Source organism: Mauremys reevesii, linkage group 2, assembly GCF_016161935.1.
Source record: "Mauremys reevesii isolate NIE-2019 linkage group 2, ASM1616193v1, whole genome shotgun sequence".
NCBI classification, from domain to species: Eukaryota; Metazoa; Chordata; order Testudines; family Geoemydidae; genus Mauremys; species Mauremys reevesii.
In genome coordinates, this window is record NC_052624.1 from 218,596,866 (window position 1) to 218,722,469 (window position 125,604).

The window sequence follows — 125,604 nt, forward strand, 5'->3', positions numbered from 1 at the left end:
CTAATCAAATCACCTCTCAGTCTGCTTTTACAGCTCAATCTGTTTAGTTTATTCAAAGTCTTTCACTATAAGACATTTTTCTCTAGCTCTTTTCTGCATCTGCTCCAATTTTATACCAGAATTGTATGCAATATTCCAGTGTCAGTCTCACCAATGCCATATTCTGAAGTCAAAATCACTTCTCTACTTCTGTTCCTCTGGTTTATAGAGCTATGAATCACATTAGCCCTTTTTTGCCACAGCACTGCACTGTGTAACATATTTGAGTTGCTTTCCAATATGGCCCCTAAATCCTTCTCAGAGTCACTGTTTTCCAGGATATAGTTCCTCATTCTGTGGGTGTGACCTGCATTCCCTGTTCATCGTGTTTTGGGGAATGATTGTTTTAACAGTCAATCTCAGAGAGGCTAAATTAAAAAAAGAAGGATGTATACTACATCTTTTTCCAGCCAGAGCTGGCTGAATTCACTCAACTCACCATCATAGATCCTAGTGGGCCAAAGCAGAAGGCAGCTGAATCCTTCACTCTGCCAGCTTCAGGGGATCAGTGATGTCTAAAAATGGAAGTGTTATAGCACCGAATATGCTGACTCGGTGCATCGCCACTGCAGGTGGGGATTCTATAGAAGCCTCACTGGAACTTGTGACAGAATGCATCTTTAAGCAGATTCTCTGAGGGAGGGTTGTCCTGGAGGCACCACTTGCCTTCCCTCCTCTGGGTGCATTTCTTAAAAAGTCAGCTAGCACGAGGACCGGCTCCAGGCACCAGCGCAGGAAGCTGGTGCTTGGGGCGGCCAATTGAAAGGGGCGGCATGTCCGGGTCTTTGGCAGGAATTCGGCGGTGGGTCCCTCATTCCCTCTCTTCCTCTTTGAGCTGCCGCTGAATTGCTGCCGAAGACGAAGAGAGGGAGGACCCACTGCCAAAGTGCTACTGCTCGTCCTTTTTTTTTTTTTTTTTTTTTTTTTTTTTGACACTTGAGGCGGCAGAAAAGCTGGAACTGGCCCTGGCTAGCACCAGTGGTGTGAATTTGGCCCAGTTGCTTTAAATGATCAGGTAATAGGTCTTATGCCACAGTGTCTTATATAGAAGCACAATTCATTTCTGCACTGTTATCTGTGCTGCTCTGCGACTTTATCTCATCATCCAGTTTGCTTGTGTGTGTGAGAGAAAGAACTGTTTTGTCTGGACAATTTAAAATTTAAGCTTCTTGAAACCAAGATTGTGTCTTTCTATGTTTTGTACGTCAGTGGTGCTCAATTAAAAATAGTGGTAACCATTTTTTTTCAGATGGATTCGTCCTGAATTCCTGCTTGTGACACCTAATTTCAGAAAGATATAATCTGAGCATAAACAGGATTAAACCGTAGAGATGAAGAAACTTCAAATTGAAGATTATTCTAGCTTTCCTAAAACAAAGAAAGCAGTTACTTTAATAAACTCGTGTAAGATATCATGTTTCTAGGGGGTTAGAAATCTTTTAAAGTGTAGATAATTCTTGATGTATTGCAAATATCTATCTTTTAAATTATCTGTAAAAAGGATGTCCATGGATCAGTGAAAATATACCAGTTTAATAAGTTGCATCTCTGTCTCTTACACACATGAAGTATTGCCCTTTGTGACTTAGTTTCATTGCATGTTTAATGCAATAGTATTCTTGAGATGCTGAAATGTATTCATTAGTACAGTATGTAAAAAGACTTAGATAACATGAATATGCCATCAATTGTCTTAAGTATTTGCAGTTTATGGAACTATAGTGTAAAGTAATTTAAGAAGTATGACCAGCCTATTTTCTTGTAAGGAGCAACGTAGTTTTGACTATGTACATCATTGTAAAGTTCATAGGAGAATATTCTGATCTTAATTCATGAACAAGCTCCCGAGGGGCAGTGGGGTCATGGTCCATGATTAGGGCTCCTAGGCACTACAGTAACACAAATTTGTAATTATAATGTAATTATTAAGTCACCCTAACGTATATTGTAGACTTTGTCAAAAGCATCACGTAAACTATTACGGCATTCTGACCAGAGGAAAAAAGGCTTCTACATCCTTAAAGCGGCAAGAATACTAATACATTTGCATGTACAATGCCTCTGGGAAGCTAGAGATCACCCTGTGGAAGCGGGAATCAACAACAGGATTCCAGGTGTACATGGAGGGACAATGAGAGGATGTTGCACCCAGCTATAGTAAAACTTCCCAGTAAACTTTAGAGCCTACAGCTTCAATAAACTTAAACATTTGTGTACGCCAGAGAGATTTTTTGAGGCTGGAGCACTTGTTGTGGTAAAGTATTGTAGTGTTTCCCAGCCTGGGCAGAGCACCAGCTGGACTGATGCTTTGCTGTATGCACCCACTAATCCACAAAGGAATAAAGGGCCTACTGAAAAGCATGTTATTCTTCTCTTCCCCCTGAAGAAGTGAAGTGTTTTTTGTAATTATTTTTTCTTGTTGTTCCCTGTCACTGTGGGCCAGAAGCACATTTTTGGCGCTAAACAAATAAAAGATGATACTAATGCTTTTTTGTTTCCTGCTGGGCAACATTAAGTTCAAAGGTGAAAAAAGAAGAAAACAGTCCTGAATTACAAAGAAAAAGCATTTTTTCTATTTTTTCTTGGCCAAAATAGAATTGTCAAAAAGATACAGCATTCAATTGCTGGGCCAAGAGGGTTTCTCACAGTTCATGTGTTGACTAACCTTCATTTTCTGGGGAAAAAAAATTACGTTCTACATATTTGATCCCTTTAATAGATCTTATAGAGCTGCAGTTTTCTTGGGCCCTTTCCTGGATCTATTAACCATGACATCAGGTTCCATCTGGGCCATTGGCCCCTACCTTTAATTTAAAATAGTTTTGTTGGTGTTTTCCAGTCTTTGCTGGCACTCCCGGCAGAGTTCTAGGATGGATTCCATCTGAACCTGATGTCTGGCTAGTCTTCAGATGTTCCGTTTCCTTGTTCCCCTCTTCTGGTAAGAATGTGATTGTCTTCAGGTTTTCCCCATCCCTCCCCTTTTGAAATACTTCCCCCCCACTCTGGAATCTGCATTTCATCTTCCTTTATTAATCTAAAAGTAAATAATTACATTTTAAAGAATTCTAGGAATAGTCAGTGCTCTGCTTAAAAACCAGAACCAGCCTGGACTTCATTTTTTTTCTCTAAATATATATTTTTTACAATACTAAAAGATATCTTTAACTTCAGTTTTCCCTTCCTGCAAAACACATCTTATTTTATTCCACTCCACGCTCTGCAGTCTCTCTTGGCCAGAACCAGTTCAGTACTAGTTCAGACAGCCTAGCAGTCCTGCATAAGCTACTGTTATGTCTCTTGCAAACAAGATAGTAAACTCATTGTATGTTTGTACTGTGATTAACGTAATGTCCCAGCCTTTACGCTCTACTTAATTCAAATAAGGAGTTCTAATAAAAAAGAGCAGTATGTCAGAACCCTCAAAACTTAACTGTCAAGGTAACTACAGATTCCAGGCACCCATCCAGCCAATTCACTACTGCATTTTAAAAATGTATAGATCGGAACCAATGTCAAAGAGGTGCACATCACTGAGATGAAAAAGACTGGGAATAGCATGTGATGTTTTACTGCTAAGTGACCACATGAAACTCTTCAATGCACAGCCTGCCTGACCCTCTCCATCACTGCAGATTTGTTTCTCTCCCGCAACATCAGTGTAACAAGAGTGTAGACCAGGGTGACCAGATAGCAAGTTTGAAAAATCAGGCCAGAGAGTGGGGGCAGGGGGTAAGAGGCATCTATATAATACAAACCCTGGAATATCAGGTCTGACCCTATAAAATTGAGACATTTAGTCACCCTAGTGCAGAGTAACCTGACCTGGTGGCTAGGCAAACTGTGTCACCTGGATAATCAGTCAGAATCATAAGCTTTAAGGCCAGAAGGGACCACTGTGTTACCTAAACAGATCTCCTGTGTAACAGAGGGCATAGGATTTCATCCAGTACTCCTGTATTGAGCCCATGAGAGTGTGTTTAGCTAAACACAATCAGTGACAGAAATGGCAGTTTCTTGAAATATCTTTTGGAGATTTTACTCTATTAAGTTTATATATCATTGTGGGCCAGGGATTGCATGTAATTCCATGGATCAGGGTGACCACAGTTCTTCAGAAACTAAGAAGTGAGAGAGAGAGAGAAAGAGAGAGAGAGAGAGTGAGTGTGTGTGCGTGTGTGTGTGCGCGCGCATGGTGGGGAGGGAGATTGGGCAAATTATCTCAGGTTGTAACCCCTTCAGAGAAGTATCACCACTTGGAGAGACTTGCATATACTAGTTCAACAGACAAGGAATGGACTTTTGGATAAATAGCCCGAGTTTAGACTGACTCAGGACCTTATATCCAAGGGGGGTGGGCGCCAACCTTTCTTGGGAAAGGTAGGAAAGACTTTGGCCTACTTAAGCCCCATAAGGCTGATGGGTGACCTCTGGTAAGCTTTTGGCATACATATATGAACTTTTATTTTCTCTGTAATGCTTTCACCTTAAGAATAAATGTGCTTGCTTAGAAAGAGCTGTGTACTGACTTGTGACTGCTGGCAATTACAGGTGTTCATAGCCTTCAAAGAGAAACCAAAGTGCAGATGCTGGCCCATTTAGGCAGTCTGGCTTGCTGGGGGTATCACAGTATAGGCAGGGAACTGTGTAGCCTAGAAAAAAACCCTTTCAGCAATCAGAGAGACATAGATCTCTGCCCAAGAGAGGTATTGATAAAGGAGCCAGGAACAGCAAGTGGATGTCCTTGAGGGTCCACAGATGGGGAATACAGGTGCAGTTGTCCTGAACTGTGAAAGACATCCAGTCTGGTTTGAAGACATGAAAAGATGGAGGATCCACCACTTCTCTTGGTAGTTTCCTCCAATGATTAATCATCCTTCCTGTTAAAAAATTGTGCCTTTAAAGCCCACCCTAAATCTTTGCCACCTAGAAGAGAGAGTGTATTTGGTGTGCAAAAACAGCTGCAAAATTCATGAGCAAGTGGCAAAAATTTATCTCACTCATGGCATGAATCTGGCAGAGACACTAGTAATGAGCAACTCCATCAAGTTTAAGACCCCCCGTGTGGCCAGCCTCATCCTAGATTGCCAGTACTTCCATTCATTACCTCTATCCAGACTCCACAGACTTGTTTAGATGGTGCCTTTATCTATGCCCCAATCTCATGTAGACATTGAATTATTTATGCTAATGCTGCAGCTGGGGCATATGCAATGGAAATGTGGAGCAGGGTGTTTCCAGCATGATGAATACACGGCAGCTTTTATCACCTGGCTAACTCAGTCAATGGCCTCATATACTGTTGCATCGCAGGCGTATATGAACAAAGCTCTTCAGTCAGTTTGATTGGCAGCAAAGTCATTTATTTCTCTCCAGCATACATCTTTATACTCTTGAAGCCGGCAAGCAAGCAGTTGCTAATTGGTTAACAAAATTAACACAGCCGCAGCTGTAACCCCATAGGGTAATTATCATCCTAACACCTGTTTGACTTATCATCCTATTTACAATTAGCTGGCCGCTCAAGGCCAGCCCTTTACACACAATTCCCAGCGTAATCGGCTCGTCCCAGAAGCCTAAACAATCTCAGCATTTCACATTCCATTCCCAACACCTCCCCCCTCTACCCAAAATCAAAAAGGAGGGAAAGAAAAAAGGAATAAAAACATAAGCAAAACATTTCCAACTTATAACAGCATAACACCACAATCTATCACAAGCCAAAATTAAAACTTTATAAAGCCAACCTATATAACCATGCAATTCTTAACATAACCCCAACAACACCAAACAAAAACAAAGCACAACAAATAAATGGTGTAAATTCTACAGGATTCCCCCCTTCTCTATAGCACACCAACTTGTGGCAAACTTCTATTACCAAATCATCCCTCAGATGTCAGGCGATCAAACTGACACTGAGGGAGGGGGGGTCCTAGAAAAAACACAACATAAACCACATAAAACGCAAAAGACAATTCTGGCCAGAAAAACAAACAAACATACACCACAAAACAAAACATAAGACACATAACATAAATTTAACTCCATAAATAAATGCATGGTACATAAAATGCTATACAGCTAACACCAATTTTCTTAATATCTAAAAAACAAAACAAAACTACCCCTACTGGGCAAGCAATCATTACATACAATATACAAATACCCTTAGTACCATCAGGCAAAAAAAAGAAAAATTACATCATCAATTAAATCATTTACAGTAATACAATTGCATCCTGACTTACTTCTGAATTCAAAGCTATTCACAGCTTAAGGGTTCTTACTATTAACTTATACTTTTAAACCCCCCCCCCAAAAAAATCACCACTTATATACCCTTAGCCTAATACAATTACAATAACATAACACAATATACAATCTTCAACTAATGCAACAAAATTATTTATGACCAAACAATTGCAAACTAATTTCTTTGCCTAAATTTATTTACAAACATTTCAAAAACACCAAAAACTTTTCTCTTTAGCATCTTTACAAAATTCAACTGCTATTCCCTCCAGCAACCACAAAGTTAACTTTGTACTCTGCCTAACATTACTCGCTAGTAGTTAATTACCTTTTCTATCAACTACACCCTCAAGGTTATCAACCAGTATTCCAAGCTTGTTGTCTGTTGCCCGCCGCCTGGGCCCGATCCTTTTTTCCTCTTCAAGTTCTCTATCTATTGCGTGCCTGCCTGGGCCCGATCCATGTTTCCTCTTGCTAAACCGTTCCTTTTATGGACACCAACTTATCCCACTATCAATTTAGCTAGGAGGGTATACTTCTTAACTAGCCCCTACCCTTCTGGTATCTTCTGTGAACAACTAAAGGCTAACAAAAGCACTTTACATAAAGGTATTTTGGGTCACATAAATTCAAAGCCATTCTCCCAAATTACCTAGATTTATGCCTAAATAACACCATAAACTCCCCCCCCCCTTTGAGAATACTCAACAAACCTTTTGGCTGAGTTTTCTCAAACTTTAAAAACAAAAAACAATTAGGCTCTAAAAAACAGGGGTTAGTAATGGGGGGGTAATATCATTTACAATCCAATTAGGGAGGGCAATACATGCTAAAAAAAATTCCACAACACAGGGTGCAGCCTGTAAAATAAACCCCAAAATCCAATCAATACCACAGTTTTTAGCAGGAGTCCAAATTTTTTTCCTGCCAGTGTGCAATTCTTTGCTTCTTTACCAGGGTCAGTTCTCAATGCCCTTTTAGTCAGGAATTTCTAGACATTGGCAATATCAATGATGTGAGTGTTTTTTCTTCTGTTCCACCACCATCGTGGTTCAAGTTCTACGGGGGAAATTATCAGGACATCATCCTATACATTCAGGCAAAGCAAAAATTATCTCAATCAACTAAATCATTCAGGGAGGATCAAACAAACGGGATCCTGGCACAGCTAACAAGCAGTTGTCCTCCAGGGGCTCAGGGTGTGTACATCTTGTTGCTTTCTCAGTCATTCCATCCACCATTGCAGCAGTCATCTCTAATACTGACACTGTTGCAGTTTCTTCAGTCCTACTGTTTGCAGCCTCAAATCCCGAATGAGCAGTGGTAATATCTTGGACTAGTTCAGGAAATAGTTTTCCAGGCACTGCTTCTAAAGGCTTTAAAGTTTCAGCTGAGGTTTCCATAGATGTTACAGTTTCTGCAATGATTTGTTCTTCAATTGCTGCAGCTGTAACAGGCACAAATGTTTTTTGAGCCCCAGAGCTTTCAGTACTAAAAATGGGTGAGCCAGTATCTGCCAGCTGCACAGCTAAATTCTCTTGCTCCTCTTCGTCTCCCTTTCTACACACAGGCAGTTCTTGAGGACACATGTCGCTCTGTAGAGGGGCCCCATTTACAACTGCCCCTGGGCATTCTGATACTAGGTTAGATGGCGCATCTCCTACATCATTCTGCATGGGGGCCTCAGCTGCAACCGCTTCAGTGGGCTCTGATTCCAAGGTAAACACAGGATCTTCTACCTCTGTCATCACAGGTGCCTCAGTTACCCCACTCTGCATTGCATCTCCAATAAAAGCTCCCTGAGTGATCTGCCGCCCGTCGGATCCCTGAAGCCGAGCAGTTCGGATGGGCTTGCGCAAAGTGATGTCCATAGCAAAGGCAGTTTGGGGAGGGCCAGTGGATCCAAACCCTCGAGACCCGCGGTCAATCGGGGTCGATCGGGGCACACATCCCTTGAAAGGTATTAATTGAGCAAGACGTGTACCAGCAGTTATAGTCACAGGGGGACAGAGGGCACGTACCATTATCCCAATATTCCCCGTATAGTCGGCATCAATAAGGCCAGGCAAAACAAAAATACCTTGTTTCGATGTTGACGAACGGCCAATCAAAAGGGCACTCAATCCAAATCCTAATGGGCCATCGGTGTTGGAAGGAAGAACTTGAACCTCGTCAGTCTGTAAAACTACATCTGTCGCTGTGGCCAAATCCACTCCGGCACTGCCACGGGTTGCTCCGGTGAGGTGTTCCAGGCAGCCGGGTTGGCGGGTGGAGGCACTTGTGTCGTCGCGCTCCTCCGAGGGGCGCTCCGTGATCCGTTTCCCGGCAGCGGTGTTCCATCCTTCTTGTAACGCTCCCAACAGTCGGCGGCGCGATGTCCAAACTTATCACATCGTGTGCAAGCGCCAGTTGCAGCTTCAGGTAACACATCAGAGGCCTGCTGCTCATTTTGCATAGGGCAGTCCCGCCGGAAATGCCCGGGTTTTCCGCAACCAAAACAGGGGCCGGCTGGCCGGGTCGGTCTTCTAGCCCCCCGCTGTCGCCCGAGCAGGGGTTGTAATGCCACGGCCAGTGCAGAGGCCTGTGCCTTAGCATGAATTGCTGCCTTATCTGTCTCCTCAAGCATAGCAGCCCTACCACATGCCTCAATCATTTCCATCAGGGTCGCAGTCTTGGGCAAGGTGGCTAATATACGGCGGCAAGTGGGATTTGCATTCTGGGTTGCAAGATCAAGTCCAACTGCAGTTCTGGCCTCTGGCGTCAGATTAGGAGATCTATCAATAGCCTCTCGAAGGCGATCCAAAAAGGTGGAATACGGTTCCGATGGGCCTTGTGTAATTTTAGCATAGGGAGGGGTCGGCTTCCCCATCTGGGGCACCGCTTTAAAGGCAGCCAAGGCTAGTTCCTGTGATTGCTGCAGGATCCGGGGTTCAAGGCGAGCTTGCAAATGTGGGTCAACAAAGCGACCGGCTCCCAAAAACATATCAGCAGTGGCCACGCGCCGAGGATCATCATCCGGTAAATCCAAATTGCGGACAAGAGCCAAGTCAACTCTCTTAGCCCAATCATCTTTCCACAACAGTTTCTGTGTAGGTGTAAGAAGCATGTCAGCTAGCTTAATCGCATCGTACGGACACATTGCTTGGCCAGCAAATACCTGTTCAATGATAGACTGTACATACGGATTATCTAGTCCATAAGCCATGATCAATTTCTGTGCCTCACGGATCAACTTCCAGTCCAAAGGGGCCCACCGTCTATGATTAGGGTGTTGAGGGTCTGGCGTAATCACCGGAAAGGCCTCAGGTGTTAGACCTTCAAGGATGGCTTCTCTTAAAACCCCATGCCAGCGCTGTACCGGATCCGGAGGGTCCCCAGTTGGAGGATCCCCGGGGCCAGGCGGGGCGGGGGGGCGAGTCGAATGAAAGCACTTGTGAAGATGCGATCGCGATGATCCAGGTGGAAAACCTTCCAATTGGTCCAACTTGTCACATATATGCTGCAGCTGTCGACCCTGGCACTTCATCTCCTTATAGAAGTCATCAGACTGAGTAAACTGAGTAAACGTAGTCAAATCGGGATATGGGTTCGATGGCACATGTTCCACCCGAGCCTCCTCTGTCCCCCCGCAATCGTGGCACCCCCAGGCCCCGTGGACACGGCATGGCTTTGGAGGGGGTGCATACGGCAAGGCTGTCTCCATAGGCTCGGGCGTATCGGGGGGTAACGGGACCGTAGCAGGATCAATCATGTCGGGGCCGATAGCCACATTGGAAGGTAGTGGGGCCATAGCAGGGGCAACATCATCCATGGGGAAGGGGTCGGAAGCCAAAGGTATCACCGTGTCCTCACCACCGAAAAACTCTCTGGCTCCAACCGGCAACACAGAAGGCATTCCGGGCGTTGGGCGGCAAAGCTCAGAAAGGGCCGCCTGCACTCCTGCCTCGGCCGCGAGAGTTTCTACTATCTCCTTCGCCTTATTCCATACTGGACTCAGGGAGAAGGCCTCCTTATCACCCTGAGCCACCGACTTCCAAAGCTCGGAGCCTAGCCGCTCCCAAACAGTTTTATCAAAAATTGTACTTGATTGAACAGAAAGTCCCCTTCTCCGTCCCCACCGCAGCAGACGGGATAACGTATCAGAGGGGAGCTTCTCTCCCTGCCGCTCCGCGATGCGCATCAAATATTCATGCACCGTCCTTTCTTCCGCTGATGCAGCGGTTCCCATGTTAGCTGCTCACCTCTGGGCTGGGGTGTGCCTCCCTTTTCAGACGCCCTGCGGCTTGCCACTCGACACTGAGCTCAGGTGCGCCCCTCTTTTCGGACGCCCTGCGGCTCCTAGCCGCTCGACACTGAACTCAGGTGCGCCCTTCTCTTCGGACGCCCTGCGGCCGCCGCTCGACACTGAGCTCAGGTGCGCCCCTCTTTTCGGACGCCCTGCGGCTCCTAGCCGCTCGACACTGAGCTCAGGTGCGCCTCCTTTTCTTCTTTTCAGTTCAGGCCACCAACACTATCCTCATTCGATACGAATCACGTCGGGGTCACCATTTGTTGCATCGCAGGCGTATATGAACAAAGCTCTTCAGTCAGTTTGATTGGCAGCAAAGTCATTTATTTCTCTCCAGCATACATCTTTATACTCTTGAAGCAGGCAAGCAAGCAGTTGCTAATTGGTTAACAAAATTAACACAGCCGCAGCTGTAACCCCATAGGGTAATTATCATCCTAACACCTGTTTGACTTATCATCCTATTTACAATTAGCTGGCCACTCAAGGCCAGCCCTTTACACACAATTCCCAGCGTAATTGGCTCGTCCCAGAAGCCTAAACAATCTCAGCATTTCACATTCCATTCCCAACAATATACATGTGCAATAGAAGAGTTAACAGAACAGATACCGCCATAGTGTCTGACAATGCACTTGGGGCAGGAAAACAATTGCCCAACACTACGCTCCAGACCCTTTCACAAAGATAGCATTTGAGCCACGCAAGAACAACGTTTGCCAGGGGTCTGAAGTTGCTGTTGCTCCCATTGCTTTTACCCACTGCAAGGAAACGAAGGAACTTTGACACTGTCTGTGCCTCATGCTCGGGAATGACAACAAATCCTCTACTTCTGCTCCAGCCACCTGGCCCCACTGACCTGCTCCTTGTAGGGTGCTAAGGACCTACAGCCACTCTCCCCCTTTCCTGGTTCTGTCCCTTTAACTTTTTGTGCATCAGATTTTGATTTGGGGGCGGGGGGGGGCGAGGGGGAAACATATACACTTAACTGTAATTCACAACTCATGTATACAACAGAAACTCTGGCCATGTGTGACTTTCTATGAAGATTTTATTTCTTTAAGTTCATGATGACTGTTGTACTTGCAAGAGGCAGAACCACAAATTCCAGTCTTTCTCAACATATGGCAATAAACATGTTATTGAATGCTACATTATATATTTCTTTTATGCTTCATATTTTTTCTTTCTGTGTGAGTTTTTACTGCTTTACTTCTTGAATTCCTTTTGGATCCTTAAATGAAAGGATCTAAGCAAGTGCAACCAATTATTTGTCATTAGAATTAGCAGTGGCAATCATGCATTAGAAAGTTTGTCAATTTTATTGTATTTTCCTGGCATATTAAGGAGTTTCCAACTTTAAACTTTTAGAACTTTTAAATACCAATGCATGTTGAAGTTATAGCAATGATCTAAACTATAGCTTTTGCTAATCTGCTGTAGGAGTGGCTTAGCAGTTTAAGCTGTTTGTAGAGTTAAAGTGTTTAAGCTGCTCTGGGAGTGAGATTCACCCAATCTAGAGCACCCTCTGAGAGGCCCTATTCACCTATTAAGATCTGCTTCAAAGTTGTGAGTAGCTATTAAATAGGTTTTACATGGGGCTTAGTCTTTGTGTGGCATATTGGAGTGAATATAAAAAAACCCCAAAGCTATTTCTGTTGTAAGATGGACTTCATGTAATTGGAAAGAAGAAACATTTCCCTAGACTCCCAGATTTACAGCACCATTAATTTTTGTTTTGCCTGTATTCTGTACGTTTGTTCAGGAGTCAGGATGAGTCGTGGCAACACTTACTTATGCAAAAAGGTTAATTGATCACTTATGTGAAGTGGGTCTTATGTGAATAATGGATCATAAAATGAGATCCATAGAGTGGAATAAGGTACAAAAATACAGTAGCTATATACTTACCATACATGCATTTCAACCATGTTATCTACCTTGTTGTTTTCCCACCATAGGATGTAATGATTAAACACAAGGGGTTGTCATGAGAGCATTGTGGCAAGATTTTTTTCAGAATTCCCTTGCCTTTCTAGACTGTTATAGCCTCACCATCACTTTGCCATATTATTTGATATCTTTGTAATTCATATACCACAGGCATTCATTAAGGTCAAGGTGGCCCCTGCTGTGAAGTGAATATATATGTTATTAAGCAGCCAACACACATTACTGTAATCTTTGGGTTATATTTCCATCCATACTTGAACTGCAGGCTTTTCTTTCTGCATTCTAAAGGAACAAGGAAGTTAAAATGACAAAAAAAATCTCTATTGGTACAATCTGCTCTTATAGACTGTTGACCTCTGGGGCTGCAGTAGTGGAGAAAGAGCATTAGCCATGCCCACTAATGGATATTGATACTATCCCCTGCAGGGTACAAATGCTGTCCTCTGAATGTTCCAGTGCTTTGTTTCAGCAGTTCTCCTGGCAAATAAATGCCTGATCTCCATTTCAGCCCCTGGTAATTTTTGCTTGCTCGCTCTGCCTCATAACAGTTATGTGTGTCATCACCATGAAAGCTGACTGCTCCACCAAATGTTGGCTCCTCGATACACTCAAGGCAGGGATTAAAAGTGGGTGGTATCGAGCTCCAGGCCATAGAGGGAGCCTCCACACAAGAGACTGGAGCAAAAAGGAGGGCTAATGCCTGGATGCCCCACTGTTAGGGTGACCAGATCACCCAGGTCAAATATCGGGACGCGGGGGGGGAAGGGCGGGGGCAGAGGGGGAAAAAATGGCGGCAGAGAAAAAAAAATCCCCCACCCCGATTCCTCCTCCCTCCGCAAGCGCTGGAGGGAGGCCCGGGAGACTCAGGGGAGCACGGGGCCGGGGTGAGTGTGAGTCCAGCCTGGCCCCGAGCAGGCAGGACTCAGGCGCGGTATCTGGAGGGAGAGTACGGGGTGGCCTGCGGGGCCAGGCAGCGGCTGTTCTCCCCACCTGGGCAGCAGGACTCGGGAGCAGCCGCTGCTGCAGCTCCCACTGCCGCGGGGGGAGGAAGCGGCCACTGGCCAAGCTCGGCAGCTGCGGCTCTGGCGCCCACGAACCCCCCGAGCCCGGGCCTACTGCGGGGACCCAGCACGCACGCTGCGCATACCCAGCCCCTGGCCACTCGCGTCTGGGCTGGCTGCCCAGCTGGTGCAATCCTGCGGGTGGCCTCGGAGTGGGGGCAGCAGGCCCCAGCCCCCCGCATCCTGCTCGGGTCCTGCAGGGGAACGAACGGGACTGGGCTGCCGATGCCTCCGCTGCGGGATTGCACCAGCTGGGCAGCCAGCCCAGACACGACTGGCCAGGGGCTGGGCGCAGCGTGCGCGCTGCTGGGTCCCTGCAGCAGGCCCGAGCTCGGGGGGTTCGGGCCCGGGCACCAAAGCTGCAGCCGCTGAGCGCCACGTGCTTGGCCGCTTCCTCCCCCCGCGGCAGTGGGAGCTGCAGCAGCGGCTGCTCCCGAGTCCTGCTGCCCAGGTGGGGAGAACAGCCACTGCCTGGCCCCGCGGGCCGCCCCCCTACTCTCCCTTCAGGTACCGAGTCGTGCCTGCTCGGGGCCAGGCCAGACTCACACTCACCTTGGCCCCGCACTCCCCTGAGTCTCCTGGGCATGGCATGCTTGGAAAGAGGCGGGGATTTGGGGAGGGAGACAATGGGGCAGTGAGGGGGCGGGGATGGGGGCGAGGATTTGGCGAAGGATCCAATGGGGGAAGGAGGGGGCGGAGTTGGGGCAGGGGAGGGCGCGAGCCCTTCGGGCTCCGGAGCCTTTGCTTGTTTGTCCAGTGTCCCAACCTAACATTGGTCGGGACGCGGGACAAACAAGCAAATATCGGGACAGTCCCGATAAAATCGGGACGTCTGGTCACCCTACCCATTGTTGAAAGTCCCAACTCCAGGTAGTTGATGGAAACATGTGAATCCCAGAAAGACTGTAGCAATTAAGGGCCAAACTTAAAAAGGAATGGTGTATATGCAGGCACAACCGAGACTCCTGTGGTCTTGAAAGTGTGGCCCAGGAACAAATTTTACCATTATCAAGATTGAAAAATGCTGCATATAAATAATTCTGGGGTGCCCTTCATGTAGTAGAATATGAGTTCAGATTTCTACTCTGATCTGTTTAGGTTTGTATCTGACAATTGGGTTGAAGGAATGTGGTAAGAAGGTGGTCACATGGGAAAGTCAAACAGTAGGTGTATGATTCACAGCCTGGGAAAGGCTGGTTTTAACTCCAGCTCATCACAATATAGTAGCATCTAAGAGTCCTGGTCCTTCAAAGGCTAACCAGAAAAAGTAAACCTCTCCCCACCCAAGGTTCCCAGCAAAACATGACTTACCTCAGCCAAGGCACCAGAAGAAAGCTGAAAGGCTGATTCTTAGGTTTAGTTTCTTCCTAATCTCAGTCATGAGGGCTCACAAACTTATGTTTCTTCCCTCATTCAGTTCACTCACATCCTTTTTCTCTCAGCCCCAGCATTTGAGGGTGAGAAGGAGGGACTTCCCTTCTCCACATATGTTTCCATCCTCTCTTGACTATCCCTGCACTAAGAAAAGATAGCTGTGCCCTTTCCTACGGAAAGGCAATTAAACATTTCCCTGACAGTCAAGGACCAAGGTCTTTACCTCCTATCATGGGGAGACAAAGCTTATGATTTACTTACAGACCTTCAAATTACTATATTATTATAGGTTAGCCAAGAATGACATTAAATAGCCCAGATCAGGCTTCTTCAGCCTGAAAGTAAGAAACTGCATGGGATTTTCTTTTAAATTGTGTGTGTGTCTACATGTTTGAAATGACCTTGGATATTATGCATCCAGCAGGGCTTCAGCAAGGTTTTCCTGCAGTGACTCTTCCTACCCATGGCTATGATGCAGAAACTCATGTCTTTTCTCTTTTGCTCTCATGGCTTTCAGCCATATGGAGCCACTGAAAAGGAGAAAGAGGCAACCTATGGGCCTTGCTGGTAGGCAGATAAACAGAACAGTATGGATGCATGGAAGCTCTCCGAGAACTGACTGGAGTGGGGAAAGGTATCCCCCATGAGCCTCTGATACTCCCCTATTCTTTGACCCCAGAACTCCTGGGATCACCCAGTTTCCCTCCCATCCTGCCTCGTTGCTCCTTGGAAAACTAGGAGACCACAGTCCAATTTCAGTAGTAGTTTTTCTACTACTAGAGAAGCACAGAAGCAAGCCCATCTGTCTCACTGAAATGTCTCAGGGAAAAGCTCCCAGAATTTCATAGTTCAGTACTTCATTAATAAGAATATTGTCTCCATTATACAACAGGTCAGGGCCTGAGCTCTTCTTCACTGTGAGAAAAGTGGGATGTGATGGTAAAAAGTTTGAGAAACAACAAAAACATGAATTTATAAAGGAAGAGCAAATGTTACTTAATTGCTGGAGCTGCTCAATCATCAAAGAAAGATGTAGTAGTTCAAATATTTTAGAAAAAATCTCTGAACTTGTCATATTATTGTCCAAGTTCTTACACTATGTACAAGAGGCTTCAGAGCAGCAGAGAAACATATATATGCAGTGTGGTATACCCTGTGTAATACATGGCATATTGAACTGGCCTAGTGCACTGTCCTTACTGCAGCTTCCTGTGGTGCATTGCACTTGTTTTGGGTGGCTGCCAGCTGGGTTTGTACCTCCTAAGCATGCCCCTGGTAGCACATGCATATTGATCTCTGACACTACTTTTGTGAAAATGTTTCTACTGTTGTGGGCCGTATCTTTAGCCCTCTACTAGATGCCGTGTTCACTGTGCACTACAGGTGCATTCTGTACTCACATTCACATATTTAATCAGCTGCAGACTGAATGTGTGGGCAAAATTTAGCTCTTAGGAAGCAAACTTTGTGAAAGTCCTATGCTATGTAAAATCAAGGGTTAGATCTCTTAACAGAATGTTATTTCAAGTTCTCCAGCATTACGTTAGTGTTCTGTTACTATAGAGATACATCTAAAGTATTATGTTAAGTTCCAACTCCATCCAAGGTGTCAATAAAAACAACTTAGAAACAGGTTATTTTTATATTCTTTATTCCACCAAAACTGCATTGCAGTCTTCCAGTCTTTTATAGTATTTACATTATTTGCAACTCTTTCCATAAGTGCCAGTACAAATGTAACTGATGATCATCCAGAATAGCTATACAAATGTTCCTGAAAGCAAGGTGCATTTCTGGGAATTATTTTCTTATGCGCAATAATATATAATGTATATATATTAACAAAGCTTCAGAATATACAATATCTTCCATGGAAAGTAGAACATCCCACTTACAGCTTATTCAGATTTCAGTTACATAGACTTTTGCATTTCAAGTTAGTGCAAATAATGAAAGTAAGAGCCTGAGCAAAATGGTGTAAATACAATGAAACAAGATAATCAACGGCAAAAACTAGCCAACTCTCTGCATATGATAACATTTAATTAGTATATTATTATTCTTTATATACAATATATTTAAATAATTGGCTTATTTGAGCTATAGGCAACAAATTTACAAATTAAAATAAAATAATGTTTCCTTCACACAAATATGGAATGTCCAACATATGAAAATAAAATGCATCTAGTAACAAAACAATGCTTGTTAAATCAAAAAGATACAAGATGTCTTTTCTATTATCTTGAGGAAGATTTCAAGGCACTTTCTCGGCAAATCAGAGTTCTCTTGTAGTAGAAAGGACTGCAAGAAGAAGAAGCATACCTAGTTTTAGAGCTGTGCAACACTGATGCAGTCCGCTTAATCCAAATCTGTTTACAAATTATAATTTTGTGTGAACTAAAGAAACTTCTAGATTTGAAGAAACCTTTAGATTAACTCTGTGGTGCCGGTGGGTCTTGCCCCCCTGCTGTGCGCACTAATGAGTTTTGCATCTGCAAATCCTGACTAATGGTGTGAGGAGGTTTAAAAGTTAGTGGCGCATGCTGGACCTTTCAAGAAAGTTTCCCATGCATATAGTACAAATGCATTTCTATACATTGGCTTCCATTAAAATCTTTATTAATGCCACTCCCAAGTACCATTGTGTATTACCCATTCTGCAACAAACCACAGTAACTTTAATTAGACAAAACTATAAAGATTGTAATTGCAACCATGTGAGCATCCTTCATATAAACTATGTTTCTAAATGCCTTACAGTGTTGTTATTTTTCTAACCAAGCTAGCAGGTCACCTAGCAGGCAATCTACACATATTGTATCACATCAGTAGACTTCTCCATGGTCCTGAAATGGAAGCAGAGGAAACCTTTGTACATCCCTTCCTGGAACAGTTGGTGTAGTACACCTTTGGAAAAAAAGCTTTGGATTTCCAAAGGAAAACTTGAACCATAATGTACAAATACCATTCCACCCTCTTCTCCCAGGGCACGTAAAGGAGAGGGAAGAACAAGCTTGTGCTCCCCTGTATCACAGTTGCTGTTTTTGGTTAAACAAAATTATCAAGGTCACTTACATCCTAAAATGGGCCTATTTTTATATTAGGAGGTGGAAAGGTACTTAAATATCTAGGTGAGGTTTGGACCCGCTGGGTCCTGCTGTTGGTGCCATGAAGGAACCCAAAAGGGTTCTCTCGGATGTAACACAAGGAGCAGGTCCTACAAGGGAGACAGGAACAATAATAATTTTGGTTCTCTGTCAGCTGCTGCAGGGAGCACTACCTCTGACCTTATTGAGCCAGCAGGAGGGGAAGAATCAATCATGCCAATTAAATCCTCAACTAATGGGGTAAGGAGAAGCACCAGTCCTGCCCACTGCTGCCAAGACAGATGGCGAGGGAGCAAACAAAGACTCTGCCCATTACATGATGGGTAGCAAGTAGGGTAGAGGAAGGTGGGTCTCTTGCCCCCTCCAAGAGAAAAGCCTCAGCTGCTGTAAGATACTAGGGTTGAAAAAGTGGGGGGCACAGAGCAGGCACTCAGGCTCTTATCTCCTCTGCAGGAGGATAGAACATGGGAGAGGAGAGGGAGGCAAGGAAGACTCAGACCATGTTTCTATTGCCTTCCTGTATTACTTTTTTCCTCTAACCTTTACTTTGTTTTTTTAAAAGAAAGCCCAAATGCATGTTAAAGAGAATATGGTGAGTGGGAAGCTGCTCACATTGCCTGCCCTTCCAACCTCCAAATCAGCTCTTCATTTTCTATCCATTTGGCAAGTGAATTAGAACAGCTGGGTCCATAAATCAGGAGCCACTTCTGATCTCCTTACCCTGATTTTAAGGATAAAGCAGAAGGCAGTAAACTTTCTGGGGAATAGGACTTCACTGAGGCTACAGCAAACGTCTTCAGCTCTTCCAGTTGGAAGAACATGTGAAGAGAAAAATGGGAACATAGAACTGTCTGTGGGAATCCTACAGAGTGAGCTGGAGGGGTAAAAAAAAGATGCGGAGGAGGGAAGATGAGGCAGATAAGAGGAAGAAGAGAGAGGGAGAAAAATAAACCAGTGAGACATGGTGTAAGAGTGAGACAAGGAGCAGGAAACAAAAGAAAAATAGAATTGCGTAGAGGGGAAGATAAATATTGTAGAAACACACAGGAAGAAAATAAAAAATAGAGATACACAGAAGAGAGATGTTAAGAAAGACACCTGCTTCGAGTCACAGTGAGGAGACAATGGGCTAGAATCAGTGGTGTGCTGTGGCAGTGGTGCAAAGCATCTCGAGACAGTGATGACTCTGGTTTAAATGAAGAAAATAAAAAATACAGGGATAAAAGAAAGAGCTGTCTCATTTCTTCACTAGAATATTGCTATATTTTTCTAAGCTTCCCCCCCCCCTATTGCTGGGCACCTTGGATCTTCCCATCTTCACTTGGGAATCAAATCAGCAAATCAGCTGCTTTTTATCCTGCTCTTCTTTCCTTGTTCCCTTTCCATTTGAACTGAGGTCTTGATACCAAAAAAAGACACAGTTTCTTAACTCTTAAGGCTATCACTACAGTTTTAAGGGAAAATGTTTTCGGAAATCATACTACCCTGTGTTAACTTCTTTGCAAGCATTATTTGGGTGTAGTAAGAAGGTATTTAAATAAACAAATATCCCAGCTTTTGATATTTATTAGCTATGATAACTCTAGAGTGTTTTTAACAATCAGCATGAAAAGTCTGAACATTCTAAACATCCTTCTGAGAGTCTTTAGGCCTGGTACACTGGGGGACGGGGATCGATCTAAGATACTTAACTTCAGCTCCAAGAATAGTGTATTATGTTTTCTATGCTCCCCTAACACCTCCACTTCCACAAATTCTACCTCCTTCATGTCTGTTCCCAGGGGCAGATTTTGGAGTTATAGATGGCCCTGGATCTGGTGCTAAGGCATAGGACATTTTGCACTGTATCTTTAAGGGATTCTATCCCACTTGAGATCCTCACAGACATCAGGGCAATTGTGAGTTGGAAACCAGACTTTCTGTTTGTTTTTTTCCATGGAGGAGCAAACTCTGCCACATCGAAGGAAGAATCTAGAGGAAATACTATAACGGAACTTCACAGATTCCCTGCCCTCTCCCACCTTTCCAGATTCCTTCTCAGATATTTTTATGGAAGTGGGTCATCTCAGCCATAATTATTTAGTTCCAGAAACATCATATGGAGCCACGAGCTAACGTAAGAATACTACATCAGAGCATGCATAACAGATGCAGGACAAGTCTGTACATTAATGTGCTACCTCCAGTAGGTGAAAAATTCAAAGTGTGGCACAAAAATAGAGCACATTAATAACAAAGCAGCAGGTTATAAACACTACCACATTTCTGTTTGTTTTCTAGATAACAGGTGAAAGGTATCAAGCAAATTACTAGGTCATAAAGTAAGCAAGGATTAGATGAAGAAAAAGGATACTTACACAGCAAATTTTCTAGGGTTGTGTACACAAAGGGCTCATTGCCAACCTTGTTAGTAATCTTGCACACCTTTTGTAATCTATAAAATAAAATCATTCAGAATAACAATAAATAATTGGAATTGCCATGTATTCTGAGTGAACAACATTAATATTCAGAGTGGGAACCAGGTTTATGCGAACTACACAATGAAAAATTTTCTGTTAGAAATACTTGTGCTGGTTGCAAAATTATACCAGTAGCTTATTACAATTTTGCTTTTCATTACACACCTATGATACACGATTGTATTAAAGAAGAGGAAAGATTTTGTCTTTTGCTCCTTACAAAATCTATGTAATATGAAGGATCACATGGCTCTGTGAATTCAAATACTTGTATATAATAAATATACATAACATGCAAGGCCATATATAAACTCCTGTTTTGGCAGGGTTTTGGTGTCTTATGAGTCAGAAGATAGTGAGGTCACATACCAATTAAAGGGATATTATTCAATTCCTATACACTACAGGAAAGAGGAAGTAATTCTATTACAACGAACAAACTTATTATTTATTCTTTACAGGATCAGGCCTGGATTTCTATGTTCCCACTTCTACTCAGCATAAGGATTGGAGAACTAGGGCCTAGTATTACTCAATCAAGTTGGGACTTGGCTGCTCTGTCCTGTTTGAAGGCCAGATTCTGTGAGGTGCTAATGTTCGATGGGACTTGAGCTGTCAACACCTCACAAGAAGTGTTCTCTACTTTGCAGAATGATGTCATATGTCTGGAAGTGTGAGGTTTTGCATGACTAATAGATTTAAATGTTGTAGACAAACAGTGCTATTGATTGCCAGTCAGCTTCCATTTTTCCCCCTTTTAGTACATTATTTATATAAAAAACATTCTTAAACAAAGCTTTCGGACAAGTTTAGCAGCTGGCCTTGAAGTCCTTATTCAGGTAAAAGACCCATTGACTTGAAATGGGAATTTTAGCTCTGTAAGGACTGTAGGACTGGACCTGTAATCTGTCAATAGTAAAAGCAATGGTTCTCTTCTTGCTGAAATTATTTTTATTTGCAAAAACCAATTGAAAATTGGCAGTTGATTGGCTTTCATTCTTTAAGGTGTGTATGTAATTACAGAAAATTATTCTAAAAAATTGGCATTTTATTGCTACAATGTATCCATTCTCCAGAGGCCTGGTTCTCTTCTCACTTACATTAGTCTTATTTAGGAGCATCTCCACAGAAGTTAATGTAATTACACTAGTGTAAAACCAATGAAAGAGAGAGACAAATCAGACCCAGTGTATTTTCCATGGAGTGAGGACTGAGTATAAGGAAAGGTCACGATCAGGCCTAGAATGGCACACATTTAGGCCTGGTTATGTCAGTTATATCAGCATAGCTACACTGGTCAGGGAGTTGAAAATAAAACCATCCCAATTAATGTAGCTATGCCGACATAACCCCCAGTGTAGACACAACTATGTTAACAGAAGAGGCCATCCATCAATACAGCTAACTTCATTTGGGGAGGTGGTGTTCCTGCACCAACAGAACACATGTTTCCGTTGGTGTCAGCTGCATCTACACTACAGAGACATGCTGGCATAGTCTACATAGTGAAGACATGCCCTTAGAAGGCAAAACAAGCATGTTTATAAATGGAAAAAAAACTGCTGTTAGAGCTAAAAATCATTTCATCCGTTACTTACATGCTGGTGTCGAACAGTCCCTTGTGTTGTGATAGAGTCGATGGAAATGCTTGCTACACTCAGCTGAGAATGAGACTGGCCCTGTTTGATAACAAACAGGAGTTAGCGACAAAAGAAAATGTTTGAGTATTTCAATATTTGAGTATTGAGTATAGCCTGTTTGATAGCTGGCTCACGTGTATATAAATCCCCCTGCTCCAACATTCTTCTGGATGAAACACAATCTTCAGAAACAGATCTGTGTATGCCTGAGACATTACAAGTAGAAAAAAGCAAGTCTGTGCCATCCCACAACTGCTAATGTTTTACAGCCTTAATATAATTATGCTTAATCTGTTAATACAATTTAAACAATTACATTGTAATCTGATTATGATGCCACAAGATAACAGAAAGGGAGCTACCTATAAATTGGTGTGGAGGTGGTAGGAAATTTTAATTTCCAAAGTCAATATATTTTTATCATTACATTTTCCCTTATTTCCTTTTTTTTTTCTATTTAACACACTATCTCTTTAGTCACTGTAATGAAGTGCTATCATATGTTCTTTCACTGATATGATCATGGTCTATGTGTCTGGAATGCAGTTCTTTGAAAGTGAAACAGCTCTTTGTGTTGAAGTCCCAGAAATAAGTCCAAAGCCAGGAGTAAAATTTCCAATGAAGTAAAAAATCAAATTGTGTAGCTACCACAGTGCCCACTTAGCTCAATATACAGTAGTCTAATGCAAAAGGAATAAATATTATGTAGTTTATTGTTTGGCTGCTATAATTTTTATCTCTAAAGAAGCAGCATTTTAAACAATAAAGTTCCCAAGTCCAGCAAAGCTAAAGTAATTAGTCTACAACTTCAATTTGCTCTAGATGCTGCATGGAGACTTTTTAATTTTATTTAAGGATTTGTTTTATTAAACTGTTTTAATAAGATAGCAACTTGCAGGACTGGCCACTAAGTGCCTCTTGCAAAGTATTATGCATCCTCAACCGCTCACTATGTTTCAGAGTTAGTCCCAAAGGAAAGTAACTGGTTTGCCTCTGCTATTTTGGATCCATGACATCTTCCTAGCTGTGCTTCCTAGTCTGGGCATACGTTCAGTGTCTTCTGTTTGCATGGCACAAATATGCTGAAACTGAGGAGGACTTCAGCACTTGGCTCAAGAGTTAGAGAAAATGAATCAAAATAGCCCCAAAGTAACTAATAGGCAAGGAAGTCAGATGAGGGTGGTAGGAATACCTGGAAAAATGGTTATCCCCCCCCCCCCACATCCCGCCACACACATGTGAGATGAAACAAAAGTAAAGTCTTTAAAATTGATTGTTATATTAGGGAACATCTGGAGTTTTAAATTAAACCCTTATTTTGTTTAATGTGATTATTGGCCAAGAATCTTACTTACAGTATTTATTCAGCATTTAAACTGAGCATAATCTCCTGGCATATTTGATGTGTAGAATATTTTTCTTAATTTGGAAGCATATGGACTATGAAAAAAATGTTGATTATTTTTCCGCATGCCCTAAAACTAACAATGAATATGTCTGTACAATGGCTCATGTTATTTACGGTGATGCAAACAGGATTATAATTTGGAATAATAGGATGAAATTAAGATATTGAAAATTTAGACTTAAATTCAAGACAAATTTACTGATGGTGAGATCTACTAAAGTTGTGGAATGGTCTTTCAAGGGAAGTGGCCTCATTACTTGAGACCTTTAAAATGTAAATTGGGAACATTACAAAATATACCATAGAGAATAATCCTGGACTATGTGGATAGACTAAGTGTTCTATGGGCTAATCCATCTTTCCCTGTTCATGCAAGGAATTCTTACTGAGGTAAGTAGTCTCACTAATTTCAATGGGACTACTCATATAGAAATGGACTCAAATGATTAAGGGCTTCGGGATCAGGCCTTATTTAGGTCTTTATCCATCGCTAACTTCTGTATTCTGGTCATATGTTCTGTAGTATTCATGGATATTTTTCACTACCATTTTTGACCAATGTACTCTGTTTTAGGTATGATTTCTATTTCATCTAAGTTCTTATACTGTACCCACTTCAGTATTTGAGCAGTTAATGTTAAACAATATGACTAACATCAGTCAAGTAACATTTTCCTTTTTCACCTCCCCAAAAAAGAACTCTTATGAGTATTTTTAGTTCTTATTGTTTTAAAATAAATAAAACGGGTGTGTTAGGCACTGCTACACAGGAAAGCAAAGTCGAAGACTTTTGCTGGTGGTGATTTTATGTGTGTTTGTTTTTGTTTTTTTAATGTGTACTGGACAACGGTAAGGTTTGCAGTCACTCTTAGTTCCTTCAACAGTGAATTCCAAAACTGGGTACTAGAAAATCCTTCTCTCCTCTCACACATGCTTCACTCAAAGTAGACAATTCTACCATTCCTAAGAAGAGTGAAAAGTGAAGGAGATTCCACAGGGTGAGACAATACTTTATGTAACCTGAGCCCCATCATTTAGAGCCTTAAAAATATGGACCAAGACCTTCGATTGGACCCATTGTTCTATGGGAAACTAGTGTCGTACAGGATGATGTGCTGGTTCCAATCTGTATTTCTGAGATGTGCTACTACATTCCACACCATTTGTAATTTTATCAGGGCTCATGTTTTCAAGCCTAGGTACACAGTCTTGCAATAAACCAGTTAGGAAGTAATAATGGTGTGTATGATCAAAGCCATGTCTTTATTGGTTTCTAAGGCCTCAGGTGATAGAGCACATTCTGTGCAGATGCAATTTTGCAAAAATCCACAATCATCAAGAACTCTAGAATTACCCCTAAACTGTGCTTAGCTTGAAGATTTGTGAACATTTGTCCCTGAGTGAAGGAGACAGCACTGAGGTAGCAAGCTCTGTGAAGCATTGCCTTTTGCCTCTAAATATCGGTATGAAATATCCAGTAAAAATATGTTCAAAACCAATTTTTATTTTTAAAGAAATCTCGCAATGATGTAGAAAAAAGTCAGAGGTGAATTTACAGAGGCATACGAAAGAGTTAGAAGGAAAGGCTGAATGGTTAGGGAAGATTGTGCTGAATTTTGCTGTTAATCCATTGGTAGAAGAACTTCAGAATCTGAAGACATTTTAACAGATGGAAATGGATTTCCAGTGAAAAAGGGTGGACTTTGGCATAGAGGAACAGAATAAGATAAAACAAAGTCATTTTATTAAACTAACTCTGAAGGTGATTAAGGAGGCTTGAAATGACTGAAAGCTTAGAGGGTTAAAGAGAAGAGGAAGAGGGGGAGAGAAAGAAAGAGCTTTCTGCTTCTCAGAGTTATTGTTTTATTTACAAATAAAAAATAACTTGATTTGTATGTAACTGTGTTTTGAGTATATGCATTTTAAGTCATTCAGGCCACCCTTCCTTTTTTTTATTTGCTCCTATCTTTGCAAACACTACCCATGATACACCAAGGCAACTCACTTATCATAGAATCATAGAATCATAGAATATCAGGGTTGGAAGGGACCTCAGGAGGTCATCTAGTTTAACCACCTGCTCAAAGTAGGACCAGTTCCCAACTAAACCATCCCAGCCAGGGTTTTGTCAAGCCTGACCTTAAAAACCTCTAAGGAAGGAGATTCCACCACCTCCCTAGGTAACCCGTTCCAGTGCTTCACCACTCTCCTAGTGAAAAGGTTTTTCCTAATATCCAACCTAAACCTCCCCCACTGCAACTTGAGACCATTACTCCTTGTTCTGTCATCTAGTACCACTGAGAACAGTCGAGATCCATCCTCTTTGGAACCCCCTTTCAGGTAGTTGAAAGCAGCTATCAAATCCCCCCTCATTCTTCTCTTCTGCAGACTAAACAATCCCACTTCCCTCAGCCTCTCCTCATAAGTCATGTGCTCCAACTCCCTAATCATTTTTGTTGCCCTCCGCTGGACTCTTTCCAATTTTTCCACACCCTTCTTGTAGTGTGGGGCCCAAAACTGGACACAGTACTCCAGATGAGGCCTCACCAATGTCGAATAGAAGGGAGTGATCACATCCCTCGATCTGCTGGCAATGCCCCTACTTATACAGCCCAAAATGCCATTAGCCTTCTTGGCAACAAGGGCACACTGTTGAATATCCAGCTTCTCATGCACTGTATCCCCTAGGTCCTTTTCTGCAGAAATGCTGCCTAGCCATTCGGTCCCTGGTCTGTAACAGTGAATGGGATTCTTCAGTCCTAAGTGCAGGACTCTGCACTTATCCTTGTTGAACCTCATCAGGTTTCTTTTGGCCCAATACTCTAATTTGTCTAGGTCCCTCTGTATCCTATCCCTACCCTCCAGTGTATCTAACACTCCTCCCAGTTTAGTGTCATCTGCAAACTTGCTGAGAGTGCAGTCCACACCATCCTCCAGATCATTAATGAAGATATTGAACAAAACCAGCCCCAGGACCGACCCTTGGGGCACTCCGCTTGAAACCAGCTGCCAACCAAACATGCAGCCATTGATCACTACCCATTGAGCCCGATGATCTAGCCAGCTTTCTATCCACCTTATAGTCCATTCATCCAGCCCATACTTCTTTAACTTGCTGGCAAGAATACTGTGGGAGACCGTATCAAAAGCTTTGCTAAAGTCAAAGAATAACACATCCACTGTTTTCCCTTCATCCCAGTTATCTCCTCATAGAAGGCAATTAGGTTAGTCAGGCATGACTTGCCCTTGGTGAATCCATGCTGACTGTTCCTGATCACTTTCCTCTCCTCTAAGTGCTTCAGAATTGATTCCTTGAGGACCTGCTCCATGATTTTTCCAAGGACTAAGGTGAGGCTGACTGGCCTGTAGTTCCCTGGATCCTCCTTCTTCCCTTTTTTAAGGATGGACACTACATACGCTTTTTTCCAGTCATCTGGAACCTCCCCCGATCACCATGAATTTTCAAAGATAATGGCCAATGGCTCTGCAATCACATCCACCAACTCTATTAGCACCTTTGGATGCAGCGCATCCGGCCACATGGATTTGTGCTCATCCAGTTTTTCTAAATAGTCCCAAACCACTTCTTTCTCCACACAGGGCTGGTCACCTCCTCCCCATACTGTGCTGCCCAGTGCAGCAGTCTGGGAGATGACCTTGTTCGTGAAGACAGAAAAAGCATTGAGTACATTAGCTTTTTCCACATCCTCTATCAGTAGGTTGCCTCCCTCATTCAGTAAGGGGCCCACACTTTCCTTGACTTTCTTCTTGTTGCTAACATACCTGAAGAAACTCTTCTTCTTACTCTTAACATCTCTTGCTAGCTGCAATTCCAAGTGTGATTTGGCCTTCCTGACTTCACTCCTGCATGCCTGAGCAATATTTTTATACTCCTCCCTGGTCATTTGTCCATTCTTCCACTTCTTGTAAGCTTCTTTTTTGCATTTAAGATCAGCAAGGATTTCACTGTTAAGCCAAGCTGGTCACCTGCCATATTTACTATGCTTTATATACTATCAGGATGGTTTGTTCCTGCAACCTCAATAAGGATTCTTTAAAATACAGCCAGCTTCTCAACATCAGTAGTATCCAGAACAATGCAAGAGACATTGAAAATTAAAGCTGCTGGTAGCAGGCCCTGTCCAGCAGGGGTAAAATTGTAATCTGACTCAACTAAATCTTTCAACAAAGAGGTAGATAGGGGTTTTTAGTTTAAGACTAAGGAAGAATTAGTCTAAGAAGAGTTGGTTATCAGTTGAATGTACATTTTTCTATTCAGCCAAATAAAGCGTAGAACAGCTGGATTCCTTTACACCATGATAGTGGTACTTGGGAACTACAGGACTTTGAATCTCATTGTGTTTCTCTTTGTCTCTTCTCCTACTCTTCCCCCTCCTTTCTCCCATATTCTCAGTCCATCCTGCTGCCCCTCTACCTCCTTCTACCCTTGCAAAGAATCCTCTATATCACCTAGTTGAGTCACCTTCCACTTTGGCTGGAGCTACATCTCATCCCTCTGCTACCTGGGGTCATATCTCCTGCTCCTCCTTACCCTCCAGGAATTCCTCATCTTCTGGTATCCTCTCCAGCCGCCTCTTTGCAGCTCATTCCTGCCCTAAGCTGCATCTTGTTCTCCTCCCCACAGGCCTGGGGCTTCTCTCCAAATTCATTTGGTTGCTGCTATTTCCCATCCAACCTCCTGTTCCTCTCTTTTGTTCCATTTCTCTTGTTCTGAAGTCCACTATGCCCCATAATGTTCACGAGCACTCCTCTACAGGTCTCTCACCATCACCACTCATCTGATATTCTCCTACCCCGTAATTCCTTAATTTGTGGGGGTGGGAGGGAGAGGGAGAGGGAAATGGGAAACAAGAATGAAGGGGACAGAAACATGTTGTTATCAGGCAGTTCTTATTGTTTATATTCAAAGGGTACAGTATCTTCCACTGAGGTTACAGTCTCAAAAGAAATTGCATTCTATAGTACTTATTTTTGCTCTTCGAAATAAACTTTGATATTTACACATCAATCATGGTCATGTGTGTGATTGAACATAAGAAGAACAGAGATTAGAGGCACTTAACTTTTAGGCTGATACGTGACATAGAATTGCCTATAAATAAACTTGGCAGAATTCAATTTTTTTTTTAATTTTGACAGATAATATTGATATTTATTTTAAGCATTTTTTTTAGATTTGTATTGATTAAATGTTCAGTTACATAAAATTATGGTGTGGTCACAATTATGTAATGACTGAAATTCAAAACATTTAAGCTTTATAATCTGTTAAAACACAAATTGTCAACATCACATGTCAAAATTTACACACTTAAATCTTTAAATCAACAAATCATACTTGTTTTTACTACTCATTTGCTAGTTCTTTTGTAATAAACCTAATTCAAAAGTCTAAATCACTGCATTTTGACTCTAACAAGTTCTCAGGTAGCATTTTCTCTATTTTGCCTATTTGCAATTCAATTATCATTGATGGAAATATTTTTGTCATCAGTTTGTGTGTATAGTGAAATTGATGTTTACTAACATTTAATCAATAAAAAGTAAACCTTTCTGAGCCTACCTATCAATAATAAACATAGCCCAGAAACAGCCATAATACTAATGAAGTTGAAAATAAGAACAGTAAGATAGCTCTGACATAACTGGTCAAAGACAGAATAGGGTAAAATTCTTTTCAAAATATTATCAAGAGAAAGCAGATATGATTTACATTCATGTATACCTCATTTTCCTCATATCAGATTGCAAATATATATATTGAATATATATATTGCAGTATATGGATATACTCAGTTCATCAATAGCACTGGCAAGCTGTTCATTTAAATCCAGTGAAATATGGGGACTGAACTTTCTCTTTTGAAAATTCCAGCCTCAATTTCATTTCACAGGTGTTAAATTCAGAACCAGACATTAAGAATATTAGCTATGTAACTAGTTTTTCATGCCTGTTTAGAATATACTCATGTACACGAATTAAAGCAAAGAGTTGTCCTTACCTGTAAAGTGTTTTATGAACTTGTCTTTTAAATTGGAATCTCTTGGAAATATTTCTGAAGAAAAAAAATTATACACATGATACTTTTATTATAATGAACTGAGAATAATGTGCACACAAATATGCTGTACATGCACACAATAACCTCCCATATTAGTAAGCATTCTCAGTTTCATAGATATCATATAGTTTATTAAATTAACTTCAATATTTTTTCCAAATAATGCCAGAAGAGACCATTACAATCTTCTAGTACGACCTCCTGCATAAAACAGGCCATAGAATTTCACCCAGTATAATAATTGGAGATATACCTATCTCCTAAAACTGGAAGGTCATGGAGTCCAGCCCCCCGCCTTCACTAGCAGGACCAAGTACTGATTTTTGCCCCAGATCCCAAAGTGGCCCCTCTCAAGGATTGAACTCACAACCCTGGGTTTAGCAAGTCAATGCCCAAACCACTGAGCTAATTCCTGTATTAATTAAACCCTTATCTTTTGGTAGAGTTAAACCATACTTTTTTAGAAAGACCACACTCTAAACACAGGAATGCTGTGCTATACCGTAAGTACTCAGGTTCCACAGTGACTGGGGCCATATAAAAAACTAGATAGATACAAGCCAAATACAGTATCTTGTTCTTCAGATACCTAGAACTTACGGCTTTGGAGGAAGGGGAAAACACTCCATAATGCACCTAGAACATGATTAAATTCCCATTAAAGTAAATGGAGCTTTCCCCCTGATGTCAGTAGGGGTTAGATCTTGCCCCTTCTCCATTGTGCGTTCCTTATACCTCTACGTCACTCAATTTACATTTTAAATATCATTGTATCAGATAGTAAATACTTGGATCACAAAATGCATGCTAATAAGTAGACAAATTAGGAGTTAACATTATGGACTTGTCACCAAACATGTCTAGGCACTATAAGCTGTTTCTTTCTTGTTTATATAGTGTTAAAGTCTCTGTATTCTTATGCTACTCTCTACCCAGTTCCCATAGACAAACAACAGGAAATGGCTCTACCTGAGTTTTGTTATATTATCAGCAATGAATCCAGATCTGGTCTGAATTAACTCCCTTTCAACTAATGACAGAAAGCAAGTTCCCTTTCATAGATTGGAAGGTGGCAGCAATCTGCCAAAATAAATTGTTAGTGACTCTGGGCAGGGATTTTGGTTTTGGGGTTTTTTTTGGCTGAAGGGGAGCAGAGGTGAGGAGGGACTCTATTTTTAGGTTGTGATTTTCAAAGGAATTTATGTCCCCTAATCCTACTGAATTTCGATGAGACTTAGGCATCTAACTGCCATAGGTGCCTTGGAAAATCCCAGCCTGATCTGACATGGATTTCATTGGTTGGCCAATTCATTTCTCCCTCAGTGCACTGAGGTTATTTTCATGAAATTTCAGGGGGGTTAAAATTACTCTCAGTGAAATGTGAAAAAGGCCTTTACTTTCATTTCACTAGAACAGGGGTTGGCAACTTTTCAGAAGTGGTGTGCCGAATCTTCATTTATTCACTCTAATTTAAGGTTTTGCGTGCCAGTAATACATTTTAATGTTTTTAGAAGCTCTCTTTCTATGTCTATAATATATAACTAAACAATTGTTGTATGTAAAGTAAATAAGGCTTTTAAAATGTTTAAGAAGCTTCATTTAAAATTAAATTAAAATGCAGAGCCCCCCAGACTGGTGGCCAGGACCTGGGCAGTGTGAGTGCCACTGAAAATCAGCTCGCGTGCCGCCTTCGGCACCCGTGCCATAGGTTGCCTACCCCTGCACTAAAATATTCACAGAAAGTGAACACACACATACACACGCCACAAGCACAGCTGAAATTAATTTGTATTAAAAATGTGAATAGTCTCAGGGTTTTTTGGTAGCATTTTCCCAACTGCACCTGCTAACACCAGCAACTCTACCTGAAACTAACTGGTAGCACTAGAGGAGCAACAGTAACTTTTACACTGCAGCAGTTCTCAATTTTAAGGCAGCATGGCCAGACTATGAGGCTAACAATGAGAGTCAGCATGATGGTACTATTGTTAAGAGAGTTAATTCCCATCTTTTTAGTCAAGTCTTCTCGGTTTTAAAAGCGGGCATGTTTTCAAAATTCCCAACACCAAAGATCAACAAATTCCACCAGGATTTAAAGGACCAAAAACCCCACCATATTCCCAAAGGACTTTAAATTAAATTAAATTAAGCCCTTGCTTAATAGACTGTATACGATGGACCCAACAACAGAAGCCAGAAGCAGAATCTTGACAAGGAGTAAGCTTCCAAAAGTTGGTGTAAAATTCCCAAGACAAGATCTCTGGGCTAGTTTAGCCAGGCTTGCAACCAGCTCTTTTTAACAGTTTTAGTAACATTTCACATGATATGCATCACCTTTTAAAGGATGCTCATGTAGCAAGGTAAATACCTTAGATGCATATTCATTTCATGAAGGGGAAACAGCATTGTGTAGTAGAAATGATCTGTATTTGCAAAGTTTTGCTTAAATTACGCTTACTATGGAGCTGCACTGGGCTCAACTAAAGCAGAATAGTATCCTATGGGTGGAAGATGCAAATGGAAATTGTATATGGGTAAGCAGCATATATATTTTACTTTTTGAACATGAAGAGAATGTGGCATAGGGAGGTCAAATACAATCAAAGTACTATTTAAACATCACAAATATATGGGTATAGGATACTAAGCCATTTATGTTCAGATATAGAACATACATGATGCAACATCTTGTGCATAGATTTATAATCTTGCATTTCTCCTTTATATTGATAGGCAAAGTTACAAGTGAATTATGACATGTACTTGTATTATATAAGCAAGAGTTCCATCCCTAGTATAATCCCAATTAATAATCATAAGAAATCTTCTTTACTTAGGGATTTCTTTCTTGGTTCCAGTGGGATCTCTCATCTTAGATGTCTAGTCCCCTTTAGATAATTAAGCACGACAGGGGCAAATCCTGCCCCTCTTTTCCCCCTCCACAGGTGGCGATGGTCATGAAATTACTAAGGCTAGAGTAGTGGTGCTAAAACTGTTCTACAATTGCTCTGATGCCTGGGGCAGGAATGATGGTTTTGTGGTTAAAGTACCAAAAGGGAATTGAGAGCTAGGCTTTTCCTCGGCTCTTCCCCACAGATTTTGTGCATGACTTCGCCTCTGTCTCTCTTCTCATTTTTTGTCTTGTCTAGATACACTGTGAGCTCAGGAGGGCATGAACTGTTTTCTGCTCCATTTGAACTGTGCTTAGCACTATGGGGCCTTGGGCCTTGGTTGGGCTTCTCCGTGCTACTTTAATATAGATAATAAATAACAGTAATAACCATGGTTAAGGTATTGAACTAAGATTCCAGACATTAAAGTCCAATTCCCAGCTCTACCACAGACTTCCTGTGTGACTTGGATAAGTTATTTAATCTTCCTGTGCCTTAGTTTCCTATCTGTAAAATTAACACAGGTACTTTCCTTTTGTGAGAATAAATTGTTTAATGGTTTTGAGGTACCCAGATACCTACTATAGCAATGAGCCACATTAGTAACTAAATGAAGGGATTTTCCTCAAACTTAAAAAAAAAAAAAGCCAGTGAAAAAAATCCACCGCCTATATGCAAGGAAAATTACTGCACACTGGCTGAATCCCCAAAAATATATAAGCATATTAAACAGGAGGTCAGAATGGAAATGTTTTTGCCATCTTAACTATATTTAGCACTTAGCTGATAATTCTTTAAATTTGGAATTATATCCAAAGTGTAAGAACCTCCAATATTTCAGGTTTCAGAGTAGCAGCCGTGTTAGTCTCTAAGGGCTAGTCTACACTTACCAGCCGGGTCGACGCGGTGAGTTCGACTTCTCGGAGTTCGAATTATCGCGTCTAATCTGGACGCGATAGTTCGAACTCCGGAAGCGCCAAGGTCGACTCCGGTACTCCACCACTGCAAAAGGCGGTGGCGGAGTCGACCTTGGAGCCGCGGACTTCGATTCCGCAGCGTCTGGACGGGTGAGTAGTTCGAACTAGGGTACTTCGAATTCAGCTACGCTATTCACGTAGCTGAATTTGCGTACCCTAGTTCGACCCCGCTTCTTAGTGTGGACCAGCCCTAAGGTGCCACAAGTACTCCTGTTCTTTTTCCAATATTTCAGAATATCTACAGTAGGACACAAGATTCTTTAAGCTTTCCAGCACATATTTTTCCTTTTGTATTATACTGTACTCCATTATTCTCTTCCTACAACCAAACAAGTGACTCCATGTTCACTTTCTGCATTCCAAGGTCTGGGTTATAGAATATTACACTGTGCAAGCCTCTAGTGATCATTACTGTACAGCATTTATTTTTGCAAATATTGTGTAAGTAGTCTTAAATAAATTATTATTCAAACAGAAAGCAAGGGGTATTTCACTCTGGTTATATAACCAAACATTTTCATGTAAATCTGTTTTGTTTCATCCTATTTCTCAGGAGAAATGCCTGAGAAGGTGGTTTTTATTTTGTGGTTCTATTGAAGCCAAATTAATTCTATTACTAAGGAATAGTTTGGAGCAGATCCTGCACTAGTGTTTCAGGAGTATTTTTTCTATTAATCTAGTTTAGAGGCACCTAGACTTCGTGTAACTGACTGAGGCAATGACAACTTGTCATGAGCCCAATGGATACACCTACCTTGCTTATAGGAACATATTTTTTATGGATTTTATACAAATTCCCAGAATCATCACTTCTATCTTTGAATCCCTCCATTAAAATATTTAGCATTGTCTCTGCTTACTCCTCTGTGAATGGTAATCTTACAAAAATATAAATTTAAGAATATCTACCTTAAAAATAACCAAATGTTTACAAGCTCTGGATTTATTTCCACATATTTGGACTTCAAAGTCTTTTACAACTATGGTATTTTAAGCGCTATGTAAGCTCTTTTTTGTGTATTTTCCTGGCACCAGTATTGCAGCTAGAGAATGAGAATCTGTCTCTTCTGCTATAAACCTTGATGCTCAGTCATCTCAAATCACATTTTGGCATGTAGGCCATAAATTCAAGCAACATTTTCTCCAAAAGATTATTTCAATTCATGATACTGTTTATTATGTTGTATTTGTTGTTATTGTTTAACTATAAAGAGGGAGGTGTAAAAAAGATTTTGCAAAGCTCTTATCCTTAATTTGGATTGAGCTTGTTTGTTGGTTTAGGAATAAAACTTTAAAATGGCCAAGAAGATATTCTGATTTGAAATATACTATAACATGCTCAAGATTTAAAGGCCCTGGGGCACCAACTGTGGCTGGGAGACCCAGGGCCTTTAAATCAACCAGGGGCTCCCAGCTGAAGAGGTGACTGGGAGCTCCCCGGGGCTCAGGGGCAAATTAAAGGCCCTGGGGCTTCGGCTACCGGGGGGAACCCCGAGCTTTGTGGGGCTGGGGCAGGTATTTAAAGGGCCTAGATCTACTGTCGCTGAGGGGAGCCCCGAGCCCTTTAAATCCCGGATCCAGCCCGGCCCCCGGAGCCGCAGCCAGGATTTAAACGGCTCCGGGCTGCCCGCAGCCGCGGGGAGCTCTGAGCCCTTTAAATTCCAGCTGCGGCTGGGATTCAAAGGGCTCTGGGCTGCCCACAGTGGCGGGGAGCACTGAACCCTTTAAATCTCAGCTGCGGCCGGGATTCAAAGGGCTCTGGGCTGCCCGCAGCCACGGGGAGCTCTGAGCCCTTTAAATCCCGGCCCCTGCCCGGCCGCGGCCAGGATTCAAAGGGCTTTGGGCTGCCCACAGCGGCGGGGAGCTCTGAGCCCTTTAAATCCCAACCGCAGCGGGGATTCAAAGGGCTCTGGGCTGCCCGCAGCAGCGGGGAGCTCTGAGCCCTTTAAATCTCAGCCGCGGCCGGGATTCAAAGCGCTCTAGGCTGCCCGCAGCCGCGGGGAGCTTTGAGCCCTTGGCCCCTGCCCGGCCGCCGGAGCCGCGGCCGGGATTCAAAGGTCTCTGGGCTGCCCGCAGCCCAGAGTCCTTTCAATCCTTGCCATGGAAGCCCATGCAGTCCAGCACAGCGTACTGGCTCTTGCCGGTAGGCCGGACCGGACCGGACCGGCTTACTTTCACCTCTGACAATATCACAGTGTTCACTTTCCTTAATGACAGTTTCTGGCTCTAGTTCACTCTGGGGAATCATGTTGCCCAGGGTCCCACATTTGTAAGTGGCCTGAAATCCTCTTCATGGAGCAAGTGTACATGAAGGCATAGAACTCCCTGAAATATGATGGCTGCTAAATGAAGAAATATTCATCTCAACTGTCTAGTTCAATACTTGTAAATTAATCCATTCGTGTTGCCTCCCAGATCTATTTCAGTCTTTGTTCTATTTTTGAGCTTCTCTCTTTCTTTCTCCAGATACTCACAATCTAAAACCTTGGTGCAACTAATATATGCATAGTTAACTTAGCAGATTTCCTGCCTCTCACCCCAATGCCCACACCCACACACGCACCCACACAGCTAGTATATACATCATTGTTTCCATCAGCCTAAGTGAAATATCTATTTTTGTTTAAGAGGAGGCACTGTGTATATCTTGTGTTAAGAAACATGCACAACTCTCATTGACTGAAGGGTTATTTTGAAGGTTTGGTGTGTGTATTATGTTTTATGGGGGATAAATGGGAAATGATTCGACACTCAGCAGGGATAATGTTACACCCAGAGAAGATCTCCTTCCCATGAGTAGTACAAATCTGTTTGAAATTCAAAATGACAATGCACTGGATTGTAGTGTAATGAAGATTTAAGGAAGTTAACTAATGTTTTATCATTTTCTAAGGGTGGTCTATTACAGGTGACACCACAAGTGAAAATGGATTGGCTGGTTTCATCTTAGTACATGACTCAGAATAAATCAATAATAAAACAAAACAAAACAAAAAGCACTGTCTGCTCAATAGAATATCATGAACTTATATACCATTGCCCTCTACTGAATGGAATATGCCAGTCATGCTCATGCATATCATTCCTCTCTGCTCTTTGAGCTAACTGAGCTGTTAATTTAATTCACCAAGTAAAGGCCACTCCTATAGCTCTCCAAATAAAAGTGTTTGGGGGGATGAAAGCTGTGAGTCAAGTGTAGTGACTAATTCACAATGAAGCATTTGACTAATTTATTTTCCTCTTCTACTTACGCAATGTCTTTGAACACAGCACCAGCTGTATAACAAATCTGTATTCAGTATATTTACTCCAGGTATAGAGAATACTCAAAATGTAAACTGTGATAGTTGGTTGTGATTTGTCAGCCAAGCCACATGGCATTGTTGTTGTTCCCTTATTAGATGAATGCATTTATGTCCTGCCTATTTGTTTATCCACATTTTGCTTCTGCATATACTCAAGCTAGTGAATTCACTTTTTGTGATTTTTTTTCTGAGTAAAATTTTCTGATGTTCATAGAAAGTGAGCATCAAAGGGCATATGAACATGGCCAAGAAAATTCTAATAATGTTGAAGGAAGGACATTTTATACACTATTCTCCCAGCTCTAGTTAGGAGCACTATTACATGAACACACACATGTGCACACACACATGCACATATATAGTACCAGAATGTCTTTATTCAGTAACGAGTCATTAAAAAGCCAAAGACTAGAAAAGTAGGGGCATGATGTGAGTCAGGATTGTAGTGTAATAGTGTATGCAAAGCCTGACAATGCTTTCCTGCACTATGGCTGATTCATGCTAGTAATATCAATCACTCGCTGACATGAGCACTATATATATACATAGGGCAACCAGACAGCAAATGTGAAAAATCGGGACAGAGGGTGAGGGGTAATAGGAGCCTATATAAAAAAAGACCCAAAAACCAGGACTGTCCCTATAAAATCAGGACATCTGTTCACCCTATTTATATATAAATACCATCCTTGTATATTTTTAGAGGCAGTGCAAGAGGGTGCAGAGGGAGCACCAGTTTCTTCAATCTTCATCCTTAACTTCCATCACCTGAACTTCCAACACATACACCCCTGCAGCACAGGGTTCCAGCCATTTGCACCAACGCTAGGTTCTGCAAAGGCCCCAAAAATGGCGGAGGAAAGAAGTGGAGGTATTGTCACAGTTTTTCTTTTTTTCCCCTTTCCACCTGAATACTAGGTGGTAAAATGAGGGTTCTGCAAGGTTCTGGATATGGAGGGAAGGAGAGGAGGGTTCAGATGAGGCATATCCTGATCTGCTGAGAAATTCACACTACTTCCAGCAAATTTCCCACTGAATGTTATTGCCATTCACAGCAGCATTCACTCTTAATTAGCAGGAGCCCCACAAGGAGCAAAGCCACTTGTGGACAAGTGATGCTGTCTAGAGAGGATTGAGATGGGATAAAGCACAGAGGGCCACTCTCTCTGCAGGGATATCTCCGGTTTCCTCTCAGACATGAGGCCATATCCTGGTTCCTATTGTACAGCCCCAAATTCTTCCCCTACAGGGTTTGATGCCTTAAAATCTTCACACGGGGAACTAGTTCTGAGTTTATGGAATTAATTTCCTCCTCCCACGATCTTTATGCAGAAGGGGACACTATACCCATTGTTCTTAAAAGAGTTACTTATCCTTTTTCAGTTACCTAACTAGGGATAGTTTTTGAATTAATCAGTGTTATTTGTTGCTAATGTGTTAGGATGCAATAAAAAAAATAGTTGACTAGAGCTGCACAATAATCACATGAGATTAAACTTGAAATGCCCCAAATAACACTTCCTCCAAATGTGCCATAGCTCGTGTTTGTTTCATAAGTAGCACCCAGCTCAATCATCTGTCTTTTATGATGTTATTTGTGGATATGTTTTACAACTCCAAATGATCAATAGTTATTAACATAGCAAGCCATTGGCCCCAGGCACATAGAATTCTTCCCTCTCTAAATAAGTTTGTTGAAGACTTTCTTCAGTTTCCTACAGAAGGAGAGGAGCACATGAGTGCTGCTTTTACAGCATGTATATGCAACTATTTGTGTGAGAAATTACACTTAACATGGTGCCCCATATTCTACTATGCCAGTTGTTCCCACATAGTGGAGTTCCAAGTCCTAGAGTTTTGATTTGTGGAGTTTCCTCTTTGTTCTTCTGTTGGAGGGGTGTGTGGGAAAGTTGGATTTCCCCTCCTGTCCAAGAGGCAGGGATTTCAGTCCCTTTAATTTGCTTCCATTAGGAGGCCCCTTACCTCTGCATTGCTATTCTCGAATCAGTTCCCTTTAAGAGCATACTTAAGGTCTGCTGCCTACCAATGCTCTCGCTATTTCTGTGCCTTCCCAAGCCCAGATTTCTGATGTTTGGCTCCCCTCTCTCATGCAAGCAGCAGACACACAAGGTCTGTTGACATTTGTAGAGAAATCAGTCCCTCAACAATGGCTTTCACAGTCAGGAAAACTAGAAGAGAACAGACAAGGAAAATGCAAACTGGCTTTACCTGCATTTCTCTTTTCCATTTTCTATTACTGCTACCTGTGTGGATAATTTATAACCCAGCTTTCTGACTTGGTTTCCATGAAGCAAAGTTGTAATCCTGTCTTTGTGACATGATAACAGCGAGTGCTGTCCAAATTTCAGCATATATAACTTCCCTGAGGAATCAGCCAACAAAAATAACATAGGATGTTTGTATGATAAACTTTTCTTTAAACAAAAATGTTATTGGTTATTAGCAATAGTCATATGCTAAATTTAAAAAAAAAAAGCCAAAACTAAACAAAGGAATGTAATATCAAAATAAATGTGAAAGTATTTTCCCCAGATTAAAGTGCTTTTTAAATAAGCATAATGTACAAATAAGTACACTAGTGTGGCTATCTCATATTGCATTTCACTCACTGTTCGGCTGAAAAAAAATCAGGAATTCTAAAAAGGTTAACATTACAAGTGTAGAGGTTTAATTGTAGGACAACATATTATATTGAGTGGGTACACTTAGTCACAAACTAATACGCCAGATTCATCCCTGAGGTAAATCTGCTGAAATCAACGGAGTTGCACCACAGATGAATTTGACCCATTATGTCACTCTGTGAGACCAACAGATGTACACAGCACTAAAGTGAATCTGATCTGAGAAGTTACTTAAGTATGCCTGTGCGTACTTTTTTGACTGCATTTTATTTTGTGTTTCACAGTTACTCATTTCAAATCAGAATGGTAGAATTCTACACTCACTTTGCACCAGTGCAAATAACTACGTAAGGTGAAAGGCAAAATTGAATAATGTCTAGAGTAGCACTTCAATAATCTCTAGATGAATTCTTCAGAAATGATGAAACAAACAAAATGTCCCTCCCTCCTTCTCAGCAAGAAGAAATTTTGGTTGGACCAGAGGTGGAATGGCCAACTCCTGGGAAGGGGACAGGAGAGAAATTTGTGCCTTAAATTGCACCTGGGGATGTGCCTGGGAGGAGGGGATTCTTTGCCTTTGGTTAGTCAGGGAGTGTTAAGGGAAGCTTATTGGCTCTCATGCACCCCCCTCCCTCCATTTAAACCCCTGCTATGTGTCTGATGGCCATCTTAACACTGTTGCTGGCCTGATCTCCTTCCCTATAGTTGAAGTATCCTGGAGCTGTGCTTCCAGGATGCTGCAGATCTGACCAATCACTTCTTTTTTGGGGATCAGGAAGGAATTTACATTTGTTGGCCCAAAATGGCAAGCATCTGGAGGTCCACTTTAGGTAAAAAGGAATAAGGGTAGGAATTCAAATGTTAGGCGGTAATAAAGCAATGTTTAATTTGTTGCAACTTGTGGCTGGTGTCCAGTGCGCATAAAGACTAAAAGGACCAGCTCTCTGAGGTAAATGGGCACTAGGATATGGCTGGTGGACTTCTTGCCATAAGGAGAAAGGGGAGACCTGAAGTCTTTACAGACCAAGGTCCCCCTTGGTATCCATCAGTCCTCAGCCTTCTCAGGTCATGGCTCTATGGCCTGGAAAAGTTTGTAGGTGAACCTCTGACTGCCTTCCACTTTCACCAGCCTGATCTGGCTCCTCTGCTCAGCCAGAAAATTCTCACTTTTCCTTTCTGCAGGGGCGTCCCCATGCTCAAGCTCTCAGTCCAGCTCTGCTCTGCTCTTCCTTTGAGCTCTCTTTACCCTCAGGACATTGGACTCTCTCCCTTTCTAGCCTCTGGGTTTTAAACTCACCCTCTAAACTTTCTCAGGATTCTAGCCTCCCCTCTCAGCTTTCTGAACTCTCATTTATAATTCCCAGGGGCAACCCCACCCTCCTCATTACACGAAAGTAGGGTGCACCTGGACTAGAACAGGAGCACTGAGCCCAATTTCATTTAAGGGCCAGCTCTCCCATTATACTGATGAACAATACAAAGGAAAATAAAAGCTGTCTGAAGACAGCACCTATGACTTTCTCTAACTATTTTGGATATTTCCCCCCACTGTTTTCCAAACACCTCTAGAAACTTGCCACTGTATTAAGTCAATTCTAGATATTCAGCTCATTTACATTATGAACAATTACATACAATATCTATATACATTTACCTTCCAGTCAGAATTTATATCAATACATGTTAATCTATAAATTGACTATAGATCTTCTCAAATACTTTCCTCCTGTCATCTGTCAGCTTGCATTTCACTCTGAGTCAGTAATGCCTTGTCTAGGCTGTTAGCTATGCAGCAGAAAAATATTTTCAATTACACATGTGAAAGCTTCACCCACTCTCTCTCCCTCCTTAATGCAAGACTATCAAACAAATCTAGAGTAAATGTAATTCTAGTTATGCCTAAATGATCTTTTCAAGTTTCCAGTTACTGCTCTCTTTCTCCTGATTGTTAACTTATTGCAGCAGAAACTCCATGATTAAATGTTTTTATTTAATATAAGATGTTAAAATGCCAAAAGAAACACGTAACATCGGTGGCAAATTTTATAAAAGGAAATTTGCTTTAAATCTTTCGTTTTCAAGAGAAAATAACCATTTCTGATTAATATGTTAAGGGGGCAAAGATCAAACATTTTTACTGAAATGTAATCAAAGAAAAACAGATCAAGAGAATTACTCAAGTTATCCATAAAACACTAAACTCTTTCATTCAGGACACAAGTGTCTTTTTTATTCCATCAGAGTTTTAAGATAAGAATGTATTGAGAAAAGGAAAATGTTGCTAATATCACAATGGATACCTTCTAAATATTATTGATTATCTATGATCATAAAACTGGAAATTGAAATTGAGGTTCATATTATGATACTTAGAATCATTCATGTCATTATTAGAAATCTCATATAATCAAACTATAAAAAGCCTTTGTATAAAATCACAACCAAACAATGACGGACAAAAAAAATACACTGTTTTAGATAATTGCAAAGCATCAGTTGCAGTTGTGTGGGGTGCCCAATAGGTATATTTCCTAAAGATGTAATATTCACATGTGATACAGTTGTGGCTGCTGAAAGACAGTACTGTAGTAGCAGATTTAGGGATTGATCCTGCTCCCTTTGACTTCAGTGGAAACAAGAACAGGTCCCTAATCTGTGTGTAATTCAAATGATCTACTTAGCAGAACAATTAAGTCAGAGCTCTAACAGCTGATATTTATTTTAAGTTCGTTGAGCCAGATTCTCTTCTTCAGTCCAGCCTTTTTTCCCTCTGCTCTGGTGGCACAAAGGACATAATACCAGTAGATTTTCCCAGACGGAGATTCCCCCAGAATGAGTGAGTTTCCAGGTTTGTATAGTCATCTGCTATGTTATATTCCCTCCCTCTGGCCCCTTCAGTCCTTGGCATAGCAAGGGGCATGTCTAGCGCACTACTGTACTCTAGTTATTCTCAGCTTGTGTACCGGTCTCTTGAGACTTTAGAGTAGCCTTGAGACTGTTTTAAACTAAGATAAGGCCAGATATGATCAGGGAACTGCAACTGGCTGTTTTGGTGCAACACCGCAGCTCTGCCCAGCAAGATACGAGGTACAACTGAGAATCTAAAAATTATATCTGCATATCCCCATGCCCAGCAAATAAGAAGGTATCCAATAAGAGTGCAACCAAAGGAATCTACGCTTCTACTTTTTAGCACCCATTCTAAGAAGGAGATGAATTTTTCAGAGGCTGCTCAAGATACCAACCACCATGTTGAAAGACTATGTCATGACACTTGTAACCCCAAATAAACAACCTCCCAAGAGATCACTTATTCAGGTGCATTGAGAGGAGCCTGAAGGTAGATTTTATACTTGCCAATCATGATCCTAATCCCTCACATTTGAAGAAAATCCACAATTCAATAGCACTGGCATATCTCAGAACATTCAAATGGATCCAAATGATTACTCACTGACCATGCCTTGGGGCAGGTCTTGTGGTTAACTGCTCTCCATACATCAGTTTGGGATCCACTCCTAACAGAAAGATCTACAAAGAGAGTGGTTTAAAGGAAACAAAAGGGGCCCATAATCTGCTCCATTGCTGCCTTTTTTTTAATTTTAGCTTTGACAAATGACATGTAGACTTGAGTATCCCTGCTGTGAAATGCTAGTGTAGAGCATGGAATGAAATTTGGAAATTTGCAGAGAAACTCACTTATTATGCTTCTGAAAGCATGTGAACTGTGCTAAGCACTAGTCACTTAAGAAAGATAATCAGTCTTTTTTGTTTTCTTAATAATTCAAGAGCTATTCAGTTCAGACACAACTGAAAGAAACCAGGCCCCAATCAAATATCTGAGGGGGGAATGACACCAAGAACGCTAGTCAGACAAACAGAACGGTGGAGCAAGGAGGGGACAGTGAGTTTCACCTAGCCTTTAATGACCTTCTGAAGGCAGGAGAACCTGATCCTGGGTCCCTTACTTGGCCACCATCTTTACCTAGCCACTTGTGACTGCCTACTTGGCCCCATACTTGGACTCCTATCCTCCTTTGTGATCCCCATGTGCATCATTACAGAGGAGGGATCATTGCCCACCTCAGGCTGATTGAATTTTTATATTTATTTCTATATATACCAACCAATTCTATTCTCTGGGACATGCACTGCTGCTCCATGTAGTGGCCCAGCAAATGAAGCCCATAACTACATGGGCCATGAACCCTCACTTGCCAAGGCATTTTGATTCCTTTGCCAGTGAATGAGTTAACTTAGCAGATAAACAAAAATCATTAAAGAATAATGTTCAAAATACAATGGTCTCTTCTAAGCCAATGCTTTCTAATCAGCTGCTTTCTAATCATTCATTAATACTTGACTTAGAGAGTCTGAAATGTCAGCTTCTTCTTCAGCCTCAACCACAATGAAATTATCAGGATACATTTACAAGGCTAATTGTCTTTGAGCACAAAAAACAGCTATAGCAATGCTTATTAGTGATTCTTCTGTGTTCTCTCTCTCATAAAGCATATTTATGTGAGTTAACCCTAGCCTGTAGCAATTTCAAGGTTTCACTTAACAAAAAACCATTAAGAAACATGACTTCTCTTTCTTTTTCATTATAAGCTTCTGCTTCAATCCATCACTTTTGCAGGAGAGTGAAATAAACCAAACTTATACATATAGATATATATATACATATACTCACACACTTTTCCCCCACTTTATACTAGATTGGCCTTCCCAGCCAGCTGGTAAAAATATTCCAATGGAAGTAAATTTAGATGTATGCCGTTTTGCAGGTTTTATATTAAACAAAATGAAGAAAAAAATATTTTAGTGACCATAGTTTTTATCATGATTGTACTTATATTAAACAATGAATTTGAATTTAAGCATCATTTGGATGCGAGTCTAAAGCTCCCTCGTAAACTATTCCTCTTTCTCCTGTGTCAGAGTTGCAAATGCAGATATGTGCTTAAAAAGCCCTCTTATCAAGTATATGCCTGGTTTTTACATTTAAAAAAGGCATTAAGACAATTATATATACAACACAAATTAAATTGAGTGAAAGAATTATGTTATGTTAATCTATTAGATGCTATATTAATCTGAGCACAATCTGAGAGCATTAGTGAGAGATTTCAGTAAAAAGAAAGGCTAGGATACTACCCTAGCTGTTTATGAGAAAAAGTAGCAGGCACACCTGACTGTGGAACAAAAATTATTTATTACATTTTGAACAAACCCTGATTTACTATAAACATTAACTGCTTATAAAGCTTTAAAAGGACAAGTTATTTAAAGTAATGAGACATATTAGGCTCCAGTTTACTTGCAGTGTAGGTGGTAATGTTTTAGTGTACTTGACATTTCCTATGCTTATTTTAGAAATGTTTCTATTTCTTCTTTGAATTAGAACAGTAATGGTGCAGATAGAGTAATTAGTAATCCAGACTGAATAGCTAAATAAAGGACATACCAGTCTATAAGGAATTCTTACACTTAAAGCTTGGGGCCAGATTCTCATTTACACCTTTAGACTGCTCTGTTAGCCTAAAAGTGCTTCAAAGTGAACACAAATTACATTTGCACCCATATTAAGGACACTTTACACTGCCAGAGTGGTATAAAATAATAATAAGACTCAAAGTATTTGCTTATCCAGTGTGTTAAGTCCAAAAGAATTAGTAACAGCCATGACTATTATCTACTTGATTGTACTTGACCAATAAAAGTGGTCCAGATCCTGCTTCTGGTTCAGTCACTTTTTTTCCCGGATCACTGGGCAACAGCCCTAAAGTCTGCAGGGTCAGCCACAGATGGATCACCCCAGTAGATCAAATGATACCCATAACCTATGCTAGGGCCAGGGATTCCTTAAACTTTTTTGATCCTGGCTGCTCAATCACCCCTTTAGAGCCTTTGGCAGTCAGAGTACACAAGCAACATTCCAGCCGGCAGCTAGCACAGTACCAGCTGCACTATGCAGTTCTTGGCCCGAGTTAAAGATCAGGACCATTAATCTCACCTCAAGGTGCAAGGCTTTAGGCACACACTGTAACTTCCAACATCAGATGCTTTGAATACAATGATTATTATTAAATGATTTTATTTATAGTGTGTTTTAAAGCTTCAGTTTGATATATTCTAAAGGTAAAGAAATAGAGAACTATGGCTTCATGGTATGAGGCATTTGACTAGAAATTCATCCCTCTACCAAACATCACATAGTTGAAGTGCCAAAATTGCATTGTAGGGAGAAAGGTAGCATGCTGGAGTGAGGATTAGGCTTAGGAGCAGCAGCTCTGTATAGCATGTTCTCCTCCAAACATGATAAATAAAAGATTGGATATGCAGACAAATCCATGTGAGAGTTAATGCTACTCCCATCAGCATTAAACTCCTCCTCCAAGCTTTGGGGATCTAGGAAGACAGAACAAATTACTGCATGGCTTCTCAGGGAGTGTTGCTATTAAGGCCAGGTAGGGGAGCAACCCAAAAAGCTGCAAACCTCCATAATCTGCAAGGTTGAAGCCCAGTTTCCCCATGGACTCTGGCATTTGGGAGTTGTACCGTGAGGCTGTAGACCTCTCCCCTGAGAGCAAAATGGTTTTCAAATGCTTTCCCCTGGCCTTGTAGGTTTTCCATTGAAAGATATTACACTTTTTTAAATAGCAATTATTGAAAACATTTGTTTTACAAACAGTGGTGGTCATGATTTTTCAGTGGTTAAGGTCTAGTCTGGGACATAAGAAAACCATAGTTCTATTCCCTACTCTATTCCACACCTTCTCTGTCATCCTGGCAAGTCACTTTTTGTCTTTGTCTTGTATCCCTATGTGCAAAATGGGGATAATCTTCCCTAACTTGTGGGGGTGCTGTGAGGATAAATACATTAAAGATTATGAGGTCTTCATACACTATGGTAATGGGGAAAGATAAACCAAAGGGAAAAATGTGAAAATCTCACATTTAAATGGGCCAAAGTTTGGGAGACAAAGAGTGTTGACCTTAAACAGAGCCCATCTAATCCTCTACAAATAATTTCCATATGCCATGCCCCTGTTTTTTCCATGTTTGGTTTTTTTATGCCATGCCGATCACCACTATAATTCTATAATTTTTTGTGTGTGTGTGTGTGTGTGTGTGTGTGTGTGTGTGTGTGTGTGTGTGTGTGTGTGTGTGTGTGTGTGTGTGTGTGTGTGTGTGTGTGTGTGTGTGTGTGTGTGTGTGTGTGTGTGTGTGTGTGTGTGTGTGTACACAGCTGAGGAGAAAGGGAACTGGGCCAGCAATGATATCATTATCCACAAAACCCAGGAGGATTTTTCTAGGCAAGATAATGCTGACCTTGGTAGTATTATCTTATGCTCAGTACTGTTCGTGACACCACTCTGTCTCTGCCCCTAAAGGAATGAAGAGCTGTTTTAGGCAGAAGTGAGGAGCCAGTGGGAACAAGGTTAGCGTGAAGTTAGTGAGCAGCAGAGTCCCTGGGTCTCAGTGTAGATGTGCCAACCTTCTGCAGAGTCTCCTGTGATCCGTGAGCTTTCCCTGCAGATCTCAGGACATCCTCATGTTAGTACGGCTATCTATAAAGCTCACCTCTCTGTGGCATGATGTGAAAGTAACTGCAAGATTTAATTTGCAGAGTATCCCAATTCTGCTGTGGGTTTTCCAATATTTGGCCCTGAATACCAAGATCTATTGCTTACTATAAAAAGCTTGACAAGGCTAATTATGGTGTTCATTTGGAAATGGTACTTTGAAGCATTACCAAATGAAGGAGTTATGCTTTGCTTCTGAATCCGTAGGAAGAAGTTTTCACAGCAATTTTTTTTCTACCAAACATTGAACTGTGACTTTTTCTGGTGTCCTAAATTACATTATTCAGTGCAGAAATAGCCACAGCTATCTGAAAGCTAAACACCTTAGATCCCATGAGCACAAGGGCATTGAATTTAGTAATAATAGTGAATAGAGTTGTTGCTACAATGAAATCTATTGCAATTTGTCCAGGGAATACTGAGGGGCCACTTAAGATGAGGATAAGATTGTACAATGCCTGATGTAGCTTCTCTGCAATTTACTAGAATGAGTACAGTAAGATATATTGAGTTGTAATGATTTAATTTGCTTGATTGTGGCACAAGCAGCTGGAGGCTCAAATAGATAATTACATTTCTAAGCCACCAAGTAATCCTTCTATGGGGGTTGTGGAAGAGTCACTGATGACAGGAAACCAGTTGGAAACCAACATATGTTCATACCCACATCAGTTTTCCAGTCATACAAAGTTCAGTGAATGATTAGCATTAGGGTGGTCAGGAGTTTCGCTGCATTGAAAAGGTATCATGCTGTTATTGTCACAAAGGGCTTACTAACATCTTGTCAAAGCAGGTAAGGATTATAAATTACATTGGTTATGCTGGAAGGATGTGGTGAAAAAAGGACTGGAGGCCATTTTTCTGAAACCTTTCACTAGCATTATACGCAAGAAAGAATATTCTATGGTTTCATGGTTATTACAATCTGGTGATGTAGTTGAAGCCATATCAAATAATTTTAAGAAGATGTAAATGGATATAAACAAACCATACTATATACAATACAAGACAAAATCCCTAGGAAATTATTAAAACTTGTTTGACAAACTAGATGTCTATTGTTGTAAATAATACTTTTCAGCAGTGGATCTCATAGCACTTTACAAAGGAGATCAATATCATTATCACTATGTTATAGATGGGGAAACTGAGGCACAGAGCAGCAACATTACTTGCCCAAGGTCACCCAGCAGACCAGTGGCAGAGTCACTAATAGAGCTCAGGTCTTCTGAGTAGTGACCCAGTACTCTCTCCACTATGATACACTGCCCATACATTAGTTATGATATGTCATTAACAGACAAAGAAGGAGTAACTGCTTTATCAAAGCTATTCTAACAACATCACAGCTAACTCTTTGGCTATTTTAATCTCACGGGATTTAATAGGTTTGCCAATCTACTGTACTTATCTAGTGCTGCCACATTTATCCATTGCTGCTGCCACATGCACTGTTAAGTATGCACTACTTACTAACACTATTTCTTTAAAGGTATTTTCCACTGAAATACCCAACCCTGGTCCATAAATAGTGAAGGGGTGAGAAAAGGTGTACTTAAGGATTTAATAGGGTTGTGAGCCACATTTCAGGAGCCTTGTATTAGTTATTTTTATTTTGAAGGAGCACTGTGCTTTATAAGGCAAATCTATCATTGTGCTTGTGTCATAGTATCCCTAATCTTGTAGTAAATCTTAAAGCTGACAATAGCTGCAGTAAGTGGTGGTGCAGTTTAACATTTTTTTTTTCAATCACCATCCCCAGACACTTAGGTTTCAAACTGTGTCATAATGGAATATTTGCTAAAATGAAATTTAACTACTATAGCTGAACACACCAAGAAATAATTAAGACTACAATTGTTACAGCCGATTTCAATTTTGGAACAAAAAATGGCTTTTTTCTAAAATGAAATGTTTCACAAACAATTGTCGACATTGTTTAAATGTTTCATTATTTTTAAAAGCGTTGAAAAAATTATTGAACTTAACCATTTTATTAACATTTTCAAAAACAAAAATTTAAGACAAAAAAAATCACATATTTCAAAAATAAAAAGGATTGATTTCTAACACTTCAAAACAAAAAAATTCAGATTTTCATTTTTTTCATAATAGGGTCTCATTTTCAATCAGCTCTAATGTTTGCATTAAACACACTTTTCATCTTTAGATGAGACAATTCACCTTTTGTAAGAGTAAGCACAGGTTTACAGAAATCAGTAGGGTTAAACCCACTTGCACAGCACTGAATTTTACCCATTAGGCATAATAAAATATAGTAGGAATAAAATGATATTAAAAATGTCAGTAGCCTGGCAAATGGTGTATTCTTAATTCTCTGATTCAGTTCTTATCAGTTTTGTGCATACTGTACAAATGAACAATCACACGATAGCAAACCAATATTTTCACTAGAACAACCATGTTTCAACCAACTGATGATATTAAACATGTCCTAAACATGAATAAATAGCCTATAAAAAGGTCATTGAAGCAACAACCAGTAATAACCTTTGTGTCATACACAACCATAATCAAGATCTCCCTGGCATCAGGCTGCAATTCTGAGTCCTAATCCACTGGACCCATGTGCTTCAAGCTTCCCTTTAGCTGAGCAGGCTCCAGACATGTCTGTGGCCGCTCTGTGACATTTTCAAGCAAGTGTTCTCTCTGTTATCCCTTCACAGAAATGAGCCATTCTGCTACCCGTGGCCACCAGGACCAATACTGACCCCTCAGATTTCCCCATACTTAAGCACACCTTTTCCTGGAACTCCAACAATCTGGGCGCTCTGGGTTTACAGTTTAGCTCTTCATTGAACCACAGATAGACACACAGATCGATTTGCATGGGATTCTAAAGGCAAATACTCTTTACTTAGCTAGCACAAGGGAAACACAGATCTAGAAAAATGACAAATACTAATACTCGTTTCCCTGCCTCAGTTTCCTCACCATTCTGGAGCATTTTTGGGAATTAGTACAGAGTCCTCTGGGGTGTCCATGATCCTCTCTCTCTAGGTCAGCTAGCTTCCTTCTTTCTCAGCTGCTCACACAATTAAAAAGGACCCCCTCACCCTCACTACAAAAGCATAGAATAGAAATGTGTGGTTAGAGAAGACCTCAAGAGGTCACCTAGATCGTTCCCCCATGCTGAAGAAGAACCAAGTATAGCATCCCTGACAGCTGTTGCCTCTTCCTAGCTCTTCCTCTTTCCTGCTCAAAGCTCTGTGTTTCTGTGAGTCTCCTCTGACTCACCCAGTCTCTGTGGTTTTTAAAGGCTAGCTAGCATCAACACTTTGATTTCTTTGTTCTGCATCTGGGGATCTTGCACTCTCCAGACCCCTTTCCTGTAGACAGACTGGGTCAAACTGTTTTCCCAAGGCTTCAGCCATCCCACTATCCTAAGCTGATCATTAAGGTATTAGAACTAAACTTTGTACCTTGTCTGACAAACTCCAGTCAATTTATGGCTGACTCACTATGCACTGAGACATTCCATGAGGCATCAATTTCATAACTTCAGCTTGAATTCATAAGTTGTGTGCAGACAAATTTCCAAAATCATCACCAGCCCTAATGTAATAATGATGACTAATAAAAGTATGTATTCTGAAAGAAATCAGACTGTCAACTTATTAGCTATTGTAATGGTCACTTTAGAAAGTAAAACTCACTTCCAGGCAGTTCTGTGTCACGTATCAGACAGATTTTGTAAGTGGGCTAGACACAAAGCCCACTGAAGACAATGGAAGTTCTTCCATTCTCTTCGGTGGGCTCCTCCACAGAGTGTCCAGCTAGGTATTTCTCTCCTAGAATCATAAAATATCAGGGTTAGAAGGGACCTCAGGAGGTCAACTAGTCCAACCCCCTGCTCAAAGCAGGACCAATTCCCAACTAAATCCTAGTACACATTAGTCATTTTTAGAGATTTGGTAAAGTATAGTTAGACATTGCTGATTTTCCTCCAGAGTAACTGGAGGAATTATTTTCATGCATATGGAATTTATACTATTGCTTAAAAACTCATGTTATTATAAAAGCCACAAGTAATCAGCTGAAAAGATGTTTGAATAGAAAATATTATCCCACAGTGTACATGAATGTGTGTATATATGTCCACTAACACCATACCCTTTTCTAACAACCCATGGTCAATTCCTACCTCATAATGAAAAGCAAACCTACTCAAAGCACAAACATCAAAATATTACTCAGGAAATTATAGCTTTCAGTACAATCTCAATCAAGTACTTCTTCTACAGAAGAAAACACTTGTGATATGTTTATATAAGAGTAATTGTTTGAAATAAGGATATATTGAGAAAATATCTTACAACATATTTTAAATGGCACTGTTTAGGAAAAGCACAAAATGTGTTATTATTTTATAAATAAAATTATAAATTTCTTTGTGAAAACTGCTAGATAAGCAATGCTGGAGATTAAATCATCTACAATACAGATGCAGCACAGGCATACTTTTACCCTGGCAAACTCCTTCAACTCTCTCTTGGAAAGAACATCTGTAAAAATAAAAAATCAACCTCTGGCCTCTGCTGAAACTGGCAACAAGGCTTCCAAAAACTGCTAACTGTGATGTGGACACTTTTCTGATAGAAACTGGACTATGGCAAACTGAATCAGTTTCCATCCTACCTCTCCAGTCACTGTATTACTAGGTGGCCCCTCATTTTCATCGTACATACTTCCCACTCTCATCCAGTGTCTCTCAGAGCCCCTTCACTACCTCCCTCCTCTTCTCACTTTTTTGTGGTATACACGGGTGATCCCACCAACTCTCACTGATTCAGTTATCACCCCTAAGATGATGATACCCAAATCCACCTCAGCAATTCTGACTTCTCTCATTCTATCTGGCCCTGCTTCTTTAACTTGGAAATATCTCTCAAATGTCCAGTCATCAATTTAAATTTGAAGTGAAAAGGAACTCAGGAACTCCTTATTTTTCCTCCCTCAAAAAAAAAATCCTCTCTCCTTCTCCGTCACTGTCAACAACTTCACCATCTCTAATGGCACCAAGGTTCACAGCCATAGAGTAATCTAAAGACACCCTTTTTCCTTTCCTCCACCACATATAGGGCTTGTCTACATGAACAATTAGTTTGTGGCAAACTGGAGTGTGAATCTACCCTGGACTAGCACCTCATATTAATTGTTCACATGAACTCTGCTGCATTAACAGTTTGTTAATGCACTTTGACTCGTCCCCTTTCAAAGAGGACTAGGTCAAAGCATATTAATAAACTGTTAATGCACATTAACAGGGTCCACACAGACAGTTAATCTATGGTAGGCTAGTGTGAGGTAGATTCACACCCCAGCCTGCTGGAAACAAATTGTTGGTGTAGACAAGTCCCTAGGCCATTGTTAAATCCTATCTGTTCTCCACTTAGAGTTTCTCTAAAATTCATCCCTTCCTCTACGTTCCTACTACTCTGGTCCAGTTGACTCCTGAAACCTCCTCTCACTGGCCTCCCCAAATTTCACAGCATACCCTTCAAACTTATCTGCATCTTCTTTGTCTGCTGCTTTTGAACATGTCAGTCTTCCTGAATGTTTGCACTGGCTTCCAGTTTACCCCAATATCATATTCAAACTCCTTATCCTCACCTTTTGCACCCTGCCTATATATCATTTCTTTTCTATTCTGCTTCATGTGCCCTATATTCTGCCACTTACACACTTTTGAGAATCCCACACAGTATTTCTAATGCAACTATTACTGTAGTACTCCAAAACCATGATATCACACAACTTCATTCTCTACCTGAAAAACCCTCTAGAAAACCCACTTCTTTCAGAAAGATTTTCCCCATTTTCCTCCACCCTGACTCTCATTCCATTTAAAACGAATTTAAAACTAAATCCAAAGAATAATAAGTTTAGGTCCACAGATATATGTTTAAAAAAATCTATCAAGAATGAAAGGAATCCTAACAATGGCAATGAGTAGAATTCTATATTTGGAGAAAAAAAACTGTATTCATATCATATGATGATGATGTTGATGATGAAATACTTTCCATTCCAACAGAAACTAAGGATGATATTAAACAGCAACTACTAAAGTTAAACATTTTTTAATTAGCAGGTCTAGATAACTTGCATCCAAGAGCTTATAAGATCTGATCAAGGATCTCTCTGGACTGTTAATACTGATTTTCAGTAAGTTTTGTAGTAAAGGGGAAGTTCCAGAGAACAGAAAGAAAGTTAATGATGTTCCAATATTTTAAAAGGTAAATGGGATGACCCAGGTAACTACAAGCCTGGTAGCGTGATATCAATTCCAGGAAAAATCATGTGATGGCTGATAAGGGACCTGATTAATAAAGAATTAAAGGAGAGTAACATAATACTGCCAATCAATATAAGTTTCTGGAAAAGAAATCTTGTCAAACTAATTTCATATCAATTTTTGATGAGATTACAAGTTTGGTTAATAAAGGTTATAGTGCTGATATAATATACTTAGACTTCTGTAAAGGCATTTGATTTAGTACCACCCGACATCTTGATTAATACACTAGAATGATACAAATTTAACATGGCATACATTAAATGAATTAAAAATTAGTGAAATGATAGGTCTCAAAATGTAATTATGAGAGATTCATTGTCAATGGGATGTGTTTTTAGAGGGGTCTCAGGAGAATATGTTCCTGGCATCTTTTGGAGGGAAAAAACCATAAAATAATCAGGGATACAATTTTCAGATAATGCAAAGATTCAGAGGGACCTGGTAAATATTGAAATGGACAGGTCACTGATACATAGCAATCTGGATATCTTGGGTAAACTGACTGCAAGAAAACAGTATGTGTTTCAGTATGGTAAAGTAACTTTTTCATACAAAGAATGCTGGCCATAAATACAGGATGGAGAAGCAGTGGGAAGCAGTGACTCTGAAAAAAAACTTGAAGGTCATGGTGGATAATCAGCTGAAAATGAGCTCCAAGTGTGATTCTGTGGCCAAAAGAGCTGATGTGACCCTTGGACATATAAGCAGGGGAATATCAACTAGAAGTAGAAACAGTATGTTTCCTCTGTATCTGGCACTGGTACAACCACTGCTGGAAATCTGTGTTCATTCTGGTATCCACAATTCAAGAAGTATGTTGATAAATTAGAGAGGGTTCAGAGAAGAGCCACAAGGATGATTAAAAGATTGGAAAACACGCCTTATAGTGAAAGACTCAAAGAGCTCAATCTAGAGGAAGACTTGAGCAGTGGGGAAAGGCTCGGCCTTACCCCCACCAGAGCCTTTTCAGGGAGCTGCTGAAGCCTTTTCCCACTGCCTCGCCTCTGCCAGAGTCTTTCACAGCATCCATACTGCTGTCTGTAGCTACATGTACACTACATGCTGCTGAATAGATGCCTATGTAACAATAAACATATCCCATAGTCTTACCCTATTGTAACTCTTGTTCATCCAGACCATCACCCACCACCTTTGGCTCATTGCTATGCCCCTGCTGGGTTGACAAGTAATTGGATAATAGTACAGAATAAAATAAATAGCTTACTGATTCATGTCATTCAACAGTTTGGTCACAGACTCACTACCAAGCTAAGCTGAGTCACATAGCTGGCATAGAGGTAAAAATTCACATCCCATTATTGATCCTGTGAACCATCCAGTCCTTGCCACAGATTATTTTGAAGCTAATTTATTTTACCTGTTATTTGCTTCCTTCTGTATTGGGTAAAATCTTGGACCTATTAAAGTCCATGGGAATTTTGCCATTGATTTCAATGGAGCCAAAATTTAACTCATTATTTATTGGGGCTCATTTGTCATGCTAAATACAGTTATACAATACAAACAGGATTCCAGAACGCATCAGAAGATTTTCCCTTGTTTAGTAAGGGAGACATCACTGGGTTTTTTTGTTTGTTTGTTTGTGTTTACCTTTCCTAATACCCAGCATCCAAAGAGGTTTCCTGGCTGTAAATCACTACCAGAGGCAGGGACCTCCCTGCAGTCCAGAAGTAAGTGTTTAGCTCTGACAGAGGAGTGGAGCTTAGCATATACCCCTCTGGTTGGCAATCTCATTGGCTAGCTTTAGCAGCTTCCTGACTAGCATGCTGACTTTTGTGAATCACAGTCCAGCATCTCTCTCTTCGCGTTCATTCTACAGGGAGCCTAGGCACCTAATTCGGCTTGGTGAATCGTAATGTGCTCCTGTGATTTTCTAGGCACCTAAAAGTTAGGTGCTGTGACTCTCAGTCACAATGCCTAAGTCCTTTTGTGGATCCAGGCCCGAAGTGCTGAGCAGAGCTTGCACTAGGCATAAGATGACTAAGGAATTGCTTAGAGCCCTGAGCAGCTCAAGGGGGTCCCCAACTAATTATTAGGATGTGTTGTGTGCGAGGGTCTCCAAAAATATTGTGGCTTAGGGCCCTCAATGGGCACTGCTACTGAGCACCTTACTGGGTCAGGGCCCTACTAATATTAATAAGATTTTTTTAAAGTAACTCGCCTCTCAAAACTTGAACATCTAAAGCATTAAGCTGTATACAAATTGCTTTAAACAGCTACATGAATATTATATATTTATGATGCTGATTCTAAATTTGCATAAGGTAAAAATACTGTAATGAGCAATTTTTTTAAATATATTTTTACAAATTTAAAATATAACCTTCTCAGAAGACAACATGGTTGATTAGTGTACAGTTAAAAGTAACATATTTTATGGTGGATCCTTAGAGCATGTGGTGTGAACCCAGGATTCCAGTTCACTGTGAATTGATTACAGATCACATGTTTATGGTTAAACAAATCATGCTGGTAAGGTGTTTTTATTTGTCTTCCTTTACTTAGGTCTTACACTGAATTAAACTGTAGGTTCTTCAGGGCATGGATAGTGAAACAGATTCTGGACTGTATCAAAACTCTGCACAGTGGCAGTGGCAGTGGGGGGGAATTGCTGAGCCTCACCTACACAGACCCAGCTCATGTTTCAGCTGTGGGAAATAGCTCTAACTTATGCCAGAGAGGTATCAGGCTTAGTAAAGTGCGATTCTACCACACTCCCCCTTTACCCAGCCAACCCCTTCATCCTCTTCTACAGTGGGAGTGGGTAGCGCAGCTGTTACAGGAGGTGGCTGATCTGCATCTGCCAGGTTTCCATCCGTGGTGAGTTCCCCTGCACAGTGGAGATTCTCCACTGGCCCTGTTTGGCCATTTTAAGTCAATTTGTGGATTTAGCAAACCAGAGAAACCAGCCCACTGTCAATGTATATGGTTGTACAGTACCTAGCACAGGCCCTTGACCCTGATTGGACCATTTGGATGTTACTGGAATACAGTAAATAACAAGTCCATGAGAAAGAACAGAAAAGAGGGAATCCCGTACTGATAGCTATCACCTTGCAGTGGACCAAATCCCAGTACACAGGGAGCCACAAGAATTTGAAATGTCAGCTGTACTGTACTAAGAGCAAAATAGAATTTCAAGAAAACTGGGCCTGAGCTACAAAACCACTACACCTAGCAGGGAGTAGCTAATGCCCATATGGGTATTCATAACACACTCTATAATCACACCCATAATGCCTTCATAACCATTAAAAGGTGTGAGCCCAATATCTGTCAGCATTTACTTATAGGATGGGACAAACCATCATTAATCAGGGTAACAGAAGAAGAGCTGCTAGAGTGGTATATAAAGCCAGTAACAAAAGGGAGAGAGACATGAACTCAGCAAAAACACCGCCTCATGCAAAATATGTGAGCAGCCATCCAGGTTACAGGTTGGAGAGAAGTTTTCAAAGCCATCTCTGGAGGTCTGGATGCATAATTTTTAATAATTTTAATCTTGTATGCAGCACTGAATATCTCAGCCTAGATGGTAAAAGTTAGGCTTCTAACTTTATCTAGTCTTTATCTAGGTTCCTAAGTAAGTGACCTGACTTTCAAAAGTGTTGAGCACCCAACAGTTTTCATTGAAGTGCTCAAGATATTTGAAAATCACATCACTTAATTAGATCCCGAGGCATGGATTTAGGAACCTAACCTTAGGCCCCTTTTTAAAAAAATCTTGGCCTAAAACAGTGGTCCCCAAACTTTTTAAGTCACACCCCCCTTGCCCCTAATATAATCTGTCTGTGCCCCCCCTCTCCTTCCCTGCCGACAGCTGTGGTTGGGAGCCATGGCCAGGAGCGGGGCGGGGGGCTGAGGCCAGGACATGAGCTGGGGCCAGGACCGAACGGGAGGTGGGGGCAGAGCAGAGCTGGGTGGCACTCCTTTCCTCCCCCCCCCCAGATCCCACCACACACCCCTGAACATTCCTCTGTGCCCCCCTGGGGGGGGAGTGCCCCACAGTTTGGGGACCACTGGTTTCAAAGGACACACAAGTTGGGGGGGGTTGAAAACACCTAAGTGGCTTAGGAACACAATTCTTACTGAATTTCAATGGGAAAATCACTTAGGTGCTTTTCAACATCCTATACAATATGTCCTGTCTGGCTTCCATTTGTAAAAAGATATGTTCGTGTCACTAGAACTTATCTAATAATTTTTATTTGATGGAGTTCATTATATTTTAAAACGCAATATAGTTGTACTTCTAACTGTTCACACAGAAGCTGGGCCAGTGGCCTGTAGGCTTGACCCCATCCAGAATGGGTTTGAGGACTATTGGCACATCATAGGTTGTAATAGCTGTCCATATGTGAGTCCATATCCCTTTACAGCAATGTCAAACCATGTTTGGCAGGCACACACTCAGTGATTTCAAAATGTAAGTGTGATACTTTGCACAATAGTCCTGAGGGCAGAGCCATCAGGCAAGAAACTGTAGCAGCAGGATTCTAATCCACTGAGGCATCAGTAAATTCAATGACAATCCAACCCTTTAACACTTGCCCTGTGCTTGGGGCTCAGGGAACACACATTCCTATTGTGTGTGGGGGGATTATTTAAATTAAGAGCCAAGATAAAGATGACCGATATTGAGAAACACTCATATCAGACAAAGACATAGGGTTTTGACACCAAGGTCAGCTCCAGCTTTTTTGCTGCCCCAAGCGGCGAAGGAAAAAAAAAAAAAAGACAAACCCAATTAAGCTGCCACCGACATGCCACTGAAGAGGAACAGAGGGACTGAAGGACTTGCCGCTGAATTGCCGCCAAAGACCCCGACATGCCGCCCCAGCAATGAACGGACTGCCGCCCCTTTCTATTGGCCACCCCAGGCACCTGCTTCCTTCGCTGGTGCCTGGAGCCGGCACTGTTTGACACAGTTCCACATGTCATTCTTATAAGCAAACTAGGGAAATGTGGTCTAGGCTAAATTACTTTAAGGTGGGTGAACAACTAGTTGAAAGGCCATACTCAAAAAGTAGTTATCAATGGTGTTCTGTCAGACTCGGAGGGTGTATCTAGTGGAGTCCCACCAGGATTAGTCCTGGACCTGGTACTATTCAATATGTTCATTAAGACTTAGATAATGAAGTGTAGAGAATGCTTATAAAATTTGCAGATGATACCAAGTTGGAAGGGGTTGCAGGATTTTTGGAGGACAGGATTAGAAATCAAAAGATCTTGACAAATTTTTGAGAATTAGTCAGAATTCAATGCAGACAAGTGCAAAGTACTTACTTAGTAAGGAAAAATCTGCTGCACTACTACAAAATGGGGAATAACTGGTTGTAGTATCACTGAAAAGGATCAGGGGTTATGGTGGAACACAAATTGAATGTGAGATGATGCAATTGCGAGAAAGGATATCATCATTTTGGGCTGTATTAACAGGAGTGTTGTATGTAACACACACAAGGTAATTGTCCCACTCTACTTGGCACTGGTAAGGCCTAATCTGGAGTACTATGTCCAGTTCTGAGTCCCACACTTTAAGAAAGATGTGGACAAATTGAAAAGAGTCCAGAGGAGAGCAATAAAATTGATAAAAGGCTTAGAAAATCTGAACTATGATGAAAAGTTAAAAAAACTGGGCATGTTTGAGGGGGACCTGATAACAGTCTTCAAATATGTTAGGATTGTTATAAAGAGGACTGTAGGGATAAATTGTTCTCCAAGTCCACTGAAGATAGAACAAGATATAATGGGCTTAATCTGCATCAAGGGAGATTTAGGTTAGATATTAGGAAAAACCTTCTAACTATAAAAGGTAGTTAAACTCTAGAACAGGCTTCCAAGGGAGGTTGTAGAATCTCCATCAGCTGAGGATTTTAAGAATAGATTGGACAAAAACCTATCATGGATGGTCTAGGTTTACTTGATCCTTCCTCAGCACAGCAGGCTGGACTTGATGACTTCTCAAGGTCCCTTCTAGCCCTACATTTCTATGATTCAATGTCAGTAGTAATACAAAAGTAACATTGCATCTGGTAGGAAAGGGTGGGTCTGAAATGGATCCTGAACAGGAGGAGGGAACAGACTGAGATCACAGAGGTGCGTTCCAGGGAGGGAAGTGGGGACAGAGAAACAGGATGTCAGATAAAGGAATAAAATGAAATAAAACAAAAATGCATGTTCAATAGGACAAATGTTAAACACTTGATCAGAAAAAAAAAGATGACTAATAGGATCTTCTCTGTGAGAGCTTATAAGGGAAATACTTTATATATATATCTATATATATCTATATATACATATATTTATTTATTTATTTATTTATTTCTGAGGGCAAAATTAAATAAATTAAATAAAAATGTCATTCTTTCTCTCCACCCAAAATGTACTCCTATAGCATTAACAGAAACCTATTTCACATATCTTATTGTTCATGTAGGGCTCAGTGCTAAACTTAGTACCAGCGTAGATAATGCATATGACTGTTAGCCCCATTGAACTCAATAGGAATACTCAAGGTTGTAAGTGTTACACTTCCTATTATTCATTTGCTGGACTGGACCCTCTGCTACCACCTATAAAGTTTAAAATGGAAATTAGCCTTAAGAATCAATATGTGATGCAGATTGTCATAAAACGGAGAGCAAATTAGGCCTGAATTATAGCACCAAACAAATCAAAACTGTAACTGAAAGGCTCTGTATTAATAACATTGATACTGGTTAGCGTGACCAGATGTCCTGATAAAATTGGGACTGTCCTGATATTTAACCCTTTGTCCTGCATCCCGATCAATGTACGATCGGGACGCCATTTGTCCCGATATTCAGGTAAGGAGGCATGCGGGAGGGAGGTACCGACTCCGTGGGTGCTCCAGGGTTGGAGCACCCATGAGGAAAAATTGCAGCCAAGCTCCCCCCTCCTCGCCTCCTTCTCCCCCTGGCCTCAGTGTGCTGTGTCCCCACTCCTCCCCCCTCCCAGCATTTCCCGCCACCAAACTGCTGTTTGGCGGCACTTAGAGCTTTCCAGAAGGGAGGGTGGAAGAGCGGGGACACCTCGCGCTCAGGGGAGGAGGAGGAGGAGGAGACAGGGCAGGAGCAGGGACTTGAGGGAAGGGGATGGAATGGGGGCAGAGCAAGGGCGGATGGTTGGGCAGGAAGAGGCGGGGGTGGGCAAACGCCCACCTGGCAGACAGAAAGTCATCAGCACAGGGGTGAGTGGCGGGCAGGGGGGATGAAGAGGCAAGTGGCAGGCGGGGAGGGTAAAGAGGCAAGCAAGCGACGGATGGGCGGTGGGGGTGGGAAGGCGAGCAGTGGGTGGGGGACTGAGGAAGGATGCAGCAAGCCAGCAGGAGGTGAGGAAGGGTGGGGGGGTGAGCAGGGAGGGGGCAGGACCTGGGGCAGAGTGGGGGCAGAGCCTGGGAGGAGCAGGGGTGGACAGTGGGCGGGGCTGATGGCACCCCAATGTGTCCCGATATTTTAGTGTTGTGATCTGGTCACCCTAATACTGGTTGAATTTGGTCTGCCATCACATTGTTCATCCAAGCCATCTGCTTGGATTTTCTACCCCTTCTCCTACCCTTTGTCTGTCTTGCCTTTTTCATTTGTAAGCTCTTCGGGGCAAGAACCACCCTCCATCCTGTGTTTGTACAGTGCCTAGCACAACGCGGCTCCGTTCTTGATTGGCTCTTAAGCACTACCATAATAAACACAATATTATTAGATTCCCCTCAAGACAGAAGAAAACACAAAGAGCTAGTTGAGTTATAAAGCACATAGTATAACCCTGTGCTAAATATAATCTTCCTTCCAGAATAACTATACAAAATACACATTAGTCATTACAAAATAATAACAAACTGTAAAATGACTGAAACCTGATGATACAAACACTGTCCAGAAATTCTGCTGAAATATCCCTTGATAATTATTTCAACGAGAAGACAATCAGAAGAACTAAACAAGCTATGGTTTGTTTACTCCATAAAAATTAATTTGCTGTCTATTAGCTGCTAGATTTTGTATACACACGCAATTATAATTTTGCTTACCTATCAATTCATTTCCTTCAAAACAGCAAAACAACTAATCCTTAATCATGGATTAAGTGACTGGAAGAAGCTCACAGAAGGACTTGCTCACCAACCTTCCAATAAAAATGATTGACTTACAAATTGTAGATTTGGAACCACAAGATTAACTAAGGAAGTCAAATAAAAATATTAGACTTCTTGACTTAATAAAATAGAATTACTTATAAAGTGGCTCCATCTGTTACTTTAGCTGATCTTTAGGGGCTTGTCTGTCTGGTGGACATGTTATTCTGGAGAATGGAAAGTTTTGATTACTGTTATTTCTTTTTCTCCCAATATCCAGAAATCTTTACTTTCATAGTAGGAAAAAGTTATCTGAATATTGAAAATAAATAAATAATAATAATTAATTAATTGGAGAAGGCATAGGCACTGCCTGGAATATCCCATGTGCATCATGACAGAACATGCTAATTATTATAAAAATAATAGGAAATTAAAAAGTAAGTTTCTATTCTTCATCAACCTCATTTCCGTTCTCCATTACATCCTTTAAAATCTTGTCTGTTTAATTTAAAAGTTCTTTGTTGAATTTACACTGGTGTAACTGAGAACAGAACCTGGCTTTGTGGCCTAAAATCCTGGAAAAAAAATCAACTGATGTCTTTTAAAATAATATCCTCCCATAACAAAGGCAAAATTTGAGCCACCTACCTGTTGTGAATTTAGATGACTCTTTCCTCTACATAAAGGGAGAATAGTGAATATATATGGTCTTTTAATTTTTAGGACTACTTTAGCATGTAGGGTACACCAAAGCTGTTCCTGTTTTGCAGAAAGTATTTGGATAAAAGGCAGCTAAGAAAATCTCATGAAATTAATGAAATATTCATGTTTACCCAAACATTCAATTAGAAGATAACTTGAGGACCACCGTATCTTTGTGGAAAATACTACTTTAATTTTCAGATGAAAAGACAGAATTGAAAACTCATGTATTCAGAGTAATGATGATTAGGAAGCCACAGTTACATATAGGGAATAGGGAGAAAATGTAAGTCATGGTTCAGAAAGGAGGGACCCATAACTTTCCAAAGCAAAAAATATGCTTCTTAATATGACTAGTTGTCAGGCTTATAGAGGCTCAAAGTATAGATGTTGCAGTAGCAAATTTAACTCCATTAGGGATAACACACTATTCAAAGGAACACTGTGTATTTCTAGTCACATTCTAGAAGACATCCTAGCAGAAGATTGTCTTTTGGTTGCTAGATATTACTTTGTCTGAATACCTCTCTGGGGAATAGATGCTCACTTTTGTTAATCAAAATGACAAGTGTAACTTGGAAGGATCTGGGCGATGGAGGTTCCTGTGACTTGGGTTCTGAGTGGAGAGAGAGAAAGTGATGAAGAAGCTGTCATCTTCACTGGATCTGGAAATAAGGGTCTCCATGCACAATATGAGATGATTAGTATAATCTAAGACCTCTTTCTCCAAATCTATTGAATGGCTCCTAGGAGAAGAGGGAAAGGAAGGACACATAAAATAGGTGTTTCTCCTACTGTACCATAGCTCCATGTACCTTTTGTTTTTGAAAGAAGAAACAGAAAGGGGTACTGAATTGTCATTTGACACAAAATGATCATTTAAAAAAATGAACATAAGTGATGAGCCAAATAAGGAGCTCTATCTGCATCCTGATCTGAGTGAACCAGCCTTATGACTGAGAGATCCCTTTATCAATCCAGTTCAATAGACACTTTGTGACCATCTGAAACAAAAGTTATCACCATGCCACTGACATAAATTAAAAGAGTTGATAACTAAATCCAGTTTCAAGGAGATGGGTGGCCACCTCAAAAACCTCAGCCATGAAAATAGGTGTAATTGGAACCCTCGCTGTCTACTGTGTCAGTAAATCCAGAAGCTGAATAAGCATGAAAATTTCTAAACTCTAGAGAAGATCTCTCTAGGTCAGGGAGGAAGTTTGCTCGGTGCTTAACCATGTTGTACCTGTTCTATGGATAACTGGAGGTCTGCAGTTTCCAAGGTTATCAGTCCTGCATTCTTCACAAGCACTACATTCTCTAAAACTAAGTATTTAAAGAGAAAGAAACCATGCTGTGTGAACTGCACTCAAAAGTATTTCTCTGTCCATCAGAAAAGATTCTAAAAAATAGACATTTGTATGGGTAATAAAGTGTCACTGTTACATTAGATATTATATACATATTTTATATGCCTATAACTTTTATATTTCAGTGCATAAGAAACTTCCTCTATGGTAGGTATTTTATAATTATGCCTTCCTGATATTAGCAACTGTTAGTGACAGGATACAGGATTTGATGCCCCACTAGTCTTTTCTGGTATGTCAATACCTATGTTCCCTGCTATCACCCTTCATGTCAGCACATGAATCTGTGGAGATATTATCTGAATATGTTTTCTAATAGACTTTTTTTTACAACTCCCAGAGTTAGTCTGGCTCCTCTCAACACTAAGAGGTTTATGCTTCTTTTGCATCTACCATGCTTTTTAAAAAAAATAGCACTCCCCAGCCTGAGGATTTATATACATAGACCAGGGAGTGCAATTATTCTGTCCTTCTACCATCCAGTCATGAGAATAAATTACTTATGGTGAAACTTGGTCAAGCATCCTGCATATTGCCTTGAAAGGGGGACCTGTGAAAAATCAGACATATTTGCAGTTGTCTCACATGTAGTCCAAGCCAGGATAGTGATATATCATGCATCATGGGCACCTCTCTTTTCAGTAAACTGGTGGTCTAAACACTGGGGGAAATGTTGGCAGGTTCATTAAAGATACTCTCCTTCCTGGGACTGTATTCGCTAATTGCATCTTCCTGCACCTTTGAAATGTAGAGGTCAAGGAATGTGTATAGAAGAGGTATAATACTGAAGGGCCAAACTTTATTTGTTTTTGCCATGTCAACTTTTCTAATGTGTCTTTTCTCATTGCTCAGCATCATCAGGAGGAAATGGCAGTGAGCCTGATGAAAAACACCAGTGGGCTACAGCCAGGATATATTCACACTTTAATCTCCTTTTTGTAAATCTTATAATGCTACTTTCATGCAAAAATACCAGTTATGTAGAATGTACATAGCCTAACCACATAGACAAAAGACTGTGTGTCTTACCTATACACTTATCTATTAAAGAATTCTGCAAATAACTAACCACTGTAACTCAGTGTATTGACATCATTACTGGATACAAGATGTTATCACAATAAGACCTGATATGTTCTAGGCACAATTATGTTGATCACAATTGACTTTTATGCCCAAACCCACAATTCATTTCCCTCCCATACTTTATTGCTTAACGGGATGAATGTTTCTGACCTACTCTGACCTTCTTCACACAAAAAGAAGAAAAGGTAAACTGCATTTCCCCCAGGGAGACTCATGAAAGTTGCTAGCATTTATTTAATATATGGACCAAATGGTGCTGTCAGTATCAATAAAACAAGACATCTTGAATTAATAAATTCAGAGCTAAATGTTACATCAGTTATTTTCTCTGTGCTTAATTCTAGGAATAACAGAACTGCCAGTGCAGAATGTGGGTAGGAATTCATTTTCATGAGAATTGTTTCTGTGCTGACCCAAGGAGAGAACAAGTCAATGTAAATATGAAAAGGGAGGGGCTTGATTTAAAACCACTCAGTAGTTTTGTTTTTCCAAAAAATATGAAGCTCGACTTTTGCAGCCAAAGTGACAATCACATGACACCAGTAAACTCGATTCCCCCTCTCACACCTCCAGATAAGGACAGCATAATTTGTTAGGTTTGGTGTAACTTTATCCTCCACCCTACACATTCACACACACACACACCGAGGAGCCCAACACAAGATGAACTCTTATTTTGGGGAATGGAGCCAAAGCGGAAGCGGCAGGATAATAAATTGCTTCCTATATTTGCTTGCTAGTTGTTTAAAAATTATGGGTCTGAGAGGAGTCCCCTACAAGGTGCAGCGGGCGGAAGGGGTAGGAGAGTTCAATCCTTGAGGGGGCCATTTAGGGACCTGGGGAAAAAATCTGCCTGGGGATTAGTCCTGCTTTGAGCAGGGGGTTCGACTAGATGGGGTAGGCAACCTATGGCACGTGGGCTGAAGGCAGCACCCAAGCTGATTTTCAGTGGTAATCACACTGCCCAGGTCCTGGTCACTGGTTCAGGGGGGCGCTGCATTTTAATTTAATTGTAAATGAAGCTTCTTAAACATTTAAAAAACCTTATTTACTTTGCATACAGCAATAGTTTAGTTATATATTACAGACTTATAGAAAGAGACCTTCTGAAAACGTTAACATGTATTATTGGCAGGTAAAACCTTAAATTAGAGTGAATAAATGAAGACTTGGCACAGCACTTCTGAAAGGTTGCCGACCCCTGGACTAGATGACCTCCTGAGGTCCCTTCCAAGCCTGATATTCTATTCTGTGATCCACCGGGTGTTGATGCGCTGAGTCTCCCCTCTGCCCGGGGAGGGACGCAAAGGCAGAAACAAATCCAGGGGCTGCCGAGAGCCTGGAAACGACGGGGAAGTGATAAAGAAGAAAAGCTCCCCTGGAGCAGCCCTCGACCCCTGTTCTGTAAGAAGCTCCTGGTGCTGCCGCGGCTCGCCCCCGCCCCCAGCGGCTCTCCCTACGCAGCGCTGTGCTTTCCGCTGCCCCAGCCCATCATCCGACCTGCTGCCCCTGCCTGCGGGTGTGTAAGGGAGAGGGACAGCAGCTCACGGGGTAAACTCAGGCTCTTAGCCTCGGGAGACCTGCAGCACTTAAAGGCTAACAAGGCACCCGAGGACCTGAAAGTGAATGGGAATCGCTTAGGTAGAAACTTTAAGGACAAGGTGGGGAAAGTTCTGCAGCTCACACAGGCAGCAGCATCCAATCCCGGGCATCGGGCCACGCGCTCTGCTCCAGTCAAAACATCCGCACGCTGCCCCCGCTCCTGCCTGCACTGAAAGTTTGCAGCTTTCGCGCTGCGGTGGCTGCCACGGGAGCCGAGCAGCAGCGACAAGGACACCAGGGCAGAGGGGGAAGGAAGCGGAGAAGCAGATTTCTAGAAGCTCGCTCTCTGCTTCTGTGTTTCTACAAGGCTGAAGCCAGCTCCTCTGCGCGGCGGGGATCCACGTGCAGGCAGCAGATCTCAGACGAGCCAGGAGGACTGTCAGCCTGGCTCCTGCTGGCTCTAAAGCCATCAACACATCCCGCTCCCGCAGATAGGGGGGCAGGGTAGAAACACAGATCCCCACGGAGCACGATAAAACACGCGTGCTTGCCCTCGCGGGAGCTGGGGAGACGCGCCCTTCCTCCCGGCCTAGGTGTGACAAGTACCGCAGCTGCTGAGGACAAGTTTCCTCTGCCAGGCCCGGGATGGAGAGAGAGGCTGAGCTGTCCCCCGCCTGCTGAGATCGGGGGCGCGGAGGGGAAAACGAGAGGGGAAGGGACGCTGCTCTTACCTACGTGCCTGGAGCTGGTGAAGATCCGGGGCACCTGCCCCGCTGCTCGCTCCCTGGAGGCGGAGGCAGAGGAAGTCACCCGGGGCTCTTGGTCCACAGCTGCAGAGTAAAGGGCACTGCCGCTGTAGCGCCTGGCGATCACCCTGTCCCCCCTCGGGGGGTGGTGGGGCTGGTGGCTCTGGCTGTCCCCCATAGCTTGCAAGAGGAGATCGAGCAGAGTCCTCCTGTCCCCTCCTGGCGCCTCCAGGTCCCTGCTGCTGCCCTCGACCCCTGGCGGCGCAGGGGCTGAAGTGAGCAGCAGGAAGAAGATGGCAGGCAGAGCGTGACATCTCTTTGCCCCTCGCATCTCTCTGGCTCCTGGGAGAAGAGAGAGCAGAGCACGGTTAGCTCCTGGCCATGCCCGCACCCAGCCCTCTCCTCATGCTGGGGCCGGCTCCTGTCCCACTGGGTGGGGAAAGCGAGCGAAGCCAATGGGGGCTGACTGGGGCCGGCTGCAGGGCGCTGGGTAGACTGGCTGGAGCGCAGCGGAGGCGCGTGTTGCTGGACGCGCAGGGAGCCGGGTGGGCGCAAGGGCGCTGGGCTCAGCACACCCGTCTCCTCTCCCGCGCCTACACTGCGCGCTGCCGGGCTGGGGACCTTGCTAGTGCCAGCCCCGCTGCGCTGGGGTGGGAGGCGGCGGGGGAGAAGGAGGGCTCTCCGGATGGCCTGGCCCCGCCACACTTCTCCGCCCACCGCGGCAAGAGCTGCAGTTTCATCTCAGATCCCTTTAGGACACATTTATAGACACGGATTAGGACAAGGGTATTAACCGAGCAGCACATATTACAATCCAGGGCTTTATTGGGGGATTTGCCTGGCTTTCTTCTCCCAACGTGATCATTCCTGAAGCTTTAGTCATTCAGCGGAATCACAACCAGTTTTAACTTTCACAGATAACCAAGGCAGAGACTTTTTTCTTAATGGGGAAGGAAGGAGAAATCGTCCCAGGACTTTTAAGCCATAGAACTAGAAATCCCCACACTACTCTGGCATTGCCCTAGATTCTCATACTGATATACATTATATAAAATACACTCTCGCTGTCTTTCCACTTAGAATGACAATTTCCCCCAGTTCTTGTTATGGGCTTGACTCATCTCTGTGAATCTACTGGGCACATTCATTGATCGAACTCCTGGCTTTCGGGGGCGGGGGGGTAATGATTTTGCCAGGTGACTGGTAAGAGAATTTAGGCGCTTTGTTTTTCAATGCAGCCCGTATTCTGACAAGAATACATTTTAAAAGTCCAAACCTTTAGTATGTTTTACTATATCAGTGCGAGAGTTCAAAGCCCTCCTACATCCACACGAGCACATTACACACGTGGAGATACTACAGCCAAGATACTTCCATAAGTATCTTAGGAAAACAGAGGCTGGGGTGTTTCATTATTTTGGAGCGGAGACAAATATGAAAGGCGGTTTAAAAGGCAAACACAAAAATGACGGGCTGAGACTCCTAGCAGAGAACTTAATACCTGTAAGTAAGCTATTCTAAATATAGCAAACAATTAGGATTACGAAAGGGAAGAATAATTCAGTTATTTACAAACCGATTTATGTTTGCATCGCTTGCAACTCCCTTTTGTCAAAAGAGCTAAAAAGATCTCGCAGCAAGCGACCTGCCCCAAAAATATTTCTAGGTGTCCAACCCTTCGCCGGCAGCTATTGCCTATGACTAGCTCTAGGAATGAATTGGGAACGGATTTAGCCTTTCATTCATTGATGCGGCGAGCGGATCCTGATTATTCTAAGTGGTGACACAACCCCTGGAATAATTAAAGAAATCGCTAAACCCCAGCCACCATATCTTGACTACAAAGAGAATTGCAGCAGCCTGGCAAAATGTCTCTCTAAACAGAGGACAAGAGGGAGCGCTTACCTTGAAGTAGAGTCAAATTTTGCTCAACTCCGGTATTTCTAAGTTGCTAAGAGACTTTCCTTCCTCTTCCTCCCAGTGAAGACTTACTTCTTTGGTTAGAGAGTGAATGGGGAACGATCGGTTCTAAACCCAGAACGGTAGGATGCGCCTTTAGCAGCCATTCGCCTGTCTTATATAGTTCACTATCGGCGTATTCATTTGAGTACTATCGACTGTAGGTGGGTGGCAGTCAATGAAGACATCTTTGGTAATCATTCTTCGCCTCAGCGAAAGTGTTTCTGACAAACTTCCTCCTCCCTTTTCGTCCCCCCGGTGGATAGCAATTGAAAGCCATCAATTGAAGTGGCTCGGATCTATTTGTGAAATTAGATTTCTCTGTAGATTAGGAAATGCTTGCTAATAAACCTACACGTACGAGAGAGGAGAATACTTTTGAACGCAGTGGAATTCCCTTGTACAGCTATTAATACATTGGGAGAAAGTAAAATTAATTTCTTTCATATTGGAAAAAAGAAGCCACCAGAAAGGAACAGTGTGTATAAATTGCACACACCCAGGTTTGTCATGGTTTGAGGGCAGGTAGGGAGAGAAAGTTTTTAATGAACCAATGAAGTAAAGCACATTACAAGTTAATACTTTTCTTTAAAAAATAATTTCAGAACATGGGAGACAAAAAAATAAAATGGCAAAATAGTTACCACTGCCTTAGCAAAATCATTAATTCCAAAATGTTTGTAAATTTGCCTTAAAGATTCATAAAGATGGAAAGGAAGCTTTGAAATCATCGGAAATTGGACCTCTGCACTGGAAGAACAGTCAGGCACAGATGGTACTGTAGTAAATTGAAAAGCAGCACATTTAAAAATGATATGAGGAAATACTTCTTTACAACAGCACAGAATTAGCCCATGAAGCCCTTTGTCACAAGTCACCTGAGGCCAAAGTTTAACATGATTAAAAAAAGAATTGGACATTTATATGGAGTAACCAAAGTTGTAAGAGTAAGGGGTTTTTTTAAGCAAGAGTTTTGTAGGAGATATAAATCTTCATGCTTAGACAACATATAAGCCAAACTTTAACTAATATGGGAGCTAGGAAGAAACTTTCCCTTGGTCAGATTATCCCATAATTGGCTATCTCGGGGTTGTTTGAATCATCCTTAGAAGTATTGGGGACTGGTCCTTGTCAGACAGCATGCTGTGCTACATGGAGTGACCTGGTCTGGCAATCACTGTGATCCTAAAGTAATCTTCCCAATCTCAGGTCTCAAAACCATAGTAACGAGCAGTATTTTGCAAGCTTCCCTAGTCAGCTCTGCAAATGCAGCTGAATCTTGATCAGTAACATCTTGGGGATCCTGATCTGGACACCTGAGCATCCCTTGAGCAAAACCTACTATTCATGCCATCCAAATTCTGTGGTGGTTCTGGGAAGCGGATGTTGGCTAGGAATTAGTATAAAACCAGCAAATTTGGTTGTACGTAGCCATAACTTATTCCTTGACACGTATGGTCAATAATCTATAGTTATATACTGCAAAGCTCTGTATCACACTTTCATTTTATTTGCTTGTCATTCATTGAATACCTTGTAGAACACCCAACTTCTTCCTTTCTCTTTTATTCCTGCTACCAGTTCTTTCTTTCTTTCCAGTGACCTGCACCCTAACATTTTTGGATCAACAATACACTGGTATTCCCACCTAAAAAAACAATAAAGACTTTCAATTAAATAAATAAATATAAAAACAACAACCCAGGTTGCCAAAGGTGAAAGTCCAATGCACTATCCCATCTTTTACATTTTTTTAAATGTATTCCTCCTCTGTTTTCAAGAGAGTAAACAAGAAACCAAGGGAGTAAGAGAGTAAGCATAACAGATAGTAGGGCTGATCTAGCTTCCATTAAAGTCACTGCAAAGATTCTCATTGACTGCAATGTGAGTTGGATCAACCTCTAAAATAATGACAAGAACTAATTAGGGCAACATGATTCCTGAATCTCTACTTTTAAGTAGCTTTTCCTATTTTGTTAAAAAAAAGTAACCAAGAATCTCAGAGACTATGGTTTTTTTTTAGAGATTTATTTTCTATTATTGCGCAAAGCCTTACTTCTGCTTATATTGTTTGGGAATGTGCATTCTTCAGAAAGTATTTCAAAGAAGGAGACATGGGAAGCAACTAGGGGGAGAAGACTGCTTTACTAATCCCAGGCAATTTTAATAGGTTGAAAACCTATTCTCAGGCCAAGACTGCAGCAGGGCTATCTAGCAGTGGCCATGAAGAGCCCCTACATCAGTATTCTTGGAAAGAATCCCAGTGTGATTTTTATAGCAAAAGTACTTGGAAAACAGCAAAGAGAGTAATTCTTAATTCTAAAGGATTTAGAGTTGACATGGCCCCTTATTTAGGACATATGTAAAGAACATGACCACAATAGCCATAAATTGTTTGAGATATTTACTTGCTATCTGAACTATAAACCACTGGTTAGTTACTGCATTGATTAGTGGTACTTTCTTTTTCTTCTCTGACATCCCTCAGTGACAAGTGTGTGTTTAGCTGGGCTGAAATTAAAGTCATACCGACAAAATCATTTGAGCTCAGTGAGACACTCTTTTGAATTTTCACTTTATCCTCAGCTCAATTGCAAGTGGGTGACCTGCTTGCCAGTGTTGCTTTAGTGATGAGGTTTCTAGGTACTAAAATACACAAACTACCCAAGTTTACCCTCAAATTATCCATATAACTGAAAGCAGATAAAGTGAAGATTCAAAGGATAGGTGCCTGACTGAGTCAAAGTGAATCTGTTAGCATGTCTTTCATGTCAACCCGGCTACACAAGAAAACCCAGAAGGTGAAATCCTACTCCTTTTGAAGTCAATGGGAATTTTAACTTATAATCATCAGTTTTATGTTACTCAGTACATTTGCAGGTGGTTGAGGTGGGTGCCCCAGCCTGTTCCAGAAGCATCCATAATAAAAGCCATCATCAGGGAAGTGACTGAGAATGTTTCCCCCTTTCCACACATTCAAGGGGTCTAGCCACCAAATGACCACTCACCGGACTTCAGGCAGGACCGTGTTCATGAGCCATCTGGATGTGGAGGCCAAAGTTGTAAGGACCAAAGGTGAAGTTTGACAAGGTGCACATCGACATGTAGCCTAAGAGCTCCAGACACATAGGGACTGTCATAGTCTATTTAATCTGTGAATTGTTTATGACAGACTGAAGAGATCATAATCTTTCTGTTGGCAGGTAACCACTTGCTTCTCTGGAGCTGACTAAAGCTCCTATTAACTCTACTGTGTGTGATGGTATGAGAGACAATTTACTGTAGTTCACAAGGAATCCTAGTTGAGAGAACAGAGAAAGGACACAATTTAAGGTTGTCTCAAGCTTCTGAAGGGATCTGCTGCTGATCAGCCAGTATGGGTAAATGTGGATTTCCTGTTTTCATAAATGTGTTGCCACTACTTCCAGGCACTCGGTGAACACTCTTGGTGCCATGGAGAATCAGAAGGGCAGAACTCTGTATTAATAAGAAGCCCCGCTGTGAATCTTAGATACTTCTTGTGGCCCAGGTGGATGGTGATATGGAAGTAAACATCCTGCGAATGAAGAGCTACACACCAGTCTTGAGCTTGGAGAGACCCTCAGTAGGGCCCCGGTAGCATACCTTGTGCATATAGAAGGTTTGCTGGTTGTTGGCTAGACAAATGCGAGTCTTGACTACCCAGTGGCAGCTGGGTCCTATAGGAGAAGTCTGTATGTCTCTTTGTGTCGCTGATTGCAGACCTCAGAGGAGAACGTTCTTTGTTCTATGATGGGGAGAACGTATTTCTAAACAGATAGAACTTGTGTTTAAAGTGCTCCCAGTAACAGAGTCAGTACTGAGGTTGGTAGATTTTTTCAGCACCAATAAAGGACCTTGTTCAGTCTGAGTCTCATGCCCCAATGGGATCGACGCAGAGAGGAACATTGTCAGAGTCTGTTGCATTAATGTCATGCAAAGTTTGTAGGATTTCTCTCCAGAGGCTTTGCTGTGACTCTCCTCATGGGAGGACACTGAGCGCTTTCTTGAACTTCTGCCTTGGTGCGTGGAGCAACTCCTTTTGGTGCTCTATTTGACGCTGGAGGTGTCGCTGTAGGCTTCAACATTTAAGCTGACTTTAGTGCCAGTGCCAATATCTATACCAGATCTTTCCTCAGTGCTGTCTTCTCCATGGTGGTCTTATATGTCACCCCCCTGCTTGATAGTATGCTTGAAGATGCTGGCTTGTCCACCAGTAGGATTCTGGAGCTTGTTTCCACAGGGTCCGATGAGATCTGCCTGGACTGTTCCAGAGGGTGGAGTCTCTGCCTCTCATATCAAGACTGGATAAGAATACCAAGCATCAGCTCAGAAGGTGATTGCCCCAGGCAAAAGAGAAATCTACTCTGCCTGCCCTTTAGTAGAATTAGACTATCACAGGATGGACAGAATTGGAAGCCTGCAGATTTGAGTCTGCCATTCTGAAGAGCCCTGTGTGGGTTGGGAGGTGGGGGGAATGGTCTAACTAGAAAAGTTTGTTCCAGATGGTTGGAATCAGATCATGGTGAGGGAAACAGGAGACCAGAAGTGGTTCTGAAGATTCTGAAGATTAGCCTGAGCTAAGAACTAGTGGATCAGACAGTCTCCAGATTCTGTCTCATGGCCATGGGCAATAAGAGGGAACTAAGAGAAGATTGTGGCCACCCCACCCTTTGTCCTTTATACAGGAGCATGAGGAGTCACAGGGCCTATGAATAGTCATGACAGACACTGCTATTAACAACCCTCCAGAAAAACTATAGTCTCACACACAAGGCACATGCTCATCTGCAGTGGGCTACACACTGACACATACTTGAAGAATAACATAACTGGGTGTGGCCAAAAGAGCTGAAGTTATCTTTGGAAGTATAAACAATACAAGTCGGAGTACAAAGGTACTAGTACCACTTAATTTGGCACTGGTTTGACCACTACTGGAATACTGTATCAAGTTCTGATGTCCACAATTCAAGAAGGATTTTAATAAATTGAAGAGGTGTTAGAGAAGACACACAAGAATGTTTAAAGGATTAGAAAACATGCCTTACAGTGAAAAAGTCAAGGAGCTCAATCTATTTAGTTTATCAAAGAGAAGGTTATGAGATGAGCTGATCACAATCTATAAGTATCTACAAAGGAACAGAAATGTGATAATAAAGTGCTCTTCAGTCTAGCAGACAAAGTATAACAAGACCCAATCATTGAAGATGAAGCTAGAAAAATATAGACTAGAAATACAATGCAATTTTTTAACAGGGAGGATAATTAACCATTAAATTTTCATATCCTATTTGGAATCACATAATCTCTTGGCCCCAAGTGTATTTTATTGTGAAGAGTTTCAGAGGCAAATTATGGATTATTTAGTGGTGTGGGTTTTTCTTATCAATTAAAAAAAATTGTATTTCACTTTCAGTTAATTTCCCCTTTTCATGTATTATGATATTGAATGCATCGACACACCTATCTTCAAAAACTTAAATATAATGAAATCACTAATTCTTTATAGTTTTGTTACCTTTCTGGCCCTTTTCCCTCTTTTCCCACCCTCTGCTTCCTGCCTTCTGTCATGGTATCCTCTGCAATGGTCTCTCTGCCTCTACTCCAGGTGCCCCTATTTCCTCCTTTAAGTCCTTCCTGCCATTGCTCAGTCCTTCCTTACCCATCCCTTCCATCTATCCATGTATCCACCCCCACACAGAAAAATCTCTCATCCCTTATATTTCCTTTTAATTTAGAAACACACACACACACTACAGTTGCAAGATCAAACACTGGGAAATTCCAAGAGTTAAGGCTTCAATGTTGTACATCCCATATATTTTAATAACAGAGAGCAATATTTTAAGATGTACATTTAACATGAGAAAATGCTGAATATGTGCAATCTATCAGTCATATCATGCTCTTCACTGTGACATCTGAGTTGTGCCCAAGTTATTGTTGAGGCAACCTTAACATTTTTAATTCCCTAACTTTTAATGGTCCTGCAACCGTAATGTCACACTATCATTTTTGTTAGTTCCATAGGTATTTTTAAGGGAAGAAAAGAAGAAAAATTGTAAGAGAAAATCAGGAAGTGATCACTGTGAATGAGTTATAAGCTCTTCTGTTGTAGGCTTTTTCTCGGTTTAACTGAAATGGAGGTTAATTTATGCTGAGTTGTACATTTCTCAGTCCACACCTGTTCATCTCCTTTCACTACAGATATTTGCCATGTACAAGAATTAACAAGTGCATATCTAATTGGGGCCCAATAAAACCCTTGGGACCCACACTTGAAGAGTACCATCCACATGGAATAATGGGTCGTGCAACTATCTCTACATCAATGTCCTCCTTTTTCTGGTACCTCATGGAGAGCCCTGCACTGAAAACATAGACCTGCACATAGGGAGAAAGGCTGGCCAGGTGCATAAAGGGCAAAGTGGAACTGAAAAGAATGTATGTTATCCCCCCTCAAGCCTGAGGGAATCAATACAAAATATAACATGAAGCCAGACTGTACTGCATTTGGGTGGAGTCTGGTTGGGAATTCCTTTTTAAGAGGGTTCTGTGGGCAGCTAAGGTCTACAAAGGAGCTACCCGGCCCAGAGTGAAAGAGACCCCAAACCCAGCATAGACACACCGGGCCTTCCCTATGAATAGTCCCAGCCTTCTCTTGGTTCCCCAAGATCAAATCAGTATCTTAGATGTCTGTATAGTATTACGAGAAGTATGGGGAATAAGCAGAAAGAACGTGAAATGCTAGTAAATAAACACAACTATGACAGTTGGCATTACAGAGACCTGGTGGGATAATATGCATAACTGGAATATTGATATAGAAGGGTACAGCTTGCTCAGGCAGGGGAAAAAGGAAGGAGGTTATGCCTTATATATTAAAAATGTATACACTTGGACTGAGGTTAAGATGGAAATAGGAGACAGACTTGTTGAAAGTCTCTGGGTAAGGATAAAAGGGTAAAAAACAAGGGTGATGTCATGGTTGGGTCTACTACAGACTACCTAGCCAGGAAGAAGAAGTGGATGAGGCTTTTTTTAAACTAATAAAATCATCCAAAGCACAGGACTTGGTGGTGATGGGGGACTTCAACTACTCAGACATCTGTTGGGAAAATAACACAGCAAGGCACAGATTATCAACAAGTTCTTGGAATATATTGGAGACAATTTTTTATTTCAGAAGGTGAAGAAAGCTACTAAGAGGGAGGCTGTTCTAGATTTGATTTTGCGAATAGGGAGGAACTGTTTGAGAATTTGAAAGTGGAAGGCATCTTGGGTGAAAGTGATCATGAAATGATAGAGTTCATGATTCTAAGGAATGGTAGGAGGGAGAACAGCAAAATAAAGACAATGGATTTCAAGAAGGCAGACTTTAGCAAACTCACGGAGTTGGTAGGTAAGATCCCATGGGAAGCAAGTCTAAGAGGAAAAACAACTGAAGAAAGTTGGCACTTCTTCAAAGAGACATTATTAAGGGCACAAGAGCAAACTATCCCACTGCGTAGGAAAGATAGGAAGTATGGGAAGAGACCACCTTGGCTAAACCAGGAGATCTTCAATGATCTAAAAATCAAAAAAGAATCCTACAAAAAGTAGAAAATAGGTCAAATTACAAAGGATGAATACTGTATAAACTAACACAATTATGTAGGGACAAAATTAGAAAGGCCGAGTTGCAAAATGAGATGAAACTAGCTAGACACATAAAGGGTAACAAGAAAACATTCTACAAATACATGAGAAGCAAGAGGAAGACCAAGGACAGGGTAGGCTTATTACTCAATGGGGGTGGGGGAACGAGGGGAAGGGAGAATAATAACAGAAAATGTGGAAATGGCAGAAGTGCTTAAGGAAAAAACAAGTTTAAAATGATGTAGACAAATTAGATGTCTTCAAGTCACCAGGGCCTGATGAAATGCATCCTAGAATATTCAAGGAACTTACTGAGGAGATATCATTAGCGATTATCTTTGAAAAATCATGGAAGACTGGAGAGATCCCAGAAGACTGGAAAAGGGCAAATATAGTGCCAATTTATATAAAGAGAAATAAGGACAACCCAGGGAATTACAGACCAGGCAGCTTAACTTCTGTACCCAGAAAAATAATGGAGCAAATAATTAAACAATCAATTTGAAAACATCTAGATCAGTGGTTCTCAAAGTGGTTGTCACTTATCACCTTATTATCTTCTAGATCAGTGGTTCTCAAAGCTGGTCCACCGCTTGTTCAGGGAAAGCCCCCGGCGGGTCAGGCCTGTTTGTTTACCTGCTGCATCCGCAGGTTCAGCTGATCGCAGCTCCCATTGGCTGCAATTTGCCACTCCAGGCCAATGGGGGCTGCGGGAAGCGGTGCAGGCTGAGGGATGTGCTGGCCGCCCTTCCCGCAGACCTGGAGCGGCAAACTGTGGCCAGTGGAAGCCACGATCAGCCGAACCTGTGGACGTGGCAGGTAAACAAGACGGCCTGGCTCGCCAGGAACTTTCCCTGAACAAACAGCGGACCAGCTTTGAGAACCACTGATCTAGAAGATAATAAGGTGATAAGTGACAACATGAATTTGTCAAAAACAAATCATATCAAACCAACCTGATAGGTTTCTTTGACAGGGTAACAAGCCTTGTGGATGGAGGGAAGCGGTAGATGCGGTAGATCCTAACTTTAGTAAAGCTTTTGATACTGTCTCGCATGACCTTCTGATAAACAAACTGGGGAAATGCAACCTATATGGAGCTACTGTAAGGTGGGTGCAAAACTGGTTGGAAAACCATTCCCAGAGAGTAGTTGTCAGTAATTCACAGTCATGCTGGAAGGACATAATGAGGACATAATGAGTGGGGTCCCACAGGGATCAGTTCTGGATCCAGTTCTGTTCAATATCTTCATCAATGATTTAGATAATGGCATAGAGAGTACACTTATAAAGTTTGAGGATGATACCAAGTTGGGAGGGTTGCAAGTGCTTTGGAGGATAGGATTAAAATGCAAAATGATCTGGACAAAGTGGAGAAATGATCTGAAGTAAATAGAATGAAATTCAATAAGGACAAATGCAAAGTATTGCACTTAGGAAGGAACAATCATTTGCATACATACAAAATGGGAAATGACTGCCTAGGAAGGAGTACTGGGGAAAGGGATATGGGAGTGGACCACAAGCTAAATATGAGTCAACAATGTAACGTTGTTGCAAGAAAAGCAAACATCATTCTGGGATGTATTAGCAGGAGCGTTGTAAGCAAGACACGAGAAGTAATTCTTCTGATCTACTCTGTGCTGATTAGGCCTTAACTGGGGTATTGTGTCCAGTTCTGGGCACCACATTTCAGGAAGTATGTGGACAATTTAAAGAGAATCCAGAGAAGAGCGACAAAAATGATTAAAGATATAGAAAACATGACCTATGAGGGAAGATTGAAAAAATTCGGTTTGTTTAGTCTGGAAAAGAGAAGACTGAACATGACAACAGTTTTCAAGTACATAAAAGGCTGTTATAAGGAGGAGGGAGGAAAAATGTTTGTCTTAGCCTCTGAGGATAGGACAAGAAGCAATGGGCTTAAATTGCAGCAAGGGAGGTTAAGGTTGGACATTAGGAAAAACTTGCTAACTGTCAGGGTGGTTAAACACTGGAATAAATTGCCTAGGGAGGTTGTGGAATCTCCATCCTTGGAGATTTTTAAGAGCAGGTTAGACAAACACCTGTGAGGGATGGTCTAGATAATACTTAGTCCTGCCTTGAGTGCAGGGGACTGGACTAAATGACCTCTCAAGGTCCCTTCCAGTCCTATGATTATACGGTCCACAGGGTCAATAACTGCTGCTCAAGGGCATCTTTGCAGAATTTTCCTCCCTACAGATTACTTCCCAGGGATATTTCCATTGGAGGGAGTGTTTCAGGCTTAGCTGTGTACTTTTATGCTATGGGTTGTGGATGAAGGTTTCAGAGAGCAGCAATAAGCATGGTGATTTGTTACCTGCAATTTAATACAGTGAAGTAATTTGAGGGGAGAGCCATGCTGATAAGATCACTGTGCTGAATATGTGTTTGAAGTGCTGGGCTGTGAGACAATGTTTCAAGTGAACCTTCAGAAGCATTTCTAATCACAACTGGGACTCATGACCACAGGCACTGACTTTCAGTTTTTCCTAGGGGTCCTCCATCCCTCCTCTGCCCTAAGGCCCCGCCCTGCTGAGCATCCACTATTTTTTTCCATGGGTGCTTCAGCCCTGGAGCACCCACAGAGGCAGTGCCTATGCTCATGCCTGCCCTTGCTTTTCCTCTCTTCCTTAAAATGCAGTTCCTAAGCACAGCTGAGTAAGCCTGGCTGGCAAGAGGAGTTACCGGAAATCTCTAAAAATGGCTGCTTTGCATGTCAGGCTCCATCCTCCTCTCACTGAAGTCAATGGGAAAATTCCTACTGATTGGCTGGAAGGAGGACTGGTCCCATTATTGCACTCACAGGCTGTATTTAAAACACCAATGCCTTTTCTATGCCTCTCCTGTATCATGACCAGGTATCCTCCTCAACAATGCTCTTTTCATCATGGACCGGGACATTTCTGCGCACTATTTGGAAGCCACTCTGCACCCATTCTAATGCCAAGCACACAGCAATGTCATGTCAACCTTAAACCCACTTCGGAGCCACGGCATTCTAGGAGAGCTCTGAAAGATAGAAGGGTTGGTCATAGATCAGAAAGTAATGTGCACATACATTGTGACCCTGTTATTTTTTACTCTCATAGTTTGACTAACATACATTCTTTATTATCAACACTGACTAATTGTACAGACCAACAGCTTTACTCACAGCTTTAAGAAACAGGGGACAAAACTGTAACAGGGCCCCCCACCCCAGCTAAAAGGAGGGAGATTCCATGAGCCACTAAGGCTGCTTTAGAAGTGCTATAAGAATCAGTGAAAAATCCATTACCAAAGCTCATGGGTCTGGGATAACTAGATGTTCACATCCCAGACAAAGGAATTTATCTATTTCAAGAGAAAAAAATAAGAGTAGGGCTAGCCTTTGACAGGGTCAAGCAAAGAACATTAATTAAGAGCCTCAGATTGGCTGCACCATATGGCCTTTTATTAAATCTAACTTGATTAGGTTTAACTAATATGAGCCTAAGCCTTTCTAGACAGTTGCAGAGTAATTTAACTTAAACAAATCAACCGAGTGAGATAAGATTATCATAGTGTCGTCTTCAGTCTTTCTGTAAAGCACAAAAGTAATAATTGCATCATATGGATATGTCTACACTTCAAGCTGGGCATGTCATTCCCAGTTTGAGGAGACATACCTGTGCTAGCTCTGAGGGAACTAGCATGATCAAAATAGATTGTAGCTACAGCAGCATGAAAAACAGGAAGGGTTAGCTGCCCACAATACAGCCCTGACTGGAACCCTATGTATAGGCTAGGGGAAGTTAGCTCCTCCCACCACTGTGGCTACATTCTAATTGTAGTGTGCTGTCTCAATCAGTGGCTTGAAGTGTAGGCATTCCCTAAGTGACAGATGGCCAACCTCAAGGATTCCATCAAAACCTTCATAAGGATTTTATTTTAAACATAAAATAAAATTTTGATTATTCAATGTGTTAGAGTTTTGAGGGTTGATAATCAATTAATGGAACACAAACTTTGAATTATTTCTGTAAAAGAGGGAGAGGGAGAGTACAGAAGTCACTGGTACTACCAACACAATACCTCCACCACTCATTTTTAAATTGTCTATTCAAAATGTACTTCAAGAGACCTTTAAACCCTGTGTCCTTGGTTGCCTGCTGTCTGGCTTATTAACTGGCCTTTTAGCCAGCTGAGCAGCTGGGGAACTGTGGAGCTGACTGGGAAACCAGGCAGTGCAGGAAACTGAAAAGTTCCATCTAAATTCTGCCAAAACAGATTTTTTTTTTTTTGGATTTTCATTCCCACAAAAAATGACAAGTTTTTGACTTCCTGATTCGGGGCAAAACATTTCTCAAAAACAAAAAAAATTCACAGGAAGGAAAATTCTTTTTCCAGCCAGCTCTAACAAACACACATCATTTCCTGCTTTGAAGAGCTTTCAGTATAAGTGGAAATACAGCCAACAAGTGGGAAGGTAAACAGAGGCACAGAGAGATTTTATGATTTACCCAAGGCTACACAGAAAAGTAAGGTCTCTTGATCCCTACTCCAGTGTCCTAGCCACTTGGCCATGCCACCTCCCTTATCTTAAACAAACAAGCAAACTAAAAATCTCTGAAGCCGGTTGTCTCTCTAATTACTGTTCCATTACCTCAGTTATCCAGACTCCTTATTTTGATAGATTCTGTTTTCACCCTTAGATTTCCTTTCTTCAGTAGAGTTGCTTTGGAATTTGTTAATATTTGGGGGGGGGGTGTCAGGAAATGCCAATTTGTCAAACCCAGAACTTTTTGCAGAAATGTATAATTTTTAACCCAACATTCACTGGGAAGGCTTTTCAGGTCCAGGACTGAATCTCTGGTCAAAATGGAGAGAGAACGTTTAACTCCTCCCCACCAACAAAGGACATTAGTTAGGACATTCATCTGGGATGTGAGCAATCTAGGTTCAGGTCCCTGCTCTGAACCAGGCAGAGCAGGGAGATAAACCTCAGTCTCCGACAGCTCAGGTGAGCACCCTAACACTGGCCTATTGGCTATTCTGGGGGAGTGGTGTCTTTCTCTTGTGTGATTTTTACACACACACACACAAATTCAAAAGGTCTCAGTTTTATTCTGAAGTGGAATAAAAACAAATTTTGAAACCTCAAAATTTTTCTTCTTTTCTGGCCAGCCCTACTCTTCAGTTCTGAAACATGATAGAGTGACTCATGAGAAAACTCCCCTACTGCAGTCAGCCAAGTTTTTTCCTATTCATGACAAGAAAGCAAAATAATGAACATACTCAGAAAGCAGAAAATCTCCTCAGTTTAAGGTTCAGTTCTGGTCTATGACTCCTGGCTGTGGAACCTGAAAACACTCTTTCCACTTTGTTTCCCAAGCACCCTTACCTGACACCTGTGCAAGGGAAGGGAGGAGCTGAGCTCAAGTTACCCACCTGTCACAGGGACAAGATAGCATCCTGAGTCCTGTCATAGCCTCCAATCTGATGTTTGCTCGCCTTCATCACATAAAAACCACTTACTAATTAACATCACCAATGCCCACCTCCTAACTAATTTCAACTTCTTCACTGTTCTAACTCTTCTTCCCTTTCTGTGACCTTTGAGAAGTTAGTTAGTCCTTTCTCCTTCACTGCCTCCTTGCCTTGGGCTTTCAAAATTTACTACTCTCCTGGTTATCTTCTTACCTTTCTGACTGCACCTTCATTGTCTCTTTCAGAGACTTCACAGCCTCTTCCATCTGCCTTTCTGTGCTAGTCCCTAAGAACTCTCTCCTAGGTCCTCTTCTGATCTCACTAAAACAAGTATTTGTGTCTCACTGGAATGCTTAAAGATAAGCATGAACTTAAGTAATTTTTCTGAATCAGGACCCGTAAGAGGGCAGGCTTTCCAGCAATGTGATGGGCAATGAACTTATGCCTTATGATTTCCTATGAAAACATATTTCATGCTGACATTAGCAACATTTCAGCTGATTGTTTCATGTATTAGGTTACTAAAGAACTTGTAAACTGCATTATTAAATATTTTTCAAGTAAACAGAAAGGCAACAATGAGAAAATATGACAGTTTGTTGACTTTTTGGAATAATTTCTAAAACATTATTTATTATATCTCACTGGATTAAAGAACATTTTCTGAAACAAGGAATGAGCCCAAACTAAACTAAGCAATATCACATTTCTTCTTATAGTGTTAGTGAAATGCTGCTTCTCTTTTTTTTTAAAAAAACAATACCAAATCTAATGTTTCAAGTATAGAGATAATATAATAGGTGTCGCAACCCTATACATAGTTATGGCTCTGTATGGCCAATTGTCGGTCCACGGCCATCTTGTTCTGCTAAAAGGACAAGGCAGCCTCCATCTTGGACCAAGTTCTTGTTCCACAGGAGAGGGCAGAGACCTAATACTGCCCAGCAACACCGTGGTGTTGTGTGCAACCCTGAGGTGCAGTGGTCAACATTATAGTGCTGTGTGCATTTTCCTGCTCTTTTCTGCCTGGTCATCTAGGGGTCAGGCTAGTGCCTTGTGCAAAGATGCCAGTGTGTCATGTGCAGATCCTGTTGGCGTGGGGGGCAACAGTTCAGAGCCTGAAGGGTGTAGGAGCCAGGGACCAGTCAGATGCTGACACGAGTGAGTGAGACCCTTCGAATAAAACTAGGTTTCCCCCCAAAATCTTTGTGGAGTGTCCACGTGTCAGCTGAAGGGCCTGATCAACCTTTTGGCCAGGGTCTCCTCCCGGTATAGCTAGCTCGTGTCGTGTTGTTTTGGATTCGTTATCGCTTTGGATTTATCGTTTTGGATCTATTTCTATCAGCTCGTCATGCTTCTGGTGTCTGCTCTGCTGGTCAGCTGCGCCTGGAGTGTGGTATTTGCTTTCTAATTTCTGACAGCTTGCTTACCTAGCTTCCCCTTTCCCCGCCCCCAACTCGGTACCAAGTGTGTATACAGTATATGAGAATTGAATTATTGAGCTCATAATTGCACAGTTGTTTAGTTTGTATAGTTGTTCTGGGTTTTAGTAGATAGTTAATTGTAGACTGTTTTAAGTTGTGTGAGTTACTGCTCTGTCTTTGTCTGGAGTGTTTGGTGCTAGATGCTGAGGATTAGCTGACCAAGGGGTTTCTGTCCCCGCGGTCTGTGTGAGTGGAACCTGCACAATCGCAGCCGCACCACACTCTGGGTAAATCCCTTAGTGTGAAAGCAAGGGCGGTTGAGGCAGTGGCCTGTGGGTCTCTTTTTCTGTGTTGCACCGGGCACCGCTGTGACGAAACCGATTTCCTTCTAGTGTAACTGGTGTGTCTGCCTACTCAGTGTGAAGCAGTGAGCAGTATAGATTTGTATTGTTAATGATTTTTGGGTGTGTTTGTATTGTTTAATAACATCCCAGCTAAGAATCGCCCCCTCCTCGGCCAACGTTGTAACTATCCCCCCATTAAACGCAGCCACTTGGCTTTAAACTTTATTCTGGTCCAGCCTGGTTTTTCCTCTCCCAATACCAAAGCTGATCGAACCGCAATCGGTTTCGGACAATAGGGACTGAGACCTTCAAAATAAATACAGGTTTCAGAGTGGTAGCCATGTTAGTCTGTATCAGCAAAAAGAATGAGGAGTACTTGTGGCACCTTGTTAGTCTCTAAGGTGCCACAAGTACTCCTAGAAAAAATACAATTATTAATGCCAAAATTATCTACTTATCATTAGCAGGACACAAAACCTACCATTCTAGAGGTTTTTCTAATAATAAATAAAACAATAATCCTTTTGGATAAAAAGGCTACAATTTCATTAAAATATTCTTTTACAACAATAGAAACAGTTTTAACCTTGACAGACATTACGCAAATAATTACTCACCAATGGGAGTAAGGAGTTCACTATCTAGCCCATAATAAGAGTACACCAAACCAGGTGCTGTACAAAACCAAATGATTCTACACCACTCTCAGCTTCCTACATGCTCATATACACACAATGATCCATTCATTTTCCTAGGGTGACATCTCAGTGGACATGGTATGGATCCCATTCGGCAAACCTTATTTAAGCAAGTAACCCTTAACAACACAAATATTCCCTTTGATTTCAGTGGATCTGTTCTTCCAGAATTCTTATTTAACCACTGCATCAGCATGCTCCAGTGCTGGAAGCTTAGAGGTAAAATCCTGGCCCTACTGAAGTCAATAGCAAAACTCTCTTGATTTCAGTAGGGCAAGGTTTTCATCCCAGGACCTGATTTCCATCTGACAAGGTCATAAATACCTAGCCCTGTTCCACAACTGGTGTACATTAACAGTCATTGAGTCTTGAAAAAAAATAAAAGACATAAAAAAACAAAAAATAATATCTGATATGCCCAAAATATGTGGAAATATTAACATCAGATGAGCTTTATATAGTTTTTAAGATCTGCTTTTGTGCTATAACAAAATTAAATATTTAATAATTTTCCATATGGCCTAATGTATGCAGCTCCTAAATTGTCTCAGTAACCCTTATTTTTCTAGACCTTTCAATTTCCTGCTTCATTATCATTTTAGAATAGCAAGATCATAATTAAGGTTGCATCAGAATGTTCTGTTTTACTGGGTCTGTACCTCAGTGTCTCATCTTTTAAACTGTTTTGTAAACATGCCATGGGGAATTTGAAGCAAATTTCAGCGACTAATTAGTATTAGTTTTTTTTCCCAGATAGTCACTTATGCATGTAATTAAAGGCTGTATCATAATGCATATGCACAAGGGGACTGAATTTAGGTTGCATGGGCAACATTCATTCTAACATTTTCCAACTTGTTAGTGCTCAACTTTGCAACCTTTTAATTCTTTTTAATCACTAATTTTTTATTTTCTAATTTTTTTATGGTTCAGTTTATCGAGTAGAGCAACCTTAACTAAAATTAAATGAAATTTTGGGTTTGTGAATATATATATTTTTAATTCATGTGGTTGAGAAGAAGACCTCAATTACAATTGGTTCAAGTCTTCAAGGTTTTCTTCACAACCATGAGGATTACAGAGATACTGTTTTGTTTGTTTATTTTGAGTGAAAGTTGAGAATCTGGGATATTCATTTGACTTTATAGTCTGTTTTTACATAACTTTTATATCTACCATATTTTGCTGGTGAATCTAGATTACATTATGATGAACTTTAGAAATGACTTTGTTATTTCAAGTTCTACTCTGTAGTCTATGTCTGAGATACTGTGGGTGAAATTTGAAGCCTATGAAATATACTTATTAAGTTAGTGGGATACGTAAAAATCTCTGAAAAGGTATGCTTTACAAAGAGATCATTCTTACCTAATCTTTTATTGCAAAAATTGCACAGAAAATTCATTTTTCTCTTCAAGAATTCTTATGCTATGCAGAGGGTGCCCCCCCCCGGACTGTTTATGTAAACAAGGATGGCCCAAGAATCCACCATGGAGATCTCCAGGAAACTTTCATGGAGCTACTCTGCAATCTTTTTCAAAAGTTTTGCCTTATTTCTTCCACCACTCCAGTATTAACTCTGATGACATCACTGCAATACATAGCATAGCAGCCTGAGGACTAGGTCTGTACCCAGATGCTTGCAGAATCTGCTCCCTTCCCATCTCTGTTACCCTCAGGAGACTATCACATAGGGTCACCTAGGGGAGACGGAGGAAGTTATCATTACTAGACTCATACCACAAACAATAGAGTATGTGATCCCCTACCCATGGTGATTTCTGGGTCCCTCAACCATGGTTTCACTAACATGTTTGGATGGCAGGGATCAACACTGACCTCAGAATATACAAGCCCAGGACAACTGCGAGCAGCATTAAGGGAAGGGCAGCGGGGTTTCTTATGTTCTCTTCTGGCCGCACACACACACACCTTCCACCAGAACTGCTTCAGACAAAGACCACAATTTTGGAGGTAAACCCTGGTCTCTAGGCAACATCCATGTTGCTAGGGGGAGGGGGTATTGTTCACTCGTGCTCCCAGTGCGGGTTTCCCACAAGTTGCATCACAAGGCATGTCACCCCATGCTGCTAGGGCATACTCACCATGGCTGGAACAGCAAACCAGTTTGTTAAACAGCTTGGGATTCTGATTTTGTTCTGGCTTTCACCTGAGATTAATAAGGGGAGTGTTTTTTAAATAGCAACCTTGTACCAGACCCAGGGTATGCGCTGACAATGGTTGCCTTTTGCTTTGAGTGCCTTACAGTGGAAAGCTTGGCCTTCAGCACATCCTCCACACCGGCGGAGAGGCTACAGCAGATTAGATTAGAGGACAGAAAGAGAGAACTTGTGATGACATGTTCAACGAGATAACAAATGCCTCAGGGACAGCTGATATGGAGCTCAGAGCCTGGAGGACGTGAAGAGCAGAAAACCATCCCAGGAGCATGAGCATGCCATGCAGGATGAGATGCTATGGATTATGAAGGACCAATCAGACATGTTGAGGCAATTGCACGTCAAGAAAAACAACTTGAAGCTAGGCTCCTTCTGCAACCCCTGCACAACGGCCTGAAAACATCAACCTGTTCCCAATCCCCCTCCCCCAAACATTCCACAAGGTGGGATTGGGAAGGTGCAGCATCTCTTCCATTCAACACCAGGGTAGGGTACTAAGAACAAAAGGCAGCCATTTGAAGACCTTTGATGGGCAAGACTTCTGTGCTTTCACAGACAAGCTGACTTGGTTTCTCCCCTCTGAGTTTTATCACACCATTTGCCCAAGGTTAAATTATTTTCCTGTTCTTTCAGTCTCTTTATGTTTGTGCAATAAAAGTCAATGTTTTAAGAATGAAATACTCTTTATTTATTCCTCTACCATTCTGCACTTACTCAGCCTATTGTTGAACTACTCCTTACTGCTGTCCATGTGGCCGGTGTACGGCTTCATGAGCCATTGGAGAAGGGGTAAACTGGGTGTCCCAGGATCACGATTGGCATTTCAAGGTCATCAGTGGTTAGTTTGAAATCTGGAAAGAAAGTCTGTGATTGCAGCTTTCTGAACAGACCTGTATTCCTAAAGATGTGCATGTCATGCACCTTTCCTGATCATCCCAAATTGATGTTAGTGAAATGCCGCCTGTGATCCATCGGTACTTGCAACACCATTGAAAAGTATCTCTTTGGCAAGGTGGTCTGGTCATAAGATGGGGATATGTGTTCCGTCTATCGCCCCACTGCAGTTAGGGAACCCCATTGCGGCAAAACCATCCACTATGTCCTGCACGTTGCCCAGAGTCATTATCCTTCTCTGCAAAAGTCGATTAATGGCCCTTCACACTTGGATCACAACAGTTCCCACAGTGGATTTACCAACTCCAAATTGCCCACTGATGGTAGCAGTCTGGCATTGCAGGTCTCATTTTAGTATTGCTGCACATCAGGGCTGGGGAAAGCTCTGCACAAAGTTCCTGGAAAGTGGCCTTCCACATTCGAAAGTTCTGTAGCCACTGCTCATCATCCCATAGCTGCATAACAATGCAATCCCACCAGTCAGTGCTTGTTTCCCAGGATCAGAAACAGTGCTCAACCATGTTCAGTTGCTGAACGACTGCCAGCCACAACCGGGAATGTTTTCATTCTATGGCTTGCAGTAGGGCTGCTTGAATGACATTGCAATGTTCCATGCTCCTGTCTTGACTCTGGAAATACTGTGAGATAAGGCGCGAGGTGTTTGTAACGCTCTCAACAAGAATGCACAGATGAGTGGTGTCCATGCTTCTTAGACTATGGCATATGCACGACTAAGCCAGGTTTTTGAAAAAAGGCACACGAAAAACATGAGTTGTTTGCCACTGATATCAGGGAAGGGAGGAAGGAAACTGCCATGCTCCCATGCCTCTTTGTGACAATGTTTTTGTCCCATAAGGCATTGCAAGCCCATCCCAAAACCCCTTGCGGCTAGTTGCACTGTGGGATAGCTACCCATGGTGCACTGCTCTGTGCATTGATGCAAGAGCTGCTAGTGAAGATGCAATCCACTGACACAATGAGTGTGGTGTGGACATGCCCAAGTGACTTAATTACTGTGGTGTCTGGCTGTCGACTTAAATTAAGTGAACTTAACTTTGTAGTGTAATCATGTCCTTAGAAGAGATGTTCTGCTTTTGAGAAAATTGAGTGGGGTCTTATACAACATGTGCCATAAAAAAATTAAATGTTAGAACAGACAAAACATTGAGCGAATATAAAGGAAAGAAGTTTATCAAGAAAAAACATAAACTGCACATATTCGGTGGTATAGTTTTCTTTTATAAAGAAAAATAAATCCTTGTGATACCAAGTGGAGTGACAGTATATATAATCATCCTTGTTATAACAATATAACATGACAATTCTTAGGTAAACGCAGTAGCTTCTAGTATACTGGTGGGAAGGTAATGTTCATCTGTGTATCTCGTCTACCAATAGATGGCAGCAATCACTCGTTTTCTTGAAGACATAACATCGTTGCATTGAACAATAGTCAGGTACAATCAAATGGACCACTGCACATACACATCTTTCTACTCCCCAAGTTTTTCAATCTGTATTTTGACAGAACATTTCCATGGTTTCATGTGTGCAGGTGTCAGGCCACCTAACCCTCTCAGATGACTAGAACCTATTTTGATGCTATGCCCTATAGCACTGTTGTCTCCAGTTTGGTTTTTGATGGCTTGGAGTTTTCATCACTGAACTATTTATTCCTTCAGTAGCTTAGTTGATCTGTATAATTTCTTTCAGTCCATTGCCATTGAATAAGTGGCTCCGATGCATCTCATCCCTTTTCTTTGTTCCCTTCTTTCTCAGCCCCAGGAGTTGAAGAAGTTAGGAAGAAGACTGGAGTACGGCTGGACAATGACTTATTCTGAGGCCAATCACAGACTCTGTTTGGAAAGTCTGGGTCTGGGTTGATGGCCAGATAAAATTTGGGGGACAAGAATGTGGAATTCCCTGGTGGAACTAATCTGTGCTGTTGTTAGCCTGGTGAATTCTTCTCACCTGTGTCTATGACAGATTCAGCATTTTCTTGTTTTGTTTTTCCCTTTCATTCTTTGATAAGAGGATCAAGCAGAATAGACGTAGGATAGCCTTACTATGCTATCAATGTCATAAGAACATAAGAACACCCATACTGGATCAGACCAAAGGTCCATCTAGCCCAGTATCCTGTCTTCTGACAGGTTTCATGCCAGATGCCCCAGAGGGAACGAATAAAACAGGTAATCATCAAGTGATCCATCCCCTGTCACCTATTCCCAACTCCTGATGTCAGATCAGGAAGAGAGAGACAAACAGCAAGTCGGCCCTGGCTGGGTTCCAGGCTGTCTCTCTGGGTACGTCTACACTACGGGATTATTCCGATTTTACATAAACCGGTTTTGTAAAACAGATTGTATAAAGTCAAGTGCACGCGGCCACACTAAGCACATTAATTCAGCGGTGTGCGTCCATGTACCGAGGCTAGTGTCGATTTCCGGAGCATTGCACTGTGGGTAGCTATCCCGTAGCTATCCCATAGTTCCCGCAGTCTCCCCTGCCCATTGGAATTCTGGGTTGAGATCCCAATGCAAAAACAGTGTCACGGGTGATTCTGGGTAAATGTCGTCACTCAATCCTTCCTCTGGGAAAGCAACTGCAGACAATCATTTTGCGCCCTTTTTCCCTGGATTGCCCTGGCAGACGCCATAGCATGGCAATCATGGAGCCCGTTTTGCCTTTTGTCACTGTCACCGTATGTGTACTAGATGCTGCTGACAGACGCGGTACTGCACTGCTACACAGCAGCATTCATTTGCCTTTGCAAGATAGCAGAGATGGTTACCAGTCATATTGTACCATCTACCATGCCATTGTAAATTGGCGATGAGATGACGATTATCAGTCACTCTGTACCATCTGCTGCTATCATGGGTGCTCCTGGCTGGCCTCGCTGAGGTCGGCCGGGGGTGCTTAGGCAAAAATGGGAATGACCCACTGTGCTGAGTCCCTGCTGTGGCCTCTGGAGATTTTTTTCAAATGCTTTGGCATTTCATCTTCTGTAACGGAGCTGTGATAGAACAGATTTGCCTCCCCATACAGCGATCAGATACAGTATCTCCCATACGGGCCATGCTGGAGCTCTTTTTGGATTTGGGACTGCATCGCCACCCGTGCTGATCAGAGCTCCACGCTGGGCAAACAGGAAATGAAATTCAAAAGTTCACGGGGCTTTTCCTGTTTACCTGGCCAGTGCATCCGAGTTCAGATTGCTGTCCAGAGCAGTCACAATGGTGCACTGTGGGATACCGCCCGGAGGCCAATACCGTCAATTTGCGGCCACACTAACCCTAATCCGATATGGTAATACCGATTTCAGCGCTACTCCTCTCGTCGGGAGGAGTACAGAAACCGGTTTAAAGAGCCCTTTATATTGATATAAAGGGCCTCGTTGTGTGGACGGGTGCAGCGTTAAATCGGTTTAACGCTGCTAAAATCAGTTTAAATGCGTAGTGTAGACCTCTCTCTCAGAAACAGATGGTGCTTGGTGGACTCAAGCACACCACCTACAGTGTGGATACTGGTTTTTTTCTCCCACTCTCTACCTTCAGTTCCCTCAACCACACCCCAAGTCTTCAGGAGTCATTGAGTGGCTAGTCACCCAGAAACTAATGACTGGTCTACACTACCGCAGTAAGTTGACCTAAGTTTTGGTACTATGTGAATAATGTAACTGAAGTTAACATACCTTAGGTCGACTTACCATGGTGTTTACACTGCACTGTGTCAATGTGAGACGCTCTCCCACTGACTTACCTTACTCTTCTTGGGGAGCTAGAATACCGGAGTCGACCAGAGAGTGCTCTGCATTGACTTAGTGGGTCTTCACCAGACCCACTACATAGACACCGCTGCATCGATTGCAGCAGTGCCGATCTACCGGTAAGTGTAGATATGACCTAAGAAGCAGCAAAGAAGGAGCCACTTTCCCCAGTTCCATACAAGGATATTCTAGAATTACAAGACTTGCCTGTCCCCAAAATTGGAGCACTGGGAGTGGGGAAACATGTCTGTACTCACTGCCAGCTGAATCTTTGCTTAGCCAGTTACGGAGACTCACTATAATTTCTAGTGCAATTGACTCTGTTTGGGTCATCAGCAGAGTTTGAACGTAGGGCTTTTGCACTAGAAGCATGAACCTCATCTAATGGGCAGCTGCAGCAAACTCATTAACCTGTTCTAGCCAAAAGAGAGGTTGAAAAACTCACATCTAGAGTCACTGAGTCACTGACCAAGGCCAGAAAGGACCACTAGATCATCTAGTCTGACCTCCTCTATATCACAGGCCACCAGCACCACCCAGCACTAGCACACACAAGCCAACAACCAAAATTATACCAAAGTAATACAGTCCATAAGAGACTAAAATTTTATGTGCCACAGGGAGAGAATAGGCAGGACCGAGGTGCACTAGTGCCCAAGGCCCCCACAGTGGCAGGGAAATGATTAAGTGAGATATACTTAGCTAATCCTGGCAAGTGACCCACATCCACATGCTGCAGAGGAAGGTGAAAAAAAACCCAAGGTCACTGCCAATCTTAGCTGGGAGAAAATCCCTTCCCAACCCCACATTTGGCAATCCATTAGACTGCAAGCCTGTGAGCAACGACCAGCGAGCAGCAAGCCAAGCACTTGAGAAAAAGAATACTCACTGCCTCCTCAGAGCACTGGTCCATCCCATCTCATCTCCAGCTATGGCCATCCCTGATGCTTCAGAGGAAGGAGATAAAAACAACAAGAAAACCCACAGAATAGATTTTTTGGTGGAGGGGAATACCTTCCTGACACCTGCAGTTGTCCAGCTGAAGCCATGAAGACTGGAAGTAAACCCCAGGGCTGCTGAGCCCTATCCCCACCATCACAAGCAACCCCACCATACAATCATTCTCATAAATTTGTCCAGTTCTCTCTTAAAATGAACTAAGTTGCTTTTTCCCCACAACTCCCATTTGGAGGCTGTTCCAGAACCTCACTCTTCTGATGGGTAGAATCCTTCTAATTTCACCCTTCACTTTATTTGTTCTTGTGTCTTTTAGTTTAAATATCTCTTCACATTCCCTGGTGTTTATCCCTACACCTCACAGTGTATTTATAGAGAGAAATTATATCCCTTCTCAGCCTTCTTTCTGTTAAGCTAAACCAGTCAAGCTCTTCCAGTCTCATCTCATAAGATAGGCCCTCCATTCCCCTAATCATCCTAGTATCTGCACCAGTTTGCTGCACCAGTTCCAGTTTGAATTAAACTCCTTGAACATGAGTGATCAGAATTCTAAACAGTATTCCAAATGATGTCTTACCAATGGCTTGTACGATGGTAATACTTCTCCGGAAATACCTTGCCTGATAAATCCCAGGATTGCATTTGCCTTTTTCATAGCCACCTCACACTGATGGCTCATAGACCTTCTGATCACCCCGCACACTCAGGTATCGCTCCTCCTTTGTTGCTTCCAGCTGATGAGACCCCAGCTTGTAGCAGCAATTCTTATTATTAGACGCTAAGCGCACGATCTTGCCATTTGTACTGTTGAAATTCATCCCATTTCTGTCACTCCAGTCTTCAAGGTCACCTAGATCTTACGGTATCATATTCTGATCCTTTTCTGTATTGATGGTGCCTCCCAATTTTGTACCATCAGCAAATTTCATTAGCACACTCGTACTTCTTGTGACAAGGTCATTAATAAAAAAATATTGGCTAAGATTAGTCCCAAATCTGATCCTTGACAAACTCCACTAGTAACGTCCCTGAGTCTGATAGCTGTCCTTTCAACTTAATCAGATGCCTTCTCCTCTTAAGTCAGCGCCTTATTCACCTTACAATTCTTGTATTAATCCCCATTTTCTCCAGCATGGCTTACTTGGAGCACAGTCAAGGTTTCTGAGCTAGTGTTCTCTAGGACGTAAAGGGCTTCCCTTATCTGGCAAAATTACATGATACCTCCCCATAGCTGCCTCAATAAAAAGCTGGTCGGTAGAATGAGTGTTTCAGCTGGATCAGAAATACCACAAGGACAGTCATGGTTTTTCAGCATTTACACTTCTGGTCCAAGCTAACACCTGAAAATGTAAGCAAAAATAAACAAAAATTAGGTTTAGTTAAGTTTGAGTTTTGAAAGGTTTGAATCATTTCTATTTTCCCCAAGCCAATGTGCCTGTCCATATGTAACATATGAATGAATTCTCTAGCAAAGATCTTTATTTTTTATTATTTGTATTTGTGTTGTTTTGGAGCCCAGCAAGAGATTCTGTCACTGCCTGCCATGTATATTTGGGTGCCTTAACGCTAATCCTCTATGGATCAGAGTCCTGACAACAGTAGTCCATGACCATAAAGCTGTTATCCTGGCTTCCACCAATGTAGTTACTCCTTCCAGGGAGACCCCAACAGCCTTTTTGGTCCTGAGTTTCTACAAATCTATCTATCCCAAGTACACAAACATTTTTCCTTTTGGTTCATCAGTCCAAAGGTGTGAAAACAGACCTCAGCTGTCAGTTCAGTTTGGCACACATACACCACACAGTTCTGCAGTCCTTATACTGGGGTATGTTTTACTTGTAGAGTGAGTTAAGAATTTGGACCATGTTGTTCCTCGTGGAACATTTTGTATGTACTGCTACTTTTACTAGTGAAGCCTCCATAAAAAGTTTATGATAATATGTATTTAATGTTCTGCATCTGGTAGCAAGTGACCTTTCAAATTTGGCAGTCCCAATCTTCAGCTCTCAGAACACGAACATTTTGCACCTACAGCATAATTTCCAGTGAAACAAAATGTCAATCAAACAAGCAAACTAACCAACAAAAAACCCGTGTACAGTGCAATACTTTTGCTTAAAACAGAAGGAGGAAATATATGTGAGGCAATCTGAAACATGTTAAACCTGTTGGCAGTTGTTATTTAATATTTAGGCTGTAGTAGATCAGGTTTGATGCCTCCTTTGTTGTATTATATAAATACATGTGTAACCCTTCTGCCGGGCCGAAACAATAGCAGCAAGGGCCGGGTTCAATACATAGGGGTCCCTTCCCCACAACATAATGCAAAACCAGCTCGAGCCCCCACCCAGTGACCTGGGAAAATCTTACACTCACCCCTGGGCACCTCGAAGAGGCAATACTTCCCCTCTCGCAAGCACAGAGTCTTGGTGTAGCAGAAAAGGTTTAATTACATGACAAACAACAAGCATTAAACTGGGAAAATACCTCAGCTAGAGTTCATAGGTCAAACCGTGAGCAAAGACCCACTCCAGCAAATTGGGCCATGTCCTTCTCTCGGGGCCCTTGAGTCCAGCAACCCCCCAAATCACCCACAGTCCCAAAAGTCCCACAATCCAAAAGTCTCTGTCCCGGGTCAGTGCAGCCCCAGAGCTCAAGAGTCTCTCTGCAGCCCTCCCCAGCCTGGGTAGAAAAGGGGCACCTTACATGGTTTCGGGGCCAACTGCCCTGCCTCTTCGTGGGGTTCTGCTTCCGCTAGTCATCTCCGCAAACAGCTCAGCTCCGCTTGCTCTGTGGGCTGCTCCGCTCTGCCAGCTGCTCTGGTCCACCAGCTGTCCTATGAGCCACTCCAGCTGTCCTCATGAGCTGCTTGGCTCCACTCTGCTCTGCCAGCTGCTCTGCTCCACGGTATGGCTTCAGGCTCCCCCACTCATTAGCACAGTACTCAGTGCTCTCAGCTCAGCAAGTCCAGCTCTTAGTAGGGGAGCCCCAGTACCAGTGAATTCAGCTCAGTAACCTGCATTTAGACTCTTAAGGGAATCAAAAATTAACTCTGACATTCCACAGTGGAGAGAGGCACAGGTGGAACTGGTGCTTCTGGCTCACACAAAGAGCCTGCACCACCCAGTACAGATATCTGTCCCCAGCCTTTCTCCTTCCAATGGGTTTTGGAATCCATGTGCCCCATCTAGCAAGCGCTATCCAGCTGACAATGAAACCCCCCATCACAAGACAATTTTGTAGTTCCCCATTTACCCAATCAGGGTGACAACATTTCATTCCTCCTGCCCCAATAACAACGAAATTGGGGCTCCCACAGCTGCGAAAATAACCATCCCATGCTGCTTTGCGGTATGCTAAGTGGGGTGGGAATGCCCATGCAAATAACCGAAATACCAATGCAACACTTTCCGCACTCCCCATAATTTACCACCAGATGTCAGGGTGGGGCTCATCCTGACTCTGCTTACACATGTAAAGACATAGTACCTGCCGAGAAAGCTAACAATGTAAGAGGACAAGTGACCTACACAAGATGGTGGAATGGAAGGGATACAAATCACATTACTTCCAGCTAATGGAGGTTTTCTTTTAGCTCAAGAGATAGAGGACTAGGTTTTTGGAGATGAAGGTTTTACGTTCTAACTTTATATGACTTGTGTGCCTTGGCCCATGACTAGTTATGTATGTTTAAAGTTTCTGAATTTGTTACAGCTTTAGAGAGGATTATGGCCTCTTCCAGAAACATGTTTTTCTTAAATAGGTTCCTTATATTATGCTGGTATCCCCTGCAAAAGGAAGAATTACCTTGTGGTTAAGGCACAGGATGGAGACCTGGGTTCAATTCCTGACTCTAATTTCAATTCTATTACATTATTTTTATAAATAGAGAACGTTTCTTCATGTGCCCTTCATAAAAAGCCATCATCAATTAGCAGATTTCTTATAGTGCCTCTGCAGAAGAGGAGCTTGAATTGGGATTTAAAGGAAGAGAGGGTAGAAGGCAGAGACACATTTGTGTGAGAAGCTGACAAATCCACTGGCATTTATTGATGGAATGGAGGAGGCAGTGTGTGTGTGTGTGTGTGTGTGTGTGTGTGTGTGTGTGTGTGTGTGTGTGTGTGTGTGTGAGCATCAGACACAGTAAGAAATAAAAATAGACAGAGTACTATAGGGCCTTGAAGGTGAGAATAAGAAGGTTGAACTGAGTGCAGTGAAACTGAGGAAGCCAATAGAGGGATTCAGAGAGGCTGGAGAGGGGGTTATGCATTCAGAATATGCGTAACGAAAATGACATTAGTAGCTATGTTTTCTATAGCCTGAAGAAGATAATGTGTCTGTCAGAGACACCATAAAGGAAGAGGTCGTGGTATTCAGTATGGGAGATGATTAAACCTTGGGACAAAATTTTTGGCTATCTAGACAGAATAAAAAGGATGGATCTTAGAAATGTTATGGGGGAAGAAGCAACATGATTTGAACTCAGCGTGGATGTGAGAGGCAAAAAAGTTGAAGGAGTTGAATCTAGGTTATGGGCTTAGAAACTGGAAGGAGTGGGTGTTGGCAACAGTGACAGAGAATGAGAGGACTGGTGACCATTTCTGAGGTAAGAGAAGGAGCTAATGTTAAGTTCAAGTTAACCAGAATCTGTCAGAGAAAGAAACTAAAATGTGGAAATAAATGGAGGGAGACAGGTCAGTAGTGGAAAGACAGATCCGGGAGATATTGGCATAACAGTAGTTGAAAACTGGGTGAGGAGATGATCTCATCCAGATAGAGGCTTCTTTTATAAGGTAACTGCTAACATTGCATTATTAAGACTAGAATATTGTTCATTTTTCTGCTGGCCCTCTGCACAGGGGCAAATTTCATCCTTAATCCTTTGGCCTTTCTAATGAGACTTCCAAACCAGGCTACCAATTATGGCAATGGTGGTGATGGCAGTAGGGTTTTCTGTGTGTGTGTTGTTAGTGGACACTGAGGTAATTTCTACCTCATTAGGAACAGAACCAAAACCTCCAAAACATGTTGTATAGGCCACCCAGCCTTCAGGTAGTAGTGAATTTTACTCATCATCAACTGCATTCAAACTGAAGACTTAAAAATTAATGACGGAAAATCAAGAATTTGCAGCTGTGCATTACACCTGTTGTTTTCCCTCCTCAAGCATCGTTGCAAGACAATAGAAGGTCTGGAAAGCCCCAGACTTGTAATGCTGTTTGCACCGGGGGACACCTTACGTGCTCTGTATAATGTCTTACAGACAAAGTTGATAGCATGTGGGTTCACTCTGGGGGAAGTCTCTGAATTGCACAGTACAGTTGAGATGCTGGGATGTTGGTAAACTAAAAACTGACCACACTGGTACTAACAAGTACTGGGTGGTGGAAAACAAAGTCCGCTTCTGATATGGATCCCGAGACTGTTATTTCAATTGGCCTATGTTCTGTTACACACGTAAATTTCCTGTGGTAATAAATGGAAAGATTTTATATTTTGTACCAGTTTTTATAATATAACTAAAATAGAAGCAAAGTTAAAATTACAGAAGGCTACGCCAAAGGCAGAGCAAGCTTATTATGTGGAATTACACCCTGATGGGCTATATCATAAGATATGAGCATGCATCCCCTGCTTCATACTTTGAGTCTAGTATTAATGGTGGTTCAAATAATTTTGTGGTTCTCTCACCACCAATTCTGTAAGTCAGTTGATTATGTTGAGGCTGGCTTATTCCATGTCAAAGTTGATTTAAAAAACAAACTTTTTTGCTGATACAGACTAACATGGCTGCTACTCTGAAAACTTTCACATGTGGTTTGACTGCAGTGAGACTGGTTTATTGTGTTTTTACTTGCACAGTAATTTGACTAGGTTTCAATAATAGAGCCACATGCTCTTTATATTATTCCCATTGTAATTACAGAGTATAGGTCATAAAACTCAAAAATGCTCTATTTTTATGATATGACCCCCACCTTCCTACCCCAGCCTTCTCTGCTGTTGTCTTATCTTCTCTAATTTAGTCTGTAATTGCCTTGTGGCCGGAATCAGGCTTTGAAAATGGGAGCTGCTATTACACCCCCTTGAGAACTGATGATGGTGATCATAATTGTTATCATTATTCTTTCAGCCTATAATAAACTTTCTTTCTTAGCATGAAGATGCCCAAAATCCCATTTGAAGTTGCCATCTCCCTTATTGTCACATGAAGGACCAGATACAACTCCCCATGTCGCTAGAGGAGGAATTAGGATGGATACTTACCTGGCCATTTCTGTAAGTAACTGACCACATATTTCAGAGTAGCAGCCGTGTTAGTCTGTATCCGCAAAAAGAACAGGAGTACTTGTGGCACCTTAGAGACTAACACATTTATTTCAGCATGAGCTTTCATGAGCTACAGCTCACTTCTTCGGATGCATAGAATGGACTTCTTAGAGACTAACACATTTATTTCAGCATGAGCTTTCGTGAGCTACAGCTCACTTCTTCGGATGCATAGAATGGATGCATAGCCCATTCTATGCATCCGAAGAAGTGAGCTGTAGCTCACGAAAGCTCGTGCTGAAATAAATGTGTTAGTCTCTAAGGTGCCACAAGTACTCCTGTTCTTTTGACCACATATTAGTCTTTGCATACGTATTATAAAAATAGGCATGATTTTCTGTGGCTTAGTCTGTATTGTTAGTGTCCCACCATCTCTCTATTTGCTCTCAAAAGCAAAATTGCCAAAAGTATCTGCCGTGGTAATTTCATGTGAACATTTGAGATGGACATGTATAATTATGAAATTTTGAACCAAAAGTGAATGGTGGAAAGTGATCTTCCCAAGTTTTGGGGACCTCAAAATAGACCAAAAAAATATGTTGAGGATTCAAAACATGTCTAGTAAATGACAATGTTCTGATTTTTTCCCCACCAGCCTTAATACAAATGGATATGGAATGAGGCAAGGTTAAATATATGCACATAATCTTAACAATTGTATTTCCCATTGTCTGAGTGCTTAACTGTGTCAAAGTTGCATAAACATAGATTTTCTTGCATGGAATGTCCTAATTTTGTTATATGGCAAAGAAATCATGGAATAAAACCACCATGTATAAAGCCAAACAACAACAAAATAATAAGTACCAAACTGCACAACTCGGCAGAGGCAAAGAAAGCGTTTAATTTTCTCTGCCCTCCCACCTTTGCCCCTCAACTATCAAACAAAGTGAAAGAAAATCTTTAACAATGAATATGCTTGTATGACTTTATTTCTCTGCAAATATTACTCTGTGTTTAATCTCTTCATTGGATTAGTTTTCTGGCTTGATACTAAAGAATTGGCTTAGACTCTAAAAGCATCATTTTTTTGGCATGCGTTTCACAAGATTTCACTTAAGAGGCTGTCTCATCTGCCTCAGTTTGCTCTTGGCTCCCACTTCCTCTGTATGATTCAGTGGATGGTCTCCTCAGGGAACATATTTCACCATATATAATTTTAAAATAGTGGGATGGGAAGGAGGATTGTTTTTGCAGCGTAGCGTTAGAATCCAGCCTGCTTTTTTAAAATCTACATCTGGCTAGGTGTTTACGACTACTTTTTTTTTTTTTTTCAGATGTTGACCCTCTCATAATAACCCAGGCCCTTTGACTTCTGGATTGCAGCAATTTCAGTGTACTATTCTTGGGCTAAACTTGAAGATCTCTTGAAGCTACAATTAGTGGAAAAGGTGATATTAGCCTGAACAAACACAGTGCTATTTTTCTAGGAGAGCTACTGGCTTCCCATTCACTTCTGGGTGCAGCTGAAGACACTGATATTGATCTTTAAAGCCTTATATGGACTTTAAGTTACAGCTCTTTGATAAATCACCTCTTTCACCATCAGTGGCAGTAGCTGTTGATATCAGTTAGGACATCTAAGCAAATAGGCCCTAGATTTAAATGTCTGGGGGCTGGAAGTTGACTGTTGTCAGCAACAGGCCCTCGGTTCGGGAATTTGTTCCCCACCCTAAGCTGGATCTGCAGCTGTCTAGCACACCTCCTTGAGAGGATGTGAGGTAAATGGGAAGAGAAGAAAAGTGTGTTGATAACCTGATAATGTCCTTTTTCTTCCATTTGATTTCTTGGGAAAACAAAAATTGTTATTAGATTTTGGCCTGTGCCATGAGACGTGATTGAGTGCATTGTATAAATCAAATAAATAATATATCTGAATCAAAGAGACAAGATGTGTGAGGTAATCTCTCTTTTTGGGAAAACTTCTGAATAAAAGGATATTATCTCACCTACCTTCTCTCTCTAATATCCTGGGACCAACATTGCTACAACAGCACTACAAATATAATATATAATCAAGCACTTTATTTCTAAATATTTTAAGCAGTCCTTCTCCCTGGTATCACCATTATTAGATTCAGTGAACAAAGTCAACAGGAAGAACCTAACAATAATTTCATAATTCAACAAATAACTTGGTGTTAGAGCCAGCAATGCACACTCTTGCAGTTAGGCCCTGTGTATAGTCTACAGAACTACTGAAGAGGAAGTCAAGTCAGAATTACTAATACATGGGTGTAGCGAGGTGGTGTGGATCCCTGCTGCCCTGGAGAGAGACGAGCCCGTCCAGACACCAGAGTGGGTGGAGCCAGGGAGTTCTGAGCCTGCCCCCCAGAAGGTCAGGCATTTCCTCGGAAGTATAAAGGCCCGACCTCAGGGCTCACTGGGGAAGCAGCCGCCAGGGAGGCCAGATGCATCTGGCCTAGCTCGTGATTGGGAAAGCCCAGTGTCCTGTGGAAAACCCAAGGACTGGCCCGACCTGCCAAGCGCCAACTACCCTGAGGAGTTGCCAAACCTGCCCTGCACTAGCTACCTGGAGGAGTTGCCAAGCCTGCCCTGTGCCAGCTACCCAGGGGAGTTGCCGAGCCTGCCCCATGCCAGCTACCAGAAGGAATTGCCGAGCCCACCCCAGCCAGCTCTCCCGAGGAACCCATGGTGCTGGACCCCCCGCCCCTGATCCAGGGACTGGGATTACCATTATTTACTATTACTGCTCAGCTTCTGCTTGAGGGCCTGAGTGCCTGACTCACCATTGCCCCGCCCCGACCCAGGGCCTGGCTTACCATTATTTACTGTTACTGCTCAGCCCCTGCCTGAGGGCCTGAGCACCTGTTTCCCCATTGCCATGTTCTGGGCTCACTGTGTTTATTTGTACCTTCAGCTAAAGTCGTAGAGGAAGACTCCTGCAGCCAGACTAATTCCCCGCAAGAGCTATTCTGAAAGGGAGTGAGGTGGTGTGGTTCCCTGCCGCCCTGGAGAGAGACGAGCCCCAGCTAGCCTCTCTACAATGGGATATAGTACAATATATCTTATACCTTAACTCACAAAACGTAGAGTGATCAGAGCAGACAAGAGAAGCAGCAATTCCACTGTTTGCTCTGTGGCCTTGACAAATGACAACTTCAGCTGGGTGAATTTTTTAATCCAAAATTTTTAACATTTATTGAGATTAACCCGCTCTCCCCCTCAAAGAGCTCCTCTTTCAGAATCAGCCCTTCCTGGGGCTGTGTGTTTCCAAACTTGGTTTCCTTGGCTTTTAGATGATCCTTTCAGGTTACAGGGTTTCTCAGCCCTCCTTCTTGGGGTTGTATCCTGGCTGAGTCCTTCTCAGTTCCAGCTTCTTCAGCAGCAACCTCATTTGACTGAGCTTGGAGCTCATCTGCCCAGCCAACTAATTACTCTTTTGATACTCCCCTGGTGTATCTAATAAACCCAAAGCTCTGTCTGTCCTGGATGAGAGAGAAGACTCTTGCCCTGCCCACTCTACAAGGTTCCTGGTTGTGGGCTCTTAAAGGAACAATGGTCTGGGATGGCCTTATACCTTCCCTTCCCCAGACATTAACTGCTCCCAGGGACCATCTTCTCTTACAACAACAGCTTAAGTTATTTTTCTGGGATTCATCTGCTTTTCCTGGACATAGGGAGGAATATGGCAACTGGCTTCCCAACCTACCTCCTCTGGCCTTAAAGGTCAGTACCCTGTTACAGATGCCTTTTCTAGATCTTGACCATCCCACTCCATAGATAAAGTGATGAGGCAGATAATGCCTTACAAAACAGCTATATATTCAGACACAGTGAATAAAATCATTATTGAAAATCATCCATCGGCAACTGCAGAACATATTGGTCTCCCAAGCTCACTAACACTGACCACAAATTAGTCTTTGCAAATTTCCATCTGAAGCTAAAATGCACAGGAAAAGAAATGTTTGGGTTTCCAAAATTTGAAAAGTCCAACCTAAACATTGACAGCATTTGAAAACCACTATGTAGTTGAAATCTTAATCAGGTTTGAGACCCTGACTGAGTATACTGATGTGGAATCCATATGGATGGACTTCAGATCCCATACGATTGATACCACCAAAACCATTATTGGTTCCAAAAAAAGAGCCAAGGAGTCCTGGATCTCCATTAATATCTTACCCAAAATTGAACAGTGCCACTCATCTCATCTGAGAGTTGATATGGTCACAAGTCATAAGCTAAATGGTTCTTGTAATAAAGAAATACACATTGAACGCAGAGCTAGTATGGAAGCGAAAGCTGTCACGTGGAAGAAAGTTTCTGCCAGGAACGATGTCACCTCCTTGTATACACTTTTGTCATCTCAGTGATGAGAAAGGTCACTCACTTGATGTGGTCTGTGCCCGTTCTGGTCAGCTAATCAATACAGAAGCGGAGTGTGTGCCACATAGTAGTGATCATTTCAATCAGCTGTTAGCTGAAACCTCAATTTCTTTGGACCCAAACATTAAGACGACTGCTGAGTTGACACATTCTGCACAAAATGATTCTGGCAATTTACTATTGATGAAATCCAGAGATGTAAAGAAGCTTTAGGGAAATAAGGTGTCAAGAATCTGTGGATTTCCTGTGGAACTGGTAAAAAGCACTGGACCAGCTATTCTTTTGTGGCTGCAGACTGTTCAATACCACCTTCAGATCAGAGTTGGTTCCATCCAACTGGCAAAAAAGTATTATTTTACCTCTCTGGAAACAAAGACAGCAAATGAAAGAATGTCGGCCATATTTACAAGATGAGGGACTCTGTCCTGGAAAACTGACTGTGAAAAAGAGTTGGGGATCATTGTGGATAATCAGCTGAACATGAGCTCCCAATTTGATGCCATGAGCAAAAGAGCTAATGCGATTCTGGGATACATCAGCAGGGGAATCTCGAGTTGGAATAAAGAGGTTATTTTAACTCTGTATTTGGTATTGGCGTGACTCCTGCTGGAATACTGTGTCCAGTTCTGGTGCCTACAATTCAAGAAGGATGTTGATAAATTGAAGAGGGTTCAGAGAGGAGCCACAAGAATGATTAAAGAATTAGAAAACATGCCTTATAGTGATTAGACTCAAGGAGCTCAATTTCTTTAGCTTAACAGAGAGAAAGTTAAGGGGTGACCTGATTACAGTCTATAAGTATCTACATGGGGAATAAATGTTTAATAATGGGCTCTTCAATGTAGCAGACAAAGGTATAACATGATCCAATGGCTGGAAGTTGAAGCTAGACAAATTCAGACTGGAAGTATGACATAATTTTTTTAACAGAGAAGGCAACTAATCACTGGAACAATTTACCAAAGGGGAGGGCAGATTCTCCATCACTGACCATTTTTAAATCAAGGATGTTTTCCAAAAATATATGCTCTAAGAATTATTATGAGAAAGTTCTATGGCCTGTGTTATACAGGAGGTCAAAATAAAACATCACAGTGTTCCCTTCTGAATTAGAATCTATGACTTTAGGACTCTATTTTGGCCCATAGGACTGTCAAGATTGAAAAGAAGTTGGACACCACTCAGATGAACCTCCAAATGATCAAAAACATCAAATGGAACAAATTCAAGTGGAATGAAGAGTTTTGTTTTCTAACTAAACAAAGTCCTGCTTTCTCAGTCACCCAATGTTCTCCAATATGTTATGGTTCTCCAACTATTCCAAATGCCTCCCAACTTCTCTGCAAGAATCATCTTTGACTTTGACCCATTGAAATCAGGATGGAAAAGACCCTCCAGAAGACCTAAAACATAGTGTCAATAGCCACCTGTCCCTCACAGTCATCCTAACCTGCAATATGCCAGATTCAGCTCAGGACCAGGGCCGGCTCCAGACCCCAGCGCGTCAAGCGTGCGCTTGGGGCGGCGTCCCGTGGGAGGGCGGCAGGCGGCTCCGGTGGACCTCCCGCAGGCATGCCTGTGGAAGGTCCGCTGGTTCCGCGGCGCCGGTGGACTTCCTGCAGACGTGCCTGCGGAGGGGCCACTGGTCCCGCGGCTCCGGTGGAGCATCCGCAGGCATGCCTGCGAGAGGTCCACCGGCGCCGCGGGACCGGCGACCGGCAGAGCGCCCCCCGTGGTGTGCCGCCCTGCTTGGGGCGGCGGAAATCCTAGAGCCGCCCCTGCTCAGGACAGCACATTATGGAGGTTCATGAAGCATTAGTGGCTTCTATGCTGTCCAAGAGGCAGCATGTAAACTAATTACCTTAACCTTCTAAGCCTTAATCTTGAGGCCTTCTTTCGGGCCAACTTTACACTGACACTAGATTGAGCAAGGATTATATATATCAGTGTATGCACAATGTGCCCAGCCATTTGATAGCATCGTCATCAGCCAGGTGGAGAGCCGGTAGCCTGCCATCAAAAAAAGTCAGTGGGCACTCATCAAGGATATGCCACATAGTCTAACGTTAACTGCAGCTACATTGTGGTCATTAGGAAAAAAACATTTAAAGAGATTGGCCACACAGTTGCCCTTTCCTGTTCAAAACCGGTTCAGAGATGACGTCAAGTGCCTTGGCAGATCAAAACCTAGTGGACAGATAGTTGGGTCAGTGACAAGAAAATGGTTAATGACAGTTGTTGCTGACCACTTGTTGTGCCAAGTAGATTTCACCGTCATGTCCTGTGGTGGCATAAATGACCATAAAGGTTGCCTAGAAAACAGGCGAGCTGGCGGGTGGTTGAAGAGGTCTGCATACAAAGGCAGGTTGCTATTCTCATGGATCTTTGCCAGCAGCATAATAGAGGCCTTCTCATGGCAAAAATAGGGCAGTGCTAGTACTAAATATTGGTACCCAGGGCAACAAAGTTGCCTGTAAAGTCCTGGTAACAACATGCATAGCTTTGTTAAGCTCTACATCAACCAGCCTCATGTGAGACGAGTGACACCAGACAGGAGCACCGTACTCTGCTGTTGAATAGCAGAGGGCAAAGGCTGATATTCTAAGTATCCGGGCACTCACACCCCAAGTTGAACCAGCCAATTTTCTGAGCAGGTTGTTCTGAGTGCTGACTTGGGCTGCCAAAGTCAGCAAGGATTTGAGGGCTTGGAGTAAACCCATTTAATTTACTGATAAGAAGTCTTTAATACATGCATCAATGCAAAGCCAATACAGCTATAGAACAGAAAGTGCATTTTAATGTTTCACATATCATCAAAACTGCTGTATAGGTTCCATTCCAGGAATATCATCTTTGTGATAATATACAAATAAGAAAGAGCTCCGTTTTGCTTTCCAACTCCTATTCTTAGTATGGTTTACTGTGTTGTAAGTCTAAAAATCTCATTTGTGAAATCAGAACATTTTATATTGAAGGAGAAAATATATATATATAACTACTAAAATGTCATGTGATTTCACAGTGAGAAGCCATTCCCAAACAAACAAACTCCCATTTTCAAATTAAAAAATAGGAGATGAACTATAAAATGAGGAAACAGTGCCACTCTATACGGCATTAGTGTGCCTGAAGCTAGAGCCTGGTGGGCAGTTTTGGTCTTCAAAGTTTAGAAAGGTCTGAAAAACTAGAGAAAATATAAAGAAAGGCAACCCAAATGATGCAAGGATTCACAATCAATAGGAGAGGGTGAAAGAGCTAAATGTATGGAATCTAAGGGGAAAAAGAAAACATTTGCAAGGGACTGAGCAAAGACTATAAATACTATTCAGATCAGGCTCTAAATGAACAAAAGGTATTGGTCACCATCTCTGATAATGTTAAGACAGAAAACAATTTCCAGAAGTTAATGAAGGAAAGGTTATTAAGAGAGTATGAGCAACCTGAAGCAAAGCTATGAAGAAATTATCAAGGCACCAACACTGCTAATACAGGCACGTTAGAGATGCGCAACCCAATCACAAAAAAACCCAAAAAACATTGAATGGCCACATGCCAACATTAACTCGTGAATCCAAACGTTGGAGGGGCGGGGAAGTCTCTCTAAGTAGTCAATATGTACATCTCCTTACAGAGACACCCCCTCTGCCCCACTGAATCCCTTCCCTTAGAACTCTACATGCCCTCCAACCAATGATATCGCCCCTCTACCTGATCTATGTTTTCAGTGGGGGAAGAGATGGGCTGGTGGCCTCCAATCCTCTCTGAATTCTGCTGGCTCATTTCCCTCTTCCATGGCTCTCCCAGGAAGGCTGCATGGTTACTCTTCTCAGCAGTTATCTTTAGGGAGCTCTCTAGCATGGTTCAACGCATGCTCCCAAAATTCAATAGTAGGAAAGGCTTACGATCCAATTAATAAACTGTCACACTGCTGACTGGGATTCAGATACCATAAGCAGCTGGTATCTAAGAAAACCAAGGTGTAACCCTAGATACTGAATGAAGACGTCAGGTGTGGAACCCAAGGGGAAGGTGAGATTGAGACGAAGTAAAACTTGAGACTCACAGTGGGTTCACACACCTCAATTAACTTTTCACTGGAGCTTTGGATTTCACTGAAGCTCTAGTTTATGTATGACATTGACCCTAATTTATAGATCTTTACTGGCTGAAGACCAAATCATATGCCCACTGAAATCAATGGAAAGACCTCCATTGACATCAATGAACAACAGACTGGGTCCTGAGGGATCAGTGAATTTTGATGAAGTGTAGGTGAGATGCCTTTAAATTGTGGTTTTTGAAATACTGACACATGAATATAAACTGCACAAAACCACAACATTATCATTAATTTTACGTAGTTGTGGGAACACCAATTTTGCCATGCAGTGCATTATCCTGCTTCCTGTACTAGTTTAAAGATGACTAAAAAGAATCCTATTTACCCAAGTATTTTTGTTCAGTAACATGACTATGCTTGGTGAAACTTTCTTCCCAGTTTAACCTCCAGACCATTTCAGTCAAAAACCTGATCCTCGATATGACATGACAAGTGAACATATTTTCATGGAACCTGGGAATTGACTTGTAGATATCTAGCACCTAGTGTGACAGCAAAGATGTCCACTTAGGAAAAAAAAAAGAGAGAGAGAAAGAATGTGTTGAAAAAATCTGAGTCATTAAGGAGCCTTCAAAATAATTTCCACATCTATTTATTTTTCGCTATACCAAAACTTATACTCATTTCAAAAAGAAAGTATGTGCATCTGCTCTGGTTCCTTATTACAGGAATTCCAGAAAAATGGTGATTTATAATTTTTCATTATGACTGGAAGAAAACGTCAACATGATGAGCCAGATTACATTCTGCTGTTTGTTAAACCCATGCAATTGCTTCATTGGCATTATGCCCAGGATATATTTGTTCCTATATATCTATTGTGGTCTTATTGTGGTGGTCAATTGACGTGATGGTGCCTTCTTGCGTTACTAAAAAGCAATCTTAAAAGGATAAAAGATTCAGGCTAACAGTCTCAAACATCTGAGAGCCCCCAAATGGCAATTTCGACAGCTAAAAGTATGTGTGTGGGGGGGGGAAAGAGCGGCCATCTGGGTGTTCAAGGCATTTTCCACGCCATATGTTAGTCTCATTCAAATACCTAGTGTGCCCTTGGTGCTGTGCACTGCCCGAGAGTGGGCTGGAGCCTGGCTGAGGTGCTGAGTGCTCATGTGACATTTCTAAAGCCCCCAGTGGTCCCCTAGCATTCAGCAAGGTGCCTCTCAGATAGTCATGCCAAAGGCATGCCTAACTCAGCAGAGGCAAATTGAGATCCCCTAGCCATCCCATGCCAATTTCCCTATTTATGGTTGTCTTGAAAACATGAGGCCGATCGCAAGGTCTAGTTCCTTTCTCCCTCCCCTCACCATCTCTGAAGCAACCAGCCATACAACAGAAAACAACTATTTTAAAATATTTGTAGAAATATTTAGGGGACTCATCGGCAAAATAAAATAAATGAATTACTCACCATACAGACTAACACACACACTGGCCACCTGAAACCATTTACATTAATGGTGTTTGTCCACATGGCCTGACTCTAGCTGGAGGAGAATCTGAAACAGGGAACACAGAAGAGGAACTTTCAGTGAGGACACACAAGCACTGGACACCCACTGTAATGGATACCAAAGTGGCACAGAGCCATGCCACCCTCATTCCTGGCCCTGCCACAGTGATGTTTGAAGGGGTAACCAGGGAAAGGACCTGTGGCTGGAATACAGCTATGCTATGACAGTCCCACTTGACACAACAGTGACTTCAGCATAGGCACTGATTCCATGGGTGCTCCAGGGCTCAAACATCTGTGGGGAAAAAAAAAAGAGTTGTTCAGCACTCACCAGCCGCAGGGCCGCAATCAGCTGTTCAGTGGCTGGCTGGAGGTGCTCAGGGAAGGGTGAAGGGCAGCAAGCAGCAGGTGGGGGGCCTCAGGGAAGGGGATGGGACAGGGCTGGAAGAGGTGGAGCAAGGGTGGGGTCTTGGGGGAAGGGGTAGAATGGGGGTGAAGCACCCACCAGGAAAAATAAAATTCAGTGCCTGTGGCCTTCAGAGCCACCACCAGGCAGCACAAATTAGAGAAGGTTGCCATAAACTGAGCCAGGTATCAAACCAACTTGCAGCTAGTCCCAGGATGAATACGATGTAAAGGTGGTGCACAGCTATTTTCACTTTCCTTAACCCTCCCCAGCTGTGCCAAGAGTGACTTTGACAGAACTGAGGATTCAGACTGATACATATAAGAGAAATCTGCCATCACATGAAAGTAAGCCAACAGAGAACAGAAAAAAATGAGTCAGAGTAAAGATAGGGAATGGGAAAAGATAGTGAGCAAATAAAAATAAATAGCAAGCATCTAGGGTGTGAGATAGATATTAGGAAAGAAATAAGTAAATTTAGTCCTGTCACCCAACAGACATTACCTACCCTCTATGACTGACTGCAGTCCCATGACTTCTAATTTGGGATAACCAACCATCAAAATTATAATTTAAAGATTGCCTTTACCTACAACCTTTTAATGTCTAACAGACATGTGACTAATGGAAATTATATGTATATTTGAGTGTAATAGTTTGGTTACTATGTAAATACATTTCTTGTGTTCTGCTTACAGAATATTCCTAAATCTATTAACTCATTGCTATACTCCCAAATATTACAATTCTTGATACCATAAAGATACATGGGATACTATTAAAATGCTCCTTAAGAACATTAACTCATTGAAAAGAAGCTTTGTTATATCAACTTACAATATTAGATACACAACTGTTACTATGCATTCTCCACTTGTTGATTATTTACCAATTTTGATATTATTATTATAATAATTGAAAGTAAGCTAGAGATTGTAATTATTGTTACCCATTCAGATAACACTCTTCTGATATGTCATGGTGCATCACTCACCACTAATTTGCTGATTTGTCTGTGTATGGCATTGAAACGGTTCCTGTTTCTTTTAGCAGCAGTGTTATTATATCTGTTTAAAGTGTTTGCATGTAAACAGTTTGCCTTATTAAATTTTCTCTGTATTGTCTGTTTGGGAAGGACTACTTATTACTCAGTCTTAGAAGCCACCAATGCCAGAAATAACCAAATAACCCTCTATCTAGGAAGGCAGGACCCGATTCCAGCTCCCTAATGGGGACCTCATGATTTGGACAATGAGGTGAACTGCTGCAATGTATTGAATGTAGATACTTTCCCCCTTTATATTGTGCCAAAGATATATAGAAAAAATGTTTTTTAGAGCCAGTGGGACAAATATGATTTCCTTTGAATACAAAAGCTTCTAAAATAATAATTTTCCTCTTGATAAAAAAGATTTTACTTTATGTCAGGCATAAATCAGAGCATTATCTAGGCAGACATAAATGAGAGCACTGTCTAGACTGACAACATATTAGCCTTAGAGAAGCAATGTGGATGCTATCTCTCTTTTGAGCCTTTGTCACCATCCATTTATTGAATGGTTTTTCATTGTTGAGCTAATTTGTGCTGTTACAACTTGTTGGAGATTCATGACCTGGTAAACAAGTTCTGACAGTTCTCAGGGTACCCAGGACTAAGAGCCACCTTTTCACCCCTTGCCTCCAGCATGAGGGAGTTCATGGAGCAGCTGGTACGGGAACCCACAAGAGTAGAGGCAACTCTAGATTTAATCCTGAGTGGAGCGCAGGAGCTGGTCCAAGAGGTAACTATAGCAGGACCACTTGGAAATAGTGACCATAATACAATAGCATTCAACATCCCTGTGGTGGGAAGAACATCTCAACAGCCCAACACTGTGGCATTTAATTTCAAAAGGGGGAACTATGCAAAAATGAGGGGGTTAGTTAAAGAGAAGTTAAAAGGTACAGTGACTAAAGTGAAATCTCTGCAAGCTGCATGGGCACTTTTTAAAGACACCATAAAAGAGGCCCAACTTCAATGTATACCCCAAATTAAGAGACACAGTAAAAGAACTAGAAAAGAGCCACTGTGGCTTAACAACCATGTAAAAGAAGCAGTGAGAGATTAAAAGACTTCCTTTAAAAAGTGGAAGTCAAATCCTAGTGAGGCAAATAGAAAGGAGCATAAACACTGCCAAATTAAGTGCAAGAGTATAATAAGAGAAGCCAAAGAGGAGTTTGAAGAACGGCTAGCCAAAAACTCCAAAAGGTAATAACAAAATGTTTTTTAAGTACATCAGAAGCAGGAAGCCTGCTAAACAACCAGTGGGGCCCCTTGATGATCGAGATACAAAAGGAGCGCTTAAAGACGATAAAGTCATTGCGGAGAAACTAAATGGATTCTTTGCTTCAGTCTTCACAGCTGAGGATGTTAGGGAGATTCTCAAACCTGAGCTGGCTTTTGTAGGTGACAAATCTGAGGAACTGTCACAGATTAAGGTGTTACTAAAGGAGGTTTTGGAATTAATTGATAAACTCAACATTAACAAGTCACCGGGACCAGATGGCATTCACCCAAGAGTTCTGAAAGAACTCAAATGTGAAGTTGCGGAACTATTAACTAAGTTTTGTAACCTGTCCTTTAAATCGGCTTCGGTACCCAATGACTGGAAATTAGCTAATGTAACGCCAATATTTAAAAAGGGCTCTAGAGGTGATACCAGCAATTACAGACCGGTAAGTCTAACGTCGGTACCGGGCAAATTAGTCGAAACAATAGTTAAGAATAAAATTGTCAGACACATAGAAAAACAAACTGTTGAGCAATAGTCAACATGGTTTCCGTAAAGGGAAATGGTGTCTTACTAATCTATTAGAGTTCTTTGAAGGGGTCAACAAACATGTGGACAAGGGGGATTAAGTGAACATAGTATACTTAGATTTCCAGAAAGCCTTTGACAAGGTCCCTCACCAAAGGCTGTTATGTAAATTAAGCTGTCATGGGATAAAAGGGAGGTCCTTTCATGGACTGAGAACTGGTTAAAAGACAGGGAACAAAGGGTAGGAATTAATGGTAAATTCTAAGAATGGAGAGGGGTAACTAGTGGTGTTCCCCCAGGGTCAGTCCTAAGACCAATCCTATTCAATTTATTCATAAATGATCTGGAGAAAGGGGTAAACAGTGAGGTGGCAAAGTTTGCAGATGATACTAAACTGCTCAAGATAGTTAAGACCAAAGCAGACTGTGAAGAACTTCAAAAAGATCTCACAAAACTAAGTGATTGGGCAACAAAATGGCAAATGACATTTAATGTGGATAAATGTAAAGTAATGTACATTGGAAAAAATAACCCCTACTATACATACAATATGATGGGGGCTAATTTAGCTACAACGAGTCAGGACTAAGATCTTGGAGTCATCGTGGACAGTTCTCTGAAGATGTCCACGCAGTGTGCAGAGGCAGTCAAAAAAGCAAACAGGATGTTAGGAATCATTAAAAAGGGGATAGAGAATAAGATTGAGAATATGTTATTGCCCTTATATAAATCCATGGTATGCCCACATCTTGAATACTGTGTACAGATGTGGTCTCCTCACCTCAAAAAAGATATACTGGCACTAGAAAAGGTTCAGAAAAGGGCAACTAAAATGATTAGGGGTTTGGAGAGGGTTCCATATGAGGAAAGATTAAAGAGGCTAGGACTCTTCAGCTTGGAAAAGAGGAGACTAAGAGGGGATATGATAGAGATATATAAAATCATGAGTGATGTTGAGAAAGTGGATAAGGAAAAGTTATTTACTTATTCCCACAATACAAGAACTAGGGGTCACCAAATGAAATTAATAGGCAGCAGGTTTAAAACAAATAAAAGGAAGTTCTTCACGCAGCGCACAGTCAACTTATGGAACTCCTTACCTGAGGAGGTTGTGAAGGCTAGGACTATAACAGCGTTTAAAAGAGAACTGGATAAATTCATGGTGGTGAAGTCCATAAATGGCTATTAGCCAGGATGGGTAAGGAATGGTGTCCCTAGCCTCTGTTCGTCAGAGGATGGAGATGGATGGCAGGAGAGAGATCACTTGATCATTGCCTGTTAGGTTCACTCCCTCTGGGGCACCTGGCATTGGCCACTGTCGGTAGACAGATACTGGGCTAGATGGACCTTTGGTCTGACCCGGTACGGCCATTCTTATGTTCTTAACACCACCAGCCTTTTAGCCATTTGAGCACTCTCCTCCAGTCTATACTAGTCCTGTCTCTGCCTTTCAGGTTAGCAAAAGGTACACTCCAGCCCCCCTTCAATCATTCCCTTGTGATATCCAGCCCCTGACACAGGCGACTCACAACAATCCCAGGTCTTCTGCCTGTGTGCCCCAGTTTATCAATTTTACCTTAGACCGCCACTCCTATATAACACACAGAGCTTCTAATGAAACAAAAGAAGGATTTTAGAAACATAGCAATTCCACTACAAACAAGAGAGTGTGACAGAAACACATAGTTTCATTATGAACACACTCATCAAGTGCAAACTAGGTTTTACACTCATTAATAGTGACCATTTTGATCTAATAAAGTTGGGTTTCCCCTCAAAGTTCAGTATATTGCGGAGCTGGATGGCTTCACAGAAACCAGGATCCAAACTTTCATTAAAAACACCCTCTGCTCCACAAGTTGTCTCCTCAGTTACTGGATCCAAAGTGCCTCTCTCCCCTCTGTTACATTGAAACAGTCTTTTGTCTTTATTCATAGACAGAGTGATGTCCTGTTGTTTGCAGTTGTCTTTGATGGTTTTCCATTGAGTGTTCTGCAATGTGGCAATGCTATCCAATGAGCCTTGCATTACATCACCATCTAACCAGAGAGAGTGGCAACTCCCTCCTGCATGAATAGACCATCACCGACTAATATTACTCTCTGATGACTCCTTTTGACCATAAGAACATAAACATCAGTATAGTTACATTATTCCTTAAATATTACCCTGTGCACATATCACACTATGATTATGAGAATCAATCAGTTGCAAACTTTCAGTGAACCTTACATATTACTTTATGGACAAATACTCTGTAAGTAAAGTATTTGATGTAGTGAGTTTGTCAGGTCTGAGACAAAAGTTGTTTGCAAAGAACAGGGGACCAAGAGGCCTATGTGTTGCACAAGCCCTTCAAGGTTTGGCATGGAGCTATCAGTTTAGATAAGTAGTTCTCAATGTGTGAACTATTGATGGCGTACAGAGCACTTTCAGTTCCAGGTGCTCCATAATGCCGCTTCTAACTCAGTGATGAAGCATTTACTAGTCGGCAGTAACAGTCTACTGCCAGTTGCTGCTCTGTCCTGGGATCTTTGGGATGCCAGAGGCAAAGACCAACAGACTAGACATACAGATTCACCTGTGCACTCTGCATGGCTGTTTCAGTGTTGACATGGGTGTCCTTTTGCAAATTAAATTACAATCAAATTTGTGGATAACATCAAAATTGAAGGAATAGCAAACACTCAGAAACACAGAACCAAGCTACACAATAAATCTGGGAGGATTCAGAGCAGTGGAAGCAAAAGCAATGCAGGTAAATTCAGTAGTAATAAAAGCAAATTCCCACACTCTGGGAAAAGAAAGTAAACAGCACAATTAAAAAACAGAGAGGCATATCCTAAAAGCTTCACCCAATCACATTTTATATCCTTAACACCAATCTTTGTCTTTGATATGATAAAGCCCTATAGCTTTCATAAGGAACAAGAGGGATCAGGAATGGGAAAAGAAGTAGTCAACAAAAAAAGACCTCACCCTTAAACTGCAATCCCCTGTATGAAAAAATTAAGAATTGCTGGTTTAGATCTTCATCATAAGCCTGAAATCACCCATTTCATTCATTAGTACATTAAATCACCTTGATCATCAATAGATCTGCTGAAACATTCAGACACTTTAGGATCACAAGACAATTTTTTTTAAGTAGCTCGGGAAATACTGAGGAGTGACAAACCTGAACTTGGGCAGAGATGGTGTCCCTAGCCTCTGTTTGCCAGAAGCTAGGAATGGGTGACAGGGGATGGATCACTTGATAATTACCTGTTTTGTTCACTCCCTCTGAAACACTTGGCATTGGCCCCTGTCGGAGAATGGACCTTTGGTCTGACCCAGAACGGCCATTCTTATGTTCTTATGACAGAGGCTGCACCTGATTTTTATTTTTATTTTAAATTTGCAAGAGAAAAATAAGATTGGGCAATGGTTGAGTTGCAAAACAGCACTTTTAAGTGTTATTTGTAAGAGTGATATATTTGATTGCAATATCTTGGTAGCAAAAGTAAGAAAAAAATTGGGGAACTTTAGTTTAGTGTGAAAGTAGAACCAGTATTTTCAAGGAGTTTGTTCTTGGATGATTTAGAGCAATCTCATTCTGGGCTGACAAACCTGGTGCACTGAGAACTGAGCTCATTTTTTTTAAGATAGGAATTCCCAAATCCTCACTCCCAACAAAATCCTGCACACAGACTGAACACTAATCTAGGGCAGGGCAAATGTATGTGATGTATGTGAAATGGATTGTCTCTCTTTTTCTCTGCCTGAATAGTTAGAAATCAACAGAGAATAAATGCATGATCACAATAATACATATTGTGGTCATTTGACTCAGAGTTTGTATCTGTGAATTAAAGCTCACTTTAAAAATAGTAACTTATCACATAAGAAAAGCTAGCTCCTCATTGGTACGTTTGCTGTGAATTGACAAATAATCAAGTAGAGTTACTGAATGAACTCTTGTAATCTCTGTAGAAATGGCTTTTTGGTGAAGCATATAAATTTGAGCCGGATAACTTGTAGGAAAGCCTACAAGGACTTTCGTGCCTCAATGAACTTCTTAAGCCCACTCAGGGAAAAAGTGGCAGTAACTTTTCTCCTACATCCTCTCAAAGGGTACATGAATTAATTCAGACCCTTAAAGGTTTAACAATAACATATTGATCCACTAAGCTTCTTACTCCTCTCTTTTCTGAGGCTGATTAACATGATTATTTAATACTAAGCCTCTCTAGGGAGTGTTGTAGAGCTTTGTGATGCTAATTATTCAACCTGTGGTGCCTTCTTTGCACAATAACCAGTATGTGAATTGATCCTGCAATACGTCCCTTCTCCTTCCTCTTGAGTGAATCACCAAGGAGGTTAGAGAGACCAGGTGGGTGAAGTAATATCTTTTATTGGACTAACTTCTGTTGGTGAGAGAAAGACAAGCTTTCGAGCCACACAGAGCTCTTCCTAAGTTCTGGGAAAGGTACACTCTGAGCATCACAGCTAAATGCAAGATGGAACAGATTGGTTAGCATAAATAGCTAGCACATATTCTAAGGCACCATTCAAGACAGAGTGACCCAATAACTTCATCAATGAGGAGGTATACGTTTTAACTAACGTTTACATATATTTCAGGAGCAGAACAACATTCTGACAGGGGTAATTGCTACATGGGGCAGGCAAAATATATGAGTTCAAAATAAGCCAGTGACAGAGATTTCATTTTTATCATAACCTTGGTCAATCAATTTTTGTTTTGGAAACCAAAACAGAAAGTTTCTGCCAAACCCTTTGGTAACTAGAATTGACACTCCACTACAAATTCTGGAAAAAGAGATAATCTGTATCAATACAAAAAGAGTAAAGAATGTGTTTCATTTTGCTCCTTTATGGAAAACCCCACTAATAATTCCATTGTTAGATGTAAAAAGGATTTCAGCCTGGTGCAGTGGAAATATTTATTTACCCTTTTAACAAGAATTGGTTTTGTTACTAGCTCTGTGAATTGAATTAAAATTATGTATTACCACCCAGTGTCCTTTCTGATATACATTAGACTGAAGAATTAGGAATTTCACATTGTTTATTTGCCCATATCAATGGAAACTTTCACACAAGCAACTAAAGAAAATCAAAATATAGAAGTATTATAAATAAATGACAAAGAGCATAATATAAACCAATATTCAGGAAAGAGGATTATATTTTTAACAAATCCAGTAAACTTCCTCACAAATTTAGTTTGTTTAAACAATTCAGTTGTACAGTTCTCTGGATTCAGAGAGGCAAAAATGAGCATAAGACTCAAGCACTAGGAATTTTTGTTAGAAATTTCTTAAATTATTCAAGTGTTTCCAGATCTCAAAACAACTTCCATATCTGTGTTAATTGGATTATGCAACCCTTTTTGCAAAATATTCTGGCTGTCACGGATAACTGGAGTTCTCTCATCAGTTGATTAAGAACTGAAAATTAGTATCATCATAAAGCTTGATTATCTGAAGGCTCTCCACACAGTGTCTGAGTCTGAGTCATTCTTTTCAAATCCTATGACAAAACTTATCTGGCCATTTAAGTGCCCCAACAATTGGAAAGGTGCAACTACAAAGCAAAGAGGATGAGTAATCATATCAAATGTCCCTTTATAGCTCATCTGCCTGATCTTGGAAAGACGTACTCATGTATTTAACTTTAAGCACAGGAGTAGTCCCATGTCCATAAGTCTTTACCGGATATTTCTAAACCATCACCTTGCAATTTTTTTAGTTGAAATTGAAATATTTAGGCTAAAGTTTTCAAAGTTAGGTGCCTAACGTTAGCGAAAAGCATATTTAGGCATTAGAAGTGAAGTCAATGGCAGTTGTGTGTGCTCAGCACAACTGAGAAAGTCAGGGCATTTATTCTGATGCCCAAATATGCAAATGTCTACCTATAAGAGTACTCATGAGCTCACTTTTGTTGGCTGTAGAGATCAACTCACCATTTTCCTCAAGGTGAGTGAAGTTACCTCATTTACACGCAGTTCTGAAACATTTTCTGAACATTATTCTCTTTAACATATAAAAATCCAGTGCAAAATCAATAATAATGCCACCCTTTGTCTGTCTAGTCTATTTAGATTTCAAGTCCTTCTGAGCCGTGACTGTCTCACTAGGTGCTCATACAGTGCCTAGCACAATGGGCTCTCAATCTCTGTAGATGCCTCTAGGTACTACTGTAATCACAATAATATTTTCTTACAAAAATTAATCAAACATCTATATTTGACGTGAATGAAAAATTTCATTTTAATATGCTCATCTGTGCATGAAGGTCAAATCTGGAATGCATCCCTTAATATTTATTGGTTTTATAGGCAAAACTGATATTACAAAAATTTCTGCCCAAAGATTCAGCACATTATAAGATTTTGTTCAAAACATAAACTTTTCCTCCCTTTCATGCAGGGGGCTGTTCCAGTTTATTGCTAGAAATTCTGCCTTCTGTTTCTAACTAGTATATTCAATTAAAGAGACTTATTCATCAGCGCTTGAAATTACAACTAAGACTGCAGCTTGAGTTGTAATGGAACACTTAAATATGACAGCCAGAAGGGTGTAACCCAGTTATTGAAAATTCAATTGTATTGCCTAGGAGCAGATTTGATTGGCGGTGACTCATTTTAATAATTCCATCAAAGAAAAACTCACTTGGTTCTGTCAGCAACATGCGGCTACCGTGTCAGAGTTCTACATAGAATCAAATAAAGTAAACCAAATTACAATAAAAATAAGTTTAAAAAAATTGAAAGTATTAACATTGATGTCAATTACATAATAGCACAGTCTCATTTATGATGTTCCTCTTTTCTCTTGGTATATTGTCCAGGACAGACTGGCTGTTCACATGTTAGGTAAGCTCATCACATCTTTGTTTTGCTACCTATCTGTTGATTCCTAGATGCAGTTTATTGTGCTAAAAGATTTAGGTCACAGTAGATTAGCTACCGCATCACTCTGCATGTGGTTTCACAACAGTCCAGAACAGCTGAGGTGATCAAGCCAACATGCTTGGATTGAAATAGTAAATAGCTGAGGGAAGGGCTTAACTATGTCCTCCTCCTTGTCTCCATTTGGATAGGAGCAGGAGGAATCCTCACCTAGTTGGGTACCACTCCATTCCCAGCTGATAGCTCCCTTTTGAAGCTGTTAGCCTTAAAGGGTACATCTACGCTGCAATAAAAAACCTCACAGCACTGAATCTCAAAGCCTGGGTCAATTGATTCAGGTTCATAGGGCCTGGGCTGCAAGATTCAGGCTGGAGCCCAGGCTCTGAGATCCACCCATCTCACAGGGTTTCAGAGCCGAGACTCCAGGCTGAACCTGAATGTCTACCCTGCAATTTTTAGCCTCAGAGCCCAAGAGCCACAAGCGTGAGTCAGCTGATCTGAACTAGCTGTGGCTGTGCCACAAGTCTTTTATTGGCGTGTAGACATACTCATACTTAGTCTTCCTGGACTGGATAGAACTACGATCCCAGCCTCCTCAGGGACCAAAAACCCAAGCCCAGTACTTGTTACAATATCTGAGTATGTATGTGTGAACTTTTATCTTACTGGATAGAATATTTCAGTTCTGTACTAGTGTATTGGTTTGTAGCTGACTGACCTGAAAAGAGAACATGCACCCTTTTATCATAGTAATTACAGCTAGCAGAGATTCTCTATTAACTCAAGGAGAAGAGACCTGGTTTCTGGTGCATAAGGTCTACAGAATTATTCCCTACTCCACATGTACGTAGTTACTTGGCAATTTTGATGTCTGTATATAGGTACATCCATAACTAATCCAAAACTGATCATTTTTATGCTTCACAAATACAACCACCATTCCCAGTCACAGGTGTACATCATTTAGGTCATAATCACTAAACCACAAAGAATGGAAATCTCCCAAAACAAAGTCCTAGATCTGAATGTCTTCAAATTTCAGGGTGTTCAGAATCCCAGCAAGACCCAAATTTAGCAACACAGGTCCTCTATAGCCCCATTGGAAGATTTTACAGCCATATCCCCTCTGCCAGCACATCCCTCGGCCTGCGCTGCTTCCCACAGCCCCCATTGGCCTGGAGCGGTGAACCGCAGCCAGCGGGAGCCGCGATTGGCCGAACCTGCAGACGCGACAGGTAAACAAATCAGCCCAGCCCACCAGGGGCTTTCTCTGAACAAGCACCGGACCAGCTTTGAGAACCACTGTTTTATTTGACCAACCTCTGTTGGTGGGAGAGACAAGCTTTCAAGCCTCTCTCACCAACAGAAGTTGATTCAATAAAAGATATTACCTCACCGACCTTGAGAGGTAACCACTAATTAGATCCCATAATTTTGTACATATAGTTGTGATTATGTTTTCCAACATGTGTTACTTTGCTTTATCAACATTGAATTTCATCTGCCATTTTGTTGCCCAGCCACCCAGTTTTAAAAGATCACAACTCTTTGCAGTCAGCTTTGGTCTTAACTTCTTGTGTAATTTTGTATCAACTGCAAAATTTTCCACCTCATTGTTTATCCTCTTTTCCAGATTATTTATGAATATGTTGAACAGCACTTGTCCCAGTACAGATCCTTAGGGGATCCACTATTTATGTCTCTCCACTGATAAAACTGACCATTTATTCCTATCCTTGGTTTTCAATCTTTTTTTATCAGTTTACTGATCCATGAGAGGACCATCCCGCTTATTCCATGAAGGCTTACTTTGCTTAAGAGCCTTTGGTGTGGGATCTTATCAAAGGCTTTCTGAAAGACTTACCATTAATTGACAGATCTGTGCATTTGTGCACTACAGGCATTGTTTTTTGAACCCTGGTGGCTATTGTACTAGGGCATGACATTTTCCAACAGGGTAAATTTTTAGTTCTTGTGAAGAGTGCCATACTGACAGCAGTACTGCTCTGAAGTCTGGGGGACAGGCTCCAAACTCAGCTTGTCAACATGAATATGAATTTGGCCACTCATATTATTAGTGACTGATTGAGTTATACACCAGTCTCCAGACCATATGTGCTAGTTCACACAGCTCCACCAGACCTTCCATGAGATGTCATTACTGATAAGTCTGCCTGGAGAATTGTGACAGATGAAACCAATCTACTATATCTTTGGTTGACTGAAGCCCCATTCTCAGACAGGAAACAACATGTAGTGCTAACTCAAAGGTCTGGTCATATGCAGAGAGGAAACCCACTACTGCAGACCAAGGTGTGACACCATGGCTGATCTTTTGACAGCTGCAACAGCTCACATACTCTTGGACAAGAGCACCACTGACTCTTTACCATACACTGATGGTCAGCATGGATAAGGCTTAAAAGGCTACTCTATTGCTTGTCCTGATTTGCCTCAACTATGCACCATCTTAGCCTGGTTTCTTTCCCATGCTGTGATTGTAAAGAAGCATTACAGACAATAACTTGCAGTGGAGAATGACCAACCTGACACAACTCATAGTGCCCCTTGACATGGAGGCCATCCTCTGCTTATGGAACCTGGGCATTGACATTTGTTGTCTGGGAACAAAGGAGGAGAAAAGGAACTGGAAAAAAATGCCCCCCTTTTAAATCAATGAATAAAGAATGAGTTGCAGCAATACAATATTCTTCACACTGTCTCACTGCTGGAGGGACCACCTTTGGAAGCCACACAGTAATATACATTCTCCATTCATTTCTTGGCCTCTCTGTTGAGAGTTTTTGTTTGCCAATTGATAGTAGTTGTGGAGATGATTTTTATAGTATGGAGGCTGGCTGCTGAGAACTGTACTGAAACCACTGATTAGGTGGCTAGAACCTCAGGGAAGGAGGGGTGTCTTTGGTGCTGATGCTACCACATCACCACTGAAGGCTTAGGCTGAGCTCCCATGGGAGGACCCTGTGAGGCTGGGTCTGGCAGCAAGTACCATGCAGCAGGGCCTGCATGTGGCGACCTCTCACAGAGCACTCATTGGCTGGTACCAGTACTTAAACCAGGAAGCCATGATGAGAGGCTGTCTGAGCAACAATTCAGATTGCCTGCCTGTATCTGCTCCACACCCTGCTTGTGAATGTCCCTAGAATCTGGCTTCTGACCCTGGTTTGTCCTCAGCTTTGCTCTTCAATTGCTGTAGGTAACCTGGTGCCTGACCCTGATCTCCTGGTAACCTGACCCTGCCTGTCTCTTGATGCCTGAATCTCGTTACCTGTCTCAGACTCTGACCTCCTGGTACCTGACTTGGCCTAACTCCCAACTCCTGTTCTCTCCACTAGGTCTGCCTGGACTTGTCCTGTTTGTGACAGGAGTTTTCATTACTACCTACCTGGGCTGAATTTAAATGAGAAACACTAAGATACAAGACTTTGTATTGAATTAACAATCCTCTCCCTGAGTTATTTTAATACATGTGGAATGAAAATAAAAGCTTGCAGTCATCACATGACGATTAGTTAACTGCTATAAATTCATTAGGAACACTGGCCAGGCAGATTGCCTTTTTCATGGGCTGAATCACAAAGTGACTAAAATGTGATTATATTCTTGCTATGAGTCAAGGACTTCCAGGAACCAAGTGAATCTCTGCAAAAACATTTTCATGACTGGTCTTAACACAGATTACCACTAGTCTCTCTTACCAGGCAATTTCTGGCAAACTTACTTGCCCATATTAACCTTCCATGATAAAATGGAACAGCGGGTATACTGGCCTATTCTGAGATACCCACAGATGATCAGTAGCATCGTTACATACATGTAACATTCAGTGACATCTAAATACAAACTCATTTGTTGTCATCAAGCATTAGAAAAATCTACATGATGTCGCCATGTATGAGACATCAGACAACTTTTCCTCTATAGTTCTTGTGTCAACTCATCACCACATCACACTCATCACAATTCCTAGCAAGTAATTTGTTGCATGAATACACAGCACCCCATACCCCAAACACACCCTAATCTAGTGGTGTCTTAATGAGCAGGCCTTACCAAACCAGACAATACATCAAAAGATCTGTAACCTGTCTGTAAGAGGCACCAAAAGGTGTGCCCAGCTAATCACAGACTGGTTGAGCTTCTTCAGGGTTCCCCATCTGCTCCACTTCTCTTCAGGATGGTTGGCAATCTACATTCACAGAAAAACCTTTAGGAGGCAGAACAGGCAACAACAACCTACTCAAAACCAATTTTGCAACATGAAACTCAAAGTTCTCCACTGGGTGATCCTGCTACATTACAACATTATCTCAGTCCAGAGACTCATTTTACTGGATGTGAGAGATCACTAGGGGTATTTTTTTCAATGAAGAATGGTGTATTCTTGGACCATTCTGGTTTTTGTATGTTTAAATACCCTCATATAGCAGCTGGGAAGTTTTAATATAAATGCCCTCATATAAATAATAGTAAAGACTTTAAAATAAAGAACTGTGTAAGTTCCTGGCTATTAGCTATCTATCTCAGCAGACGTTCAGACCATGCTCTTTATTGTGGAAGTTGAGATGACCCCCAACTTTTCACCTTTTTGACAGACTCTATGAGTGTTTCCTTTTGTTTAAAATAAAAATAATTGGTTCAGGTTTTGAATGGTGTCATTTAATGTTCACAGTTTTAGCCAGCATTTATGTATGGTGGGCAATATGCAATGGACTTGAACATTTTAGCTACTTTGCCTTAGCTGTAATAATCAAAAATCACTGTCATGTAATGTGATACAATGTGATGTTATATTTCCATCTGCATCAATACATTGTTTGCCAACCAGACTCATTTAGAAAGTAAATCCATAAAATTCCAGCGAATGGAGACCAGTTAATCGTTATCTGCCTGCCAGGGAACAAATGATGATGCTTGAATGACCCAGATCTGCTAACTACTCTGCTATCAGGCAACATTTTGGAAACAAGGTGGGGGTTGGGTGGAAGGGACGTACACACAGTATCAAAATAGGGAAAGAAGACTAAAGACTCAAAAAAACTACATTTTTGTCACTTTGCTAGCCAATTTCTTCCTTAGACCCACAACTAGAGCTGATATTTTTTGGTTTGGTGGCTCTGAAGCAAAAAAAAATTGGTCACTTTGAACCAAAACTATTTGTTTTTGTTTTTTTTCCACCAAAACAAACGCTGCCCCTCAAAAATGTGTTCAGGTCAAACAAAACTTTTTGAATGTCTCTTTGAAATGACATTTCAAAACAAAATGAAATGTTGATTCAAATACCATATCAAAATGAAATGGTTCATTGCTAATCAAAATGTGGAAATGGTATGTCTCCAGAAGGTTGGGAGTAAAAAAGTTTAAACTTTTTTTAAAAAAATCCTTATTTTTTTATTTAGGCAAAACTGCATTTTTCAGCGAATGTGCTACTTGACTGAAAAAGTTTGCCTGATCTACCCATAACATTTTTAAGGTTAGATACATTTACCTTATGGGTTTGTGCCAGCACAACATTTAGGCCCTGATCTGCAAAACACTTAAGCTCATGATTAACTTGAAGCACATGAGCGGTCTCCATTGACTTTAATGGAACTACTCCTACGCTTACAGTTAAGCACATATTAAAGTCTTTTACCAGAGGGGGTCTTCAAAAACAAAATATCTGTTTAATTAGACTACACTTTTTTAATCACGATAGGTTTTTTTATTTTTTTAAGTGACATCAAATGTATACAGTTAATCACTGAGTTAGTATAAGCTTAAAAAATAAGGAATGAGTTCCAGACCACTGGTTCAAATCCAGTCCAGATCAGTATTGATTAAAAACCATTATGATCTGAGAAATTATGCTGCCTTTTTGGTGACTTAATGGAATATCAAATGACTTGGTGGTCTCACACCATTCCAAGAGACACATCTGAGAAAATGGTACAATTGGCACTAACTGTAGTTTCCAAGAGGCTCAACAGGACATGGAGACTCCACAGTTCTCTCTTTCCTAGAGCACATAGCTCTAAGATAGGCTTGAGGCATATCACTGGTTGTGTGGGAGAAGTTTGCAGTAGTTCTGCCCATGTTATACTTTTTCTGTAGATAAACAGAAGATTCTAGTCATCAGAGCTGCCAAGTTGTTATCCTCCATCAGGTCTAAAAATTCATTAAAAAAAATAGTAATCAGTTGACCCATTTTGGAAGTATTTAGAAACAGGTGGACATAGGACTGATTTGGCTGCTTGTGAATAGTTCAGACATTTTGTTACCTACTGCCCTATCTACAGCTGTTAAGAAAAGATCAGATACTTCTAAGCAGTTTCTCAGAAGACATCAGTTAAGGCATCCTACTAGTCTATCTGCTGGCAGTCAGGTCAGATATGGGAAGTATCTGCCAAAGTCAACACTGGAAGAACTTAACATGAGAGTTTGACTATGAATGCTTCTCATTTTCCTATTGCACACATTCTTTGAACTCTATGTATCTCCCTCTGATTTGCAAGCTCTAAACACAGTCATTCCCAAGCTAATTACCCGGTACATCAGCATGGATGTTCTTTAAAAAAAATTGACTTTTTAAAAATAAAATAAAATAAAGGATTATTGTTATTCCCCGAGCCAAAATAATTCCTTGATAAAGTGGCAAATACAGAAATTTGACAGAAAACTCAGTGTTTTCTAACAATATTATAAGTCAAGACTCAGATGTATACCATAACAAACTTGAGTAGTTTCCAGTCTAATTGCATTAAAAGCATAGAAATACAATTAAAGATTCCACCTCCTCTCTTTTTTTAAAATTCATATGGCAGAAATTGATCCTGTAACAGAAATAAATGGTTCACTTCCCACACCTCTTACCACTTCACTTATTCCAGCTCTCCAAATAAAAGTTT

At 41.6% G+C, this 125,604-nt stretch overlaps 1 protein-coding gene and 1 long non-coding RNA gene across 3 annotated transcripts; one reads left to right on the forward strand and one right to left on the reverse strand.

Annotated features, from left to right (window-relative positions):
* Positions 1–17,115: 17,115 nt before the first annotated feature.
* Positions 17,116–67,430, reverse strand: ALKAL1 (ALK and LTK ligand 1). Of its 2 annotated transcripts, XM_039526869.1 has the most exons (6): positions 66,950–67,430; positions 29,611–29,664; positions 22,314–22,385; positions 22,138–22,218; positions 20,435–20,511; positions 17,116–17,271 (listed from the first exon to the last, which is right to left on the reverse strand). In XM_039526869.1, the coding sequence occupies exons 1-5, from the start codon at positions 67,293–67,295 to the stop codon at positions 20,447–20,449; spliced, it is 618 nt and encodes a 205-aa protein (XP_039382803.1). In that variant the 5' UTR covers positions 67,296–67,430; the 3' UTR covers positions 17,116–17,271; positions 20,435–20,446. The 2 variants fall into 2 exon arrangements, with proteins under 2 accessions (XP_039382803.1, XP_039382804.1); XM_039526870.1 differs by lacking the exon at positions 22,314–22,385.
* Positions 67,431–83,153: 15,723 nt separating this feature from the next.
* Positions 83,154–100,279, forward strand: LOC120396506. The gene is made up of 3 exons (XR_005593186.1): positions 83,154–83,215; positions 98,481–98,602; positions 99,931–100,279. It is a non-coding gene; the product is annotated as an uncharacterized LOC120396506 (long non-coding RNA).
* Positions 100,280–125,604: the final 25,325 nt, after the last annotated feature.

Excerpts from the sequence above, each read along its gene's own strand:
- ALKAL1 (XM_039526869.1), bottom strand. The coding sequence starts at position 67,295 with ATGCGAGGGGCAAAGAGATGTCACGCTCTGCCTGCCATCTTCTTCCTG. Across the intron at positions 22,386-29,610 it reads GTTCATAAAACACTTTACAG|GCATACACAGATCTGTTTCT; the intron begins GTAAGGACAACT and ends GTAATGTCTCAG. Across the intron at positions 22,219-22,313 it reads GCAGGGGGATTTATATACAC|GGCCAGTCTCATTCTCAGCT; the intron begins GTGAGCCAGCTA and ends GTTATCAAACAG.